The 144,179-nt window shown below is 42.6% G+C and overlaps 7 protein-coding genes, 1 long non-coding RNA gene and 1 pseudogene across 9 annotated transcripts; 4 read left to right on the forward strand and 5 right to left on the reverse strand.

Annotated features, from left to right (window-relative positions):
• The first annotated feature begins 4,828 nt into the window (after positions 1-4,828).
• LOC124278057 (voltage-gated hydrogen channel 1-like) lies at positions 4,829-12,312 on the forward strand. Of its 2 annotated transcripts, none has more exons than XM_046713805.1 (3): positions 4,829-4,962; positions 7,196-7,700; positions 11,240-12,312. In XM_046713805.1, the coding sequence occupies exons 1-3, from the start codon at positions 4,957-4,959 to the stop codon at positions 11,548-11,550; spliced, it is 822 nt and encodes a 273-aa protein (XP_046569761.1). In that variant the 5' UTR covers positions 4,829-4,956; the 3' UTR covers positions 11,551-12,312. The 2 variants fall into 2 exon arrangements, with proteins under 2 accessions (XP_046569761.1, XP_046569760.1); XM_046713804.1 differs by lacking the exon at positions 4,829-4,962 and adding an exon at positions 5,078-5,179.
• Positions 12,313-21,069: 8,757 nt separating this feature from the next.
• On the reverse strand, positions 21,070-86,994 carry LOC124278056 (CST complex subunit STN1-like). Its single transcript, XM_046713803.1, has 10 exons — positions 86,900-86,994; positions 74,213-74,351; positions 65,861-65,956; positions 64,230-64,289; positions 40,808-40,978; positions 37,546-37,700; positions 35,958-36,092; positions 24,169-24,262; positions 22,425-22,507; positions 21,070-22,063 (listed from the first exon to the last, which is right to left on the reverse strand). Exons 2-9 carry the CDS (start codon positions 74,337-74,339, stop codon positions 22,473-22,475), a joined length of 873 nt encoding a protein of 290 aa, XP_046569759.1. The 5' UTR covers positions 74,340-74,351; positions 86,900-86,994; the 3' UTR covers positions 21,070-22,063; positions 22,425-22,472.
• On the forward strand, positions 27,421-30,848 carry LOC124278058 (3 beta-hydroxysteroid dehydrogenase/Delta 5-->4-isomerase type 4-like). The gene is made up of 4 exons (XM_046713806.1): positions 27,421-27,905; positions 28,869-29,033; positions 29,710-29,925; positions 30,244-30,848. The coding sequence occupies exons 1-4, from the start codon at positions 27,719-27,721 to the stop codon at positions 30,795-30,797; spliced, it is 1,122 nt and encodes a 373-aa protein (XP_046569762.1). The 5' UTR covers positions 27,421-27,718; the 3' UTR covers positions 30,798-30,848.
• Positions 51,308-60,464, reverse strand: LOC124278060. Its single transcript, XR_006898960.1, has 3 exons — positions 60,399-60,464; positions 54,198-54,203; positions 51,308-51,684 (listed from the first exon to the last, which is right to left on the reverse strand). It is a non-coding gene; the product is annotated as an uncharacterized LOC124278060 (long non-coding RNA).
• On the forward strand, positions 76,529-80,668 carry LOC124278055 (ATP-dependent DNA helicase Q-like 2). Its single transcript, XM_046713802.1, is given in 6 exon segments — positions 76,529-76,853; positions 77,732-77,979; positions 77,982-78,019; positions 78,687-78,873; positions 79,200-79,572; positions 79,575-80,668. Coding segments are annotated over 6 exon segments (1,419 nt in total). The 5' UTR covers positions 76,529-76,546; the 3' UTR covers positions 79,841-80,668.
• On the reverse strand, positions 80,161-88,192 carry LOC124278083 (annotated as a pseudogene).
• Positions 88,193-90,887: 2,695 nt separating this feature from the next.
• Positions 90,888-104,732, forward strand: LOC124278061 (cytochrome P450 3A6-like). The gene is made up of 14 exons (XM_046713808.1): positions 90,888-91,127; positions 92,500-92,593; positions 92,921-92,973; positions 94,331-94,427; positions 95,285-95,401; positions 97,196-97,284; positions 97,841-97,986; positions 98,555-98,679; positions 98,838-98,949; positions 99,394-99,551; positions 99,784-99,872; positions 100,140-100,277; positions 101,127-101,289; positions 101,976-104,732. Exons 1-14 carry the CDS (start codon positions 91,048-91,050, stop codon positions 102,051-102,053), a joined length of 1,539 nt encoding a protein of 512 aa, XP_046569764.1. The 5' UTR covers positions 90,888-91,047; the 3' UTR covers positions 102,054-104,732.
• A 904-nt stretch (positions 104,733-105,636) lies between these two features.
• On the reverse strand, positions 105,637-113,697 carry LOC124278084 (cytochrome P450 3A11-like). Its single transcript, XM_046713833.1, has 10 exons — positions 113,593-113,697; positions 112,914-113,002; positions 112,404-112,549; positions 111,555-111,685; positions 109,365-109,488; positions 108,838-108,995; positions 108,183-108,271; positions 107,876-108,013; positions 107,419-107,581; positions 105,637-106,279 (listed from the first exon to the last, which is right to left on the reverse strand). The coding sequence occupies exons 1-10, from the start codon at positions 113,695-113,697 to the stop codon at positions 106,202-106,204; spliced, it is 1,221 nt and encodes a 406-aa protein (XP_046569789.1). The 3' UTR covers positions 105,637-106,201.
• An 11,848-nt stretch (positions 113,698-125,545) lies between these two features.
• On the reverse strand, positions 125,546-142,586 carry LOC124278062 (cytochrome P450 3A41-like). The gene is made up of 15 exons (XM_046713809.1): positions 142,389-142,586; positions 141,798-141,891; positions 140,034-140,086; positions 139,626-139,722; positions 139,138-139,254; positions 138,396-138,484; positions 138,066-138,211; positions 137,242-137,372; positions 135,028-135,151; positions 131,508-131,665; positions 130,799-130,887; positions 130,524-130,661; positions 128,531-128,693; positions 125,966-126,096; positions 125,546-125,822 (listed from the first exon to the last, which is right to left on the reverse strand). Exons 1-14 carry the CDS (start codon positions 142,454-142,456, stop codon positions 126,019-126,021), a joined length of 1,545 nt encoding a protein of 514 aa, XP_046569765.1. The 5' UTR covers positions 142,457-142,586; the 3' UTR covers positions 125,546-125,822; positions 125,966-126,018.
• Positions 142,587-144,179: the final 1,593 nt, after the last annotated feature.

Consider the following 144,179-nt stretch of genomic DNA (forward strand, 5'->3'; position numbering starts at 1 on the left):
CCCTCAAGTCCTAATTGGATATGGTCGTGCCATCTTGAAATAGGTTAAAAGATGTTACTTGTTGTTGCTCGCCTCATGGTTAGGTTGGATGGTTTGTGTTAACGCCGTACTCAGCCATTAATATTCCAGCCCAATGGCGACGGTCTTTAAACCATCGAGTATGGAACAGATCATCCAGTGATCAACAGCATGAGCATCGATCTACGCAGTTGGGATACGATGAGATGTCTCAAGCAAGTCAGCGAGCCTGACCACTCCGTTAGTCGCCTCTTAAGACAAGCATGTGCTACTGAAGACCAATTTTAACCCGGATCTTCACGGGAGACAAGCATGTGTTACTGAAGACCAATTTTAACCCGGATCTTCACGGGAGACAAGCATGTGTTACTGAAGACCAATTCTAACCCGGATATTCACGGGTGCTCGGCCAATAAAACAAGTGGCCCCGATCTTTGAGCGGTCTATATCTGGCAAGTTGATATGACTGGAAAATGCAATGTGTCTGCAGTGTGTATCTATGTATATCGAAAGCGGACTGCAAAGGCGGGTTTTGATGACCCGATGATGCATTTGACTGCGATCGATTATACTTCACAGTATGTGCATCTCGACTCGTTACTCAGTCGTTTTGTACTATTTCTCAGAAAATACACTGAAGGGGATCATGCACACATCTACGTGAGCACACATGGGGCCAAAGTTTATGTTCAAGTGGATACTTTCTTCCAGCTTTGTGTGTCAGTTTAGACATTACAGTAATCATCTGCTGCTGGTGAAACGACCATACAGTATTGAACAAATGGGGCATGCTCAACGTTTTGAGGATGCATTCAGAATACAAAAAGTACTAGAACATTAATCCGGTAAACAATTTGTTGATATTTTTTCAATCAATTAGTTTTTTTCTTGATAACATATCACAAAGTATTTCATTTATTTGGTGGTTGAATGTTGTACTGAGAAATATGCCAACTATATCACGGCTTATCATTGATCAGACAATCCAGTGACGGACATCAAGTGCACTTATTTACGAAATTGGGGAACGTTCATCAACCAAGTCAGCTCATTACACAAGCGATGTGCTTAAAAAGTTGTGTGTGTATGCATGTGCCAATCTTATTTAGTAGGTGAGTGAATATGGTTTGACGCCGCTTTCAGCAATATTCCAGCAATATCCCAGCGGAGGACGCCAAAAAATGGGCTTCAGACATTGTACATGTGGGGAGTCGAACCCGGGTCTTTGCTGTGGCGAGCGGACGCTTTAACCACTGGGCTACCCCATCGCCTCCTTATTTCGTAGAATTTTTTTACGAGAACTATTTCTGGACATAAAACAGCACTATGATACTAATCTTTATTACACAGTATACAACAGAAATATCTAATACTCTGAAGTTTGATCGAATTTCCTTGAACTTATATATTACCATCACTTTAATTCTCATCGGAAATCGGGCGGTGGGGTAGCCTAGTGGTTAAAGAGTTCGCTCGTCACGCCGAAAACCCGGGTTTGATTCCCCACATGGGTACAAAGTGTGAAGCCCATTTCTGAAATTTGCGGGCCGCTGCAAATGATATTGGACCGCTCAACCTCAACGACGGGCCACTATCAGTTCTGTTGTCAAGTGACGTCATAGTGGGTGCGTCGGTTCATTCGACATTGGCTTTGGACTGGCACATATTCTGGGTCAAACAAGTCAAAGCAACCCGAATTCCCGCTTTAATAGCGGTAATATTGGCTTTCTTTCTGGTGCTAACCTAACAATTGCACTATTAACGTTGTGGTTGGACCAAAACCGAACACTGACATGGTTTGGCATGTTGCAGGCTATGGTCTTGTCAAAGGCCAAGGTGGAATATGGTCACTTTCTGTTGTGACGTCACTTAAATTGTTCGATGACGTAATTGCATTCGGGCAGTCAACCCCGTCAGCATACTCCTAGTCTATCCGGCGCAGTGATGACTTAACATAACATCACTGCCACAGGCTAATTTGCATATCACGTGACCTGACTTTTCTCTTGTTTGTAAACAAACGCGCATATTCATAATAAGAAGAGACTGGCCTTACGGAAGTTTTTAGGTGCGCACTTTACAATGTTTTACATTGTCACATATATATTCTTCCACAACTGCGACAGTAACATTTATGACAGTACATATTTAGATATCAAACTGGTTGCATCGTTTAATCCCTGTCGGCTTCGATGACATCCGTGGAGCCGTACAACCTACGTAAACATAGGATCGCTACGCAAATCGACATAGAGTTACATGTTTTAGGATATTTTCTCAGTGAAACTAAGCCATTCTATCAAAGACTGACTGACTGAGTTTGGTTTAACGCCGCTTTTAGCAATATTCCAGCAACCTCAAGGAGGGGGACACCAGAAATGGGCTTCACACAATGTACCCACGTGGGGATTCGAACCCGGGTCTTCGGCGTGACGAACCAACGCTTTAACCACTAGGCTACCCCACCTCCCCTCTAACAAAGATGTTTAATTAGATGTTTAGGCTCGTCAAAAATAAAAGAGTTAAGAAATATGTACATTATATTGAATGGACGGTGCAAGATGTGACGAATCGTCACATTTTTCTGGCCTGTGGCAGAGGTACTATGCTGGCTGGCCGCATGGAACTCTGGGTAGGAGATTGCCCCGTCAGAAGTTGGTTTTGAGTAAACTTACAGTCAAATTCCTTCATTGTTTCCTTTTTCTTTTCAACACAAATTCCATGTATTTTAGCAATAATAACGGTAATGCTATTTTTGAGGGCATTATCATTTGCAGAAGCCCTCGGTCTTTTCAACTTCGTCGGGCAGTTAATGGAAGACCTCGGGCTTCTGCAAATGATAATGCCCTCAAAAATAGCATTACCCTTAAATTATTGCTAAAATACATGGAATTATCATGAAACGGCCCTCCTCATATCAGAAATTTGCGGCCGCTGCAAATGATATTGGACCGCTCAACCTTAACGACGGGCTACTATCAGTTCTGTTGTCAAGTGACGTCATATTGGGTGCGTCGGTTCATTCGACATTGGCTTTGGACTGGCACATATTCTGGGTCAAACAAGTCAAAGCAACCCGAATTCCCGCTTTAAATAGCGGTAATATTGGCTTTCTTTCTGGTGCTAACCCTAACAATTGCACTATTAACGTTGTTGTTGGACCCAAATTGAACACTGACATGGTTTGGCATGTTGCAGGCTATGGTCTTGTCAAACGTCAAGGTGGAATATGGTCACTTTCTGTTGTGACGTCACTTAAATTGTTCGATGACGTAATTGCATTCGGGCAGTCAACCCCGTCAGAAGTTGGTTTTGAGTAAACTTACAGTCAAATTCCTTCATTGTTTCCTTTTTCTTTTCAACACAAATTCCATGTATTTTAGCAATAATAACGGTAATGCTATTTTTGAGGGCATTATCATTTGCAGAAGCCCTCGGTCTTTTTCAACTGCCCTCCTTCGTCGGGCAGTTATTCGAAGACCTCGGGCTTCTGCAAATGATAATGCCCTCAAAAATAGCATTACCCTTATATTATAGCTAAAATACATGGAATTATCATGAAACGGCCCTCCCATTATCAGAAATTTGCGGTCCGCTGCAAATGATATTGGACCGCTCAACCTTAACGACGGGCCACTATCAGTTCTGTTGTCAAGTGACGTCATAGTTCGACATTAATTGGCTTTCGACTGGCAGATATTCTGGGTCAAACAAGTCAAAGCAACCCGAATTCCCGCTTTAAATAGCGGTAATATTGGCTTTCTTGTTGGTACTAACCTTAACAATTGCACCATTAAGACTGTTGATGGACCAAAACCGAACACTGACATAGTTTGACATGATGCAGGCTACGGTCTTGTCAAAGGCCAAGGTCGAATGTCGTCACTTTCTGTTGTGACGTCACTTGAATTGTTCGATGACGTAATTGCATTCGGGCAGTCAACCCCGTCAGAAGTTGATTTGGGTAAACTTACAGTCAAATTCCTTCATTGTTCCTTTTTCTTTTCAACACAAATTCCATGTATTTTAGCAATAATAACGGTAATGCTATTTTTGTGGGCATTATCATTTGCAGAAGCCCTCGGTCTTTTTCAACTGCCCTCCTTCGTCGGGCAGTTAATGGAAGACCTCGGGCTTCTGCAAATGATAATGCCCTCACAAATAGCATTACCCTTATAATATTACTGCTAGTGTAATACCGCTAGACGTATGACGTCATAATGGTGTACAGTTATGACGTCACAATGCTAATACCTCTGTCACAATGGTATTAGACCTTGCTCGACTCGCGGAAAGCTGAGAGTCATCACACTAGGCACTGATAGGCAGTTTCTATCAGTTTATGTTGAAGAGTACTAAACAGAATACTAAACTCGCTTCCGTGAAATATCATTTTGATTAACTCATGAAAGATTTAGTAGATTCTATCAAATTAAACTCATTTTTGCTCGTTTGATACCAAATCATTAACTGGTGTTTTTAAAACGGTATTACACGGAAGGTCGTTTAGTATCCTCTATATAACTCGAACGCGATATTACATAATCTCGGTGATCGATAATCCAGTGGAAGCTAGTTTTGGATGATAAATTGGACCGAACTATTCATATTTCGCGCCATACCATATTAAACTTATCTCCCTTGGCAAAACAGGAAACACAAACAATTAAATATTTCATCAATAGCTGGGTGAAAACGTGTAAAATTGCTTGGCAACAACGTGCAAGAGTTCTATTTACAAAAATAGCAAATATTTGCAAAATCTCACAAAAATATGCGAGGTCAACCACACAAAAAAGGTAAACAATAACACTGACTGTCGCATGTGCTGCACGCTCCGAGCACAAAAACGCATCTTTAGTTCCCACACAGCGAGGTTTCCCCGCGTGCTGAGCACGCGCTGTGGTCAACTGACACCCTACTGTCCCAACAAACGACATGAAGGTACGCAGTTGTTTTCTTGTGACTCTTTATACCCTAATCAATCAACACAGCCCTTCTCAAAACGCCATGCTGTCTCAAGTTCGCTGTCAATCTTTGCCATGCGTACTGAGTGAAAGTGGGTGTCTCCGTCATGGCCTATTTGCTACTGATGGTTGTGTTACTCGACCAGCTTGTGGTTTAAAATTTTGCGATGGATGAAAAAGAACAAGGTGGCAAGGTATTTGACACGTTTTTATGATTTCGACTGGTTGTCGGTGGACGAAATTTGCAAACAAAGAATGAAATTTGTGATTGTAACGCGTGGGTCGGATATCATTGTCTTAATCACTCATGCGTGAACACTTGAATGGGTTTCTCGTAACAAACCTTTGTGGCCTCTTTAATCTGATAATTAAGTAGAGCCTCTTAAAAGATATTTTACTTGTGATACAAGTAAGTTTTGACAGTTTCGAGTGTTGTACTCAAGTTATCAGACAAATTAATATGTCCCCAAAAGTCACTGATATACTTAGATATTTCAAAATGAGATGTTTATACAGTTTAAAGTTGTCTTGATGTCACTAGTATATATTGCTGATTGATAAACAGTGTATTGCTTTCTATATATATAGTACAGATGAAAATTGAAATGTCAAACAGTGTATTTAATATTTCTTTGATGATGAATCCTATAGAAACCCTACAGCTAGAGAAATATCTCCAGTGTTTTAGAAAAAATATATTTGTTAAAATCAGCTTAGTGATCAATCGTTCCTTAAACCTGACAAATGCATGTTTTTGTTATGTAGGCTTTAAGAAAATACTTTTTGCTGAATTTTGTGTTTCAAAACTTGGTTACTGTCTATTGAAAGACATGACCCTTATGTGTGGGTCTGCAGGATGAGTTTAAAAAAAACAACTAGTATAATTCTTGAAGAATTTTCGTGGTAACCATTTACATACAGATAAGATAAAACATGTTTGATATGTTTGCGTTCTCTGTGAACAGTGAATCTTGGTCATCGCCTACCCTCAGTACCTCATACTTGTAAGACTGGACCAAAATGGGGATCTGATGGTCACTCCCTAACACATATGATTGTGTGTCATCGTAACCAGCAGCAATGGCTTTTGAATTGACTATCAACAATTGATTTGTCTATTGGAGACTTGATAATTTCTAGATTGTCATATCAAACACATATATTCTATCTCTAGTGATAAAATAATTCATTAAGAAACATTGTAAATTTATCAAGTCATTCAAGTTTATCTTGTGAGAATGAATTATGCAAACCAGTAATTCTACTGCTTAAAGTGGGATTAGGGCCAGTTAAAATGTAATGTTGTTTATCACTTTTAGCTTGGTAACGGTGTACAAAGCTACATCGAATCATCGCTCTATGCTATAAACAAGAAGTTGTTATCCATAAAGTTGTATGCTTCATTTTTGTTTCTCAGGACGTTTTCAATGCTTTGCGTTTACCATTTCTAGTTTGTATGATGAGAACACATTCTGATGGACAGGTGAGAGGTAGCTATGTGACTTGTAATGGGATGTCCTCTGATCTTTATTTTTGAAACAACCAATAATTAAATATTACAATTTTTTTTTAACAAATATTTGATGTTGCCAGTCTGTCAAATGTCATAATTTTTTATCAAATTAAAAGCTTTGTAATTAGACCATAATATATTTATGTGTCGGCACGTGTGATTCTTTCTGAATTAAACACAAACTACTGGTACTGTAAATCAAAGGTTCATTTCATGTTTTCTCAGATTCCGATGTCAGGGGGTAAATAAGTGATGAGTCTGTCATACACACCCTGACGCAAGTTACCCAAAGCAGCTCATGTGGGTCAAGAACAGTGTTCAAAATTAACATCGGTCCTTAGGCCCGAAGCCAACTGAAAACCACTCGGACAGACAGCTTTTGTTTTTCTTTCATATGGCTGACAGCCTTTCATCCCCAATAACTAAGAGTATTATTTCCATGTTAAAATAAAGGACCTACACATTCTGATCAGGACCCACAACTTTGTATGGTTCTGGGTCTTTAGGGCCCGTAGCTTTTCAGGGTTGAGGGCAAACACTGGTCAAGAATTTGTAACAAGTCTAGAATACCACAGTTTCTGGAAAATGAATGAAGTCTTTTCGGCACCTTTTATTTTATGAATTATTTTTATTAACTTTTTTTCGTGTTCAATGTGTTCATTTTAGATGTTAGTCTAATCAGTGGTTGATGTTTCAGGTGCAGATGGATGGCTTCCATAAACTACAGGATGACCTTGAAAAGGTTATCGAGAAGGACGACAGTGGAAGTTCCGTCACCGATTCAGATGAGGTTTCTCGGTCTGAGCCTCGTACAACTCGAGAAAAGATCCTCCATCTGCTGCACACCAACAAATTCCAGATCGGAGTCATCTGTCTCGTCATTCTGGACTGCTTCCTTGTAATCATTGAACTTTTGTTGGACCTCCGAGTCTTCGAGCTTCCAGATCATGAAAATCACATCGCTCCCAAGATCCTGCATTACATGAGTCTGTCCATCTTGAGTATATTCCTGGTGGAAATCGGAGTGCGGTTATACGCCATGCGCCTCGATTTCTTCAAACACAAGCTGGAGTTGTTCGATGCTGTGGTTGTCATAGTGTCGTTTATCCTGGACATCATCTACCGCAATGCCGAAGGAGCAGCTAATGGCCTTGGACTTCTCATAGTCCTGAGACTGTGGCGGGTTACACGTGTGCTGAATGGTAAGGTGCCGCTCACAACTTTTCAAAAATATTTCCCCAAACTTGTTGGGAATTTCATGTCTTCGGGAATTATACATGAAACATTGAATGATACACATAATGGAACAGAATTAGGAAGAATGGTTTAAGAAAACAATGAAGCATTGATGAATTAAATATGTTAAGGCTCAGGTAATCTATGTCTTAAGTTGAAGATCATGGTCCACTTTGAAGGACCTACTGTTTGTTCACAACATCAACATTGGTCTTGTTATAGAAACTGGTGACTAACATTCCCAGTATGCTTAGATGTATCTTTCCCAATGCGTCTGTTTCAGGTAGACAAACGTGGTGCCTCATTGTTTGTCGCTTTATGTTAACTCAAAGAAACCCTGTTTCTACCATATTCAGAGAAGTTAAGCCTTTACATTGCCAAAGACTGACAAAATACAGTGAACTTGGGTGGGTTTAGATTCTGGCCTTGAGACATCCATCACTGGGGCTTGCCAGGATGGGTTCAGATTCTGGTTGGTACTGTATGGAGGGACGACTTGACTGTATGGAGGGACGACTTGACTGTATGGAAGCACGACTTGACTGTATGGAGGGACGACTTGACTGTATGGAGGGACGACTTGACTGTATGGAGGGACGACTTGACTGTATGGAAGCACGACTTGACTGTATGGAGGGACGACTTGACTGTATGGAGGGACGACTTGACTGTATGGAGGGACTTGACTTGACTGTATGTATGGGACTTGACTGTATGACTTGACTGTATGGAGGACGACTTGACTGTATGGAAACCGACTTGACTGTATGGTATGGAGGGACTGTATGGAGGGACGACTTGACTGTGACTGTATGGAGGGACTGTATGGAGGGACGACTTGACTGTGGAGGGACGATGACTGTATGGAGGGACGACTTGACTATGGAGGGACTGTATGGAGACTGTATGGAGGGACGACTTGACTGTATGGAGGGACGACTTGACTGTATGGAGGGACTGTATGGAGGGACGACTTGACTGTATGGAGGGACGACTTGACTGTATGGAGGGACGACTTGACTGTATGGAGGGACTTGACTTGACTGTATGGAGGGGACGACTTGGACTGTATGGAGGACTTGACTTGACTGTATGGATGGAGGGGGACTTGACTGTATGGAGGGACGACTTGACTGTATGGAGGGACTTGACGACTTGACTGTATGGAGGGACGACTTGACTGTATGGAGGACGACTTGACTGTATGGTATGACTGTATGGAGGGACGACTTGACTGTATGGAAACTTGACTGTATGGAGAGGCGACTTGACTGACTGTATGGAGGGACGACTTGACTGTATGGAGGGACGACTTGACTGTATGGACTTGACTGTATGGGACTTGACTTGACTGTATGGAGGGACGACTTGACTGACTGTATGGAGGACTTGACTGTATGGACGACTTGACTGTATGGAAGGACTAACTTGACTGTATGGAAGAGGGACTGACTTGACTGTATGGAAGACGACTTGACTGTATGGAGGGACTGTATGGACTTGACTGTATGGGCGACTTGACTGTAAGCACAACTTGACTGTATGGAAGCATGACTTGACTGTATGGAGGGACGACTTGACTGTATGGAGGGACGACTTGACTGTATGGAAGGACGACTTGACTGTATGGGAGGGACTGTATGGACTTGACTGTATGGAGGCACGACTTGACTTGACTGTATGGAAGCGACTTGACTATGGACTGACTTGACTGTACCCACGACTTGACTGTATGGAGCACAACTTGACTGTATGACTTGACTGTATGGAGGGACTGTATGGAGGGACTTGACTGTATGGACTGTATGGAGGGATCGACTTGACTGTATGGAGGGACGACTTGACTGTATGGAGGGACGACTTGACTGTATGGAGGGACGACTTGACTGTATGGAGGGGACACTTGACTATGACTGTATGGAGGGACGACTTGACTGTATGGAGGGGACGACTGGATAACTTGACTGTATGGAGGGACGACTTGACTGTATGGAGGACGACTTGACTGTATGGAGGGACGACTTGACTGTATGGAGGACGACTTGACTGTATGGAGGGGCGGAATGGAAGCACGCGACTTGACTGTATGGAGGGCGACTTGACTGTATGGAGGGACGACTTGACTGTATGGAAGCACGACTTGACTGTATGGAAGCACGACTTGACTGTATGGAAGCACGACTTGACTGTATGGAGGACGACTTGACTGTATGGAGGGACGACTTGACTGTATGGAAGCACGACTTGACTGTATGGAAGCACGACTTGACTGTTTGGAGGGACGACTTGACTGTATGGAAGCATGACTTGACTGTATGGAAGAACTTGACTTGACTGTATGGAAGCACGACTTGACTGTATGACTTGACTGGAAGCACGACTTGACTGTATGGAAGGACTTGACTCAAATGACTGTATGGAAACGACTTGACTGTATGGAAGGACGACTTGACTCAAACGTACGACTTGACTGTATGGAAGCGACTAACTTGACTGTATGGAGGCATGACTTGACTGACTTGACTGTATGGAAGCTACAACTTGACTGTATGGAAGGACGACTTGACTGTATGGAAGCACGACTTGACTGTATGGGAAGCACAACTTGACTGTATGGAAGCATGACTTGACTGTATGGAAGCACGACTTGACTGTATGGAAGCTAACACGACTTGACTGTATGTACTTGACTGTATGGAAGCACTTGACTGTATGGGAGGGACTTGACTTGACTGTATGGATGGAGGGACGACTTGACTGTATGGAGGGACGACTTGACTGTATGGAAGCACGACTTGACTGTATGGAGGGACGACTTGACTGTATGGAAGCACGACTTGACTGTATGGAGGGACGACTTGACTGTATGGAAGCACGACTTGACTGTATGGAAGCGCGACTTGACTGCATGAAAGGCTGGTTTTAAAGGACACCCCCATTTTAATCTTTCAAAAACATTGTGTCCAGATATTGGAGCTGGCACTGTTTACAATATATTGAGTGCTGACAATTGTGTGACCAGTCAGTATCTAGTTTGAACCCTTGGCATCATGTATGAATAAGTGAAAACATTAGAATATATTATGTCCTTATGATTAGGGGTTTGGGGTTTGGTAGTGTCTCCAAATCAAGCTCTTTCAGTGAGTGAGTGAGTGATTGTAGTTTCAAATTGCATTTTCATGCACTTTAATATCTGTTTGATTCCAGCGGACTTCTGACTATCTCTGACACAAATAGTTTCTTGCACATTTTGTTTCCTGAAGTTTGTGATGCATATATTCCAGATTTTGCGGGGGTTTTTTGGTACCAAGATAAAGAGTCAAACAAAATGGGGATTGAGAGGCTGGAACATGGCAAATGCAATATGCTGGAGGCTGACAGATAATATGTAGAAAAATACACAACCTGACTTCATCCTACAGAGTACCGGTATCAGATTACTGGAAGATTGTGGGTTTATGTTTGACTGGTTGTTTTAAGCTACATGTATTTCTTTGTTTTCCAGGAATAGTAATGTCTGTAAAGAGGCAATCAGAGAAACGCCTGGAAAGAGAGCGCCGTCTTCGTACTGCCTGTGAACAAGAACTGGCAAAATATCGCCAATATTGCTCTTCTCAGGAACGTGAGATTGAACTTCTGCAAGGCATATTGAGGAAACACGGCATAGAGTATATCGAAAAATCGCAGAAACCTCCAGCTGTCAGCACCATTGATGTCGTTGCGGAAGTCAATCAGTCGTCAGATAAAACCCACGACGATGCCAAAGCTGATAAGCATGATAAGGGTGGGGACAAAACAAATGATGTTGGAACATAATGATGTTTAGTAGTTTTGAACCTCTGTACATATTGTACATAACAATCAGCATGTTGGGCACCATGGTGACCATCTTTTGTGGTTGCCATGGCGACAACGGATGAATTTTTATATGGATATTGTTATAATTAGTCAGTCTTTATTTTGTTGTTGCCTCTACATTTACACAGCTAATTGTCGGATAGTGTCCTCTTTTTTCTAATTCTTGTTTACTCCAAATCCTTAAATGATGGAAAAAACAATTGTGGTTGTGCTTGTTGCTGCAGAAAAGTTTGTTTTTCAGAAACATTGCCTTTTTGTGAAAGTTTATCTGACAGCTGGTGCAGTGTGAAACAGAATTAATGTAAAGACTGTGAACTGGTTATCCATGTGATTCATTCTCCACAACTCCAGGGCATGCAGTTACTTAACTCCACTCTGGGATATCTGGTTAATGGCAGTTCTCAGTCACTGCTTCATGGTACTCGAAGGTGCTCTTTAAACAACATGTCCTTGTGCAGATCATTCATCTATTTACTGTCACAAGTTTTGTTTTCAAAGTGTTAGAAAATTGCTGACATTTTGATTTGGGTATCATTTCTACCTGAGTCAGTTTGGGATATATGTCTCTGTTGGGTTTAGGAGAATGCCATTCTGTTTCCTTTCAAAAGTTTAGACTCACTAGTATAAATATAGCCACATACTTCAGGCAACGGTTTTAAACTAAATTTTGCAAAATATTCCATACTGTTTAAAGGTACTGTTTACACATGAACTGATGTATTGTAAAACAAATTTGTAACATTGAAAATTGGCGAATTCATAACAAAACTTTACATCAAGATCTTTGCACAGGTTTTTCAGCAATTTGATGCATGATCCTCGTGCAGTTCATCTGCCTAAGGTTTGTGTTTGGTTCCCCCAAGCTGGTGGAGAAATCAGTGTTTTAAGTGAGTCTAAACTTTTGAAAGGAAGTATATAAATGTAATAAAACAGGAATTAATTATGAATGTATGCATTTGAAATTGCCACTCAGAGTCAAATGCAGGAAAAAAGATTACAGCACCAACAGAGTTGCCTCCCTTTAACTACACTATTACCTCCTGGATTAGCAGGAGGTGGTGGGCTAGCCTAGGGCATAAGGCGTTTGCCTGTCATGCCGAAAACCCAGGTTTGATTCCCCACATAGATACAATGTGTGAAGCCCATTTCTAGTGTCCCTTGTCGTTAAGTTGCTGGAATATTGCTAAAAGCGGCATAAAACTAAACTCACTCAGTTTTGGTAAGCGGTCTTTGAGTAGCACAATAGTGGGATGGTCAAGCACGAGTAGTCATGTGTGACCTTGGCAGTAACGTCCTTTTTGCAGAGCATAGTTGCACCATTTACTACCTAATTTCAGTATCAGAACAAATACTCAAGTTTATTACCTCACAACATGAAATACCTTACTGTCAGTATACAAAACTCAGTGAACACTATACCTGTGTATGCATCTGTTGTATTTTTTTGTATTATTTTTATAATTAATATAGCCAGTGAAAGTACTTTATATACTTTATATAAAATGGCATTGTAACACGTATAATCAGATGTTGCATGATTGTTGACTAGATAATTGTTTGATAGATGACATATAGCAGATAGTGTTTTTGTTTTGTTGTGTTGTTGCTTTAACCATCGTTACAGTGTATTCAATATGTCTGATCACTGTAAGGTATCACAAACTAATTGCCAAAGGTTGTTGTACCATACGCAGTATAGTACACATACAGACATCTGCTCAACATAGTTAGGCCTCTTGTTTTAATTACTTGCTGTTACGGAATTGGAACTTGCTTTGGCTTAATGAAAAATGACATATTGCTTAACAAAACTAGCGAGGGATGGTTATTATTTTTTGGACATTTTCACACGGAAATTCCCCAATTATTTTCATGACATTTAATTTATTTTCTGTCAGTAAGTTTAAATAAATGTAAAACCAGATCAATGATCATGGTTCAAGTGAAAACTATATCAGAGTTACTTCCCTTCCCTCGTGGTTCTGGTGAGCAACTGTACAAGTTTGTGTTCCGTTTCAGTTTTATTTTGTATGTCAGTTTTTGCAGTTTGATATGAAAATCATGTATTAAAACAAGAAATGCCTAACTTGCTGAATACATAGCTTATATGCTTTGTGTTCAGTTACAGAACAGTTGTCACTGATTAATGGGAGTATTTACTTTGCTCAATAATTACAGTGTTGTATCATCGCCAGTACAGCTGATTATATGATCTGATTGATATGTTTGTGTGTGAAGCACTGGTTCGTATTGTCAGTTGTTGATGAAGTTTGCTAAGGCCAGACCAATTTATTTCTTGTTTTATGTATTTTTGTCCTCAGAAAACCTAAAGGCAGGAGGGAAAAAAATACAAAATAAAAATCACCAGTCAAAGTAATATTCCTTTTAAATACTAACAGTATTTTTTTTTTGGCAATTTATGAAGTTTATATGGGGCAAAAAACAATCAAACTTACATTTTTGACCAATATAAAACATGACGATTTTATTTTTTGAGCAGGGAAAATTAATTGTTATTTTTGTTCTTATTCTTGAAAAAAATACGACAGTGGATCCGTGAAACAGGAAATAACATTGGTCTGGCCTCATCACCATTTTGACAGCCAATGTAGATGAGTTGTTCAATGCTAGTTCCTTGCTGCACAAAACAGTTTCATATGAAAGTAATTCAGGATATCAGTCATGAGTAAAATGTTTTACAAGGTTTTTTTTAAGTTGTAACTTCCCCATTTTGTCTTAAGGATGATTAATCCAAAACCAAATGTAGTCGTGTCACGGGGGCAGCCATGTTGTATTTCTAAGCTATGACAGTGTATAGTTTTTTCAGTCCGGAATCATACAAACTGCACTTTCAGTGAATTAAAGAAAGTGCATCTAGAGGTTATTGGGAATCGATATGTGTTTAGAATACTGAAAACTGGTGCTGCACATTTCACTGTGAACACCCTTTCTAACTGGTTGATCTATAACCCCTAATGTCAATATACATTACAGCTGATGACTGGTTCAGTGCATGGTTGAGACACCAGCGCAGCTTGACACCTGGTGTCTGGGGTATCCATGGGGTACTAATACTGATGATATTGATGGTAAACGAGGTGACGTCATGTATTTTCTTATTTCATCAACGAATCTCTCGTAGTTTTTTCAGGTGAAAAAAAGAATGAAGAAATCTGTGTACAGTTGAAATATGCTGAATATATGTAGCTCCTCATTTCAACTTTTATTCAAAGAGCATTTTTCTAGAAGCAATTCAACTAAATGGTCTGAAGTTTTCGATAACTTGTAAAAGTCCAAACCTTGAAGCAAGATCATAACACTATTTTCTCTTGTTGTGAACATGTTACAACGATAATGTGACAGCTGGGCAGAACAAATCACAGGCGAGAGAAATAAATCTGATTATGATGGCATTGATATTGAAATGGCAGCAGGTGCAAAATATTTTATTGTTTTTTATTTTCGAAATATTTTTGTAAATGTAAACTTGAGTTTGTTAGATTCCAGATTTCCAGCACCTGTGTGGATGGCTGGTAATTTGTCACAGGTACTGAAGTTTACCTTCACAAAGTTTTCATTCAAACAGTGATGGTGGGGTAGTGTTGAAAGCTAGTCACACCAGTGATGTGGGTTCGAATCCCTTGCTGGTATCTTGTCTAGCTCTTTTCTTCAGTCCCCTGCAGCGATATTGTTGTTGTGCTGGAGTGATCGACTGAATATCGGTCAGTCGATCGATCTGGCTTGCATCAGAATCAGTGTACATTTATTGTTATGCTCTTCTCCATGGGGAGTATGCCTGTGCTACTGTGTTCCACAAAATGCCTATGATCTGTCACCGTGGGACTTCCTCTCATGTTGATCTACGAGATGTGACAGCTTTGAATGCTGTTCTGTGGTACTGAACACATCACACATGATCTGACATCTCTCTGGTGGGTCTGAAAATTACAATTAGCCAATCTAATCTTTAGGTTGTTGGTGCTAATGATACTACAACTTGGTTCCGTCCTGCTTAGTCGTAGACTGGTTCTATCTCATCATAGTGAAATGTCTGCTGCTCTGCTTTTACTACAGAGCATTTCCTCTTTGCAGATATACTGGACAAAATAAGTTAGGGATATTGGTATTTGTATGATTGATATTTTATCAATGTGTCAATGAATAAATACATCATTATTCCTAATTTCAAAATTTACATATATCCCTAACTATTTTTGTCCAGTATATATAGCTGCAAGTCTAGGGCTGGGGTGGGTAATGAGTTGAACCTGGGTACCCGTCTCAACACCTGGGGGTGGGGTACCCGGGTAGAAAATTTGGACCCGTCCCAGCCCTATGCTAGTCCCTCACACAGTCACTATAAAAGAGTGGAATGCTGAGCTGCCACACAATGATGTCCGTGCTCTTTGATGAATACAGTGAACATTTTTAGATTCTTATTTCACAAACGATTTATGTTTAATCACTGATGCTTTGTCTTGACTGGTAGTGTATTTTGTCAGCCGATATGAATCTGTAAATGCATGAGTTGAGGTTACCGTCAACTGCCGTTTTTGTAACAGTGAATTTGGTTGGATGATAAAAGCTGGGCAGAGCCTGAATACTGGTACGATTTTGTAGCTAGGACACTGTCAGCCTTAGAGTAGTGTCTCATCAAGGTACTTGTTGATGCACACTGAAAGAGCACGCATCACTGTTTTAAAACATAAAACTGTGTGGTACATAAAAAAAATTATCGTTGATTGGGTGTATCACATGTATGTTTTCCGAAGGATGATACGGCAACAGCATGGGTACATTCTAGTGCCCCCTTCGGTGACAACACATGAATGTCACTAACTTAGCTTGCTACCTAATTCACTCACTCACTCAGAATGTGACTTACTGAGCTGTAAACAGTTGACACCCTATTGGGAATTCTTCAGTGAGCCGTCACATTGTGTCAAACAGATTTATAAAGCCTATGCTATCGTTGAAACTGTTGTGAAAGCTGCAGTATTGCTATTGTGGATCCTTTCCTTCATGTTAAATGGGGGCGGTGGGGTAGTCTAGTGGTTAAAGCGTTGGCTCGTCACGCCGAAGACCCGGGTTTGAATTCCCACATGGGTACAATGAGTGAAGCCCATTTCTGGTGTCCCCCGCCGTGATATTGCTGGAATATTGCTAAAAGTGGCGTAAAACCAAACTCAGTCAGTCAGTCATGTTGAATGAGTTAGTCAGTGAGAATAACAGCAATATTGCCTAGGTATATATGAGCAGTATATCCTCACTGTATCAAGTTATTCATCTCCACAGTGGTGGTTGGGTAGCCTAGTGGTTAAAGTGTTTGCTCATCATGGCAAAGACCCGATTCCTCACATTGGTAGTGTGTGTAGCCTGTTTCTGTTGTCCACTTTGATATTGCTGGAATATGCTAAAACTGCCATAAAAGTCCTCACTAACTCACTGTTTGCGTCTACATGGACTGTATCGTAGGTTTCAGAGAATCATGCAAACAGTCAAACCAGATCAGTTTTATCATCAAATTATGTACGCAACTTGTGTATGGTTTTTATACACTTTTTCTTGACCTGTATGTTGTCAAGTTGGAACTTCAATTGTATCATATGGTTTGATAAATAAATCCCTGACTTGGTATAGGATACCAAGATGTGGAGGGCTTTTCTTTTTTGTTTGTGAAACTGCATTCTTTTAAGGACAAGAATGTCCATGCAATTTTAGCTGCACATTTCTGTTTGTTTACATCGTAAACACTTAATAATCCAGTTACCAGTATATGATGGCTGTTTGAAAAAATAGAGCTTGGTACAGACAATCTGGTGATTGTCAACACAGTATCTGTCCACACAGCTTGGATTACGTGCCTGAATCCCCAGTTAATTTCTTCATCAAGTTGTTTGAAACCTGTATTTTAACCAGGAATAATATCACCATTAGAATCTTGGTCATCCTGACTTTTTCTTGTTCATTTTGAATCTCACATTGAAAGGCAGGGATCTATTTTTGTGCATACAGTTTTGTACAAGCAAATGGTACATATAATATACATCCGAGCATAAAATACAACCTTGTATTTTTACCAGTTAATTTTGTCTGAAATGAAATTCTAAACTTTCGAAAAAATAGCCCTTATAATTTGATAGAGCAAGCATGTAACATTTCAAAAAAGAAAACATCATTGAAATTACCATGTACTTTAATTAGGATAATTGCCTATATTTAAAACAGGTGTTTTTCTGTCCTGAAACAAGTTACCTTATTTTGAAAAGTGAAAGTAATAATTCATTGTTATGTGGCCTATAAATTTGTTATTTTAAGTGAATGGATGAAAGTTTGTAAACTAATATTTAGGAAAAGTTGTCAAACTAAAAAACGTAATATATTAAAATGCAGTAACAGTAGCTTTACAAACAACACAAACAGAATTAGCTGTAATTATCAGTATCCGGCAAGGAGAAGTGTTTATTCCCCAATACAATAAACTCAAAATCATAAAGGATTTATTCCAAAATCTTATTATTGTGGCCTTTTCGAGTTTTTGTCAATTAGCAATCTGAATTGTTGGGAAAAGGTCTGTATCTTTGACATTCAGGTTCTTCCTGATTATGCATAATTAAAGCTTACTTGATGTGTAAATGTCATCTTGTTATTTAACAGAATTGTTATTTTTAGTCAAAACTTAATTTAATTGTGTAGTTTGAGCAGGAGAGGAATAGTTATTTTGGGTTAAAATTCAGTCCCATCACATGTTCATCAACATATTCTTTCATAAAGAATAGAAAAGGTTATGATATTTGTAAAACTGTCAATGGATAAAGCTTCTTTAACAATAGGTTGATTAAATTGATGGCTATACCCTAAGGTTTCTAGTCACATCGGTAGTATTTCAAAATAGGGTGGTGCTTAATTACTACATGGGTGTTTAGAATAACAAGACGTGATGTTTAAGCTGGATTAAAATGCTTTTGTTTGACGGGGGAAGTCCTGCTGGAAGTCTACATGGTGGTACTGGGGATTCTAGACAACAGGGCAGGTCATGAGTTGAGCAAGTTAAGATTTCTAGTCACATCGGCAGTATTTCAGCCATTTAGTGACTGACACAAATTATACATTCATGACACATAAACCAAAAATTTAAAAACCTGTTGACGAACTACATTGAAAACAACCAGGAAATCACAGATGCAGATGTAAAACTTGCCTGTAAATCTAGACAATACAACATACAAAACCTTAAGTGTTTTTACATGGAGTTATCGGGGATTCTCTACAACAGCAGTTCAAGCACTGGTGGAGCTACTGCAGGGAATGGTACCCCAAGGCCCTGTTCGATAAAAAAAGATCTCAGCTTATTTACTGTTGCTGTTTATATGACATAACACAAAAAAAACTGGGCCTTCACAAACTTTATCATTGGTTGATGTTAGTCATAAACAAAAGTTTGTTTTCTACCTCTTTACATATTCATGGTAGATGAAATATGAACTACTGCATTGTACGATTATTTTCACATTTCGTATTTTTTGAGTGAGTGAGTTTAGTTTTACGCTGCTCTCAGCAATATTCCAGCTATATGGCGGCAGTCTGTAAATAATCGAGTCTGGACCAGACAATCCAGTGATCAACAGCATGAGTTTGAGCTGGCAGATTGTATATCAAGTTTTAGAAAATGTCTGGCATTATCATAATTTATGGTGGGTACTGAAGCCTCATCAGTGATCCCTATGAAGTCTCACACCTGATCCCCGCTGTGATATTGCTGGAATACTGCTAAAAGTGGCGTAAAACTACACTCCCTCACTCACACACCTGCTTTACATAGAACTAACCAATCATCACTATGATGTTGATGACAACTCGATTATTACATATTGTTGCGTGTTGTGCTGAATTGAAACAATAAAGCAACTTAGAAATCGACGCAAAAGAATTCAGTGTGAAAACAACAAACAAGGAAATTTTCTAAAATTAACATTTGTATTATAAAATTACTTAGGTTTACAAATTGCTGCAAAGGGAAATCGAGTTGCAGTATAAAACAAAGCAAACTGGTAATGGCAGTAAAAATAATCAAGAATTTTCGGAAACGTTCGAATTAAAACTTGGTGTAAGGCAAGGATGGATACTTAGTCCTTCACCCAGAAATATTTAAAATCTTCCTTCTGTTGTTTGCAGACGACATTGTGTTATTTTCAAGCACCGTTAGTGGCCTCCAAAATCAAATAAATGAACTCGAACATTACTGCGATAAATGGAAATTAACAGTAAACAGAGAGAAAACAAAAATCATAGTCTTTAAAAAGGGAGGTAAACTTTCTAAAAAAGAAAAGTGGCTGTTTAATGGTATACATCTAGACTGTGTTAGCTATTATAAATATTTGGGATTGTATTTTACCAATGGTTTGTCTTGGAACATGCATGTCAAATATGCTTCAAGCCAAGCATAAAAGGCACTTATTGGTATTATGAAGACAGTAAGTACACTTGGAGATATTAGTTACAAAACCTTTTTAAGATTTTTGATGCAAAGATAAACCCAATTTTGACGTGACGGAGCAGAAATCTGGGGATCAGCAGACTTTCATCAAATAGAAAGAATACACTTGTATGCATGCAAGAAATATCTTGGTGTTAAATTGAATACAGTTAATGCAGTAGTTTACGGTGAATGTGGCAGATATCCAATGCACTTGTTTACAAGCATAAAAGTTGTCAAATATTGGTTAAAACTGTTAAATATGCCTTCATATCGGTTACCGAAAAAATGTTATAATATGATGTTATTGTATGATGAAAATGGACAAAGAAATTGGACATCTCATGTTAAGAACTTCTTATTCTCTATTGGCTTCGGAAACGTTTGGAATGCACAATATGTAGAATCACATACGCGTCATTCATTCAGTCGTTAACCATAAGACTTAAAGACATATATCTTCAAACATGGTGTGAGAAAATATCTTTGTCAAGTAAATGTTTTTACTATTCAAAATTTAAAAAAGATCTATTCAATGAAGTATACTTATCATGTGTTGATATAAAGAAATTTAGGCGACCACTAGCAAGATTCCGATGTTCATCTCACGATTTGTTGATTGAAAGCGGCAGATATAAAAATGTTAAAAGAGAAGAGAGAATATGTACACTTTGTCGTTTAAATGAAATTGAAGATGAATATCACTTTCTCCTCATCTGTCCATCATATAATTCAATACGTTGTAAATACATTAAAAGATATTACTATATCCATCCAAGCATCATAAAATTCTCTACCCTTATAAGCAGTAAAAATCAAAATATATTACAAAATCTTGCCATGTTCATCCACACTGCAATGTTGTATAGAACATTTTTAGAAAAGTTTTATCACTGTAATGTAAATATATTTATTTTTTGTAATTCCCCATTATATATGTATATGTACTAAAGGCCTGTGGCCTCTTCAGTACGAAATAAAGATTGAAAAAATTTGCAGAAAAGTCTGTGATGCCATTCACTCAGCAACAACAACAGGCCACAGCTGTCCAATAGTTACAGGCGCTTCATGTTATGTGAGACAGGGCATTCCCCTTTATACATATAAAAGAACTTCTAGAAATTTCTTCATTAAGTTGGGTTATTCCAGTTGCCTAGTGGTTAAAGCGTCCACTCGTCACGCTGAAGACCCGGGATCGATTCCCCACATGGGCACAGTGTGTGACGCCCATTTCTGGTGTTCCCGCCATGATATTGCTGATAAATTGCTAAATGCGTAAGACCACACTCACTGAGTCACTCACTCACTCCAGCTAGCTGCTCCAGGAGCTTCCATATTACTGTTGACTTAACCAGCACACCACTAGCCTCTCCCGAATATTGATAGAAACACTGTATCACAATGAATTACACAACCATAGGTAATCTGTCACGTTATGACTACCTATTACAGCACAACGCAAGGAATATCATCACAAAATGAAAGAATCTACTGATCTTTAACATTTTTGAGTAGTATATCAGCATCTTAACAGACATTACATGAATGTTTCATAAAGAAAGTAACTGATATTGCTCATGTCATGTTTACAAATGTCGCGTAACACAGGAAACACATCGTGCAAGGTGCATATAGTTTTGCAGTCAGAAATGATGGTTTACATCTTCAGTGTAGAAAGGTCAAGGTCAAATGGTAAGTGCGTAGGACATCACTTGTGTCTCCAGTGTAAATGATGTTCAAGGTCATGTGAAACAAGGACGGTACTGTCTATGATAAGTGAGTATGACATCACTTTGTGTCGCCAGTGTAGATGAGGTCAAGGTCAGATGTCAGGTGACACAAGGAAGGTACTGTTTGTGGTAAGTGCGTATGACATCACTTTGTGTCTCAAGTGTCTGCAGACAGTTCAGCAGGGCCGCTTGGTGGAGTTTGGAGTACTGACGGTCCTGTGCAGCTCATCCAGGATGTGCAGGTAATGGCACCCACGCTCCGCATCTGCAACAAAACACGGTGACAGAACACACTAGTGTGACGTTACTTCAGCAGGTACCACTTTGAAACAAATACAACTTTGATATTATTACAATATTGCATAGTGTCTTGGTAAACTACAAACAATCGTCGTAAAAGGCGACTAACATGACCAGGTGGTAAAGGCTTGCTGACTTGGTTGACACATGTCATCGTATACCAATTGTGTAGTTCGATGCTCATGATGTTGATCACTGAATTGTCTGGTCCAGAGGTGAGTATTTACAGACCGCTGCCATACAGCTGGAATATTGCTGAGTGCGGCATTAAACAACAACCAAAGTTTTAAACAAACAAACAACAACACCTGACTGGTGATTCTTACACTTCGGCTTCTGAGATTCTTTGACCAGCAAGTTCAAGATGGCCGTTTTCAGTGCCTTGCTGTGATGCAGATTCTGTAATGAGGGATACAAGTCACCATGACAACATACTTTCCAAATCTCTGCTCACACTAATAAATAATCGAACAGGTTCAGTAAGTGTCCAACATGGTGAAACCACCATAGATGTAGCCTCTGTTCCAGAAGAAGAGTGAGTGAGTTGGGTTTTACGCCGATTTTAGCAATATCCCAGCAATATTACGGCTGGGGAAAACAGAAATGGGCATCACACATTGTACCCATGTCGGGAATATAATCTGGATATTTGGCGTGATGAGCAAACACTTTAACCACTAGGCTACCCCACCGCCCCAAGAAGAAGAAGAAGAAGGAGAAGAAGAATGTCTCAGTGTGATATTCATGTGGTGACAGTGTGTTGCAACCAATTGGCAACAATTAAAGAGCTTAGTTATACAAAATATGCAATTATAGGATTCTTCTCTGCTACACAATGGGCGTTCTGGGTCATGAGCCGTCCCCAGCAACCCATGCTGATCATAAAATCTGGTGGTCAAGCTTGGTGATTCTGGTGACAGCAAGCATCCTATGGACTAGGTTTTAGGGGTCTGACTTATAGGGGTCTGGTTTATAGGGGTCAGAGTGTTCAGAAGACCTTGGATCTGGATTATAGGGGACAGGGTGTTCAGGAGTCCTTTGGTCTGGTTTATAGGGGACAGTGTGTTCAGGTGTCCTTTGGTCTGGTTTATAGGGGTCAGAGTGTTCAGGAGTCCTGTGGTCTGGTTTATAGGGGACAGAGTGTTCAGGAGTCCTATGGTCTGGTTTATAGGGGACAGGGTGTTCAGGAGTCCTGTGGTCTGGTTTATAGGGGTCAGAGTGTTCAGGAGTCCTATGGTCTGGTTTATAGGGGACAGAGTGTTCAGGAGTCCTGTGGTCTGGTTTATAGGGGACAGTGTTCAGAGTGGTCTGGTTTATAGGAGTCCTATGGTCTGGTTTATAGGGGACAGGGGTGTTCAGGAGTCCTGTGGTCTGGGTTTTATAGGGGTCAGGGTGTTCAGGAGTCCTTTGGTCTATAGGAGGTTTATAGGGGGTCCTATGGTCTGGTTTATAGGGAGTGTTCAGGAGTCCTATGGTCTGGTTTATAGGGGTCAGGAGATGGTCTGGTTAGGGGTCAGGAGTCCTATGGTCTGGTTTATGTGTTCAGGAGTCCTCAGGGTTGGTGGTCTGGTTTATAGGGGTCAGGAGTCCTATGGTCTGGTATAGGGTTCAGGGTATTCAGGAGTCCTATGGTAGTGTCAGGAGTCCTGTGGTCTGGTTTATAGGGGTCCTGTGGTCCTATGGTCTGGGTTTATAGGGGTCAGTCAGAGTGTTCAGAGAGTCCTTAGCATCTGCTTTATTAGGGGTCAGGGTCAGAGGTCTGGTTTATAGGGGACAAAGTGTTCAGGAGTTTGTTGATCTGGCTTATGACAGAGTGTTCAGTCACAATGGCCAAAGGAGTCCTATGGTCTGGGATAGGGACAGGGTGTTCAGGTGTTGGATGGGGTCAGAGAGTCTTTTGAGGTCCTTATGTATAGGGGTGATTGTATGGTGGTCAGAGCATTTGCTTCATTGGGGTCAGAGGGTCGAGTTTGTTGATCTGGCTTATGACGATAATCTGTATGTCACCAAATGATGTATTGTCCTACCTCAGTGCCACAATCCAGTGTATGACGATAATCTGTATGTCACCAAATGCCTCCATACGGCGACACACCGTCCCATCCTCCTCCTCCAGCTTCTGAAGAGCTTGTGTTACCATGGAAACGTGACTTAGTTTTTCCTCCTACAAAATATTATCTTAGGTTCATTTAAATGCCCAGCAGTGTCCAGCTACTTACCGATGATCCAGACTGTAGCCAATATTAGCAGTTCTGCAATCAATAAGCTTCTTTATTGTTAACATTGCATACAGTGCAAAGAGAGAGTGAGTGAGTGAGTGAGTATGGTGTTACGCTGCTTTTAGCAATATTCCAGCAATATCATGGCGGTAAGGTGCTAAGAAAACAGTCCATGCTATCGGAATATGATAACATGTAACCTGTCCTGTCATTTTTCAGAAAATGAACCGTTTACCATATGAAATATTCTTATTCATCGAAAGTGCTTGAAAATGATAAACAAAGAGCTCTTAAAAACAAACAACTCAAATCTAACATCAAATTTTTTGCTTTCAAGTTTTTCTAAATATAAATTTTGAAGGACAAAATCCTGATTTAAATATCTAAAATTAAAAAGATGTGTCAATCATTTATTGGGAAAACATATGCCGAAGAACAATACCTTTTGTAAAAGTCTGACATTTCAAGCTATGAAAACTAGAAACATGAATTATAACATTAAGGAGTTGGAGTTACACAGAGAGAATCTTCACCTCAACACTTGACAGACAATTTTATCTAAAACAATGATGAGGATCATGAGATTTTTACATGATGTATGTTTTTATCTAATCAAGACACACGTCAACTCAATACATAAAACTATATCCAATTGTCACATAATCAATATCCGACCTGGCGACACATCTCATCAGGGGTGAATCTAATCAACACTCTGATCACAACACGTGCAGATGTGTTGACCAGTAGCCCAACAGGGGGCGCTGTAAACACACCTGAGCCCTGTCACCAGGGGGCGGTGGATGTTACAGGTCTATTTGTCTGATTCTGGGCATTAATTACAACAAGGATGCCAGCTCTGTCTGTCTCCAACTACAATGCCATTGAGTGCAGTCAGTTCATCAGCGATACAGAACCATGGTGTTATCTCTCAACTGGTAAGTTTGTATTTCCTATTGTTTTTGTCTCACAGAGTTGGATATAATATAAATATACTCAATATATTCAGTTATCACCTATCAAAGTTTTGTAAGTTATTTGTTTCTTTGTTCTTCTTTTACATGAGAGTATTTTATTTAGTTTTTGTATTTCAAACTTACTACAGTTTTACTATACAGGATACTTCATACCATTTTTAAATTATTATAAATCAAATTTCACATCATTTGAAAATACAAAACATGTGCATAATATAAATGTATACATCAGTCTCAGACATACAATTCAAGTATGGACACTCTGTGCCAATGTGCCGGACTGTGGCTCTTAACAACATGGCCACTATGTTTTAGTTTTATCATATTAAGACCTTTACAAGATCGAAGCAGATTGTTACTAGACTCAGGCTTGAGACTAGCAGTTAAAGTCACAGACTGTGAGTATTTGTACTATATTATTCTCATTGAGGTCCTGAAACAAAACCATCTGAAAGTCTTTAGCAAGTCTGCAATACTTTGGCAACTCTACATTTCCTCTCTATCATACCTTGATCCTTATAATGAAAGTGAAGATATTCTCTACGCCCTTCCTATTACACACACACACGCACGCACACACACACACACACACACACAAATTACGGTTGTAAACCAAAAAGTCACCGTGTTCTTTAATGTAATTGGTTGCAAAACATGATCAAATAGTATTTAGTTTCCAGACATTGCAAGACTATTCACTGCATATTGACACGCATACAAATATCGCACACAATTGTATTGTTGCGCCATCAGCAGTGGTGATGTCATTCAAATCATATTGTGAGGTAAAGTTGGAATGATGTCACAAATGAGCAGTTCCAGATGCTACCATGGGAGACAGCCCGAAGCGGCCGGCTGATGACATTTCACTGCTGTACCCGATGTCAATGAGTGCAGACAGTAAAACCCATGTGGGCCTTTTGGTTTGTTTTTTGTGTTTACAATGTCGATAAACATTATGTGCTGGCCAATTTCCAGGTGTTACTGAGTATTTGAAGCACGGAATATTTCATTTGAAACCTGCTAATGCTGTTGGTTCCAAATGAATTCCCGTGCTTCAAATACTCAATAACACCCTAAATAATTGTTTAAAAAAGAAATTCAATGTTATGTACACATGGTTACCATTCAGTGACTGTTGAAAGACAGATACAGCTTCAAGATATGTCATGCATTGAGATACTTTGTTACCATGACAACTGAATGTTTTCCAGACAACTCCGATGTTCTCTGCTCGTCTACTGAGTTCCCTGTTCTGGCAAAGTTCAGCACAGAGCAACATCATTACAAACAGCCTCAGCGTGAAGTAAGTTGCCATGGTAACCATGCAATAAGTTAAACGAAGATACTATTTTATAAAATAGGACTGTACTTAATATCAAAACGGGAAAAGTCATCTGTACCCATCGCCATGGTAATTATTTGTCGTGGGGTGTACTTCAAGTCAAAACAAATGCCAGATGAATGCAAGCAACATATACTGGAAACAAACTGCACCAAAACTTGAAATCATAATCATCATATGCGCATACATTCTCTGTATAGGTCAGAATATGATTTTGTTTGTTGTTTAACACCACAATCTGGAACATTCCTGACAGTGGTGCCTTGAACAGACATTACAGTGGTGCCTTGAACAGACATTACAGTGGTTGATATTATGAGCAGCGATCCACAACTTCAACCAATTCACAGCCTGTCAACCCATTAATCTGTCCAGCATAGCCTGTTGGGGACTTATTCTAGCCCACTGTTCCCTCAGTGGATGTAGTGAGTGAGTGAGTTTAGTTTTACACTGCTTTCAGCAATAATCCAGCAAAATCATGGCGGGGGACACCAGAAATGGGCTTCACACATTGTACCTATGTGGGGAATCGAACCCAGCTTGATGAGCGAATACTTTAACCACTTGGCTACCACACCGCCCTAAGTGGTTGTAGCTGTGTGTAAATGTGTGAGCTACTGGTGATCGTAAACCAGTCATTGATGTCAGGAGCAACAATCTATTCTTATCACTGAGCTTAGAAGTCATGGAGAAGACCCAGATAATAAGGCTGCTTACTTTTCTGTTCAAACAGCCAAGGGGAAAAACAGATGACATTAAATCTCATCAATGCCTTTCATAAAATGATTCTTATTTTGCAAGAGATGGGTCAAAGTTCAGTTCTTTATCAAATTCCTACCTAATTTCAGTCGGTTCTTTATTTATCATTTATACGACAGTGCACCTGATGAATATGCATTAGTCATGAGAGTAATGTGCAATTGACACCTTTAATCAAGGTATAAATATCAGGGTCATTTCATTTAGTTTGATTCCTATTTACCATGTTTATAGGAATATGGCAATCACCACTAAACCAGATTGAAAATAAAGAGTTTTAAAAATCAAAGATGGCTGATGTGTAGCCATATTGAAGTTAAATGCTACTTTGTGATTTCAGGATGACCTCTAATTCTTCCCTCCTGCCTTCTGTATGTGGCGACATTGTTCTGGTGACAGGGGGAGCTGGTTTCCTAGGAAACCATGTTGTCAGTCTGCTCCAACAGAGAGCGCCACATGTACGTGAGATCCGAGTGCTGGATGTGAAGCCCTACAGTAACTTTCTTGGTAAGTTAGAGCAGTGAGGCAAGGAACTATGGTGGTCACACATCGTCTCAGGCAGGATGTAAGTGACAAGTCCAGATCAGACACCATCATTGGCAACAATCACCAGGGGTAGAGCCAGAAATGTATTTATTTACAGTTTAATGCCATACTTAGCAAAGTAGTCTGCACATAATCAGATCTTGATCTTACAATAATGTCGTTGACACCATGATCATTGATATATGTGATTGGGATATGATGATTTTCATCAATAAGGTCAGTGATCCAGACTGCAGAACAGAGTCAGTTTCCTCTTAAAACAGGCATGGGGTCCTGAAAAACTAATTCTGGTTCATATTTACAAAACATCATTGTGGAAGAGATTGGCATAACACTCCGTAACAATGACCTGGCCGGGCAGTGTGGCACATAAGATCTCAAAACACCACCTTGGCAGCAGTCATGTCCTCCTTCTGCCTCCTGTGACAGTGTTCACGTACCATCCTGGCAGCAGTTATGTCCTCCTACTGCCTCCTGCGACAGTGTTCACGTACCATCCTGGTAGCAGTCATGTCCTCCTTCTGCCTCCTGTGACAATGTTCACATACCATCCTGGTAGCAGTCATGTCCTCCTTCTGCCTCCTGTGACAATGTTCACATACCATCCTGGTAGCAGTCATGTCCTCCTTCTGCCTCCTGTGACAATGTTCACATACCATCCTGGTAGCAGTCATGTCCTCCTTCTGCCTCCTGTGACAATGTTCACATACCATCCTGGCAGCAGTAATGTCCTCCTTCTGCCTCCTGTGACAATGTTCACATACCATCCTGGCAGCAGTAATGTCCTCCTTCTGCCTCCTGTGACAGTGTTCACATACCATCCTGGCAGCAGTCATGTCCTCCTTCTGCCTCCTGTGACAGTGTTCACATACCATCCTGGCAGCAGTAATGTCACCACGTTCATGACATAATTTGTTTTTCCAGGAACACCGACCACCAAACCAGTCATCTCTACAGTGGGGAGTATCACCGATCTCAACACCGTCCTGGATGCATGCAAGGGAGTTAACTCTGTGGTCCATATTGCAGGACTTGTGAGCTTTGGCACTTTCCCAGACGTCAATGGAATGGAAGAAATCAATGTGAATGGTGAGTTTCCCTTCATCAACGTTTTTACCAATACTTCAGTATCAACATTTCAAGTCTGGACCAGAGAATTCAGTGATCAACATCATGAACACCGATGTACGAAATTGGGCAACGAAGACATGTGTCAATCAAGTCAGTGAGTCTGACCACTCGATCCCGTTAGTCGCCTCTAAGACAACCATGGGTTACTGAAGATCAATATTCTAACCTAGATCTGCACTTGTGTGTCACTGTCAGAATTTGCTAAAACATGAGCTAAATATTTTGTAAAATGTAATTTTTCATTTACCAAAATAGCAAACTTTCATGACAAGAAGTTGTTGTTCCTGCAGTGTTGTCTTCATATCAAAATGAAATAAAACTAATAATTGTCAGTTTTTCACCCTTTCCAACAACCAGGTTGACATTTAGACATCAACAAATTTATTTATTGTTAATTTCCCTTACCATGTGTAAATGCGGACTTGTGGTCCAGTCCACAGAGTTGCGTCCCTTAGTTGTGCCAGGATCTCATGCTACGAGTTCTATTCCCACATCTGCCTCAATGATCCCTGGTGTGTCAGAATTATCATCATCCAGTTGGGTTTCACCAAAGTGGGGTGTATCTGCAACGTGCAGCACTTTTCACTTTCTTTCATACCTTCTCTGATCTACAAAACAGTCTGAATCATTTCAGGAACTGCCACAGTGATCAAGGCATGTCTTCAACAGAATGTTGAGCGTCTCCATTTCTGCAGCACCGTAGATGTTGTCATAGGTTATGAGGACATCATCGATGGGGACGAGGACTCAACAGTTCGACCAAAGAAGTTTCTGTTTCCTGGCTACCCGGAGACCAAGTATAAAGCGGAGACCCTTGTGTTGGCATCCAACGGCCAGTACTCAGAGAATGGTAGGGAGGGTAGGGTCTTGGAGCAAACAGCCTTTAGACTCTCATATAACAGAGTCATAATTCTGCCTTGTAGAACAGCCCACTCTCTGTAATCAGCATTGAAGAATTTAATTTAATTTAATTTTTCTGGCTAATGTGATGATCCTTGGAGATTTAATAGACAATATTGTCCCCAGTAACTCTGGACTGTTTATTACTAAAATTAACAGCCCCTCTCCATCCAAGAATATCAAATGGTTCAATGTATAGTGGATTATTATGTCATATCAGTTTTAATCAACATAAAGGCCATGTAGTATTTTCACTTTTTCTTAAAAGGAAACAAGTTGAGGACGCTTGCACTGAGGGCCAATGTCATGTACGGTGAGGGAGACCCCTATTACATCACAGCTGGCCTACGAAACGCCAAATCGTCTGGTGGTTCGCTGATGCGAGTTGGCAATGGCCGAGCTCTCTTTCAACAAGCATATGCAGGAAACACAGCCTGGGCATTCCTGTGTGCCGACATGGCGCTCAAGTACGACCCAAACGTTGGAGGTCTACCATACTTTGTGCCAGACAATACCCCATTGGTTAACACATTCCAGTTCCTGTCTCCCTATCTTGCATGTCGAGGATTCACGCTGTCCAAGATATATCTCCCATATTCCCTAGTGTATGGGTGCATGTGCTTTGTGGAGATGGTCCTGCGGTGGTTGTCTCCCTTGAAGAGAATCAACATGTCTACCCCAGCCTGTAGTGTCCGGTATATCAACATGAACCTATACTTCAGCAGTAAGAAAGCCAGGAAACTGCTGGGCTATAATCCAATATACTCACCAGCGGAGGCCGAGGCCAGGTGCATGCCCTATTACAAGAATATTGAACTGTAACCATAGTAACCATGGTGAATCTTGGTAACAATAAACAGACCCCCTCTGTCCAGGAAGAAAACTTGCAATATACTGACTGTATTTGTGGAGAGAAGAAACAAGAATGCCCACAGGTTGCTGTTAACATATGAGGCAATCTTAATGAGTTTTCTGAGTGCAGGAAAATCCGTGTTGGCACAATGTCAGTGGAAGAGAGTACATTGAGATTAGTGCTTTGGAAAGTATTTTAGTACAATCACCACTGGTAATGTTTGAAAGAGGAAGCCCAAAGCGACACATGTATTCTATGCTGGCCACTTTGGTGAAACAGAGTTGCATAGGAATGTACTTACATACCAGTGATCATAATCATAGAGCTCACGTGACCATCAGCCGTCGCCATAGAGCTGGAATATTGCTGACAGTAGTGTTAAACAACCAACCAACCAGCCAGGATTATCGGAGTCATGTGCTGCTAAGGGAAGCAACTCTGATAAGCAAACTAATTTGTTTGGATATTCATGCCATCTTTAAGCAACAGAAATAAACGTAGAAGTTTACTGTATTGTTGAAGGGTGTGTTATTGTTCCTTCAACATCAAACACATTTTCTGATTTTAGAACGTACGTTACTGCACAATCGCTTCATGGATATTTTGTGTGTGCATGCGTGTGTGCGTCACTGCTCCGGGAATTGAAGTCATACAGACCACGGAGATGGTCGAGTACAGACACATTAATTGTGTATTTGAGAAAGAACTGGAATCCCAGTGATCATGTGGATCTCCTTCACACAGAGAAGTGTTGAATCAGGAGCCACGCCTTCATGACATTGTCTTGGGATCTCCTTCACACAGAGAAGTGTTGAATCAGGAGCCACGCCTTCATGACATTGTCTTGGGATCTCCTTCACACAGAGAAGTGTTTACATAGTTGATGTATGAAATACATCTAACTGGTGCTAGAAGACAAAATCCATTTGGTAACGTTTTTGACAAGTGTTTGACATATCCCAACTTCATAAGCTCATACATGTTACAAAACAATAGCAACCCAATGTTCCCCTGGATGCAAACCTTGTGTATCATCAAAGAAAAGATTGAATAGTTCTGTAATCTTTATATAGACAGATTCCTAACATTTATACTATTTGCACAAGCAAACAGGATAGGTACATCATGAACAGATCACTGGACCAGCCGTGGAGTGGACCTTCATGCTACACACTTCAGTATGTCATCTGTATGTCCTATTCATCAATTCTCATTTGGCTGCTTGTGCTGCAGTGTGCAATATTCCAAGTGTACCACAGTGTGCAATATTCCAAGTATACCACAGTGTTCCATGTTCACATGTATATTCCATAGTGTGCAATATTCCAAGTATACCACAGTGTGCAATATTCCATGTATACCACAGTGTGCAATATTCCAAGTATACCACAGTGTGCAATATTCCATGTATACCCCAGTGTGCAATATTCCATGTATACCACAGTGTGCCATATTCCATGTATACCTTAGCGACCTGTATATTAATGACATCAGTACAAGGAAAACAGGAGGGTGACATCATGAGCATTGTTCTAGGGGGTCAGATCCAGACATGCCAAATCAGGAGGTCTCACACTAAAAGCTATTAACGGGCTAGAACTGGTCTTAAGCAAGCCATCCCTCTGGTTTAATGGTCAACACGTCTCTCAGGTGTATTGGCTGACACATCTCTCAGGTGTATTGGTCGACATGTCTCACAGGTGTATTGGTCAAAATATGTCTCAGGTGTACTGGTCGACACATGTCTCAGGTGTATTGGTCGACACATGTCTCAGGTGTATTGGTCAAAACATGTCTCAGGTGTATTGGTCAAAACATGTCTCAGGTGTATTGGTCGACACATGTCTCCAGTGTATTGGCTGTCACACCTCTCAGGTGTATTGGGTGTCACATCTTTCAAGTGTATTGGGTGACATATCTCTCAGGTGCATTGGTCAACACATCTCTCGGGTGTATTGGTTGACATATCTCTCAGGTGTATTGGCAGACACATCTCTCAGGTGTATTTGTCTACATATCTCTCAGGTGTATTGGTGGACACATCTCTCAGGTGTATTGGCTGACACATCTCTCTGTATTGGCCGACACATCTCTCAGGTGTTTTGGCTGACACATCTCTCAGGTGTATTGGCTGACACATCTCTCAGGTGTATTGGTCGACACATCTCTCAGGTGTATTGGTCGACACATCTCTCAGGTGTATTGGCTGACACATCTCTCAGGTGTATTGGCTGACACATCTCTCAGGTGTATTGGCGGACACATCTCTCTCAGTGTATTGGTCGACACATCTCTCAGGTGTATTGGCTGACATATCTCTCAGGTGTAATGGCTGACACATCTCTCAGGTGTATTGGTGGACACATCTCTCAGGTGTATTGGCTGACACATCTCTCAGGTGTATTGGTCGACACATCTCTCAGGTGTATCTCTCAGGTGCGGACACATCTCTCCAGTGTATTAGGCGACACATCTCTAAGATATTCAGGTGTATTGGTATTGGCTGACACATCTCTCAGGTGTATTGGCTGACATATCTCTCAGGTGTAATGACACATCTCTGACACATCTCTCAGGTGTATTGGCTGACACATCTCTCAGGTGTATTGGCTGACACATCTCTCAGGTGTATTGGCTGACATATCTCTCAGGTGTATCAGGTGCTGACACATCTCTCTCAGGTGTATTGGTGTATCTCAGGTGTATTGGCTGACATATCTCTCAGGTGTATTGACACATCTCTCACGATGTATTGGTCTCTCTCAGGTGTATTGGTCTGACACATCTCTCAGGTGTATTGGCTCTCACAGGTCTCTCATTGGCCACACATTCATGTGTATTGGCTGACACATCCCTCCAGTGTATTGGCTGACACATCTCTCTCAAGTGTATTGGTCGACACATCTCTCAGGTGTATTGGCTGACATATCTCTCAGGTGTAATGGCTGACACATCTCTCAGGTGTATTGGTCGACACATCTCTCAGGTGTATTGGCTGACATATCTCTCAGGTATATTGGCTGACACGTCTCTCAGGTGTATTGGCTGACATGTCTCTCAGGTGTATTTGTCAAACATCTTTCAGGTGTATTGGCTGACACATCTATCAGGCCTAATAAAAAAATGCTTGTGGTTCCGATTTCCCGACCGACCCTAAATATTCCCGCTGAGCCTAACAATTTTACTCACCCAAAAAATAAATTAAATTTATTTTCTGACACATGACTCATGATGAGTAATGTAAAAATATTTTGAAAAAAAACCCAAAAAACCCTACCTACCTACCCTAGTTCTGAAATGTAGGAAATCGGAACCATAACATTTATTTTTTGGGGCCTCAGGTGTATTGGCCGACATATCTCTCAGGTGTATTGACTGACACATCTCTCAGGTGTATTGGCCGACACATCTCTCATGTGTATTGGCTGATACATGTCTCAGGTGTATTGGCCGACGTATCTCTCAGGTGTATTGGCCGACGTATCTCTCAGGTGTAATGGCCGAGTCATCTCTCAGGTGTATTGATCGACACATCTCTCAGGTGTATTAATCGACACATCTCTCACATGTCTGTATTGTCAATAAGATCTATCCTGTCACAAGTTTAACGTGCATGATGCTTCAATGATCCGTTTGATATTGCCATGCTTGAGAATACTTGTACATATTTTCTGATACAAATTAAGATCAAAATCAGGTGAATGTGCAAATTTCCCCACCTCGATAAAAAACTACAATGTTTGACTGTTAAAAGAAAGTATGAGGGTGTCTGGGGTAATGTGTTCACTTATCATGCCGAGGGCCTCGGTTTGATTCCCTAAAAGGGTACGAAGTATGAAACCAGGCATTTCTGGAGTCCCCCGCTGTGATATTCCTGGAATATTGTTAAAAGTGGTGTAAAACCCAACTGACTAACTCACTCACTGGTTCTCAGGAGTTAATTTTTCAACAAATTGGAACTGAAATAGACAGAAAATGTTCATTCCTGACCGACTCGTGTTATTTCGGGACGAGCCGAATAGCGACTCGTGCTCCTCTTGAAGGATTTCATAATGGCATATGAACATCAGAACTACTTAAAACAAGAATGATAACTCTATCCCTGTTTGATTCTAATGGTACCTAATATCACCGATGCACTTGTATATCGTATTGCTGGGTAGTTTAGTTTTTTCCGTTATTCATTTCTTCTAATGAAATAAACCTTTTTGACACAACTAAAAAGGAGAAAAATATTTGTATAAGAAATGTTCTAACTTAATCCTAACCAGCTGTTCACCTTATATATCCAAATGTTTATTTCTAAATAGGGTGTAAGAATCACAATTGAGATTTGTTTTATTGAATATGCAAATAAAATAATCTTTTTTCAGCTACATCAAATCCCAAAGCGAATACTCAAAACTGACTTTAAAATAGTTCTGAAACTGACCATTGTGTAACCTTGCTGCCATAGCCCTGGTAGGATATTAAAATGAATACACTGAAAAAAATATGACCTCCAAAAGATCAGACTAAAATATTCCCAGAGATATGAAATATAAACACAATGTTAAAGATTAACGTTGATCAGTTATATATAGATATAATATTATTTTAAATAATTATATTTAGAAAAGAAACATATGTACAATCTGCAAAACAAGCCCGCAAGATCATCAGAAATACACTCTGTTGGACCCATGAGAGCCGCTATGCCAACAAACACATGTGCGTGTACATGTATTTGAATCTCTCACTGTCAATCGCATGATTCTAATAAAAAAACTTCACATTAGACAGCACAATTCTGTTAGGTACATTCTTAGCACTTTCAAAATGACGATGTATATTTTTCATGACTTTTTGGTTTGTCGTATTTTCACACATAACAAGCATCAAGAGGGTGACAAGTCTTCTTCGAGGTTACGGAAAGGGGCAAGTGGTGACGAATGAGGAAATGGCATCATAATGATATTTGTTTTGCTGAAGCAGCATTTGCTACAATATAGAGCATGTATAACATGGTTGAACCTCTCACACACACACACACACACACACACACACACACACCCACCACCAAATTTCAATAACTGATCTAGACAGCTTGATCCAATAAACACAGTTTTTTCATCTAGTTCCTCACTCACCATTGACTGCTGCTGAGCAAGAATGGCAGCGATGTTTGGCAGGCGACACATCTGACTGGCAGTAAATTCTGTCACAGAGGGTGCTGTACGAAGGTGTTCACTTACTGCCACACCTACTTCCTGGATGATCCGTCTCTGATACCAATCAAAATAGGTTATGTTAAATGCTGCTTGGGACAAACTTATTGTGTAATATAAATAATGAGCACCACCTGAACCCAACAGGCAATCATACCCAAGCACACTGGAATTCAAAGGTGTCGAGCACATGTCATCATTGCAGTGTGTGCACTCTCAGAGAAATGTTTAAATATTACTCCTTCATTGACTTTCTTGTTTATTCGTCCTTCAGTTATGTTTATACTCTTCCCTTACCATGTCTAGCTCCGCCCTCAGCCCTCCCTTCCCTTACCATGTCTAGCTCCGCCCTCAGCCCTCCCCTCCCTTACCATGTTTAGCTCCGCCCTCTGTCCTCCCCACCCTCAGGGTTTACATGACGCATGATTCCTGCATATTTGACGCAACAATTTTGTAAAAGACTCTCAAAATATTATCATACGAGTCAACCTTGACGCAAGTTTTATGAGTTAACCTCACAATTCAGTCCAGAGTAAAAAAAATTGATCTGATAAGCATACAATGATAGTTTTCGTGAGGTCTTCATTAATTTAGATTTTTTCTTTCAATTCATGTATGTTGCAGCGACTAAATCACAAGCCTGATTATGTGTTCAGTATACTCGAGTTTGTTATGTCTGAACTGAACTGTGACACATACACTGTTTATTAACTAACATATGAATAACAATACAACACAAAACAATAAAATCATTGCCTTTTGATATACACACATAAACATTGAAAATGACTCCCAAAAAGAAATACAGTGGGTCACCATGACTCTCTTTTTTCAAGGTCTGTGTAAACCCCTGCTCCCTCCCATTATTGACTCACGGGTGGTGGGGTAGCCTCGTGGGTACAATGTGTAAACCCCTGCTCCCTCCCATTATTGACTCACGGGTGGTGGGGTAGCCTAGTGGGTACAATGTGTAAACCCCTGCTCCCTCCCATTATTGACTCATGGGTGGTGGGGTAGCCTAGTGGGTACAATGTGTAAACCCCTGCTCCCTCCCATTATTGACTCATGGGTGGTGGGGTAGCCTAGTGGGTACAATGTGTAAACCCCTGCTCCCTCCCATTATTGACTCACGGGTGGTGGGGTAGCCTAGTGGGTACAATGTGTAAACCCCTGCTCCCTCCCATTATTGACTCATGGGTGGTGGGGTAGCCTAGTGGGTACAATGTGTAAACCCCTGCTCCCTCCCATTATTGACTCACGGGTGGTGGGGTAGCCTAGTGGGTACAATGTGTAAACCCCTGTTCCCTCCCATTATTGACTCACGGGTGGTGGGGTAGCCTAGTGGGCAAAATGTGCAAACCCCTGCTCCCTCCCATTATTGACTCACGGGTGGTGGGGTAGCCTAGTGGGTACAATATGTAAAGCCCATATCTGGTGTCCCCCGCCGTGATATTGCTGGAATATTGCTGAAAGCGGCGTAACTAAAACACTCACTCACTCATTGACTCACACGGCTCTTGACTCCAGTCGTGTCTTCCTCCTTCATCATGTCCAGCTCCGCCTTCACTCTGTGAGGCAGCTCGAAGGGTTTGTCATAACACATCTTGTACAGCTTGGGAAGCTCCACCATACGCACATTCTCTGCTGTAGGATTATCTACCCTGGCTTGAACAGAAACATACTGGTGTGATCAAGCAGGACATTGTTTTGAGCATTAACTTTCTACTACTATGACAGAATGTCAGCTGATACGTGTGGAACAATGAGAGAGATACAGGTCATGGTCCTGTACCCCTTTAGTCAGACAGTATGTCAGCTGATACGTGTGGAACAATGAGAGAGATACAGGTCATGGTCCTGTACCCCTTTAGTCAGACAGTATGTCAGCTGATACGTGTGGAACAATGAGAGAGATACAGGTCATGGTCCTGTACCCCTTTAGTCAGACAGTATGTCAGCTGATACATGTGGAACAATGAGAGAGATACCGGTCATGGTCGTTCACCCCTTTAGTCAGACAGTATGTCAGCTGATACGTGTGGAACAATGAGAGAGATACCGGTCATGGTCCTTTCACCCCTTTAGTCAGACAGAATGTCAGCTGATACGTGTGGAACAAGAGAGATACAGGTCATGGTCCTGTCACCCCTTTAGTCAGACAGAACGTCAGCTGATGGAACAAATGAGAGATACAGGTCATGGTCGTTTCACCCCTTTAGTCAGACAGAATGTCAGCTGATACGTGGTGGAACAATGAGAGAGATACAGGTCATGGTCAGGTCTGTCACCCCTTTAGTCAGACAGTATGTCAGCTGATGATACGTGTGGAACAATGAGAGAGATACAGGTCATGGTCCTGTACCCTTTAGTCAGACAGTATGTCAGCTGATACGTGTGGAACAATGAGAGAGATACAGGTCATGGTCCTTTCACCCCTTTAGTCAGACAGTATGTCAGCTGATACGTCATGTGGAACAATGAGAGAGATACAGGTCATGGTCCTGTACCCCTTTAGTCAGACAGAACGTCAGCTGATACGTGTGGAACAATGAGAGAGATACAGGTCATGGTCGTTTACCCCTTTAGTCAGACAGTATGTCAGCTGATACGTGTGGAACAACAAGAGAGAGAGATACAGGTCATGGTCCTGTACCCCTTTAGTCAGACAGTATGTCAGCTGATAGCTGATGTGGAACAATGAGAGAGATACAGGTCATGGTCGTCCTTCACCCCTTTAGTCAGACAGAATGTCAGCTGATACGTGTGGAACAATGAGAGAGATACGGTCATGGAGACCCTTTAGTCAGACAGATACAGCTGATACGCAGGAACAAATGGTCATGGTCGTCACCCCTTTAGTCAGACAGAATGTCAGCTGATACGCGTGTGGAACAATGAGAGATACAGGTCATGGTCTTTTACCCCTTTTACCCCTTTAGTCAGACAGAATGTCAGCTGATATGTGGAACAATGGAACAATGAGAGATATCAGCGGTCATGGTCGTCATGGTCACCCCTTTAGTCAGACAGTATGTCAGCTGATACGTGTGGAACAATGAGAGAGATACAGGTCATGGTCCTGTACCCCTTTAGTCAGACAGAATGTCAGCTGATACGTGTGGAACAATGAGAGAGATACAGGTCATGGTCTTTTACCCCTTTAGTCAGACAGTATGTCAGCTGATGTCGCTGATACGTGTGGAACAATGAGAGAGATACAGGTCATGGTCCTTTCACCCCTTTAGTCAGACAGAATGTCAGCTGATAACCCTTTGTGGAACAATGAGAGAGATACAGGTCATGGTCTTTTACCCCTTTAGTCAGACAGAATGTCAGCTGATACGTGTGGAACAATGAGAGAGATACCGGTCATGGTCGTTCACCCCTTTAGTCAGACAGTATGTCAGCTGATACGTGTGGAACAATGAGAGAGATACCGGTCATGGTCGTTCACCCCTTTAGTCAGACAGAATGTCAGCTGATACAACGATGTGGAACAATGATGAGAGATACAGGTCATGGTCTTTAGTCACCCCTTTAGTCAGACAGAATGTCAGCTGATACGCTGATACGTGGAACAATGAGAGAGATACCGGTCATGGTCGTTCACCCCTTTAGTCAGACAGAATGTCAGCTGATACGTGTGGAACAATGAGAGAGATACAGGTCATGGTCGTTCACCCCTTTAGTCAGACAGAATGTCAGCTGATACGTGTGGAACAATGAGAGAGATACAGGTCATGGTCCTGTACCCCTTTAGTCAGACAGAACGTCAGCTGATACGTGTGGAACAATGAGAGAGATACAGGTCATGGTCCTTTACCCCTTTAGTCAGACAGAATGTCAGCAAATACGTGTGGAACAATGAGAGAGATACCGGTCATGGTCGTTCACCCCTTTAGTCAGACAGAATGTCAGCTGATACGTGTGGAACAATGAGAGAGATACAGGTCATGGTCGTTTACCCCTTTAGTCAGACAGAATGTCAGCTGACAAACCTTGAAACACAATCAATCCAGGATTCAAACCAAATTCATAGATTTCTGGCATTTTTGTATCACGGCAACGCATGTGACCACATCCTCAAATGAGTGAGTGAGTCAGTGAGTATGGTTAACTCTGCTTTTAGCAATATTCCAGCAATATCACGGCAGGAGACACCAGCAATGGACTTCACACTCCTCCAATGAAGCAATGGTGTGTCTTACTGACGTTGCTTACCCAGCAAAGATAAGTCTGAGTTTGTCTTCAGAAACCCTTGCATGTCTTAAGTGGGCAGTCAGGCTCACTGCATCAGTTGATGCATGCCATTGTCAGATTGATGCTTATGATGATGTCAGTCACTGGATTGTCTAGTCCAAACATATATGTTTACATACCAGTGTCATATAGCTGGAATATTGTTTTATGTGGCATTACAAAAAACAAAAAGTAAAAAAAACCCAACTGTTATTGTTTATTAGGAAATACAGTCTGCTCCACCACTTTGTAATAAATGGTTGCGTCCTCGTGCTTTAAACTAATAGTTCAGGGCAAAACTGTACTTTATTATCCTATACATGGAGGTAGAGCAGCTGACATCAGTGTCGACATCATAGTGTCAGCTGTCACTTCACCTGATGAAGGGATCTGTAACGATTCCGCGAAACGTTGTGTCGGAAAGAATAAAGAAGCTTAAATCCATAAAATATCTTGGTTATCTATAACAACTTCTAAATGCCGCTAAAAGACATGTTTACAGGACACTGAAATGGATATCCTTCAAACCTTACCATGATATAATGCTGTGATTTCATTGACCTCTCTAAAGACTTTGACCTTGCCCTTTATATGCACAAGGTCGCCGTGAGTGTAGCCTGAAGTGGCCTGCTTTTCCTCGCCCTGAATGTCACACAACTTCTTCAGTAGGGAGGGGGGCAGTGAGGAGTAGGTAGTCTCATCACCTTGACAACACATGATAATAATAATAATGATGTGGTCTCCCGCTAGATTCCATACTCTCGAGTATGCTCAAAGCGGCACATAGTTCAAAGGTCATAGTGTTCACGGAAAAGGAAGGTCTTAAGTATGGATCTGAAAGAGTCAAATGAAGGAGAGAGTTATGAACACATAACATACATCTCACATCATCTTGGTGAAAAAACATAATCTAACATCATCTTGACAACACATAACATAATCTAACATCATCTTGACAACACATAACATACATCTAACATCATCTTGACAACACATATGTAAAGTGCCATCAGTCACACGTCTTTACTCACATTATCTTCGACAAACTCCGTCAGGGCTCGGAAAACTTTGTAAACATTCCTGATTAAGAGGTTATTTCTTATGTCACCTTTCCTATATTTTCACATCTGTACTTGAGGTCTTTGCTTAAGATCCATTTTAATTTCTACACATTCACAAAAATGTAATTTTCTGAATAAAACTGATATTTTATACTTATCCTGACTCATGCTATTTTGCTTGTCTTCTTCTTCTTGCGAACACAGTGGAACACTTGTATCTCCCAATTGAAGTTCCCTTCAATGTAAAATCACTAATTAGTACTCACCAAGAGTTATCTGTCCCCTCAAATGCGTGGGAACAAGGGCGCCACCTCCCGCCATGTGCCTCACTCTCTCCTTATATAGTGAGCCCAACACTTGAATTTTCAGGGAAATCCAAAGTGTTATGTGGGGAGGATGGGAGGGCTTACCTCATGAGTCAGGATAAGTATAAAATATCAATTTTATTCAGAAAATTACATATTTTTCCTTATCCTGACTGCTATTTTGCTTGTAGAATCCTACGGATACGGAGGTGGGAATACAGAATACTTTGGATTTAGATAATTAGTGATTTGTACTGTACTGACTGTAATAACCCTTATGGGAACTTCATAAAGGCACTGAATTGATGAATTCCTGCTGTTAACTTATCAGCTGCCATATATGGGTTATTACAATATAAATATTATGATAAAAGTATATACAACATGAATACTATGCTTAAGACTAAAATAGACTTAAGCTTGACAATATGATAGCATAAACTTCATAGAGTTTGTTAGCTAATATACTGTTATGATATAACAACCATAGTACTGAGCTTAAGATTATGATTGAACTTAAGCTAAATATATAATAGCGTAAACTTCATAGAGTTTTTGGCTATGTAGTACTGTTATGAGATAAGTAGTAAAATCTGTAAGATTGACTTATCTTCTCCGGGGAACTGTCAACTGTTGTGCGAGGACCATGGGACCGAAATGGTGAATACCTGAGACGTCCTCGGTGGTGATATCTCTCAGATAATGGTTGGCAAACACCATATCCGATCTCCAAAAACAGCCCTCCATTATGGTATTCAAAGAGCAGTTGCCGTGAAGAGCAAGTGTAGAAGCTAGCGCTCTAATTTCATGAGGATTAGATGCTCTTGGAGGGTCGAGTCCTGCAACCTTGTAGGCACGTAGTATGACAGTTCTGATCCAAATCGAGATAGTAGTACGTGAGACTTCAGTCTGCGTAGCTGTCGATAGAGGAATAAATAATCTCTTGAATTTTTGTCTCCTCTGTTTTGATCGGCGTAGATATATTTTCAGTGCTCTCACTGGGCATAGTGATAGATCCATCGTATCATGAGGTCCAAGAATAGATGAGAGAGCTGGGACGTGGAATAACCTGTCTGGTTGACCTGGTAACTGGTTCTTGGCGATGAAATCCCAACGTAGTCCCATATGCACGATGTTATGAATGTCATCAAAGCGTGTTCTCTCGTAATCTAGTGTGTGAATCTCTGACATCCTGGCTGCCGTAGCTAGAGATAACAGGAACAAAGTTTTCTGAGTCAGAAATTCGAACGATGTTGATTCTAATGGTTCATATGCCTCACTTGTGAGGTGTCGAAGCACTATATTTAGGTCCCATGCTGGAGTGTGAAATCTGTGTTTCTGATCCTCCAATCGGAAAGCACGTAGTAAAGCCAGTAACTCTGGGGTCTTGGTTAACTTGACACCCGTTCTCATAGTTATGACAGAGCTTATTGCTGCAAGATATGTAGATAAGTTGGAGCCTTTTAGATGTTTAGTCTGACGTAGATAACATAAGTAGTCAGCCACTTGAGGATGAGTAGCATATCTAGCTGTAAATCCTTTCTTTGCAGCATAATTTACAAAACTGTGCCACTTGTCATCGTACAAGTGGCGAGTGGAGTTACGCAAGGCAAGCGTGACTGCTTTCGCCGCTCTGGCTGAATAACCTCTTTTATTTAGACACGCCTTAATACAGTCCATACGTGAAGTGGGAATGCTTCTGGCTTTCCGTGCGCTTGTCTGGTGTGAGGATGTATTAGCAGATTCGGGCACTTTGGAAGTTGTAGTATTGGTTGTCCGATTTCTTGAATAAGAGTTGGAAACCACGTTCTCTCTGGCCAGTAGGGCGTGACCAAAATCATTTGGAGGCTCTGAGTTTGCTTGATTTTGAGTAACACTTGTGGGATTGCGCTGGCGTGCGGGCAGCGATGCAGCGTTGAGTCCTTCCACGATATGCTTAGTGCGTCCGTTGCCCATGCTAGTGGGTCTGGAACTGGTGATACGAATGTTGTCAGCTGATTGTTGAAGCGAGTGGCAAATAGGTCTATTAGTGGAGCTCCTATTTCCTTGATAATTTGTGCGAATATCTCTGTATGGAGCATCCATTCTGTCGGCGAAGGTAGTTGAGGCCGAGAGAGAGTGTCTGCTATAACATTCTTTGCTCCTGGAATGTGACGTGCTCTGACATGTATGTTGAGATTGTCGATTAAATCGAACAATTGAAAACATAGAGTCAATAGGTTCGGGGACCTGGTTGAGCCTTGTTTGTTCACATAAAACGCCACTGTTGAATTGTCTGTGTGAATCATCAACTGAGCATTCCTTAGTAAGTTGCTCCAGTGGATTATGCATCTCTAGCAGATTTATGTGTAATTTGCTCTCTTGTTGGCTCCATAACCCTGATATCGTCCTGTTGGCGAGATGAGCTCCCCAACCTTGTAGTGACGCGTCTACGTAGAGATGTGTTTTCAATTCCGGCTCTATTAAAAAGACGATGTTTACTTGGTCCAGAACTTCTATGGCCTGCTTGGTTAAGAGCGTTGATACTGCTTCTCTTAACTTTGGTAGTTGTAAGGGATGGAAGTCGAACCTTGGAGGGATGACTGTCAGCGGAGGCCTGGCCTTTAGTTGTATTTGATATCCGTGCTGTAGGATGTTGGATACATATGGATCTTGTAGGAATCCCCAGTTTTCCCAGTGCAGATGAAGGCGTCCACCCACTTGAGATGGTTGTACTGGAACGGCTGGGGGTGGAAGGCTCCAGTCGTTCCAAACCTGTCCTTCATCGTTTATAAGTGCGGGAGCCTCTGGATGACCTGCCTCTTGCTGATTCTCCCCTGTAATTGCCGTATGGCAAAAGACTCCTTAGTTCCTTTTACAGTAGCCATTTTCTTGTCCCGTGCTTTCTGTAGTCCAGAGAACTCCGACTTGCCTGAGTATCTCAGCAAAGTTTGCTTAATGACGCTTGCTAACGTATCCATAGACTTAATCATTAGCACCTCTCTTGAGTCTTTAGAGACTTCCTTAGAGACCTTGTCTATGTTACCACCAAAGATATACGGTGATGACCACGGGGCAGAGTAGAGTGATTCAGTAAATTGATCACCCCAATTACAGGAGGCTAGGAGACCTTGACGACGAGCCATAGTAGTAGCTGCAGATAGTGCTGTCAAGTGATCTGTTAGGAACTGCTGGTCTCTTTTCTGCATGAGGAGAGCCGAGTAAATCATCCTGTCTTCTTCGGCTGTAGAGTCTCTGAACTTAGTGAGGAGAGTTTCATTGACTGTTCTAGATCTGTTCAATCCAAAAAACATCCTCCTTGATATGGTTTCCATCTGGGCAAGCTTGCGGTCATCTATTCTGTAAGTCTTGGACTTGGTATCACTGATTAACTTAAAGTTCTCATCAATGTCTTGAGCCTTGTAAAATGGCTCCATGTTGTGACCTGCAAACTTCTTAGAGTTGAAATACGGCATATGTGCTGTCTGAGACTTTGTGGCTTTACTAAAAGGGTCATCCAGATTAGCTGGTACCGCTGCTATCGGGTCAATAGGAGGTAAGGAGATAGTGTCAGCATCATCTTCCTTCATAAGATAAGTGTGGGCTGAGTTCTCGTTCTTAGACGGGGAGGAAAGTTCCAAACCATTCACCATCCAATATCTAATTTCTGCGTCAGAAAATACGATACCATCTTCCTCTTCTGACATCGGTTCACAGACAATGTGTTGCTGTTCCTCCAATAGAGACTGAGGTGGAGTCCTAGATGATCTGTATGAGGATCGACCAGATGAATGTGGTGAACGGACTGACGGGTGGCGTCTATAGGGAGACCTTCGTGGAGACTTCCTTGGCGAAAGGTGGTAGCTTCGTGAAGCTCTCGGTGAAGCCCTTGTTGATCTTCTAGATGAAGATGACTTGGAGCCATTTAACCTTCGTGAAGGCTTTCGTGAAGGTTGCGAGTCTGAGTCCGAGTCATGGGATCAGAGGATCTTGCTTCGCGAACGTCCTCTGTGGTCATCAAGGTCAGAGGTAGGTGATTCACTCCTCCTCAGTGAAGCCTTCCGCGAATGGTGACAGAGGCCTCTACAGAGGCCTTTGAGCCACGGGCGTCTCAGCCCACCCCCTTACAGTCGTGTAGGGCGTCTCAGCCCGCTTGCACGTCTCCGCGTAGGGCCTCTGAGCCCATACACGCGCCTCCACGAAGGCGACCTAGGCCGTATCTAAGCCTTCGCGAAGGACGTCCCAGCCTGCCTCCACGAAGGCTCCGATACGGCCTGGGTTGCCTTCATGGAGGCGCGTGTATGGGCTCAGAGGCCCTACGCGGAGACGTGCAAGCGGGCTGAGACGCCCTACACGACTGTAAGGGGGGTGGGCTGAGACGCCCGTGGCTCAAAGGCCTCTGTAGACCGTATAGATCTTCCATCAACTTCATGATGTGGCTCACCAGGTCGTCTGGGACGGTCTGCGGAGAAGCAGACGCTGCCTGCTCTATGGTAGCGACGGGACCCTCAGGAAGATTCTCTGCCATCAGTGTAGGGATCTCCGACTGAGTGCTGATCTGCGCTGAGGTGACGGTAGCTGATACTGGTCGCTTCTTTCGCCGTACATCTGGAATGATGATCGGTTGGTCGTCATCATATAGGCCCAACTCTGTAACTGGAACTATCTCTGCTGAGAAGGTACTGCTGGACTTCGTAGATTTCCCTTTCGACGTAGATGTAGCCCTGGGGGTGCGGAGTCTACGTTGTGACGACGTGGAGGCCCTCCTAGTCTTAGGCTGGGACGACCGGATGTCCGGGGATGCAGGTCGCTTCTTGGAGATAGCTGACTGCGTCCCACGCCTCTCCTCCGAGGGTAACTCAAGCGGAACACCAGACGGCAGGGGGTCGTCCGCCAGCAGTTGACAGGGTATATCAGGCTCTGGTGTATTAGCCATGGCTGAGGTCTGTTTACGTGACCTATCTGCTGCGCGTCTCAAGACGCAAAATAAATATTTATCAAAGGCAGAATTGGATAAATTAATACAATAATTGCAACGTGAAACAGTAGAGCATGGTGTAGTACAACTAGGGCATATTAAATGTGGATCAGCAGCAGAGAAACGTAATTTACAAATAGTGCAGATTTTCATCAACGCAATCTACTGAACAAACACGGCGAACCGTGAATAAAACAGTAGAAACACGAATAAATATCAATGCATTATGTTGAAGGATACTAGCTACACCTCTATAGAAGCCTATAAGAGGTAAATAACTAAGAATAAACAAAGGATATAATGTGTAGGGAGACACAGGCGCTCTCACATCCTGCTCACTGGACGAAGAAGGAGAGAGTGAGGCACATGGCGGGAGGTGGCGCCCTTGTTCCCGCGCATTTGAGGGGACAGATAACTCTTGGTGAGTACTAATTAGTGATTTTACATTGAAGGGAACTTCAATTGGGAGATACAAGTGTTCCACTGTGTTCGCAAGAAGAAGAAGACAAGCAAAATAGCATGAGTCAGGATAAGGAAAAATAAATAATAACAGTCCGTAAGTAATTACTTTGAGGTTACCCGAAATGCTGCTCTTATCACTTTATCTCGCGCCCATGGCAGGCCCTTTGTTTTAGCCAGCCAACCGAGCAGCACATTGTTTGACCACAGAGCGCATTGTTTTTGTCCAGCTCTAATGAGCCAACTTATGTACGAGTAAGTACACTCCCTTCGCTTATCAATTGTGTTGTTATGCTATAACAGTGTATTTGTCTGTGATAACCCCACTGGCAAAGTTGAATTGATCAGAAAGTTGATTGTTTGAGTAATTGTGATTATCTCGTAGCCATCCATGTATAACTTGTTATGGGGAAAATGTTTCATTTTTTAAATGTACTGTCATCAGTGTTTATAGAGTAGAATTGTAACTTGAAAGCATGTTTTTTGCTCAATGGTTGTGTGAGAACGAATAGTGTATAAAATGTTGTGATCCACTAATTAATGACAATTTTAGGTTGTACTGTTATTTTATTTGTCACTCCCCGTAAGCAGTTATCTCCCTTGCTCACTGCCATTCTACAGTTTCTGTGAACCGTAATTATTCACTCCAACTCTATGCAAGTGCTATTGGTACAGCTGACTTTGTGTGTAAAAGATGCTTTCTTCCATGTGAATGTTTATATTGTACTTTTATGCACTGTGCTAATCTAAAATTCTATGGGATTACGATGTACAAGTTTCATCTATGACAGGCCATCCATGATGTTACCATGTATATTGAATGTTTTTGTTTTATTGTTTAGGTCTACCGTCTTCAGTATAAATAAAATACATGGACCCAGAGAACGGCTCTGTTCTGCTTTTTACATGGTGTCAGAAGTTGGATACTGACTCGACGGATTGACCCTCAACTGCTGGCCTGACAGGACACAGGACTGCAGGATATCGCTGCTGCCAGAAGCAGAAAGATGAAGACCAACGGGCATCAGCAGTAGAAGATTAAGCTTAAAATTTAGATAATACTTTAATTTTGTTAAATGTTGTTTGGGTATTTTCCTGTTTCTTTCCCTTAAAGATACCTTCAGGTTAAATCTTAGGGTCTTGAGTTAAGGATGCCCGGAGATAGACCACAGGGTGAAGGGGAGGGGGGAGGAACAGGAGAACAGGAAGTTAATGAAGGAGTTGACAAGGTGGAGGAACTCTCTTCGGAGTTGGAAAGGCTCCGAATGAGAATTAAGGAGCAGGAGGTCTGGATTAGGAACCAGCAAGAGGAGTCAAAAAAGCCAGTCATGATGGTCACAGGGAGGAAGCTGGACCGCTTCAGGGGAAGGCCAGAGAGGGCGGGTGACCCCACCCTGGCTGAGTGGATTTCAGACATCAGGAGCCACGCTGAATCTAGGCGACTGAATCCTTCAGACACCGCTGCTGTGATCATAGACAACCTGGCAGGAAGGGCCCGACAAGAAATCCAAGGGCGTGGAGACCTTCTGAAAGGCTAGCCGGAAGAGATCTTTAAGGTCCTGACAAGAGTCTTTGGGGATGGAGACCAGCTACCCCTCCTCCAGGAAAGATTTTACTCCCTGAGACAAGGACGAGAGGATCTTGTCACCTGCTCCCTCAACATGGTGGAACTTTTTGACCGAATTGCTGAACTGGATCCCTCCAAGAGAAAGAACAGGGATCAAACACTCAAGGGGAGGCTCGCCGAGGTCGTAACGGATGAAGGGTTGAAGAGAGAGCTGAGGAGGCTCAACATCGAACAACAAACATTATCCTTCTTTGACCTTAGGGACAGAGCTGTGGCCTGGCTTGGGGACTACCAGAAGCCCAAACCAGTTCAAGCCCAGGAAACCGCCGCCGTCAAGTCAGAGGAGTCCATCGTCAGGCAGCAACAGCCGCTCATCGACCAACAGCGTGAGCAGATCGACAGGCTGCTGAAAGCTCTTAGCCAGGGGAATGCCATCAGAACCAGTGGCGGCAGCAAGGAAGACAAGAAACCGTTTAAATTTTGAATCTGCAGCTCTCCAGATCACCTGAAGAGGGACTGTCCCCAGAGAATGTACAACAGGGAAAAGGGAAACGGTTCGAACCTGTAGTGGACAGCCACACTACAGGAGAGCTGGATATAGGCTCAGTCTTACATAGGGCGGTGGGAACCTGCCCGGAGACGGTTGTTGAGACTGGTTGGATGTATCTAACTTCATCAAGGTCAAGGCGGCAAATGGAGAGGAGATTCCCATCCTGGGCTATATCGAGCTCTCAGTAAATATTTTCGGCCAGGAATTAAAAAATTTAGGATTTTTAATTGCGAAGGAATCACAAGATGAGACTACTAGAGAAAGGAAGGAAAGAGTACCCGGAGTGTTAGGCTCGAACATCTTTAGGGACATACAAGAGCATGCTAAGACAAGACCTATCCCTGAAGATTGGAGACAGATCCTAGCCCTGTACGAGCAAGTTTGCGCTGACCGTCAGAGAGAAGATATGGGACGAGTCAGAGTTGCAGGACCTGCTCCAGTACTGATACCAGCAAGGACCATCAGAGTCATCGAAGGAAGTGTACGCAAGGCTACGAAGTCCTACCAAGCTCTCATAGAGAAACTAGATGGAGACACTGAACACCTTCCTAACGGATTGACTCTTGGACCCTCGCATGTCAAGGTAACTCAGACAGGAACAGTCCCCGTACAAGTTGCAAATTTCAGCGACAGTGATGTATATCTCAAGCCACGGACTCCTATTGCCCAGCTCAAGAAAGCTCTCCTTGAACCAAGATACCAGATTGTGGAATTAAATTCGCAAGAAGTTGAAATCCAGGACATATCGCAAGACTCAGTGAAGAGGCAGCTTGGAGAGGATCTAATGGGGAAGATGGATTTTGGGACCAACATCAGTCAAGAGGCTAAAAGGAATCTGACCGACATGATCATAAAGCACCAATCTGTCTTCAGCACATCTGACGAGGATATAGGATTTTGTGATGCAGTTGAACACAGGATTGTAACAACTGATGAGATTCCAGTTAGAGACCCTCACAGAAGAATTCCACCACAACTATGGGAGGAAGTTAGACAATACATTGCCAAAAGTTTGGATTCGGGGATTATTTGTGAGTCATCAAGTCCCTACGCATCACCGGTTGTCTTGGTAAGGAAGAGCAATGGAAAGTTAAGGACATGCTGTGATTACCGAGCCATTAATGCCAAGACTCGGAAAGATGCATATCCATTACCTCGGATAGAGGAAGCTCTCGACGTTCTCAAGGGAGCAAGGTTCTTCTGCAGTCTGGACTTGGCACATGGATTTCATCAGATCCCCTTGGCAGAGAAGGACATTGAGAAGACGGCATTCCGGGTAGGCACGGGAGGACTGTATGAATATACAAGGATGCCTTTTGGACTGACTGGAGCACCTGCAACGTTCATGAGATTGATGGACAAAATCTTCGGTGACCAGAACTTCCAAACCCTGATAGTTTTCATGGAAGACATCTTAGTTTTTGGATCCACCGACTGGACATGGTTCTCACAAGGTTAGCATCATACAACCTGAAAGTTCGACCTGAGAAGTGTCAACTTTTCAAGCAGAAGTTGCGGTACCTTGGTCACCAGATTTCTCAGGAGGGTGTACTACCAGATACAGACAAGGTGAAAGCAGTACTGGACAGAAACACAGTTAAGAGGATTTCTTGGACTAGCTGGGTACTACAGGCGGTTTGTTCAAGACTTCGCCAAGATTGCTGCTCCTTTACACGCTCTGCTTCAAGGCAGGAACACCAGCAAGAAGGGAAAGAGGAAGGTTAGGCCTCAAGGACTTGGGATGTCTTCATGGGACGAGTCATGTGACAAAGCCTTTGGGGAGTTGAAGACAAAGCTAACCTCTGCGCCGATTCTAGGTTTTCCAGACTTCACCAAACCGTACATTCTGGAGGTAGATGCCAGCAATGCAGGACTCGGAGTTGTACTGTCACAAGAGCAAGAACAGGGTAAAGTAGTCCTGAGCTATGCTAGCCGTTCCCTTCGTCCGAATGAGAGGAACATGGAGAACTAAAGCAGCATGAAGTTGGAACTGCTTGCACTCAAATGGGCTGTGACAGAGAAGTACAGAGATCTATTGCTTGGAACAGAGTGCTTCGTGTTCACAGACAATGACCCACTCCGCTACATCCAGACAACAGCAAAACTTGGAGCCACTGAGATGAGATGGGTAGGCGAACTGGCTCAATTCAACCTTACGATCAGGCATAGGTCGGGCAAACAAAACAAGAATGCAGATTCTCTCAGCCGCAAGTCAAAGCATTCTCCAGAGACAGACAGACTAGAGTCATTAGAAGTAGAAGCCTCAACAGCATCACTGAGTGACTCTACACAACTTCCAGGAGTCCTTAGATCAACCATCCATGAGATAACGGAGGAAGAAATGAACACAACTGTTCAAAGGCAAGTTCCCATCATATCTACCCACATGCCCGCACTTTCAACAGAAGATATAGCCAAACTTCAGATGGAAGATGAATACATTGGGAGATTCAAGCACTATTGGGATCAAGGTAAAAAGCCATCGAAGCGACAACTTCTCAGAGAACACCCCTGGTCCAGTGTAACACTATGGTTGGAGGCTGTGTAGACGGGCAGGCTTGTTTTCCATGGAATATAAAAGTCGGTCAGTGCTGGTCAACAGTGGGTGATGATAAGGTCAAATTGACCAGATAAAGATATGATTGTACTGACCACCACTAATGACTGACTAATTGGACAGATAACGATTTAACTGTGTTGTGATGATTTGGCAAACTGTCCAGCGAAATGCTGACTGGTCACTACATGTACCTGAACGGTCAAGAGAAATGCTGACTAATCGCCACGTGATCCTGTGACGAAGTTGCTATATAAGCAGCACCGTCAAGGTAGTCTACAGAGAGGAAGGCAACTTGAGGCACAGAAGGGCGCTGAACACAGACCAACGGACAGCACCAACAGCCAAGGCTAGCAGATCAGCTGAGCAGAGAAGTCCGAAGAACAACCCTGGTCTCACCTGGTCAGCGCCTGGGAAGTGCCTAGCTTCTCTCACGGTCTCCACCATATTCCGATTGTTGCATTACTGACTGTTAACGTTATATGCTGTGGTAATTAAAGAACAGTGTTGAAACTTTTCATCCTTCGTCGTGTTATCGTGCTACATAGAGCACGTGTGGGTTCTTCTTTGGTGCCGTGACCCGGATTCCCCCTCAAACAAGGACAAGCCGCAAACAACGTGGACTGGATCCTGATCAGCTTGGTAAGTGGCTTTGACTTCTTCCTTATTCCGACTTCGTTATGGTAAGCCAGGATATAGGTGACTTTTTGACCGGAATTGCAGGGCAAATAACAGGGCAATTAGCCAGTCTGTCCACGACGTTAGGCGCACAGGTTATAGCCCAAATTATAAAACCATTTGAGGGGGAGCCTACGAAGTTTAAAGAATGGATGAAAAGTATTGAAAACTACGCCGTGTTGACTAACTCAGGTCAAGATAGAATCAAATTAGTGACGTACCAGTCAAGTTCAGGGGCAGTTAGCGATTTTATTCATCGCTATTTACAAGACCATGATCAGGCAACATGGCCGGAGCTAAAGCATGAATTGACTCGTCGATTTGCCGAAATAACTGACGCTCAACATGCCTTTATGCTGTTGAGAACCGTGAGACAGAAACACGGTGAAAGTGTACAGTTGTTTGCCGAACGACTGCTAAACTTAGCCGAGGAGGCTTACACAGGACTAGGTAGGGATGGAGATGGTGTTGCCATAGAACACCAATTAGTAGGTTTTTTCACAGATGGGTTAGCCTATGACTATCTTAAAATGAAAGTAATGAGAGAAAACCCTCCAAACATGGCTGCAGCTGTTGCATGTGCAACGCATGAACAGAATTTACGCACCCGATTTAACCTGAGACTAGGAAGGGGCAATAGAGGACTTGAAGATCAACGTAGGGAAGAGCCCATGGAGGTAGACCATTACCGCCCAAGACCGAAATGCTATAAATGTCAGCAATCAGGCCACAAGGCGAGGGACTGTAGGTCAGGCAATAGGAATAGTGTCAATGCAGTGACAAATAAAGAGGCGGAACCCATTGGTAGACCATGAGCAATGTTGTGTTAGTGCAACCAACCGGGGCATTTTAAAAGGGATTGCCCAAACAGAGAGAAAAATTATGGGATGAATTATGGAACATATAGGAGAACACCAAATGGAACACCTTTAAACTAAAAACTCCTTCTCATGATGAAACCGATCAGAAGGAGAAGGAGAGAACAGTATATACTATAAATTTAGCAGGAAATCCAAGTTCGTGTACTGTTAGGATAGGGAAACAACATTATAGATGTTTGATTGATTCTGGAGCTGAAGTATCTATTATTCACAGAAGGGTTTTTCACAAACTTCAAGGACTCTATAAGTTAAGTAAAAAGAAGGTTTCACTACAATCTGTCAATGGGAATGGTTTAGAAGTAGATGGTTGTGTAGACATCACTTTTAAAATGAGAGGAGTGACATTAACGCACCAATTTTATGTGGTAGGCAACATGAATAGGAATATGATTTTGGGAAGAGATTGGCTAAAACAACATGGCGTCCGACTTTACTACGACCTTGGAAGTTTAAGGATAGGAAAAACCTATGTACCATTGGAAGATGATCTGCACATTGCCTCCATTGTGCGTCTGGCTGGGGACACTATTTTAAAACCACAAAGTAGAAGTCTGTGCAGAGCAAAAGTAAAACAAGGGCCATATTTCCCCGATGACACACTTTACCAAGTGTCAGAAATAGATACCGGATATTTATCTTGTGAACCAGGACTCATAGTAATTAACTCATTAGCGTGCATGAACAAAGATAGGAATGTCCCAATTATGATAGTGAACACCACAAACAAAACATTCAGGTTAAGAAGGGGGTGTGTGTTAGGAAGATTAGATAAGGTACCGGAGGAAAACTTAGTAACACTTGCAGAGAAATTAGGACACTCAACAAACCAACCTGTGGACGATGCATTGTTAGACGTTAAGGCTCCACAAGAGCATAAAGAGAAGATACAGAATTTAGGAGCTGGGTACAAGGACCTCTTTGCCGCAAGTGACTTGGACTTAGGACATACAAGTACAGTACAGATGAAGATTGACACTGGTGACCATGCACCTATCAAGTTGAGGCCATACCGGACACCACTTAATAAAAGAAAAGTGGTTGACAAAGCCATCAATGACATGCTAGAGGCCAAGATTATTAAACGGTCTAGATCACCGTGGAGCTTTCCCATTGTAGTGGTGGACAAGAAGGACGGAAGTAAACGATTTTGTGTGGACTTCCAGTCCTTAAACAAGATTGCCCGACCCATCTCCACACCTCTCCCACTCATTGATGATATCTTCACACAACTGGGGAATTCAAAATACTTCTCCACTCTTGATTTAAAGTCGGGGTACCGGCAAATCTTGATGGATGAACAAGACAAGGAAAAGACAGCTTTTGCATGTCACCGTGGACTGTTTGAATTCTCTGTTATGCCTTTCGGCCTCTGTAACGCTCCCTCAATATTCATGGAACTCATGAATATAGTACTACAGGATCTAGAAGCATTTGCAATAGCATATCTAGATGATATCTTGATCTTCTCAAAAACCTTACAGGATCATATGTTTCACATACAAACTGTTTTTGATCGCCTGAGACAGCATTCGCTGAAGCTTAAACTTTCTAAGTGTAGTTTTGTCCAATCTGAAACGAACTATCTAGGATTCGCGTGATCAACCAGAGTGGGATCAAGCCAGAGGAACAGAAAGTTGAAGCCATACGGTCTATGGGAGCTCCAACATCTGTCAAAGAGGTCAGAAGTTTCATCGGGATGTGTAACTACTATCGGCGCTTCATTCCAAATTTTTCTAAAATTGCTGAACCAATTGTTCGGTTAACGAAGAAATATGCCAGGTTTTCCTGGACAGATGAATGTCTGCGAGCTTTCCAGTTCCTAAAACAAAGACTGACAGTAATTCCTTTACTGACATATCCAGACCCCAATAAACCATACATCCTGTATACAGATGCCAGTGACAGCTGCATTGGTGCTTGTCTAGCCCAATTAAGCGATGATGGGACGGAAAAACCCATTCATTTCTTGTCACACAAACTGAGTGACACACAGACACGCTGGGCGACCATAGAGAAAGAGGCTTACGCAATACACTTCAGCTTACAGAAACTTGACCATTACTTGCATAATGCAGATTTTGTGATCAAAACTGATCATAAACCGTTGAAGTATCTGTTGGAGTCACCCATATAATTGTCAGGTTCAGTATATTGCAGGCACAGAAAATACCTGTGCAGATCTTCTCTCCAGGGTTCCGCCCGATGGTAATAATTTACGGTCGGATGAGATGGTTGAATCTGTAGAGAATGATAACAGTTTAGAAATCAATGTGCTTGACATGACCAATTTTGAGCCCAAGGCATATGCTCGCTGTCAAGGTCCAGGATTAGATGTTCTGGAAAAGGCAATACCCTTGGACTTTAACCTTGATATGACAACAGAACAGTCAAAAGATGAAGAGATACAAAGAACGAAAACCTTGCTAGAAAAAGGTCAGGATGGTCGCCATTCCCTCAAGAAGTTCTTATTGATGGATGGTTTGCTATACTACATCACTGATGTGGATGATGAACCCGTCCCAAGATTGTATGTACCCACACATTTAAAAGGGCAACTAATCCATCAGTACCATGATGAGAATGGGCATATGGGAATCGATAAAACGTTTGATGCATTGAAAACAAAATATTACTGGCCGAACATGTACAAGGATTTGTATGAGTATGTTTCCCGCTGCATCACTTGCCAGGCCCGATCTCTCACGAAAACAGAAGCCACCCTCCAAGAAACTGATGTACCTCCCTATCCATTTGCGAAAATAAGCATGGATCTATCAGGCCCTTACCCAACCACTCTGTCACGAAACAAGTACATTGTGGGATTTGTAGATCATTATAGTGGTTGGCCGGAGGCTTTTGCAGTACCAGACAAGACTGCTGAAACCATTGCACACCTGCTAATTGAAGAAATATTTCCTCAATATGGTTCTCCACTAGAGATTGTCACCGACAATGGTACGGAAAATGTAAACCATGTCGTGAAGAAAATTCTTGCCACATTGGGAATTCACCATGTGACGACTTCTTTCTACCACCCACAAGCCAATGGGAGAGTAGAACGTTTTCATAGGACACTGCATGATGTCCTGGCGAAGAAATTGGATGATGATCTAACTACTTGGGATTTGTACTTGAACCAGACCTTAGCAGCAATCCGGTTCAACATATATGAGTCATCCAAGTTCTCACCCTTTTTCCTCTTATACAACCGGGATGTTGTCCTACCATTGGACAACCTTCTAAAACCCAGGAAGAAATACCATGGGGAGGAGGAACATAAAATTGCCCTGCAACAGCAACACAAATCTTTTCTGTTGGTACACAGACATATGAAAAAGGCAAAGAAAAGACAAGCAAAATATGCTGACAGATGCAGCAAGCCAATTGAGATAAACGTTGGTGATCCTGTGTATTACAGACATCACCAACGAAAAAGCAAATTACAATCCAAATGGAAGCCATACTACCGAGTAATTGAGCCGGACATCACCTGTTACATTCATCATTCGGAATCAACTTGATGGGACAGTAACAAAAGCACATGCAGAACATTTGCGGATAGCAAAATAGATGATTGGGAAATTCCCAAGGATACAACAGGTAGGCCCAGAAGGAAGGCCCAATATGTTGTTCCTCCAGAAGAGTCCAGTAGTGAAGAGTCAGATCCAGTCATTATCACTGATTCCAAAGCGGATCGCGAGACGATATCGTCAAGAGCGATCAGATTCAGAAGAAGAGGACTACATACCATTGGCAGAATTACAGAAACGATTAAGAGCCAGGAATCAACCACTTGAAACTGATTATGAAAATGAGGAGCATGACGAACGGGTAGAGCCCATGATTCTGCAGCTAATAACGACGAAGAAGACATGTTAATAGAATCTATTGAACGAAAATCATCTAGAATCTCTACTAGAAACACACATACAAACAAAGGAGAACAAGTTAAACAGCTGCTTCAAGCAATGGTTGGGTTATTATAGGGTTATCCAGATTAATGGTTATCAGTTCATCGTCTATTATTCGATATCCTTATGTTTCAGGGAGAACATGTTTCCGCCGGTTCTCCTCTTCCTGTTTGGTTTTGCCCAGGGTAATGTAATGTATGAAAATGTTATCTTCCAAAAGATAAATGATATCACTACCACTAGGTCAAAATGGTTGGTAACTTTTGTTATTGATCTAAAACCATATAATCAGTTTATTGAGCAATGCAGGTATGACATTGATCAAGTTGCACTGATGGTTAGGCAATTTATGAACCGTTTCTACTCAGATAAATCAGAGGGAATTTTAAGTATGTATATAAAGTTAGACGAAGAAATAATACGTTTGAGTACCACCTTAAATAATCTAGCAGAAAACTTTGCTGAATATAGCAGGTTGCATGCCCGACCTAAGCGCTCACTATTACCATTTGTTGGTAAAGCTTTAAGTTTCTTGTTTGGCACTGTGTCTGATGCTGACCTAAACACTATAAAGCAAAACGTGAAGAGGCTTGCAGAAAACCAAGTAGATATGACACACGTAATACAGGAGGGGCTCTCTATCCTCAATACAACTAGAATTCAAGTCTCGGAGAATAGACAGACCATTAATGAAGTTATTGATGATTTACATTTTGTAGAACGTGAAATTGCTAATGTATCAATGACATTAGGAAATCAGATAGCAAAATTAGAATGGGTCACAAAGACCTATTTACAGGCAGAACTTGTCATTGAGAATATTCGAGGCATGTTACAAACCTTTTTATCCTATCTAGAACACCTCCAACTTCAAGTTAATATGTTGGCCTTAGGACATCTTGCACCCAGTACAATAGCGTAAAACAGTTACTAAGTTTATTAAAGGACATACAAGTCCATCTTCCTAATAGGTTTCGATTAGCAAATGATCCCGAAGACAACTTATGGGGTTTCTATAAGTCCTTACTATGTACCACCGTGCTATTGAAAATAAGATCTTGGTAATTACGTCCATTCCGCTTCTAGATGCTAATGGACAATTTGGGATATACCAGGCACATAACTTACCTATACCACTGATCGGGAACGGCAGAGACACGAAAACAGATGGTATCGGTCATATGGTAGCAGAATATCGTTTAGAAACTGATGTAGTTGCAGTCAATGCACAGCGTACGAAATATGCATTATTGAAACCCTCCGAGGTACAGGCATGCACAAAACCCCTTACGGGTTATTGCCATATCCAGAGTCCCATCTACCCAATCAATCTAAGCCATCTATGTGTAGTTGCTCTATTTATGAAAGATGAAACGAAAGTCCAAAAGACCTGTAGAGAGAAATCAGACCAAACGCAATTCTACCTATGGCAGAATACCTCGCTGCAGGGCGTTGGATAGTGACGACTCATAAGAAATTAGATTTTGTAGTGGTATGTGATAGTAATAACCGGTTTTCCTATACTATCATGGTCTCTCCACCATTAGAGATAATTAAACTGAACGCCTCGTGTTCAGCATCTAATGATCATTTGACTTTACTCCCTTATTATCATAATGAAAGTCAATATCAATCAAGAGATAATTTTCTAGTTTTAGTGATGACCGTGAATGTTTCGAACATGCTGCTCTGGAAACCTTTTATGAAAACTGCCAAAAGACTGAACTTGACTAGGTTGCCTGAGAAACTCGGAGTTATTGAGAAAATTCTGATGGATCATCTTATTGATAAGCTTGATGAACTACATAACATGATACCAGACGATGAGACTTCTGACTGGAAATATTTTATAGGCATAATTCTACTTATAGGGGGAATATTGGTAGGGATATTTCTGTACATAAGAGTCATTAGACCCTGGCTTGCCAAACGAGGAAGGGGTGGGAGGAAAGTCTCGGCTACAACTGAGGTTGAGATGGTGCCAGTTAACGCTGGGGGTGCAGATCACACCTACAGAGGACCACTACCTTCTGCGCCACTCCTACAGGGCTCCGATCCAGCAAGCGAACTTCCACCAACAACCGCCATAAGGAGCATCTATCCGACGCTGGACACGGTCACCCGAAACACGCGTGAGACGAACTAATTCATGGAACTACTGACTTACAGATGTGATCGCTACACGCAGTTCAGTGAACACAAGGCAAAGTTCGAAGATAACGGACTATGGTGCACACACATTATAAACTTCATGTGGTCAATAGTTGTTTACATGTCTGTGACATATAGTATGTCGAACCACGTATATATGGAGCCGACCGAATGGTCGAGTGTTGCATTAACAGCACAATAGTGTCGAGAATTGTACATAACAATGTACACAGGTATCCATGTAATGATTGCTGGCATGAGCATAATGAATTGTAACTAACAATGGACTTCGGTACCCATATAATGATTGTTAACATGAATATAATGATTATAAATAACAATGTACACAGGTACCCTTGTAATGCTTGTTGGCATGGGTGTTTTAGTGTTAATTGCATTTAACGATTGCTAGAAATTTTTTACGTAAAAAAAATTAAAAAAATTCTAATGTATAATGGGGCGAATGTAACACTATGGTTGGAGGCTGTGTAGACGGGCAGGCTTGTTTTCCATGGAATATAAAAGTCGGTCAGTGCTGGTCAACAGTAGGTGAAGATAAGGTCAAATTGACCAGATAAAGATATGATTGTACTGACCACCACTAATGACTAACTAATTGGACAGATAACGATTTAACTGTGTTGTGATGATTTGGCAAACTGTCCAGCGAAATGCTGACTGGTCACTACGTGTACCTGAACGGTCAAGAGAAATGCTGACTAATCGCCACGTGATCCTGTGGCGAAGTTGCTATATAAGCAGCACCGTCAAGGTAGTCTACAGAGAGGAAGGCAACTTGAGGCACAGAAGGGAGCTGAACACAGACCAACGGACAGCACCAACAGCCAAGGCTAGCAGATCAGCTGAGCAGAGAAGTCCGAAGAACAACCCTGGTCTCACCTGGTCAGCGCCTGGGAAGTGCCTAGCCTCTCTCACGGTCTCCACCATATTCCGATTGTTGCATTACTGACTGTTAACGTTATATGCTGTGGTAATTAAAGAACAGTGATGAAACTTTTCATCCTTCGTCGTGTTATCGTGCTACACCAGGCGACTGTTCCAGTATTGGAAACAGATAGTGGAGGAAAAAGATGTGCTTTACCGACAGATACACGATCAAGCAACTCCTATTGCCAGATTGCTTGAGGACTAAAGTGTTGAAATCAGTGCATGACGACCATGGTCATCAGTGTTGTAAGAGGACACTTTCCTTGTTGCACAGTAGGTGTATCTGGCTTTACATGTCCAAAGACGTCAAAGACTACTGCACAAAGTGCTCCAGGTGTATGCTAGGAAAACATGGGGAGATCGTCAAGCCGACCATTGGATCCATCCTTGCTAAGAAACCAATGGAAATTCTGGCAGATTCCACAGTGCTGGAACCAGGAACCAACAAAATTGAAAATGTGCTGATTATGACAGATGTCTATACCAAGTTCACTCAAGCAATACCTCTGAGAGACCAGACAGCAAAGAGAGTAGCCCGTACCTTGGTCAAGGAGTGGTTTGTGCACTACGGAGTTCCGCTTAGTCTGCACAGTGACCAGGGTAGGAACTTTGAAAGTAGAATTATACACGAGTTGTGCAACATCTGTGGCATACTGAAAACCAAAACAACACCCTATCATCCTGAGGGAAATGCCACCTGTGAGCGATTTAACAGAACGCTGCACAACTTACTTAGAACCCTATCCTCAGAAAAGAAGAACCATTGGCCCGAACAACTGCCAGAACTCATTTATGCCTATGATTCAACTCCCCATGCTACTACTGGATATGCTCCCCACTACCTGTTCTTTGGGAGAGAACCTAGGGTTCCCATCGACATGTTAATTGGTGCAAGTGATGGAGTGCAAGAAGAGTGGACAGCAGAACATTATCAAAAACTACACGATGTTTATCGCCTGGTATCCGAGAGGACAGAATGTGAAGCTCTAAAGAGAAGAACCCGGATCAACAAAGACGCCAGAGACAGAGAACTCAGCATAGGTGCAAGATTCTTTCTCAGGAATCACCCCCCCAGGCCGAAATAAAATCCAAGATGTATGGCGCCCTACACCATACAGAGTAGTGGAAAAGAAACCATTTAACGAGTATGTCATTCAGCCACTACAGGGAGATGAACATACTAAAACAGTTCACAGGAAAGAGTTGCTTGATTCACGTACCCTAGTGGATGACATCCACAGTGAACCTGAACAGGAAGAAAGGTTGCCAAATAATCTACCTGAGGAGATGGAACTGATCTGTGATGACAATGACGATTTTGGAAATGACTATGATTTCTTTATCGTTAGTGAAATCCCTGGCGTGGAAACAGTAGAAGCTGGGACCAAGGGCAGGAACATGCCACAGGAGACAGATGCCTGCAGAGTCTGTCGGTCCGGATGAAGCTTCAGGAGCTGAAATTCTCAGGGAAGAAGACACACCAGTGGAACTACACAGATACGTCAGAGGGGACGGGTTCATGCGAAGCAGGGGAGGAAAGAGGTACTACTCCATGCGAAGTAGGGGAGCCAGAGGCTGTAACGCCACCACGGAGATCAACAAGGAGCACAGCTGGAAAACATCCTAACCCTCTCAATCTACCAAGATCAGCTCTCCACCAAGAAGCAACTAATGCCACAGTGATGCAGCTGGATCCATCTGTGATTGCTGACATGACTAAGACACAGTTACTACTGGTTCAACTGCTTTCAAAGTCCGTCCAGAAGTGATGAAAGGTACACTTTCATTCTTTGAACAGTATTTACCAAAACAGTATTTGATTTTTGGTGCTCATAATTTACATTTATGATCTGATTTTTCAATGTGTATGATATATAGGACTTTTTTATGGTTAGATTTATATCTACCACGTTTTTGTATTGCATTTGGTCCAGTTACCAAGGATAAGTACCGTGATGTCCTCAAGTAATATATTGTATGACATGATAGTTACATTGTGGTAATCAGTGTCTAGTTGCCAGGAGTCAACTAGGAAGCAGGGGAGTGTAAAGTGCCATCAGTCACACGTCTTTACTCACATTATCTTCGACACACTCCGTCAGGGCTCGGAAAACTTTGTAAACATTCCTGATTAAGAGGTCATTTCTTATGTCACCTTTCCAATATTTTCACATCTGTACTTGAGGTCTTTGCTTAAGATCCCTTTTAATTTCTACACATTCACAAAAGAATAATAACAGGCCGTAAGTAATTACTTTGAGGTTACCCGAAATGCTGCTCTTATCGCTTCATCTCGCGCCCAAGGCAGGCCCTTTGTTTTAGCCAGCCAGCCGAGCAGCACGTTGTTTGACCACAGAGGGCATTGTTTTTGTCCAGCTCTAATGAGCCAACTTATGTACTAGTAAGTACACTCCCTTCGCTTATCAATTGTGTTGTTATGCTATAACAGTGTATTTGTCTGTGATACCGCCACTGGCAAAGTTGAATTGATCAGAAAGTTGATTGTTTGAGTAATTGTGATTATCTCGTAGCCATCCATGTATAACTCGTTATGTGGAAAATGTTTCATTTTTTAAATGTACTGTCATCAATGTTTATAGAGTAGAATTGTAACTTGAAAGCATGTTTTTGCTCAATGGTTGTGTGAGAACGAATAGTGTATAAAATGTTGTTTGTATTAAGTGATCCACTAATTAATGACAATTTTAGGTTGTACTGTTATTTTATATGTCACTCCCCGTAAGCAGTTATCTACCTTGCTCACTGCCATTCTACAGTTTCCGTGAACCGTAATTATTCACTCCAACTCCATTGTTTTGATTTGTTCCAACTTGTTAGTTTCAAAACCGCGTGTTAGAGGGAGCACTTAGATTAGCCTCAAGTGTGATATTGTTTGTAGAAAAATATGCAATTTATCATTATAATCGCCACGATGTGTTTGCATGAAATTGTCAGTTTACTCATTGTATTGTAGTCGCATCCTACTAGGCAAGGAAGCCCCGTCCGGTTGTGGACAGATATCCAAGGTAGGTGGGGATGAGTTTACACACCTCAACTGGAAAACGGTGTAAAGTTTCATTTATTTTTCATGTTAGTTATTGTATGTTATTAGTTGTTAGTTAGATTAACTTGTGTAAAACTATTAAATAAGAGGTGACATACCCACTGGGTCTGGTATCTTTGCTGGAAGTTATGCAAGTGCTATTGGTACAGCTGACTTTGTGTGTAAAAGATGCTTTCTTCCATGTGAATGTTTATATTGTACTTTTATGCACTGTGCTAATCTAAAATTCTATGGGATTACGATGTACAAGTTTCATCTATGACAGGCCATCCATGATGTTACCATGTATATTGAATGTTTTTGTTTTATTGTTTAGGTCTACCGTCTTCAGTATAAATAAAATACACGGACCCAGAGTACGGCTCTGTTCTGCTTTTTACACATAACATACATCTAACATCATCTTGACAACACATAACATACATCTTGCATCACCTTGACAACACAGAACTATTACATCTAACATCACCTTGACAACACATAACATACATCTAACATCACATTGACAACACAAATCTTACATCTTGCGTTACCTTTGTCAACACAGAACAATATCTTCATACATGTTTTAAAGTTTAAATCATTATTATAAAGAGTATGAGTTTTATTTTACACCATTTTTAGGAATATATTTCAGCAACAGAATGGCAGGGGACACCAAAAATGGGCTTCACAGTTTGTATCCATGTAGGGTACTGAACCCGGGTCTTCAGCGTGACAAGCAAATGCTTTAACCACTAGGCTACCCCACCGCCCCATTATTATAAAGATTATACCAATAGTTACACATTGTACATATATAACACATGCTACTGATATACTGCAGCTGGTGGTTGAGACACCAAGCATCCCATCTCCCCCTTTACCGGTGCGTCCAAGGTCTGGCTTCCAGCAACAGCAGGAGATTACTCCAGTACCATCGTCAACTGAAACAAGGAGACCTCCCTTGTAAACATCATAGACTGAAACAAGGAGACCCCCCTGTAAACATCGTCAACTGAAACAAGGAGACCTCCCTTGTAAACATCATAGACTGAAACAAGGAGACCCCCCTGTAAACATCGTCAACTGAAACAAGGAGACCTCCCTGTAAACATCATAGACTGAAACAAGGAGACCTCCCTTGTAAACATCATAAACTGAAACAAGGAGACCTCCCTTGTAAACATCATAGACTGAAACAAGGAGACCTCCCTTGTAAACATCATAGACTGAAACAAGGAGACCTCCCTTATAAGCATCATCAACTGAAACAAGACCTCCCTTGTAAACAGACTGAAACAAGGAGACCTCCCTTGTAAACATCATAGACTGAAACAAGGAGACCTCCCTTGTAAACATCATTTACTAAAACAAGGAGACGTCCCTTGTAAACATCGTCAACTGAAACAAGGAGACCTCCCTTGTAAACATCGTCAACTGAAACAAGGAGACCCCCCTGTAAACATCGTCAACTGAAACAAGGAGACCTCCCTGTAAACATCGTCAACTGAAACAAGGAGACCTCCCTTATAAGCATCATCAACTGAAACAAGGAGACCTCCTTGTAAACATCATAGACTGAAACAAGGAGACCTCCCTTGTAAACATCACCTACTAAAACAAGGAGACGTCCCTTGTAAACATCGTCAACTGAAACAAGGAGACCTCCCTTGTAAACATCGTCAACTGAAACAAGGAGACCTCCCTTGTAAACATCGTCAACTGAAACAAGGAGACCTCCTTTGTAAACATCATCAACTGAAACAAGGAAACCTCCCTTTAACCATCATCAACTGAAGCACGGTGACCTCCCTGTGACATAAACTAAAACAAGGAGACCACCCTGTGACATCAACGAAAACAAGGAGACATCCCTGTGACATCAACGAAAACAAGGAGACCTCCCTGTGACATCAACGAAAAGAAGGAGACATCCCTGTGACATCAACGAAAACAAGGAGACCTCCCTGTGACATCAACGAATACAAGGAGACCTCCCTGTGACATCAACGAAAACAAGGAGACCACCCTGTGACATCAACGAAAACAAGGAGACCTCCCTGTGACATCAACGAAAACAAGGAGACCTCCCTGTATATTAAAAACATTGTCCAGCAGGATAAAGTCAACTGTTACAAATAGTATACATTGTGGTCTCACAAGGATATAAATGCAAATATGAACGGTCAGGACGCTACTTCTTTCAGTGGTTACAAATTTTTGTGGGCTGTGTCAATCTGCAAAATTCACTCAGAATTCACCATTTGGAATCTGGGGAAATTAATGGGATAATTGTTATCATGATCAAACAAAAGTATAAGAAACTGAATACAATCTTTATTCCAAATACAGGACAAATACCATACCAAATTCTATGCATTAACTCCCTTGTCACTTGAATATATTCAATTATTTTGTCCAAACACTGGGGCTTCATCATGAAATTAAACATTAAACATGATAAAAGTGATAAAACAAAACTTACAAGATTACAACTGGCTTAGCAAATGCTTACTTGCATAAATAAAGCACCTGTCTCTCTCGTCTACATGAACCACCACCCCGAGGATATCCACCTTGTGTATTGGATGATTCTTGTAGGCAAATGCTTCTGGAAAAGGTAAATCATTGTTCACACTCTAGTCATGCATATGTTGGTCAAAATATTCTTTTAAAAAACATGAGTTTTAAATTAATTCCACTTAAACACATCTTTTAATTTTTTTAAATATTTGGTAGCTGAGGGTTCTCTCTAACAGATAAAAGTCACTTAGTCTGTTCAAAATGTACTGGAACAAAATGTTTTCATACCCTTTAGAAAGTGTGAATGTTGAATAACACCACTTGCCGTCAGCAATGTTCCAGATATATCACAGTGGCCTAATAATCAATTAGTCTGGACCAGACCAGCCAGTGAAGGAAGCATGAGCAGCGCTCCACCATATCTGGGTCACGATGACACACAACCAGCCCTCAATACAGTCGAGTCCACTAATGCTTACAGGGAATAACTCCTACAGTCTTGAATAACGATTTTACACACCAGTGCCTCTACCCTTTTATTAAAGTGGTAGGTCCCACTTCATTGTGCACTAATGCCTACAGGGATTACAACAGACTTTTAAATGACATTTTATAAGATTTAATCATATCATCATTTTCATTTCTTCACACAAAATTACATTACATTACATATTATTGAATTCTTAATTGAGATTATATTACATTACATTCTAAATCATATATTACATCATTAATCAACATGAGTTATTTACATAAGTACAAATACACAAACATACAAATATACATTTCTGATGACAGCTGAAGTCATTCGAGCTGTTTGAGTCATTTAAGCCAACTTAATCAAATGTCCAGCAGCTGAGAGGAACTCCATGGGGGTCGTGATTTCAGTTGTCAGTTGGTCCTTCAGTTTTGTGAGTCCCTGGTCGGTCTCTGTGTAGATCCTCTTATGAGGTGGGGGACGGGCGCCATAGCGAAGCAGATGATCTTGTTGTCGTCTCCATCATCTATGCAAAGGAAGGGCACTCCATCAGAAGTTTCCTTGAAGTAGTATATAGAATGGGGATTCTGTGACAGGCCAACTAAGAGCGCCTTTATATGCCAATTCCGCTTCCAGCCCCAAGTATAAATTAACGATTTCGAGCAGAGACATCATTCGATGTACATCCCAGACCCCCGACATGCACCTTAGAAACTCCCCCCCGGGGGGTTTGTGGTTCTGTTACAGGCCAACTAAGAGCGTCATTATATGCCAATTCCGCTCCCAGCCCCCAAGTATAAATCAACGATTTCGAGCAGAGACATCATTCGATGCACAGCCCAGACCCCCGACATGCACCTCAACGATTTCGAGCAGAGACATCATTCGATGTACAGCCCAGACATGCACCTCAACGATTTCGAGCAGAGACATCATTCGATGTACAGCCCAGACATGCACCTTCGAAACTCCCCCAGGTGGTGGGATTCTGTTACAGGCCAACTAAGAGCGTTATTATATGCCAATTTCGTCACTCAGTAGTGGGCCTCAGAAACTCCCACCCACTGGTTTATGAGCGTGTGCCCGTACGCGTAAGTCGTAACGCCGTCGGTAGCGATCCACCGTTGCCAAGTATTTGCTAAGCATTGTTAGAAGTTTACGGGGGAGGATTGGGATTCCTGGGAGAGGATTGGGATTCTGGGAGAGGATTGGGATTCCTGGGAGAGGATTGGGATTCCCATATAGACAAGTAGGAAGTATGGGTATATATATGCCCAGGAAAAAACAACCATGCCACCAAGAAGAGATTTGTCTTCAGACAAGATCCAAGAAATACGCTCCCTTCGTGGGGTGCTCCCAGCAAGCGAGGTCAAAAAGCGCTTCGGTATTGGATCCACAAGTCTCTACGACATATGGCGAGATCCGATCGAGGAAACCATACCGCCAGCCGAAGAAGAAGTATCGTTGCCGGTCGACGAACCATTGACACAAAAGGTGACTCGGGATAGATCGAAAGTAGCAATACCCGATAGTATGTTACCAAACATCCAGGACTTCTACAACATCGAGACTCGTGTGAGGCAAACGACAAATATGTTGGTTGACGTCTTGTCTAGGCTGGACATCGACGACAACGAGGACGATTCCAAACTCCTGGAGGAAATAGAAGAGGAACAAGAAGAGACCCATTTCGACATACAGAAGGTAGGGCAGATGGTGGAATCGGCCCAAAGATGGGCCTACATTTCGCTAGCCGCTGTTGTTCTCTGGAAGGTCCTCCACAAGACCTGGAAGCACAGCAAACCAGTTTCCCCATTCCACCCACCAGCCGACAAGAAGGCAGAAATACCAAAGCCCCGGGACCCCTTCCACATGTAGTAACATTCATTTAGACATTTGACTTCGCATAAGGTATACACCATGTGGCCCGTGGGAACTTATTATTGCAAATGGGTATTGCTCGGCAAGCGGTAAATGCTGTATGGCTGAATATTGCCACTCGCATGCCAACTGTGCGAGAAAGGGTCATGTCAATTACGTATGCAAAGTATGCGGTATAGGGATCAAAGGACATTCTAGGTTATGTAAATCCCACGGAAGGGACTTAGTTCGAAACCAACTTATTTACGACAAGAAGAAAGACTACCTCAACAAACGTAACCGGCTGCTCAGGATGAAAGTTTAATGGGCACTTCATTTTTTTTTTGAAGGCTGACAGGGTTATCTGCACATTGAAAACACCCTATTAAACATTTGGCTCCGCATAAGGTATACACCATGACTACCATCAGCGAACTCAAAGCTCTCGCCAAAAGTCATGGACTGAGGGGTTATTCCCGCATGAGGAAACCCCAACTGCTCACCTTGCTTGATATGAAATATACCAAGCCCCCTACCGTGCGAGACCTCAAACTCCGAGCTAAAGAACGGGGATTGAAGGGTTATTCCCGCATGAGAAGAGCTGAGCTGATCACCTTGCTGGAAGACACCAGGCCAGTCGAGTTGAGATTCATGCTGACGGAGCACGCCGTGGGTAAGTATCTCCGGGGCTGGAAAATGATGGTTGATTCCAATATCGATACCGATACACTCAAACCCCCCATCGCTAGTAAACTCCGTGAAGAACTAGGCGACTTGAAAAGCATCAAGTACCAACTAACGATGAAAATGGAGCTCCAAAAACAGAATACGGACGGCAGTACGGAGTCCGTTGTACCTTATTTCAGAGGCAAACGGGAAGCCCTTACCCAACCAGAATTGATTGAATCCTCTATCGACGCGTCGTTGCAGAAAATACAAGAGTCGTTGGAGAGATATACCCACATGGGCTCTGGATGGGTGGTAGACAACACCGTTTATCTCGACATAGCGAACTACATGCAGCTCAGAGGTGGGTCGCACATACCGGTGCCCATGCATTTCAGGACCAAAAAGGCCCTCGTTAACCCCAAAACCCAAGGCGACAATGTTAACGATTACTGTGCGGTGGTGGCGGTCATAGCTGCTATGCATGAACCAACGGGTAATCCGGGCAGGTGTTCCAGCTATCCATCGATCGAAGAATCTGGATTCGACTTCACGGGTGTAGAACGCTTAACACCCATCTCCTACTGGGCGCAATTCGAAAAGCAAAACAAGGTGGCCGTCAACGTGTTCGGCCACGAAGGCGACAAAACCATCGTGCATAGGATAAGCCCTGTGGGTGATAAAACTGTGCGTAGAACCAATATATTCCTCATAAAAAAAGACGGCCAGTATCACTACACGGTGATAAAAAATCTGAGCCGGCTGTTGCACGATCAATCGATGCACAGAGAAAAGAAACACTTCTGCGAACGATGTCTGCACGGCTTCACGCGCCGACCTGCTGCAAGCGCACCAGGGGGATTGCCTAGGTGTAGGAGAGACGGCGATTCGAATCGACATGCCTAAGGAAGGCGACAACATCTTGAAATTCACCAACCACAAACATCAGATGCCTGTGCCTTACATGATCTACACAGACTTTGAAGCCCTCATCAAACGGGTCGAGCACGACGTGCCCAACACTGAGCAAAGTTTTACGTGCAAGGCCCAAGAACACCAAGCCTGCGGGTTCGGGTACGTGGTCGTCCGATGCGATGGACAAACGGATGCTCCAGTCATCTACCGAGGTCCTAGAGCGGCCGAACGATTCCTGATGTGTTTGTAACAGGAAGAGAAAATCATTAGGAAAAGGCTGTACACCGTCGCTCTCATGCGCATGACGCCGAAGGACCAAGTCGCTCACAAGCGTGCTGAGAATTGCCACGTATGCTAGGGACCGCTGAACTGGGATGTCGTGAGAGATCACTGACACATCACCGGCCGGTACCAAGGTGTCGCCCATAACGTGTGCAGCCTCCAGCTTAGAATCAACCCTAAAACAATCAACATCCCCGTGGTCTTCCACAATCTGAGAGGGTACGATGCCAACCTGATCATGCAGGCCATCTCGAAGGTCGGTGGTGATATCAAGTGCATCCCCAACAACATGGAAAAATACATCTCGTTCTCGCTCAACGGTCTGAGATTCATTGACAGCGCTCAGTTCCTCCTGTCATCGCTCGATAGTTTGGTCAAAGCCAATGACACCTTCCCCATCACTGATCGATACACCAACGCCGAGACTCGGCCCCTGTTGATGAGGAAGGGTGTGTACCCATACGAGTACATGGATGATTGGTTTAAGTTTGACGAGACCCGATTACCTCCCATCGGCCGATTTTACAGCAACCTGACCGAATCCCATATCTCCCAGGACGATTACGACCATGCGCAGAACGTGTGGAAGAAACTAAGCTGTAAGAATCTGGGTGACTACCACGATCTGTACTTGAGAACGGATGTGCTCCTGCTAGCCGATGTGTTCAAGACGTTCAGGACGATGTGTTTGAAACAGTATCAACTCGACCCTGCATGGTACTACACCAGCCCCGGTCTATCGTGGGATGCGCTGCTGAAGAAAACCGGAGTTAAGCTGGAATTGCTCACGGATTACGACATGCACCTGTTCATCGAGAAAGGCTTACGAGGAGGGATTTCCATGGCCGCCAAACGGTACGCAAGAGCCAACAATAAGTACGTGGAAGGCTACGACTCTAGCAAGCCCACCAATCATCTCCTTTATCTCGATGCCAACAACCTGTACGGCTGGGCTAGGAGTCAGTGTCTGCCTACTGGTGGGTTTGAGTGGTTGGACGATGAGATCGATATCACGAGCATCGCGCCGGATTCGGGGAAGGGTTACATCCTCGATGTGGATCTGGAGTATCCCCAGGCATTACACGCTACCCAATTCGCTGGCCCCCGAATGGTTGATGGTCTGCCGAGACTGGATGTCCGACTATCAGCGGGACTTGTTGGGTGAGAACACCCTGGCTCGGGTGGAAAAACTCGTCCCGAACTTGATGAACAAGACCAAGTACGTCGTGCACTATCGCAACCTGCAGCTGTACCTATCGTTGGCTATGAATCTGACCAAAATTCATAGGGTGCTTAAGTTTAACCAAAGTCCTTGGATGGAGCCCTACATCAGAATGAACACGGACCTGCGAAAGCTGGCCACCAGTGACTTCGAGAAGAACTTGTATAAGCTCATGAACAACTCAGTGTTTGGTAAGACGATGGAGAACCTGAGAAAACGGGTGACGGTCAAACTCGTGCGATCACACCAGGAGGAAAAAACTCAGGAAACTGATCGCTAGCCCAGCCTTCAACCGAAGCAAGCTATTCGATAACGACTTGGCGGCACTGCACATGAACAAAAGTCACATCAAGCTCAACCGACCCGTCTACGTGGGGATGAGCATTCTCGACCTGTCCAAACATCTCATGTATGATTTCTACTACAACCGGCTCAAGAAGCAATACGGTGATCGATGCGGGCTGTTGTACACGGACACGGATTCCTTGTTGCTGGATATACGCACCGAGGATGTGTACGAGGACATGGCAAAACACATACACCTGTACGACACCAGCGATTACCCCAAGGACCATGCCCCCTACACAGCACGATCAACAAAAGGTCCTCGGCAAGATGAAGGACGAATCGCGGCGGGCACACCCATCGCCGAATACGTCGGCTTGAGGCCTAAGATGTACTCCATCTTGAAAGCTGACAAGGGTGAGATCCGAAAGGCAAAGGGGGTCAAGAAATACGTGGTGAAACAACACATCAAGCACGCCCTCTTCAAACAAGCTCTGTTCAAGAATAAGATGTTCAAACACCGAATGAATGCGTTGAGAAGCGACAAACACAACATCTACGGCATCACCCTCAACAAGACGTCGCTGTCGCCCATGGACACCAAACGGTGGATCGCTGCCGACGGCGTCAAGACTTACGTGTACGGGCACATGCTCATAAACCAGTGGGTGGGAGTTTCTGAGGCCCACTACTGAGTGACGAAATTGGCATATAATAACGCTCTTAGTTGGCCTGTAACAGAATCCCACCACCTGGGGGAGTTTCGAAGGTGCATGTCTGGGCTGTACATCGAATGATGTCTCTGCTCGAAATCGTTGAGGTGCATGTCTGGGCTGTACATCGAATGATGTCTCTGCTCGAAATCGTTGAGGTGCATGTCGGGGGTCTGGGCTGTGCATCGAATGATGTCTCTGCTCGAAATCGTTAATTTATACTTGGGGGCTGGGAGAGGAATTGGCATATAAAGGCGCTCTTAGTTGGCCTGTCACAGAATCCCCATTCTATATACTACTCCTTGAAGCAGTCTGGTAGATCACCTCGCTGAGCGTCTGGGCAAGAGGCGACATCGTCTTTTGTCTCTGCTTTTAGAGTCCACTCTTCACTGAATAGAAGGACTTGACTGTCGCTGTTTCATCTCAGTCCAGTCTTGAAATCTCCTCATCGTAGATGGTCGGTACTGGTGTTGTCTTAGTCCATACCCGTCCCTGCAGAGCACTGGCAATCTTCAGAGCTGCTTGATCTTCCTGTGGATGGTTGTGTGAGGACTGATATCGAACAAACTGTCCGACTGTGGTGCACTTACCAAAGCAGCCTCCATGAACACACCTCAGGTGTACACAGGTCTGTCGTCGGTTGTTGAGTCTGTATCTGTAGCTATCTATAGCCAGGTGTTCGAGAAGCACGTTCACAGACAAAGTTATTTATTCATTAACTTGTGCTGTGCCGTCTCCATCCGTTCTCGAACACCTGGCTGTCCCTTTCTCTGCACTCCTCCCTCGTAACAAATAGTGAACTGTGTCAATATTTTAAAGATAGATTGTTAAACAAATTTTTTATTTTTAGGACAAAAATTCTGCAAATACCCCACAGAGTTTATATGATGTTTTGATTATGATCAGCGTTCAATGAGTATTTTATGTTTATTAGTTTTCGAGTTAGATTGCAATTCATAGGTCCGATTTTGAGCCAAACAGACTAGAGTAGTATCTGCTGTCCTCCTTTCTTTGATGTGAAGTACTTGACTTTCTTTTGGTTTGCCATGGTTAGCACAGAAGACTTTGATTACAAGCATTTTAAAGCAATACATTTCATTCTCAATAAGAAAAATCTCTCTCAATAAATGAAACATCTCCTTCTCACTTTGTTTTATCCCTCAATATGTTTTTCTATTCTTCAACCGTGTGAGATGAAGCATAGCCTCTGCTGATTGCTTTTTGCCTTCTACTCCCCTAATCCCATTGTAGGCATTAGTGCACACTAACCGGTACAGTCTACTTGTGTGCAGGTAAGCATATCGCTGTCACAACAAACTTTGTAGCTATTATTCCCTGTAGCTACTTTTCCCTGTGGGCATTAGTAGACCAAACCCTCAGTACAGCTGGGACAGGAGTAAGTGAGCATGGTTTTACATCGCGTTTAGCAATATTCCAGCAACATTCCAGCAATATTCCAGCAATATCAGGGAACACCAGTAATGGGCTTCACACATTGTACACATGTGGGGAATCGAACCCCGGTCTTCAGCATAATTCAGCGGGATGAATGAATGTTTTAACCACTAGGCTATGCTAACCTTGGTTTGTTGTTAAGGATTTTCTTCAGGACTATGAATTAAGTGCCCTTGGCACAGAAAAAAGATCTCTATATATTTATCAATTCAATGATACATTAGTTATTACCCTACAACATGCATTGGGAAACTTGTAGTTCCATGGTCCCGTTCCTCAAAGCGATCATAGCGCCATGATGATCATAACTCCCATACTTTAACATAGACTTACGATAGTCGTAAGCGCTACGATCGCATTGAGGAACGGGGCCCAGGTTGGTAGTTTTTGCAGACATGAGACATTAACCGACTTTGGACTAAATATTGGCCTCTTGATCAGGCCAAAATAAAACCCTAGTGGTTGTACCTATGAAGTGTGGGTAAAGTCGTAGCTTGAGTATATCTTGAATGTACATTTTGTTGTACACACGTAGATAGTAGTCCAGCCCCCATAGTTCCCGCTGGTGATACTGACTCGATCCATCATCCTCCATCTTCACCGGAACCTGTCAGAAACATTGATTATCGAAATGCATATAAACGTTTGGCGGAAAGACTTCCGCCCGTATGCCCCCTTAAATTTCATTCTAAATAGTCAAATCACATCACCAGAATAACATTCGTCATCTGATCAGAATGAGTTTTAACATGTTTCATTAATTATATGTACATACTGATAGATATATCCAACATCTATAAATGTCACTCAAGAAATTTCTCTCATCGTTAAAATTTAGGGGGGATACGGGCTGAAGTCTTACCCTCTATACGACTATAGTATAGGGGCATATAAAAAATTATCATGTGTGTCTATAGTAGCTATGCTCAGTGATTTTTCCAAACATGTGATTTTATTATAAGAAAAATGGCTTTATCTCATATGAACCTTAAGAAAGAAAACCATATTTTTTATTGAATTATATTGTCCATATATCTCATGTGAAAAAACCTACAAAAATGGCACCGTCAGGACCCCAAGAAACAGACAAAACAGAAAAAGTGACAACCGTACATAAAATATTCACTTTGGGTGGAAAAAATGAAATCTTTAAATCACAAATGTGTCCTTATCAATGTTGATTGGTGGGAACAAAATTTAAGGTCAAGGGTGTTCAATGTGATTTTATAAATAGAAAAATAGTGGAGAAAAAATAGCCGGAAATGAATGAAATTCTCCCAAAACATGCATTAATGTCTTTGCACTCAGTATGTCAACCACAAATTCAAAGGAGAAATGTTAAAGGAACTAAGTGGAAGATGTGTTTGTATTGAATAGTTGCATATGCAGTGAGTGAGAGTACAAGTTTCCTGTCTTGTGTAATATGTTGCAGTCATCAGTGGTTATCATTATGATACCGTTCGTCAGTTTAGTCTAGCCCTACTTGATGATAAATCTTTGATTTAGGGAATGTATAACAATTTTGATGATCATTTATTCAGTGAAAAATATGTGTAATATTCCACCAGTATGTAATACCTTGTCTGTCAGTCTGTCTGTCCTGTCCGTCCGTCTGTAATTCATTTCGTTTCCGGAGCAGAACTTGAAAACCGTTCATTATTTATTTCTGAAACTTTGTATGCATCAGCCAAGTACTGAAGTGGTGCCTTTTGATATTTTCAGAATACTAAAATTTTATTTCAATGGCTAGACTTAGAATTGCTTCTGGGTAAGGGTTTGTTTATGGATCAGAAAAATGATCTTAGGATTTAGGTGGAACTGGTGGGATAGTCATCTTCTGATGATTTTTGTTGTCACATTGATATAGAATAAACCTGACTTGACTTGACTTGATATAATAACTACTTTTAAAACAAATATAAAATATATGTACTAATTTACTAAATATTTACTCATGTGAAATTAAATGATATGGTAGAATTACCAAGACAGACAGGCCATGGGCTCTTAATAGACAAAGGCTGATCATTTTATATTTTTGCATTCAGATTTTCCCAATTTGTTTCTTTTGCAAATTGTCTAATTTTTCTGGACTGATAACCCTTTCTCATTGAAAAAGCTACAAAAACTTTTAACTCGATCATGAAATTGATAAAAATGCAGACCACATGTGAAAGTCATCCATTTTGAATTTGTTTAAAAATGCCTTTGTCACTTGAAAAAAATTATTTTAAGGTATGATTTATTAAGTATATACTTTTTTCTTTAAAATACGAAAGTTTCATTAGTGTAATAAGACATTTTCCCCACAAAATCAAATTTTCAAAAACATATTTTATCATAACAAAACTATTAAACCAAGTCTAGCTCTAAATATAGTTATTACACATCTGCCATTTACCACAGCCTGTAGTGCACATACTATTTCCCATCTTTGTAGAAGGGATTTGCTTCAAATCAACGTAAACTGAGGCAACCCTCATGACCTTGGTTTCAGCCCACACTGACTGAGGTCGGGCATTCGTAACTACTCGCCTCTTTCCGTGACCTGCAAGAAGACTCGTACCCCTATCGTACGCCATGTTTGCCAAGAATCGTGTCAAACCAATCAAATCGCGCGTAGTAACACGTGAAAAGGCATCAAATAGTTTCTTTGCGATTATCGGTTTTCATTATTATTTCAGTGATTAAAAAATTATTTTGTGACGTATATTTGTTAACGGCATAAGAAACCTACTTACAGTGATTTTTGGGATGTAATATAAATTAATTAGCGTATGACATTGTTGATGTATTCGAAGCATGGCTATACCGCCAAACTTTGAGACTTCGCTAAACTATGCAAAGCACAAATTAAACATTAACTTTGAGCTAAAGGATCAGCAACTTTCAACATTAAGACATCTTTACGAAGGGAATGACTGTATAGCTGTTTTGCCTACGGGATATGGCAAAAGTGTTATATTTCAACTTTTACCATGGCTGCTGCAAAAGGATCTGTCAGTTCCAGGGATGATCATCGTTGTGTGTCCACTTAATTCCTTGATGCAGGACCAGGTTATGTCATTGTGTGACCGAGGGATCAAAGCCTGTTTCCTTAATTCACAAGGTACGTGTTTTTTTAATTTTATTTAGATGGTAAATTACCATTCAGACTGTTACCTCCACCTGATGATTGTGCTTAGACTTAGCATGTTTTCATAATAAACACTTTCCCATCCATACCGAGTAGATCTATAGATCTATTCTAGCACCATGACATTTTTGTTAATTCAGATGAATAAGACCTCCAACCAAAACAATGATATCTGTAATATGCAATTTACTAAAGTTTCTCAAACAATTATGTACTCCTACCCTTTCAGATGAGGTAGAAGACAATGAGCCATGGCTACAAATATTTAGACACATTAAGAATCTTATTAACATGTAAGTTAACATTGATCTACAGTATGTCTTTAAAGGTTCAGTAAAAAGAGAACCCCATGTTTAGTCAATATAAAATGACAGCTTTTCATCATCTCAGTCTTTAGTCAACATGGTCAAATTGTAGTATTACCAATATGGGAAATAATCTGAACTATTTGCACATCAGCTTCTTTGTGCATTTAGAAGGTGAGAATGATCTTAAACATGTTAAAAGATCTAACACATATACTTAAACATGTACTTTTCCAGTGTCAACTTTGGCACTGTCAGCTACTCAGAGAGTAATGAATTTTATTTGTGTGAAAACTATCTGATATATATTGTTGAACTGGAAACTGAAGCTGCTTTCATATCAATTTGGAAAGGAATGAAGCAAGAATTTGGAATCACCATGCAATGTATAAAGAACATGTATGTGAGTCAAATCTGGCTTGTAACTGTATGTATGTAGTTAGTGTTTGTCTTCTAAATACTTCAACATATATACAAGTAATAACATGAAGTAACCAAGCCATTTTACTCTTAAGTATTGACTTGATGATCATACTGTATTCACAGGTACTGCTGGCAAGACATACAAGATGATCTCACGCCAGATTGATGTGGAGACGCTAGAAGAAGAGGACGACAATGATCAAGATGAAGTTGATGCAACTGAAAATGACATTCATGCACCAACTTATGTCAAGATGAAAGAACTGCAGCAGGGACAATTCAACATCATCTATGCTCATCCAGAGACTCTTCTAAACAACAAGACAGTTGGACGTCTACTCAGATCTCCACTTTTCCAAGAAAAAGTCTGCTTGTTGTTGTTGTTGATGAAGTGCACATGATATCCGAATGGTGAGCATGAACATGAAAAATTCAGGCTTGTATCAATCAGGAAGAATTGTATCTTGAGCATGGTCGAAATACAAACCATCACTTGTATATGATACTGAGTTAGCATGTAAAAAATATTTGCTTTATGATTCTAAAGTACATGTGGGGTGGTGGGGTAGCCTAGTGTTAAAGCATTAAGCTACTCATGCTGAACACCGGGTTCGATTCCCAACATGGGTACAGTGTGTGAAGCCAATTTCTGGTGTCCCTGCAGTGATTTTGCTGAAATAGTGCTACACATAGCATAAAATTAAACTCACTCACTTCGTTATTCCAAATGAATTATCTAAACTTCTTTTGTGTGCATTCTATATCAGTATGAGCACTTTTGACTGGCAGTGAATTCTTGGCAGTGGCTGATGTATAGAAGGAAATTGCCTCGAAGGCATCACATATAGTCAATCATATCCTTCAAACATAACCAAGATAATATTTATCTCTGACTGATAAGCAGAAAGATTTAACTTCGAAGTGAACAAACTTTGACCATCTATCATGTAATTATAAATGTCTTGGTAAGTCCCAAAATATTGGTAAAACAATGATTATCCAGACAAACAAATGATACCAAAAGCATTGTATACCATGTTATGGAAATGCGGCTATATGTCCTGTTTCATTTCTACAGGGGGCCAAAATTCAGAACAGCATTCAAAAAATTATCAGAGGTTATCTGCATTTTTCCAAATGCTGCTCATCTGGCACTGACTGCAACTGCTACCCCTCAAGCCATTAAAGAACTTGTTGCAGATCTTCAGATTGTCGACTTTAAGACGATCAGAATAAACCCTGATCGGGTGAACATTTTTCTGGAAGTATGTTTTTTTTCAAAATCATTATACTTGATACTCTGATGGTTATGCCCAGACACCAGTCCCAACATTAATACAATGTATGTAGGGCATGCATTATTTCTGTATGTCATTTTAATATAAGCATGAACATAATGTATGTTTTGGAAGTTATGGAAGAAATATCCAACCATATAGTTAGTTTTTATCTGAACATTACTTGCTTTGATGAAGCATGATTCACCTGAATGTTAGCAACCACATATTATGTGAAAGATTAGTTATACAAAGTTTAGACTATTACAAGTAAGATTGTGTGGTTGTTATATCTGGACCTGATTTTTTTTCAGATTCAAACTCGTCTGCCAAATATCAGGAAACAAGAAAAATTAGACAACCTAATTCAACCACTTGCTGAAGACCTGTGTGATCGTCTGGCTGAGTTCCCTCTTACAGTTGTTTACATCAACAATGATGAGGCACTGGGATATTGCTATCAGTACGTAGCAAGACATCTAAAGGAAAAGGCATACATTCCTAAAGAATCACCAATTCCAGAAAACCGGATTTTTGCTCAGTACCACAAGGCATACACAGATGAAATGAAAACACACATTGTGTCTGAACTGAGGAAATACAAACCAAAAATTAGGTTGGTCCTGGCCACTGTTGCCTTAGGCATGGGTCTGAATGCACCTAGCATCTGACGTGTAATCCATTTTCAACCCCTACAACCCTTGAGAAGTATTTCCAGGAAATAGGTCGGGCAGGACGAGACGGCAAAAAGTCCAGTGCCCAACTATTTTACAACAAGAATGACATTGCAAAGAATCGTGAGGATATGTCAGAGGCAATGATCAAGTACTGCACAAACAGGACCACTTGCTTGAGGTTACAGCTTGTTTCATATTTTGGTTTCGATTCAGTCATGTTTTCGGATAACCCAGCTGATTGTTGTATTAACTGCAGGACAACTAAGACAGGAATGTGAAATTTGTGATTATATAACTTGACTGGGTGTTCTACTACACAGAACGAGTATGGCCTCACAAATGTAATGTAGAGGTACCTGCGGATTCTGTAAAAAGGGGCTGCTTACACTAACCATGCTGACAGTGATGAATCTCCCTGTGAGTTCCGAGTATTGTTCGCAACTACATTTAGAAGGGTGCATTATTATACTTCGTCAGGCGTCCCACGGAACACTTATTTACTGAATAATTGCCTAGACATAATTGGAAGTGACTCAGGATCTGAGATAGAGGACTCGGTGGCTTAAAGTCCATAGGACCCAGCATGAATAACTATCGCTGAATTTGTTCTAACTTTAATATAGTTATCTTTAGCCCATCATTGTCATTATTTTGTGGTATAGGCTTATCAAACTGACTATATACAGAACCAATCATATTACAAATAAGTGTGTCAACAAATGTAAGAGACTAGAAAATATATATTTCCATCATAATGCTCTGTCAAACAATTGATGAATATTTCAATACTATAGTTTTGCATGAAAGTAATTGCAACCAGAGTTTTGTATCACGTTGGAAATTTTCCCAATCTAAGATCCTTTTAGGTGAGGTTATATAAGTACACTGTGCAAAAAAACCTAATCTTGTGCCTTACACTTTACCGGTTTTAATATATATATATACATAAATATGGGGTTGCAATTACTTTCATGACAAATTACATGTCAACCCACAGTAGTATCAATTGTTTTCTCTTAACATATGTACATGTCACATGATCATAATGAATGATGGAGATTGTCTCAAAGTCCAAGAATTAAAATTTTTATACTTATTATGGTTAATTGGCCTTTTCTGTTATCATTTATCATAACTATTTACATTGAAATAACAAACGTTAATCATACAAATATTGTCACCTGTCCTTTAATCCTGACCAATGTGATAACACAGTACAGTCCTTGCCCTGTATATCACCAAAAACTGTATGCACAAAGAATATTTAAGGTTCTAATGTTACACACAGAAAAAGTAAAGCTTGATTTCACTGGCACAGTCACTTGAGCAACATGAATCCTTAAGTGGCTTTACTTTCACAAACTACAAGTTTGAGTGAACCTGTTCACATGGAATCTAAGAATATTGTGTGAACTGTGATAGTGTCTAAGTTTCATTCCCTTATTTAGAGTCAGTTTTCCTCCACGTCATCATCATCAGGCAGAAAGACAACTCCCCTTTTCAGACGGTCCACATTAGTCTGGATGCTGTTTCTCATCTGTTGCACGTTGAAGGAAAATGGGGACTGACTAATTCCTTGGAAACCTTTCAGTTGCCTACCAGGAGTAACTTTCCATGGGTTACTGGCCTGCAGGACAGACAGTATCTCCTTGATGTCATCCGAAGATGATCTCTGTCTGTGACTTGTGTGATAGTCAGCAGATTTTGTCATTGAGACAACGTTATCATTGATGCTTTCAACAACTGGAGCAACTTTGGATATCTTAACAATTGACCTCTCTGTCTTGTTGGCACCAAGACCTTTTATCAGACCTTTTAATACCAGGACCTGATTTTCCTTTTGCATATCCGCTGCTTTGTTGTGGCCCTGTCTGCCAGTGGGATTCACAAATGATGCAGCACGTACTCTCATAGCCATGCGGGAGGACAGCATGATCTCAGTTTTCAGAATATAGTCAATACACTCCGACATGTATTTTGACAGAGCGGAGTGTGAGTAGAAATATGGTATCATGAACTTCAGAGTGATGTTGTTCAAGTACATGTTGCCTTCTGAGATAGCATCTTGATGAACAAGGATGACAAAGTACCAGTTCATGAAGTTAACCACATAATTGTGGAGATCATCTTCCATTAACACATCTTTGTTGATAAGAACTGGGGTTGTTAAACCTGGGAGAGGCACAGATACCCCATGCTCAACTTGTGTCAGAGTCGCAGTAAGCACAAAAATATTCCCCGGAGCACCAACTCGGACTTGTATTTGGTTGTTAACCACCCGGAACAGTCAACTTTGTCTTAGTCTGCCCCACTGTGACTGTCAAGTTGCACGTTCCTGCTTCAGATTTCTAGGGGTAAAAACAACACCGGTTTGAAATATGATATTATCATACACACATGAATAAACAGTACAATTTCAAACAACATTACAGAACCTTTTTACCTTTTACTGTTGAGAAAAACAGAAAAGAGCCTACAATTGAAACATAACGAAACTTATTGTTACCATAACTGTTATTAGCAAAACCTTTGAAATCCTTCCAGCATGTTGTTTCATTGAGAAATACTGTACTTGTGTTGTAAATGAAAATCATAACAGCACTCCATTTCATTAACTGAAATTATGAATTGTAAGGCTTGCACATAATGAAAGAAAAACACAAACCTTTTTCTTGTCCAATGGTGGAATGAACATGGTATCCAAAAGTTGGTCCATGATTCTGTGGAACACTTCCTCCTTCTTCTTGTTGTGCCACAAATTCACCTTTGGTGGGATATCTGGGTGTTTCAATTCATCGCTCAACTCCTTGAGTCCAAACATGTGCTTGGTCAGTTGAAGAAAGTATGACGTGCCTACGACATCTACAAACTGTTCATGTGCCTGAAAAACATACATTTTAGTGTTCAGGTTCATGTCTACTGTTATAGGTGATGAAACATATACTGACTGAGTGAGTTTGGTTTGACGCCGCTTTTAGCAATATTCCAGCAACATCACGGCAGGGGACACCAGAAAATGGGCTTGAAGAACACATTGTGCCCATGTGGGGATTCGAACCTGGGTCTTCGGTGTGACGAGCCAACGCTTTAACCATTAGGCTACCCCACCACCCCGATGAAACATATAAATATAATGTACAGTTTTAGATAGTGATGAGTATACTGGGTGTAATTAGATTTAGCTGGGTTGGGGTGGGAGTTATGTAACTACTAAGAGGTACAGCTTGGGGTTTGATTAATTCAGCTTTGGTCAGTTAATTGAGTGTGGCCAGCCATCTTGTGGGGAGAAGCTCGGTGACTCAATTTTTCTTGAGGACAGGACTTTTTTGCCAGCTGTTTTGTACCTATGATGTTCAACCGTGATAACACTAACTTGCACCCATGACTGTGATACATATGGAAAATGAGAAACTAGGAAATACCGGTATACAGAGTTTTGGAAGGATTTCTATATTACTCTTTTGTAACTATGGTCATTCTTTTGCTACAATGCTAAATTCTATGTAAGTAATCAAATAGAAATACCTTAAACCGCACTTTGACTTTCCCATTAACATTTGATCGTTGAATGACTAATTTCAAATGTCCAAGTGTGCCCTTGTCCATTCCCTTGTCAAGCTTGAGAAACTTCTTGCATAATTTCTGCAAATATTTCCAAAGAAACTTTCATGAAAGTCATTGTAACATAAATCATATCTGCTACTACACTTTGTGTCATAAAGTACAGATTGTAGTACTAATGTTTGGCTGAGTGCCATCCAGGATTCGAACCCAGACCCTTGGAGTAAGGCACCTTATCGCCAGCACACAAAGTCAGCCAACAAAAGCACCAGAATCTGTACTTTACAAGGCAAATTGAATCCCAAATATATGATACATTTAATCACTTTCTAAATGTGTATTCATAAGTCATCAAAATGTTGGATCAATACATATAAGGCACTTACACTCATTTGGCATAGTCGACATTGTTCGAAAGGTTAATTTAGAATGTAAGCACATTCAAGAACCCTTTAGGCTCAATTCACAGGTATTTGGAAGTTATTTTGCATTTGATTCCCACTAACCCCCATAACTGTTGGCTACTTACGAATAAGGGCTACATACTTGTGACAATATTATCCCTACCTCAAGGAAATCTTGAAGGGTGTGGAACATTTCCACAATGACTGGCTCAAGCTGATCAAATCTTGACTGCACAGTATGTGTCCCTTCCCTCAAGGCTTTTGCTCCTTGGAGTCTGACTCTGGTCAGTTGGTCGCCACCAACCGGAACTCGAAGTGTTTCAAGCTCTGAGCCTGAAATGAATTATTAATGTTTGGATACATATCAAAGGAAAATCATGCAACAACAACAAACTCTTATATGTAAGCTTATGAATACAAACATTAGGTAATATTTCATAGCTATATTGACAATGATTTACATAATCCCACAAATGTTATTGTTCTATATATATATTTACGTTTCTTAAGATATATATATATATATATATATATATATATATATATATATATATATATATATATATGCATAGATGCAATGATTAACCAAATCTTTAAGAAACGTGAAACATTTACCTCTGCCTGCTTTGGCATACCACTGGTTGATGTGTTTGGACGTAGGCATCCATTATGTCGATACAGTCCCGAGTATGATGCCTCATTTTTCAAAATAATTGGCAACAAGAAAATTGATGAAGCCTTTGACATCTCGACTTGTCTATCGTGTGGTACATGTGTTGGAAGGAGGCTTTTCATCCAGCTGAATGAACTGACATGCTCCACCAATTTCCTTTGCCAGCAAGATCTTTAAATTTTCTTTATAGTTTCTGATTTCTTCACAAGTTGGCAGGAAATCATCTGCACCCACTGATTCCATGTCTTTCTGAGGAGCTTGGTTTGACAAGAGTGAAGTATCAATCCTGTCTGCGACAAAGTCGGAAGCAAAGAAATGATAGTCTTTACTCTTGTTTGTCATTCGAACATCGTTCGTTGTTACTCTCAGATCTAGATTGTCACCATTTAGCTTCCCATCCAAACCTGTACAAGTCAATTACAGATCAGTTTAAACACACAATTTTTCTTGAAGCAAATCCAAACTTTTCATTCCTGATTATTATTATATCCTGTAACGCATGACAGTACAGATATTTATAACAGTTGTTGCACAACTGGTTACCTTAGAATTTATACATTCACAATGTACATATTGTATTACACAGATTATTTGAACATGAACATGTGTTTCACAAAATCTTTATGCCATGGCATCTAGACCTTTGGGAAGGATTTACTGGCTTACTGCTTGATTCTACAAGTACCTTCACTGAAATTAATTGTCAATATCAAGATAACCTGAAGAAACTGCCTGTATGATGTTATCTTCACAGTGGGCTGCATAACTGTCCAGCAGCTGGTCCTTGGTCTTGTCCGATAATGTCACATGGATCTTGTTCAGAACTGAGAGAAGCTGAAATATTTATCATAAGATTTAGCTTAATCCAAACTTGGGTAATAACACATTTTCCAAAGAGATTGAGGAAACATTATTAAATAACACATAAATATATATATAGGTTAAACAATTTTTACATTATGAAAATAAAGTTATGTATGTACACAAATATGCTTTAATAATTATAAATTTATTAATGAAATAAACATTTATTTACCAATACATGTCAGATACATTTTTAAAAAGATCACTTACTTGATATATCAGGATACCATCTTCAGTTTAGTGGTCAGCCATGCTTGAATTTAAACGAAGAACAGGAAACAAATGAACGAGTAACAAATACTATAAACATATCAAATCTATGGTGGTGTAAACTGTGTAACCAAATATAACAAACAACCCTGATGACTTTATCTCAAATAAACTTTATCAAGGTTATATAAAGTCTGAAAGTATATCTGGCTTATTTGGTAAATTTATTCAGTACATCATGCAAGTCCATACCAAAGATGTTTTGGCGCAGACATTTCCAAAGTGAAGGAAATCATTGTTTTGTTTTCATGAAAAACAACCCCACCATAAATAACAATGAACAGCATGCAGGCATGCATGGAACTTGGAACAGCATTCAATTGAAAGTGGAACAAAACCATTATTTAAATCTATATGTTGATGGTTCATATATTCCAAGGTATTATTATCAATGTCATATTACCATTTCATAATATTCTTTAATGTTCAAATTTAAAAGTGTTTATTGTACATAGATTAGGAAGTTAAATCAGTGGGAAACATCATCTAAATTTCAAGAAATTAAAACAAATTTAAGCTGAATGAATGCTAAAGATTAATAGTAATACGTTAGGATTTTAAATATATATATATATATTTATAAATAACAACATACTAACATCAATTTCAAGTTGTTTTTTTCAAAAGATAAAAAAAAGAAGCTCCTTTAACATGCTTCCAAAGAGCTTGTAAATAAAACCAAACTTAAAATGTTATTTAAATAAAGGTACCATGTTATCTGCATGATATCTGATGGCTGTGGTCGTAAATAGTCTCTGAACAGCTGACACTCTATTGTTATTTGAGTGGAGTATCATACCATAGATGGTAGCAATGGTAGAAATCTTCGAGGAAAGAGTTATCTTGTCACCTAGTGCAGAATGCAGAATGGAAAAGAGAAAAGGGGACACCCTCTGCAGTTCACACACTGCCTCCGAAAATACATCACAGGTGGACAAATACTGAGGGGACTTTGAATAGAGAACGCTCTTTCCTGGTGCACACATCTGAGTCAGTACTTGACACATATGATCAATGTGTGAGGCCCATCCACTTGTATCTGGTTTGGTCTCAATAAGTCTTTCTGCAGACAACTTGTTTTGTCTGTCAGTTTGTTCTGAACCAGATTGGACAGTACACTTTGCATATACATGTTCAAATTTCATAGGGTCATGTTGTGGCTGTGTTGTTGCTGCGTAGAGATGATCGTGCTTAGATATGTCAACACTCTGTGACGAATCATTTCTCTTGTCAGCAGAAGATGTTGTATCCTCCGAAAACAATTTTCTTCTGGATTCCTTTTGGTCTGATTTGTCTGACAGGGATGTGGACTCATCACTAATTCTTAGTTTCTCTACAGAAGAAATCAGTTGACTCGCAACGCTTAACCTTTTAGGTGTGCTTACCTTCGGGGTTCCAATTAGTCTTTTGGGCCGTTGTAGTTGCTCTAGTCCCGATTTGGCATTGCTTATTGCAGTCGCTTGGAAGACAGCAAAGCTTTCGACCTTATTGTGGCACGAACGGCAAATGTAAATATTTTACGAGGTCGAAGTACTAGAGCTGACCCATGAGTGAGTAATTCTTACGACGAGCTGTTAATACATCACGTCATGTATCCACGTCCTAAAGAATACTTCACCTGTAATGTCGACACATTTCAGCGCTTGTCATTCCAATATTCATATTTCCCCCTCACTTCAATGGGAGTGACCTCCCCTTGCATACCGCTAAAATGTCTTCTGATTAAAATGTGCTAAAATGTCGATGGAAGCTGAAAGTGTAATAACCTACTTATAGTTTACTAGACGTGCAATAACCTACTAGGAATGACAACACCATCAATGTTTAATTTGTATTTGTGTTATTTGTTTGTATGACTTAGTTGAACGGATGACTTGTAAACTACTGTTGAAACATAACAATTAATCATCTCTACATTTCCTCAGAATTGTAAGTTCTAAGTTTTGGTGTTACGTTGATGCAATAAAAGTGTATATGTTAATATCTAAGTGAGGGATATCTGAAGTATTGCGGCCATGATTAAGGCTTATATCATATCATTCGTGACCAACTCGTGTTATTCCAGGACAAGCCGAATACCGACTCGTGGAAGGATTTCATATTGGCGTATGAATATCAGAACTATTTCTTTTCCTGTTTGATTCCAATAGAATCACAGAAGCAGATTGTATTGCAGTTTTGTATGTGTATCTAAGTATTTCGTTGAAAGAATTAAACCTTTTTGATACAAATTAGAGAAGGAAAATAAATATTTATTAAACTTATATTTCCAAATGTATATTTCTGAATAGAGTTTGAGAAGCACGCAACGGATTTGTATGATTGACTATGTAAATAAAGCTAAAGAAATTCGGCTACATTTAATGTCAAAACAGATACTCAAAAATTACTTCAAAAATGATTTCTCAAAATGAACATTCGTGTAACCATGCTGCCACACGCCGGGTAGAATTTTAACATGAATACGCTGGAAAAAATATGGAGGACCCCAGAAACGTCAGACTAAAATATCCCCAGATATGTAAAATGTAAGCCCAATGTTAGACATTAAAGTTGAATAGCTATCGTCGCGATATCTAATGATATTTTTTTGTGTAAATATCGGAAAGCACGTGAAAACCTTGTGAAATATAACTGTTATGGTGCTGACTATGGAATGACACACATTCACTCTCTATCCCTATCTCTTTTAAATTTTGTCTTTCACCTGAACAAATCCAATTTTGTGAAATTTGGTAAAGTCAAATCAAATTAATTTTCTTTATTCAGTACTGTACAAGCCACAGGCCCTTTGTACAGAATGTATGGCAACAGTCACAATGTACTAGCTCGTCTTCTGCTGCTGGTAATCGTGTCATTCTGCGACCGTGGTGTAGTGGTTAGAGCGTCCGCCCGGAGAGCGGAAGGTCGCGGGTTCGATCCCCGACCGCGTCATACCAAGAGACGTTAAAATATGGTACTTGTTGGTCCCTGTCTGGCGCTCGGCATTAATGGGTACAACAAGGACTGGGCGGCTCGGAGTCAGTATAATGTGTCTGAGTGGGGTATTCATGCTTCACTGCGGTATGGTATCTCAGTGGGCTAGCACTATAAAACCAGCTTAAGTCTGGGCTAGTACAAGCAGCCGCACATACACATACACGCGCATGCACGTGGTCATATGAGCGAAATATTCTCAAGCACGACGTTAAACCCAATTTCACCTCACCCGTGTCATTCTACCTTTAACAGTTATACCACTGCTCATCTCAACCGACTGTGTTTCATACTGTTGGCGCGTAACATGAACGTGCAACTGAATAAAATTGGGATTTTCATGAAATTCCACTCAGAGTATTGTAAAATAAGTCTGGTGTTTTTGTAACTTGTACACAATGTTTGTGACTTCTCACAATCAAAACACTTTTCAGAATGTTTACGTTGTTCTTTTGGGAAAATGATCGCAAAGCATTAAGTATGTACTTTCTTTTATACTTCAGTCTATTTAACTAAAGAATCATTGGATTGTAAGAACTACGTATTCCTGTGTAAGTTTTCATCTTGGTTTCTCATTAGAATAGTGAACTTCTAAGTCTACTCGTTTATACTGAACATATTGGCACATATGGGATATCGGAATTTGGTAAAAACCATGGCAGGTTTGCAGAAAGCTGACTAACACTGCAGAGAGGCAGGCCCCACACGGCCCTTCCATATCACCTCTACAGCAGGAACAATACTGTCACTGGGAGTGAGTGAGTGTAGCTCTACGCCGCTTTTAGCAATATTCCAGCAATATCACGGTGGGGAACACCAGAAATGGGATTCATACAATGTACCCATGTGGGGACTCGAACCCGGGTCTTCGGCGTGACGAGCGAACGCTTGAACCACTAGGTTACCCCACCGCCCCGCGTCATTAAGACGTACAGGGAAATGCAGGACAGTAGGTGACCCTGTGAAGAGCCACCATCCACTGTTCATGTCTCCGGGTCGACTCCGGCCAGTTGATGCAAGGGGTCCACACCTCAGTGCAGTATTTGGAGGCTGTGGTCAGACTTTTGAAAATAGGCTGACTGTAGTAATGGGTTCCTTAGAACTGAAAACGTTCGTATGTAATGTGCATTATTGTAAGGTATTGCACCTTGTTTAATTCCTCATGTGACGATCAAAACCTGTGAAACAATGAAAATCGTTATTTGTATAAAATATATATAATTGATTTTTTTTATTCTGACGAGATGTCTGACAAATGAGGTTTAATCGGAGGCATTCAATTTTAACGTTTGGGAAACACACATAGTATTATGGGGCATGTCAACCGTGGCAGTATAGTGAGTTTAATATATCTGACAAATGGGTGAGAGCGACTCGATGACCAAACGCCTTTGTTGATGCTCACGACGTCAATCATTGGATTGTCCGATCCAGACAAATATATTTACATATCGCGGTTATATATAACTGCTATAAAGCTGAGTGTTGTGTTTAAAACAAATACTGTTTTAAGACTGCTGGTTGCCGGCGATGACAAGGTGCTAAAAGATCAAGTCGATAAGATTTGTTATTGCTATGTCCATACATGATACAGCCTCTCTATCGTGGCAGGACGACATGACCTAAATTACGCAGAATGAGTGTGATCTATTCTAGCTAAATGATATCATGTGCCTGAGTCACCGCCAGTATACATTCTCACCTATTACACAACAACACCTGTTTATTGAAGTATGTAGGTCACTGTATTAGACACCGAAGTTGACAGTGTCTGCGTTATACGTACGGTTGTTTGGACAACATGGAAACTTGACTATATAATAGGCGGTAAAATGTCTGCTTAACGGTTGTAGATCGGGTTATGAGATGCGAGTTTAGGACGGACCACACACGCGCGGGCGAGCATACTGAATGAAAGTCGTTAGAGTTGCACTTGTCCAGTTGACTGAGATGTAGGTTGTAGATGCAGCTTATAGATGTAGCTCTTAGGTGAAGCTTGAAGATGCCGGGTATGACCAGTCGTTGTAAGTTCGTGACTGGTGGTCGCTTTAACACGAAATTGGTGCTCGATGGTGATGTATCCGATTCGGGTGTCAGGGGCGATATTATACAGACATCACATCATGGAATATCTAACGACATGTTACGTGAATCTGCCGTATCCAGGAACACAGTGGTCGCTTGCTCACAGCAACAGACGAGTCTCATTTTGCTAGTCTGCAGTAACTATAAAATGAAAGATAGAACTAGTTCACACGAAAATAGTATATAACCCTTACTCTGCACCCATGTTCTAGCCTGCTTTCCCCACACAATATCTGCACTCTCAAAAATATTTTTCTGTGCTATGTTGAGCTGTGAATTAACTCTAAAATTGTACAAAATGGTCATTTCAAAATGTATTATGTACCAATGGCATGTAGACTTCTGTACAATTCAACTCGTCTCCAATCCATGTAGGTGGCGGAATCAGCCGAAAAGACCTCAACGTTTGACCCGTTGAAACGTGACAGGTCAAAGTGTTGATCTTCCAAGCAGGCCAGTGAGTCATAGTTTAGTGAGTAATCTAACCTCTATTTGGTCAAGGTGATACTGTTTCTTCACTGATTGGTTGGTTTGTTAGGTTTCTAAGCTCTGACTGGTCTATAGTTGCTTTAAAAGGCCCGCGTTCATCTTGTAGATACAGTTTCCTCTGAAGGCACATTACAGCTGAGACAGAGGTCTAGTACCGACAGCGATGGAGTTGTTGACGTGGTTGCTGACGGCCCTCACGCCCTTGTTGGTCACTCTGGTGGGAATTCTTGCCATAGTGTACATGTAAGTGTCCAGTTAGTGTGAACATACACATGTAATTTGTTGACTTAGAGTGAGTGAGTTTTAGTTTTATGTCGCTTTTAGCAATATTCCAGCTTTTAGCAATGTTCTGGGACACCAGTACTTGGCTTCACACATTGTTCCTATGTGGGGAATCAAACCCGAGTTTTCGATGTGACGAGCGAACGCTTCAACCACTAGGCTACCCCACCGCCTCTTGATCTAGAGAGGTGGTGTGCGTGTGCCTACGATCGGTGTGCCACTGCATGTGCGCGCGTGCGCGTGTGTTAGTGTGTGTTAAACTCTCATGTATGTTATATCTATGTGTGTGCCTTCATGCGCGGGTGTGTGATGTATGTGTTGGGGTCAAGTTGTAGGGAGATAATGTATGTGTATGTGTGTGTGCATGTGCGCTTAACGAAACACAAGAAACAATCCGCCCAACAGCTTTTCCTGATTGTTGCTGACCAAGGATGGAGGGAAGTGAATCTACCCCAGCGTATGGCAGCCGGGAGGTTGAGTTTCCTATACAGGCACAACATGAGGGGCCTGTGTTGTTGTTTGTCACCTGGAAAGCTCGACCTACTGCAGCATACCAGCACACACAGTTCAACCATTTCTCTGTGTCCGCATAAGAAAGAAGAACCCTGTTTCGATTATCAAGTTATTTCAAAAGACCCGGCTTCGATTCCCCAGATGGGTACAATGTATGGAGCCCATTTCTTGTGTCCCCTGCCGTGATAGTGCTAACAGCGGTGTAAAATCTTACTCACTCACTCACTCTAATATCAAGAGTATCTTATATCCAGTTCATTAAGACAAATACCCTCTAACCATTAAATCTTCGTTTGTGACGTCACCATACCCACATCTCTTATTGTAAACGTTTTCTCACTGATGAATGTATTGCAGCGATGTGATTGGACGACAGCTTGCGGCGATGTGATTGGACGACAGCTTGCGGCGATGTGATTGATTGTTGTTTTACGCCGCACTCAGCAATATTCCAGCAAAATGGCGGAGTTCTGTAAATAATCGAGTCTGGTCCAGACAATCCAGTGATCAACAGCATGAACATCGATCTACGCAATTGGGATACGATGGCATTTGTCAACCAGATCAGCGAGCCTGACCACCCGATCCCGTTAGTCGACTCTTACGACAAGAATGAGTTGTTGAAGATCAATTCTAACCCGGATCTTCATTGGTGACAAACTAATGGCGAATGTTGGATTCGAACTAAGAGCAATAGATAATCGGAATCTTCACAGCCTTCTGCGATCTACAGGATCACTTACAACCCCTTTGGTTTATGTCACACCAACGCCGTCATATCTGTCGAAATATGTATTTCCCATCATGCAATAATTCACAGGTATGTGACATGGAGCCATGACTACTTCCGGAAGTTAGGTATCCCAGGCCCGAAGCCAGGACTTACGGGAAACATGGGCAACTACAAAAAGGCGGTAAGAGCCACACATACTTTGATACGACACAATCTTAAGTAGCTGTTATAGCTATTGTGCGGCACAAAACAACATTTACTCAAATGATCTATTTTAATTAGTATGCTCTTTTAACTATATTTAGCACGGGGAGATTATTAGGACAAGATACTTGAAATACAATCAGAATCACAGACAATGAAGCCCCATAAAAGAATATTAGACGAATGAAGTTTCACGACCAATACATGCGATTCGTTGATCCGCATATTGGTAACTGATTTCACTTGGGTACTACTGTCCGGATAATCGGGGTGAAAATGATCACTTTAATATTTGTTGACACAGGGCGTCATTGGCAACGACGTGGAACTGGTGAGAAAATACGGAAGAGTTGTGGGGTAAGTTTCTAACCAACACATAGTTACATATACATCCCATCAAAAGTTTAGACTCACTAGTGTAAATATGGCCACTTACTTCAGTCAACTGTTCTAAACTAAATTTTGCAAAATATTCAATACTGTTTGAAGGTACTGTTTACACATGAACTGATGTATTGTAAAACAAATTCGTAACGTTGAAAAAAGATTATTGTCATGAGTTCAATAAATGATAAAAATCAGTAACAATGAGCGAATTCTTAAGAAAAGTTTACACCAAAACGCAGCTGTTCACAATATTTGCACATGCTTTTCAGCAATTTGATGCGAGATCCTCGTGCAGTTCATCTGCATAATGTTAATATTTTGTACAAACTGCAGAATCTGTTGTGTCCTTTAAAGACCTATGCAGCACAGAGTCACATACTGTACACATAGGATGGAAGACATGGTGGCCTTAATTCCACTTGCCGGTTTTAATTGTCCTAATACCCGTCCAGGGAACTGAGACTGCCCTGGTCCGAGTCTGACATCGTGTTATTGTGAAACCTGGCGTGGTGTCACTGACATTTTGGTTGGAGTAAAAGCAGTCGTAGTGGTGGTGATAGTATTAGTAGTAAAGGCAGTAGAAGAGGTAGTAGTAGTTGTAGTAGAAGTTAGTTGTAGTAAGTTGTAGTAGTATAGTAGTAGTAGTAAGTAGTGGTGGGTGAGGTGAGGTGAAACTGGGCTTAACGTCGTGCTTGAGAATATTTCGCTCATATGACGACATGCATGCGTGTGTGTGTATGTGCGGCTGCTTGTACTAGCCCAGACTGAAGCTGGTTTTATAGTGCTAGCCCACTGAGATACCACGCCGCAGTGAAGCATGAATACCCCACTCACACACATTATACTGACTCCGAGCCGACCAGTTGTACCCATTAATGCCGAGCGCCAGGCAGGGACCAACAAGTACCATATTTTAACGTCTTTTGGTATGACGCGGTCGGGGATTGAACCCGCGACCTTCCGCTCTCCGTGCAGACGCTCTAACCACTACACCGCGAAGGCGGTCAGTAAGTAGTGGTGGTAGTAGAAGTAGTAGTAGTAGTAGTAGTAGTAGTAGTAGTAGTAGTAGTAGTAGTAGTAGTAGTAGCAGTAGCAGTAGCAGTAATAGTAGTAGCAGTAGTAGTAATAGCAGTAGTAGTAATAGTTGTAGAAGCAGCAGTAGCTGTAGAAGTAGTAGCAGTAGTAGTAGTAGTAGTAGCAGTAGTAGTAATAGTTGTAGAAGTAGCTTTAGAAGTAGTAGTCGTGGCAGCAGTAGTTGCAGTTTCTACAAAACATCATTATAGCGCACTCCACTGCCTGGTCTTAGTTGTTTGATGTTATATTTCAGGATTTACCATTGTCGCCTTCCCATCATGCTGGTGTCTGACCCGGAAATGATTAAAGAGATTTGTGTGAAACAATTCTCCAACTTCACCAACAGGAAGGTAAATGACCCCTCCTCTACAAGTCTGCTACACGTCTCGTAGACGAGGATAATCCGGTGAAAGCGTGGAATTATGTTTGCACAGGAAATGTGCCGAAAGTCCCTATGCAGAGTTGCTTCCCTTAGCCCCCTCCAGTATCCGCTTAAAATGGGACCAAATGACTGTGTGAAGAGTTTGATAAATGGTACCACGGTGACTCATGGGTGTTTCTACCCGTGAAGGTCCGGGTTAGAATTGAACTTCAGTAACCCATGCTTGTCGTTAGAGGCGACTAACGGAATCGGCTGGTCAGGGTCGCTGACTTGGTTGACACATGTCACCGGTTCCAATTGCGCAGATCGATGCTCATGCTGTTGATCACTGGATTGTCTGGTCCAGACTCGATTATTTACAGACCTCCGCCATATAGCTGGAACTCACTCACTCATGGGTGTTTCACTAATGTGACTGTTATATAGCTGGATGTGGCTTTAGATACATACCAATTGCCCGAAGCAACGCAGGCGTTGAGATGGAGGTTGATATTTGGAAAAAGCAGAAATCATATTCAAGGTTGAATTCTATTAATCATGAAGAATCATATACAGAATCCATTGCACAATATAGTCATGTTTATGATTCAGGATGATTCATATGAGCAAAGGGTATGGGAAGGTGCTTCTTTTTTTTTGGTAGGATGTCGTCATCTTGGGTTAGTTGGATTTCGAATGCCAGTCAGTCTTAACAGGGTCTCATGGTTAGTTGCTGTCATAGCCAGGCTGGTGTCACCGCTGGAATATTGCTAAAAGCGGAGTAAAATCTTACGGACGCACGCACGCACTCACGCGCTCACTCATTTAATAATCCTTCTTCTTCAGCGGCCTGAACCCATCAACAAGGTGTTCAAGAGTGCTGTGTCGGTGGTGGAGGACGACCACTGGAAGTTCAGTCGCAGCGTCCTGAGTCCCACTTTCAGCTCTGGCAAGATGCGACAGGTACCTTACCAATACAGCTAGCTGACGGCCGCACGTTACACCACCAGGATACCCCGACATACATTAATGTCTAAGTACCAAATTCTCGTTAAAGCCGAGAAGGCCCAGACTGAGGTTCAAGCACAGATTGTCTTTAAAGTCCAGATTGTCTTTAAAGTCCAGGTTGTCGTTATGGCCCAGGTTGTCGTTAAGGCCCAGTTTGTCGTTAAAACCTAGATTGTCGTTATAGCCTAGATTGTCGTTAGGCCCAGATTGTGGTTAAGGCCCAGAATGTATTTGAAGCCCAGATTGTCGTTAGTTCAGACCGCTGGTTACAGTTCATTGTGTTCGAGGGGTCCTCTGCCGATACAACAAACCTGGTTCAGGTTTGATTATTTACAGCTGGAATATTTCTGACTGCCGCGTATAACAATATTCACTCACTCACACTAGATAACATATGATTAATATTCGTGTCTCCGTGATTTGTTAACAAAACCCGTCGTCACACGGCTAGCCCTACTGTGAGACCTCGGCACGATGCTTCATGCTTATTGTGCTAGGATCATGTTCTTTTCGGATCGTGGTTTCACCCTTTCTCTTCCCACAGAGATTACTTGCTTGTCTGTCATATCTTCCTACGAAAGATATGACAAGTAACCTCTGTGGGAAGAGAATGGGTTTCACCAAAGTATTGACCCTTGATGACCAGGTCAGAATGGGTTTACATCAACCCGCGTTTGTCAGAACATGAGACTATACATGTTCTAAGTGGCGACTAACGGGATCGGGTGTCAGGCTCGCTGACTGGGTTGATGTAGGCTATCCTGTTCCAAATGCGTAGATCGTTTGTTACAGACTGCTTTCATGTAGTTGGAAAATCACTGAACATTGCATGCGAGCTTGGACCAGATCATCATCTACACAGTTGGAACACGATGACATAAACAACAAACAACCAAAGTGGTAGAGGCCAAGACTTGCTTCACTTGAGATTTCCTCCCAGTTTATGCTGACACGCCGTAACCTAAAGCCCGGCTTCGAGTTGTAACGCGGGATAACTTAGTGAAGCCCTTATCTGGTGTCCCCCGTCGTGCTGTATCTGAAATATTATAAGTTGTATGCTTCTCTCGAGGGTAATACGGTCTGATGTACGCCTCTTTGTAGCAGTGTCACCCGAGCCAGACGGCAAGGCATGACACTGCTACAAAAAAGGCGTACATCAGACTATTACCCGAGGGAGAAGCATACAACCTATTTGTCTTACCGCCATGTTAAATGTACAAAATAGCATTTTATCTTATGTTAAAGATCGCTACCAACTATATGACATGCAAACAAAATGGCGTCCGCCTCTCGACTGGATTTTTAACATCAGTGAAACATATTCTGACAAGCATAAAACTGCTATAAAAATGGTTCATTATGTTAAAGCTGAGTGTGCAAACCACTCAATGTATTAAATAGCTTAAATAAAGCAGTGAAAGTCGGTAAAACAAATCTGTACAAAGTGAACACAAAAGCAGCTGATCGAACGGTTTTCGAACTCCGGGCACGGCATGCGTCATATTATGACGTCATACAATTGTTAGCGCTTCAGCTTCTCGGCGGAGAGCTTGGCGGTTACCGTGGTAGCGGGTAATATTTTTTCAAGCTGACACGGAAACTTGTTAAACCGTCATTGAACAATGAAATTAAAGTATTTTATATGAAAGTAAGATAATGCTATTTATAACCGACATGTAACTTTACACACTCACTTAGTATTCAACAATTCGAAGTGGGCTTTTCAAGTAACAATTTCACTTTTTGCAGATGGTTCCGCTGATCCAGAAGTGCACAGCGAGTTTGGTCCAGAACCTAGAACGCCAGTCCAGGGGAGGTGGAAGCGTCGAGATGAAAAAGTGAGGGCTTTTGTGTGTAAAGTGTTGATGCAGTGAACAGATGCTGATTCATTAAATATGCAAATGAGGGTGTCACGATTAATTAAATATGCAAATAAGAGTGTCGAGCAGAACGTCTTAATATTTAGAAAATAAAGTTCGCTCTACCCCAATGTGTTTTGTAATAAAGTATAGTTTTGCCCTGAACTATTATAATTAAAGCACGAGGACGGTAGTCCTCTACTACCAACGTAAGTTTAGATCGAATCTTAGAATATAACATCCATCGCATTTGATGTCTACATGATCAGTCCACAATTGTAAGGGCTTCTCTTGCTACTACTCTTTTCATTGTATACCCGGCGGTTCTCTCAGGTATTTGCATTACTTCACACGCGGTTTCTAATCGGTAGATATTAAACGCCCATTTATACAAGTTCTGATACTACCGTGATTTTACCGCTACGTAGAAAGTGACGTTCGTAAGTGAGGTGTTATTTAGGTCTTCAACCCTTCAAGAGTCGCTCAATAGCTGCCTTTAGTTACTGTAGTTTGTAAACTGGATACACTGTTACAGTGTGATGGGCTGCTACACGCTGGATGTGATCGCCAGCACGGGGTTTGGGATGGAGGTGAACAGCCAGGAGAACCCCAGGAACGTGTTCGTGAAGAACGCTAAAGAGGCCATGTCCGCCAGCTTCACGTTTCCTTACGTCACGTCACGTATGTCCACTTGACAATGACTTAGTTTGATTTAGATTTTACCACTACTTTAAACAGAAACATCTATTGATATGTCACAGGAAATATTGATGAACTATGGCTCAAGTAACTTTCAATTTGATCATATGAAACCTGCGCCTCTGTTGGTTGGAACAACTCGGCATCTACCTGCCGTAGCCAACCCATGTATTGGATAAAACATTCGAGTTAGGCATCTACTTGCCCTGACCAACCCATGTATTGGATAAAACATTCGAGTTAGGCATCTACCTGCCCTGACCAACCCATGTATTGGATAAAACATTCGAGTTGGGCATCTAACGGCCCTGACCAACCCATGTATTGGATAAAACATTCGAGTAGTGTATCTACCTGCCGTGACCAACCCATGTATCAGATAAAACATTCGAGTTAGGTATCTACCTGCCGTGACCAACCCATGTGTTGGCTCCAATAACATGCCTGAGGGGTCTCACCCATTGGTCCGTCGGTATGCGTCGATAGTGGCACACGGTGTTATATTTGTAAGACATCACAGTGGATGAATTGTGTTCGTTCTCTTCTCCAGTGCTGTTTCCGTTTATGAGGGACGTATTCGAGGCCCTGGGGTGGAGCTTCATGTCGAAGAACAGTAGAGAATTCTTCTTCAACGTCATGGATAAAGCTATTGATGATAGACGCCAGAACCCGTCGGTAATTCTCCCCTCTCTCACTTTATGCCTCCAGCATTGTCCAACATGATATTGGTGAAAGTGAATACTCAGTCACTCACTCACTCACTCAGTCACTCACTCAGTCACTCACTCACTCACCCACCAACTCAGTCACTCACTCAGTCACTCACTCTACAGGATCGACGGGACCTACTCCAGCTGATGCTCAACACCCACACACTGGAGAACAAGATGGAGGCAGACGATGTCCAGGACGCTCAGCTGGACTTCAGCAAGATCAGAAAACGGCGTAAGTTCTTCATCTTCAAACACATAGTTACAGCAACTGCTGTCGAAACAAAGCACAATATCTTCTATCGCTCAGGTACCTGAATAGAATCTTCATTCGTCCCTACCCTACTCCTTCCGGATCCTGGACAGAAACATTCGGGACCAACTCTTGATGGTGGAGGACAGTGGCGGGTGGTGACAAATGCTGCAAGAAGATCCTTCTATTTGCCCCAGAATTACACGTGTTGTCGTCAATACATCAGCTGCAAATGTCGACGTAAGCCTCATGAATGTGGCGAGGGGAATGTATGCTGAGCGATTCGAGGCATGTTCATGTAGATATATATATCTGCTCGTGTTAACCTTTACTCAGATGTATAAGCAGTCGTAAACAAATACTTTTTAAACATTGTTTTAAGGACTGGCTATGCAGATTTGAATAAAACTCATGTGTCTCTTGCAGCTCTCACGAACGACGAGATAATGTCCAACTCGGTAGTGTTCATGTTGGCTGGGTATGACACCACGTCAGGAGCACTGTCATTCGCCTCATACCTGCTGGCGACAAATCTCGACTGTCAGGACAAACTCATTCAGGAAATCGACCAGCATCTGGGGAAGGTACGTCCTTGAATAAACGTCTGCCTTAGATAAACGCCTCTGATAAATGACTGCTTTGAATGCATGTCTGCCTTGAAACAAACACTCCCAAAATGGGTTCATATTATGCTATCGATAGGTTGAACTTTGCTGAATACGTGCGTCTGTTGCCGTTCCTGTTTTAACATTCATATTATGGATAATGTTGTTGGTATAAAGATGTTGATTAAGCTGAGAGTTTACTTGTTACCAGGACCTGGCTACCTATGACAATGTGATGAACCTGCCATACTTAGAGCGTGTATTCCTGGAGACTCTACGTCTGTATCCCCCAGCGTCCAGGTGAGTGAGTGAGTGAGGCGAGTGAGGTAGGTGAGTGAGTGAGTGAGTGCGTGTTTACAGGCCGTCGTCAAATGGCACCAGCAGCTAGATGACCATGTGAGCTGAGGGGCCACAGTTAGCTGTTCAAAGTTATGTCCCTTGTCATGCCAGGATCCGTGATTAGTAATTAGTTGTCACAGACATTATGTTGAGTTTGTCCAGTTTTGCAAATACAGCTTCCACGGCACTTCATCGAATGGCTTTAACATCTGCTACTATCTTTTCCAGATTCTCTCGAATGGCGAAGAACGACATCACCATCAAAGGCTACCTGATCAAGGCCGGAACGTCCGTCAACTTCCCCATCTACGCCATGCACCACGACCCGGAGTTCTGGAAGGAACCAGAGAAGTTCCAGCCTGACAGGTGAGCCTTGACTTCCCACGGCGCGTTATTGCTATTCATGTGGAGGCTGACATGTGATGACAATCATCATGATCATCATATAGTTCATCGTATCTCCATTCGATGATTACTCTTCACCAATTCGCCGTCATAGCTTTTTTTGGGAAGTGACGTCACCCCTTCCCTCCCTCTTATCACTAACTAATCAAAGAATTTCCCCATTCATAATCTTGAAATCAGCCAGTCAAAATGCCTCTTATTGAAACAGAGGTAGGCAGATATCCACATTTAAGATAGCATACATTTAATCGTACAGGAAGACTGTAGAAAATGAAGATTTAGCTGTGAAAGTTGCTTTTTATGTATACAAAACCTGCGGAGGGTCGTCCACATGCTAGAAGGCATATTGGTTGTATTTGAGAGGGCTCGCTAAACCTTACACGTCATGTGATACTTGCGTGGCTACAGAATCACTGAACCCCTGAAGGTCCGGGTTAGAATGAACCTTCAGTAACCCATGCTTGTCGTACGAGGCGACTAACGGGATCGGTCGGTCAGGCTCGCTGACTGAGTTGGCACATGTCGATGATCGATGTTCATGCTGTTGATTCCTGGATTGTCTGGTCCAGACTCGATTATTTACAGACCGCCGCCATATAGCTGGAATATTGGTGAGTGCGGCGTAAAACTCAACTCACTCACTCACTCACTCACAGAGTCACTGAACAGTTAGCTGTACAGAGTTGCGTCCCTTGGTTGTACTGGAAATAGTAAGATTCTTTCGTCATGATAATTTCATGTTCTCCTACATCAACCTGCCAAGTCGTGAAATACCTCTACCAGATCAAAACCAGACTCTGTTTGTTCTAGGTTTCTGCCAGAAAACAAGACAGCTATGCACGACTACTGTTTTGCTCCGTTTGGCGTCGGTCCCCGGAACTGTGTGGGCATGAGGCTGGCGTTTCTAGAATTCAAGATGGCGCTTGTGACAGTTCTGCAGCACTTCCGGTTCCGTACAGCGCCGGACACTGAGGTAGAGTAGACACATTAGCACTGAAGTATCAAACCAGGATCCAAGAATTGTGCCCTGGTTACAGCTAACCCGTTGTCACATCGTGAAGATGGGTGTTCCTAATGTGTGACTCTGCCAGGACAGTGTGGGCTGATGCTTATCTTATAAACTGGGTTTGCCTAGTCGAAACATGTTCGAGTATCTGGCTGGAAAATTGGAAGAACTAACTCACTCACTCACTTACTCTAGAAAATCCTCCTTACCATTCCGCGTTTCCATGTATTGCAATGTACATGTGATTGTATCCCAGTTTGTCTATTTAACGCCACACACAGCACAATCCCAGGTATGAGTGAGTATAGTTTTAGCAATATCCCCGCAATATCACCATAAATGGGCTGTACACATATCGTACCCATGTGGGGGAATCGAACCCGGATCTTCGCCGTGACGAGCAAACGCTTTTAGCACTAGGTCATCCCGTCGCCCCCTCAGCCCAGCTGTCCACACAAAAATCCCCAACTTTACGACACCCAATCCCCAACTCCCGTAATTACTACACAAGTACAGATTGTTTCAATACACATATACACAGTTGCTTCAATGAACAATTACAGGTACTCTGTGTTAGGGATGAAATATTGTTACAATTGTGGCTCCAGCAAGGAAAACAAATGTGAACTCAAAATCTTCGTGTATATTTTCAGATTCCTCCCAAACTGGAGAAAGGAGGCTTCGTGAGGGCACTGAACGGTATCTACCTCCGAGTGGACAAAAGAACCTAGATGCCTCCATTATTGGGCTGAACATGTGCGGAACTAAACATATAATAGTATTTAAACCAGATCTTAAAGTGTGACCATTTGCTGCTGGACGTACCAATTCCAATCCCACCTTCTGTTTCATGATGATTCTAGGGCTGTAAGCACCACTCACGACGCGTCGGTTTCTACAATGTGCCAACTGTTCAACATCCTTACTGGACAATTTTCACAGTCACAATAGGGGAATGCGACATGCTGTAGCAGTCATAGCAAGCTAACTCTGTTATATCATACCAGATGGTTCATCATTATCACATATATACACCAAGTCACAATAGGGGAACACGACATGCTGTAGCAGTCATAGCAAGCTAACTCTGTTATATCATACCAGTTGGTTCATCATTATCACATATATACACCAAGTCACAATAGGGGAACGCGACATACTGTAGCAGTCATAGCAAGCTAACTCTGTTATATCATACCAGATGGTTAATCATTATCACATATATACACCAAGTCACAATAAGGGAACGCGACATGCTGTAGCGGTCATATCAAGCTTACTCTGTTATATCATACCAGATGGTTCATCATTATCACATATATACACCAAGTCACAATAGGGGAACGCGACATGCTGTAGCAGTCATAGCAAGCTAACTCTGTTATATCATACCAAATGGTTCATCATTATCACATATATACACCACGTCACAATAGGGGAACGCGACATACTGTAGCGGTCATAGCAAGCTAACTCTGTTATATCATACCAGATGGTTCATCATTATCACATATATACACCAAGTCACAATAGGGGAACGCGACATGCTGTAGCGGTCATACCAAGCTAACTCTGTTATATCATACCAGTTGGTTCATCATTATCACATATATACACCAAGTCACAATAGGGGAACGCGACATGCTGTAGCGGTCATAGCAAGCTAACTCTGTTATATCATACCAGATGGTTCATCATTATCACATATATACACCAAGTCACAATAGGGGAACGCGACATGCTGTAGCAGTCATAGCAAGCTAACTCTGTTATATCATACCAGATGGTTCATCATTATCACATATATACACCAAGTCACAATAGGGGAACGCGACATGCTGTAGCAGTCATAGCAAGCTAACTCTGTTATATCATACCAGATGGTTCATCATTATCACATATATACACCAAGTCACAATAGGGGAACGCGACATACTGTAGCGGTCATAGCAAGCTAACTCTGTTATATCATACCGGATGGTTCATCATTATCACATATATACACCAAGTCACAATAGGGGAACGCGACATGCTGTAGCGGTCATACCAAGCTAACTCTGTTATATCATACCAGATGGTTCATCATTATCACATATATACACCAAGTCACAATAGGGGAACGCGACATACTGTAGCGGTCATAGCAAGCTAACTCTGTTATATCATACCGGATGGTTCATCATTATCACATATATACACCAAGTCACAATAGGGGAACGCGACATGCTGTAGCAGTCATAGCAAGCTAACTCTGTTATATCATACCAGTTGGTTCATCATTATCACATATATACACCAAGTCACAATAGGGGAACGCGACATGCTGTAGCGGTCATATCAAGCTAACTCTGTTATATCATACCAGATGGTTCATCATTATCACATATATACACCAAGTCACAATAGGGGAACGCGACATGCTGTAGCGGTCATACCAAGCTAACTCTGTTATATCATACCAGATGGTTCATCATTATCACATATATACACCAAGTCACAATAGGGGAACGCGACATGCTGTAGCAGTCATAGCAAGCTAACTCTGTTATATCATACCAAATGGTTCATCATTATCACATATATACACCACGTCACAATAGGGGAACGCGACATACTGTAGCGGTCATAGCAAGCTAACTCTGTTATATCATACCAGATGGTTCATCATTATCACATATATACACCAAGTCACAATAGGGGAACGCGACATGCTGTAGCGGTCATACCAAGCTAACTCTGTTATATCATACCAGATGGTTCATCATTATCAAATATATACACCAAGTCACAATAGGGGAACGCGACATGCTGTAGCAGTCATAGCAAGCTAACTCTGTTATATCATACCAGATGGTTCATCATTATCACATATATACACCAAGTCACAATAGGGGAACGCGACATGCTGTAGCGGTCATACCAAGCTAACTCTGTTATATCATACCAGTTGGTTCATCATTATCACATATATACACCAAGTCACAATAGGGGAACGCGACATGCTGTAGCGGTCATATCAAGCTAACTCTGTTATAGCATACCAGATGGTTCATCATTATCACATATATACACCAAGTCACAATAGGGGAACTCGAGGGGAGTAACTCTGTTATATCATACCAGTTGGTCCATCATTATCACATATATACACCAAGTCACAATAGGGGAACGCGACATGCTGTAGCAGTCATAGCAAGCTAACTCTGTTATAGCATACCAGATGGTCTCTCATTATCACGTATATACACCAAGTCACAATAGGGCAACGCGACATGCTGTAGCTGTCGTAGCAAGCTAACTCTGTTATATCATACCAGATGGTTCATCATTATCACATATATACACCAAGTCACAGGTCCGTTCATCACCGCGGTATGTGCCTTCACCGTCAATAAACTGTTTCACTTTAACTTATCGTGTATGTTTTTGATGATTGTAGTTGCCATTGATCTGCTCCTGTGTAATATGACAACTTACGTCCTCTTCAATGACAATACACACTTGATTAAATTCTGGTGGGTGAGTATGGTTTTACGCTGCTTTTAGCAATATTCCAGCAATGTCACGGCAGGTACGCCAAGAATTGGCTTCACACATTGTACCCATGTGGGGAAGCGAACCCCGACCTTCGGCGTGACGAGCGAATGCTTTAACAACTGGGCTACCTCACTGCCCCTCAGGTACAGAAGGCCACCTAACTAAGACGGAGGCATGTCATGAGCATTTGCCTCTCATAGATTGGTTCATCAGCAGGTGGCTGTGATGTTGGGGGCTGTGCTTGGTGAACGATCAGATTGAGTCTCATCTGGGATTCGAACCCACACTCTCAGGGTTAGGCATCTAATCGCCAGCACACAAAGTCAGTCGTCTAACCCACTCAGCCAGCGCAAATGAATGGAAGTCGGACCACTGTAGTCTAGACCACGGACTTTGTCCCCCGAAATGAAAAGTGTACATTTGCACGGCGTTGTATATTCTTAGCATTATAGAAGTTGGGGGGGTACAATGTCAACAAAGTTTATGGATGACAACCTCTTTTATTTCGTAAGTGCGACGAACAAGAATCTGAATCGAAACGTTGTCGTACAATGCAACTGTCGGGATCTCGTGGTCAGGCTCTCTGTCATGGTAGGTGTGCAGCATAGTCATACCAGATGAAGAACTTGGGTATTTTGCAGCAAGATCCCAGCTATATCGCGGCTTCGTGGATAGGTTCGACAAGATTTTCACCACTTGACCACCCTTACGACCCATCAAAGGGTAAACAAATTCGAAATCCTATTCTTCAGCGAAATGACTGAATCGACGAAAACGTTGCTTAAAATCTGATTTATTACTTCACTGAACTGAAACATGTTTCCACGGCAACATTACACTAGTGTAGCACATGTACACGTATCTATAGCGTCAAAATGGTTTGCAGTTATGCTAATACCTCTGTCACTATGGTATTAGACCTTGCTTGACTCGCGGAGAGCTGAGAGTTATCACACTGTAGGCAGTTCCTATCATTTAATGTTGGAGAGTAATAAACAGAATTAGAAACTCGCTAATCTAAGCTATATCTTGTTTTGAAATAGATAGATGATTCGACATAGAATCCAGTTATATACAGTTATTCCGTGAGATTCCTTCCGCACCAAACATCGGTATGACTCGTTCATTTATCACCACCCGAGCACGCGGGTCTGAACCAACACCAGGTCAGCCAGCAGTTCAGATCACATCTACAGCCGGCTCCATGGGACACTCACAGAATCGACTTGCGAGAAGCGTCTTCCATTCCTACACAGAACCACATGTCACAATACTTCTACGATCACAACCCTTTCCTTTGACAGGTTAGCAGATCAGATGAAGATCCCAGCTGTGCTCTGCTCTATTCACGTCGTTCAACACCGACAAAAACACGACTTTCGGGTTTAATGGAGCGTCCATTTTGTAGCTGTTCCTGAGCCTGAAAAACAGTTCAATCATAAACACATTTTGGAAACAAAAAGAAACCTACAAAAAATTATCATAAAGAACAATTATTAATTCAGGGTAAATGACTTCTCGATGACCCTTTCTGTCAAAACAGCTTTGTACTATCAGACGCATATTCTGAAACCACACATGGTCGATAGTTATATGTAACGAATTATAGTAACTACGAATGCAGGGGTAGCTTAGTGGTTAAAGCATTCGTCCGTCACGCCGAAGACCCGGTTTTGAACCCCCCATATGGGTACAATGTGTGAACATTTCTGGTGTCCCCTGCCGTCATATTGCTCAAATATTACTAAAAGCATCGTAAAACTAAACTCACTCACTCAAAACAACACAAACCGAAACATGAGTTTCATTAAGCTATTCAGACAATGACCTACTTTTCAGCCGATCTGAATATTCTCGTGCGAAAGTGAAAATAGACATCACAAACAACTATGGTTACACTGAATTCCAATTCCTAGTTTCATAAGAAAATGGTATTTACAAATGAATTTTAATGTTAAACTTTAATAACATCGTATTTCTATATTTTTTGGCGAGGTCTAGGCATCATGACCTTAACTAAGACTGCCCCTTTTTGATGAGGTCGTGAAATGATTCACAATGCATCTGGCTCACTGGTTACTCCTGTTATGTGTTTTTTGCGCATATTCAGTGTAGTTCTGTCAAGCACAATGTGATTGATGTAATATCAATTCCGTGACAGACCGCCAAACGTTTCTAGCGGCAGAGCCTCGTTTTGAGATTTCCACGATTTTCAGGTTTCCGTTTGTCAGAGCTCCTGTACGACAGAGCACGCTGCACGGCGTGTTTGCAAGGATTAGAAGGAGCGTAGTTTTGCAATATACAAGTGTTGTAGATGTATCAAATAATACTGATTAATATTTATGTATCCAGTTAAATGAATTGGTCTCAAAATTCTGGACTGGTTATTGTACTAAGTTGCGCAATAGGACGGAACCCAGTCAACGGGAAAGGAGACTGTTGTATAATCAATGTTTTGACTTGTTATGCCAGTAGGGACTATGACGGTATATCGTGATACATATGCGTGATATATATATATTTATGGATATAATATTAACTAACGGCTGAACAACTTACTATTGTCTCCGGAGTTGCAACAAACCGGAAGTTCTGCACCAAAGCCACTATCGCTATTTTGGCCTCCAACAAGGCCAGCCTCATTCCCATACAGTTCCGGGGCCCGACGCCAAACGGCATCCACATGTACTCGTGCAACTCATGCTTGTTCTCGGGGAGGAACCTGGAACAGCCAAGTAATCCAGACAATCAGCAGCTTCGTTATTGCTTATAAACGTCATTACATTAGCCATGTTGTCGTTGGATATGTCCACAGATGCTCACAATCCAACGTGGTGGTCTCTTGCAAGGTTTGTATGGTAGAAATATAAAAGGGGGAGAGGAGGAGGGATGGACGCACGGGGGAGACGGACAAATACGATATGGCAGAGATGGATAGAGATACGGGGAGGCAGCTGGAGTGGTTGAGGGTGGTGGCAATTCTGGGTGTAGGTATATAAGTGTCTTGATCGCATACCTGTCAGGGTCGAATTTTTCCGGTTCGGCCCAGAACTCAGGGTCATGCTGAATTGCGTAAACGGGGATGATGACAGGCATGCCGGCGGGGATGTTGTAGCCGTTGATGGTGGTACTCTTGGCTGCAACTCGGGTGTTCCTGGAAGAGATCAGGTCTCAAATTATGACAGAGAACTGCCACAGAATAAGTGGTTTCCTTGCAGTGGATGATACAACGTCAGAAGAGGTACCAAGTCACAATGATTCAAGTCGGTCTTTATAGACCGGGCTCCAGGCTCCGGGCTCCAGGCTCCGTGATATTTACTCACCTGGATGCCGGCGGGTACAGTCTCAGGGTTTCCATGAACACGTTCTCCAGGTACTGCAACTTTGTCACCTCGGCATACGTGGGCTTCCTCTGTACAGAAACATACACACAGTATCAGTCCATGGTGATGGGGAATCCACCAGGCGAATCCCGGAATCGTACCGACCAATATACATGCTTCAAACAAGACTTTACTGCACACTTAGACGTATTACACTATTGGTTGAGTCAGTACGTCTAGTTTTATGCCGCACTCAGCAATATTCCAGCTATATAGCAGCGGTCTGTAAATAATCTTGACTAGACAATCCAGTGATGAACAGCATGCGCATCTACGCAACTGGGACACAATGACATGTGCCAACCAAGTTAGCGAGCCTGACCACCCAATCCCGTTAGTCGATTTTTACGACAAGCATGGGTTACTGAAGATCAATTCTAACCCAAATCTTCACGGGTCCACTGTTGGCAAAGTGACACACATCAATTATCAGTAGGGTACTAGTGCTTAAATGCCCGGACCAGTAGAGTCTCTCTGGGATCCCGGTTGTACTTACAATTCCTATGTACTAAATTTAGATTATCGAGTTGTACACTCTTGTCGCTGTGCCGAATATCGACTTATACACCCTTTTTAATGTGCCGCATGTACTTACATGTCCTAATTGCTTGATTATCGACTGGTACAACCTCTCCTGGATCTCGGGGTGCGTGGCCAAGTTGTAGGCGGTGAAGGTCAGAGCTCTGGAAGTCGTCTCGTAACCGGCGAGGAGGAAGATGTGGGAGTTGCAGAATATCTCGTAGTTCGTCAGACCTTAAACAGATCCACTTAGGCTACAGTCCTCTATTCAAGCCTCCACTTAGGCTACAGTCCTCTATTCAAGCCTCCACTTAGGCTACAGTCCTCTATTCAAGCCTCCACTTAGGCTACAGTCCTCTATTCAAGCCTCCACTTAGGCTACAGTCCTCTATTCAAGCCTCCACTTAGGCTACAGTCCTCTATTCAAGCCTCCACTTAGGCTACAGTCCTCTATTCAAGCCTCCACTTAGGCTACAGTCAAACAACCAAGTCTCCAATGAAGCTCCAAAACATTAACAGAATTTATCATAAAAGTATCCCCGCTCTTTGTTGAATATGTCCGGATTGACCCGAAATTGGACAAATGAACTAACAGGTGAATACCTCGCTTCTTGTAGTACTTGAAGTCAAGTGTTGTTTCAGTATCGTCATCGGAGTCGTCGTCCGAGTCTCTTTCTGCCCCCTCCTTGTTGGTGTCCAACATCGCCTGTAGCATGTCCCCGTAGCGCTGTGGAGAGATGTTCCTGATGGAGTCAGTTTGCTCGGCAGTGTGGCTCATGCTGTAGTCAGTTGTGTATATTGCTTTGTCTTGTAAATAACATATAATTCAGTTACTTTAAGTATGATGCCTTTAGGAACAAACAATGTTACACTCTTAAAAAAAGAAACGCATCGGCGTCTCCGGCAGTTCATTTCAATATATTTTGACAGCAATCGTCATTAAACATTTCCTATATTTAAATCCTGTTAATCATATCGAGCTTTTTTTAGAAAAATGAAACGGTACATGAAAAGTGCATGCAGAAAAGGTTTTCCACGTAATGCACTCGTAAAGTGTCGGACACAAGAGTAGAGACCTCGACCACAAACGGACAAACCAAATTCATCATGTCATTACGAAATTTACGACGAAAACGAAGTTAGAAAATGCCATGATTGAATGCTACTGGCCGAAATATCGTCATTGGACGTTTGGAAGCAGGGGAGTCCCAGTCTGTCGTTGCAAGACACTTCAACGTCCACCACAGCACTGTATCTCGATTATGTACTCCATCACTTCGACCCAAGAACGTCCCAGAAGTAGAAGATCACTCCTGCTCTGGACCTATTCATCCGGGTGTTTCACCTATATTCGCTACAGCAACGGACACTACAGGACAAGTGCCTGATCTTCTTCTGACCAAACCATCAGAAATCGTCTGAGAGAAGCGGGAAGTCGAGCATATGGACAGTAGTACAACAGGGTACAGGCATGGAACCTGGGGGAATCTGGGGAACGCATGGAACCTGGGGAACGCATGGCACGCGTTTGGTTCAGCGATGAATTGCATTTCCTCCTGCAACGACGGGATGGGAGACAACGTTGACGTCAACACGAACGTTTTGCGCGGAACTGCGCTCGACAGGTGGACAGATTTGGTGGTGAGAGCGTCATGGTGTGGGGAAACATTGCATACACGGGTAAATTAGAGCTTGTGGTGGTTCAAGACAATCTTACAGCAAACCGTTACATCGACCATATCCTGCAACCTCACCTTCTCCCACTATTTAACCACCAGAGGGAGCTGTTTCAACACCACAACGCTCGAGTCCACACAGCTCGTGCAACAGGTGTCTATCTCGCCAATGCAAACGTCAATTTCCTTCCTTGACCTTCCAAATCGAATAATCAGAACCCGATCGTGCATCAATGGGACGAACTTGATCGACGCGTCCGTCGCCACCGTCCTCAGACACCTGCCAACGCGTTTCAGGAGGAATGGCGAAGAATTGTGGAATCCACTCAAAGACCACGTACTGACCTGAACTCCCCCTTTTGACCACACACATGTGCACACATGCTGACAACAATCTCCTTCATCTATGTTCAAACTTAAGCGACTTATGTACACTTAAATACGTTTAATGCATTTCCTTATTTGGGCCTATGCGTTTCGTATTTTGAAGAGTGAACATCATCGTGATCGTCGAGTCTGTCACTCGATATTTGAGGGGGAAATCTGAAGGCAAATTATTTTGACAAACTATGGATAACAACTCTTTCTATAAAAAGAACCATTTTACACAGAAATAGAAAATTATTGTCCATACAATAGACAATAATGTGCTTCACAACTTCTAAAATGCCACCAAAACCACCAAATTGTTTTCTTATCATTTTGCAAAACCGAAATACCGAAATATTCCAAAGGTTTGGGGGTTACAAACGTTCGAGTTACATGATTTAGAATTAAGGGAGCTCGAATTCGGGTATCGGGGTATGGGAGTTCAGGATACCAGTTGTAGTTGTACAATGGCGAGTTGGAGTTGTTTATGCTGGAGGGGGTAGTGTTTTGGGAGTTGGGGGACTGGGAAATATAGGCGTTCGAGCGAGAAAAGATCGAGTTAGAGGTGCTCGAGTTAGAGGTGTTCGAGTGAGAGGTGTTCGAGTGAGAGGTGTTCGAGTTAAAGGTGTTCGAGTCAGAAGTGTTCGAGTTAGAGGTGTTAGAGTGAGAGGTGTTCGAGTTAGAGGTGTTCGAGTGAGAGGTGTTCGAGTTAGGGGTGTTCGAGCTAGAGGTGTTCAAGGTAACTTACCGGGTCCGGGTTGTTCTTCCTGTCCTCGATCACCTGTTTCACCACCTCACGGAACTTGGCCTTGTCTTTGTCGAAATCCAAAACCTGGAAGTCAATCTTCCCAAAGATGGACTTGGTGAAGGGAAACAACACTGAAATTCGGTTTTAGAAACATCATTAAGGTACTGAGACAGATCATATTTATGACAGGCAACAGGAACAGCATTAACTTACTGAGACACATAATGTTTAAGACAGGCAACTGTGAGCAATACAACATCACAGGCACTTCCAACAGGTGCCGGAGTCAATAGGTAATAGGTGTCACACATTCGGCCAACTGACCGTGCCTCACCACGCCATCGTCACTATTGGCTGTAACGACGCCTTGGAATACTGGTGATCCATACCTCCCTACTATACTCAAAGTGGAAAATAAAGGAACACGACAGGGACGTGTGCAAAATATCATCAACAGGTCTTATTTACTAGGAAACCATGTGTGTGCCATTCTGTGATACGAGGGTTGATTAGGACGTTGTAAGCCTTACAGAGACCAACAGGTCGAAAGTTGAAATCTTTGGTCATTATTTGATGTCACGGAAGTTTATCAATCAATACACTGAGACACTTGAACAACGTGCACAAGTCAGATATCCGACCTTTGGAAAAAATGGGCAAACTTCAGGAATGTGCAGTAATCAGGAATTTGCAGACTCTTGCTTAGACTCGTTCTTGAAGTTGTAAATTGAAGTTCCATGCACGGTTACAAATCGTTGCAAGAAACATTCTGGATCAGCTCCAAACACCTGGGTCCGTTTTATACCTGTGTACTCATACTTTGAGATGGCGTCCTTTAAGCGTACTTACGTGTCAACAGGAAGATTATGGGAAAGGTCAGTTTAAAAGCTTTCCGGCAATAGGTGACGAAGACATTGTCGGGGTTGGACTGACTGTCGAGGTCGATGCTGAAGCCGGTGTTGGCGATGACGTCCATGGTGTAGCATCCCATAAAACTGCAGCAGCAAGTGAGTCAAAATGTCTAAATGATCGCATTGTGGCAGGTGTATAAGAAAGTTTGCAATATTTTCGCAAAGGTTTTGGACTTTCTTTATATCGTATAATTCTCACGAGGTTGTAGTCAAGAATTCATCAGGTGTAGCATCCCATAAAACTGCAGCAGCATGTGAGTCAAAATGTCTAAATGATCGCATTGTTGCAGGTAGATATGTCTAAATGTAACAAGAAATTCTGGAATCATACTTTTTTTCGCAAAGGTTTTGGACTTTCATGAAATCGTATAATTCTCACGAGGTTGTAGTCAAGAATTCATCAAGTGACCAATCAAATGCTGGCATGTCAATTGTTATTGAGTCTTACTGTCTCATATCCACGCTTTTCTTCTTCTTTGCTTCTATATCCATGTTTATCACCATCAGGTCGGAACATCTCTCAATCAACGTCATCATCTGGAGACACCCAACACAACATGGTCAGGAAGACATCACGCACGATCAGGTAAGCCGGATGCTCTCCAGCTTATGTGTCATAAAACTTCTGTTTTTTACAGATCTCGACTTTCAAATACGAAGTAATAAAGTCATTACTGCTCGGTTTTGCGTGCGTGTGTGTGCGCGTGCGTGCGCGTGCGTGTATGTGTGAGCGCGTGCATGTGGCGGATTAATCGGCTGAGTAAAGTTGTGTCCCTTATAGATGGCAGGATCCGCTGATGTTACGATGCTCGTGGATTTAACACAAGGGGGAAATATTTACAACCAGTATAGTTTGCCTGCTTGTTTTCTCCTGTGTATTGACCTGATTGAAAATACCTGCATGCATTTTCTGTTTGAGAAAATCTACATATTTATCAGTTGAAATACACGAATGTATGTATCTTTTTAAGAATATCCGACTGTATATATTTATCTGTTTGAGAATACCAGTATATATTTACCTGATTAAGAAAACTAAACATATTTTATCTGTTGGAGAGAGTACATGTGCATGGCTATCTTTTCATCATCGGTGTATATATTTACGGTCTGTAAGACATATTTACCTGTTTGAGATTAGACGTACGGAATGTAGGACTGAGAACACATGGCATGAATTTCCAGTGTTCGTCGTAGATCTCCGCGATACAGTATATCACGATCTTGGGCATCGGGCCGAACGTCTGGGAAACAGCAACATGCAAGTACTGCTACAGCATGGCGAAGTGTATGTTTAAATCATGCATCATCTATTCCTGATATGTAACAGTTTATTGTTATGCTCTCACTTAAAGGACAGAACTCTACTGTGCAATCACTCCACCCCTAAAGGGCAGACACCCAGATATGGTAGAACTCACTACCGGGTCATCCCTCAACCCCTAAAGGGCAGACACCCGGATCTAGTAGAACTCACTACTGGGTCATCCCTCCACCCCTAAAGGGCAGACACCCGGATCTAGTAGAACTCACTACCGGGTCATCCCTCCACCCCTAAAGGGCAGACACCCGGATCTCGTAGAACTCACTACTGGGTCACCCTCCACCCCTAAAGGGCAGACACCCGGATCTAGTAGAACTCACTACCGGGTCATCCCTCCATCCCTAAAGGGCAGACACCCGGATCTAGTAGAACTCACTACCGGGTCATCCCTCCATCCCTAAAGGGCAGACACCCGGATCTAGTAGAACTCACTACTGTGTCATCCCTCCACCCCTAAAGGGCAGACATCCTGATCTAGTAGAACTCACTATTGGGTCATCCCTCCACCCCTAAAGGGCAGACACCCGGATCTAGTAGAACTCACTACTTGGTCATCCCTCAACCCCTAAAGGGCAGACACCCGGATCTAGTAGAACTCACTACCGGGTCATCCCTCCACCCCTAAAGGGCAGACACCCGGATCTAGTAGAACTCACTACCGGGTCATCCCTCCACCCCTAAAGGGCAGACACCCGGATCTAGTAGAACTCACTACTGGGTCACCCTCCACACCTAAAGGGCAGACACCCGGATCTAGTAGAACTCACTACTTGGTCATCCCTCCACCCCTAAAGGGCAGACACCCGGATCTAGTAGAACTCACTATTGGGTCATCCCTCCACCCCTAAAGGGCAGACACCCGGATCTAGTAGAACTCTCTACTTGGTCATCCCTCCACCCCTAAACGGCAGACATCCTGATCTGGTAGAACTCACTACTTGGTCATCCCTCCACCCCTAAAGGGCAGACACCCGGATCTAGTAGAACTCTCTACTTGGTCATCCCTCCATCCCTAAAGGGCAGACACCCGGATCTAGTAGAACTCTCTACTTGGTCATCCCTCCACCCCTAAAGGGCAGACACCCGGATCTAGTAGAACTCACTACTTGGTCATCCCACCACGCCTAAAGGGCAGACACCCGGATCTAGTAGAACTCACTATTGGGTCATTCCTCCACCCCTAAAGGGCAGACACCCGGATCTAGTAGAACTCACTACTGGGTCACCCTCCACCCCTAAAGGGCAGACACCCGGATCTAGTAGAACTCACTACTTGGTCATCCCTCCACCCCTAAAGGGCAGACATCCTGATCTAGTAGAACTCACTACTTGGTCCTCCCACCACCCCTAAAGGGCAGACACCCGGATCTAGTAGAACTCACTATTGGGTCATCCCTCCACCCCTAAAGGGCAGACACCCGGATCTAGTAGAACTCACTATTGGGTCATCCCTACACCCCTAAAGGGCAGACACCCGGATCTAGTAGAACTCACTATTGGGTCATCCCTCCATCCCTAAAGGGCAGACACCCGGATCTAGTAGAACTCACTATTGGGTCATCCCTCCAACCCTAAAGGGCAGACACCCGGATCTAGTAGAACTCACTATTGGGTCATCCCTCCATCCCTAAAGGGCAGACACCCGGATCTAGTAGAACTCTCTACTGGGTCATCCCTCCAACCCTAAAGGGCAGACACCCGGATCTAGAAGAACTCACTACTTGGTCATCCCTCCACCCCTAAAGGGCAGACACCCGGATCTAGTAGAACTCACTACTTGGTCATCCCACCCCCCCTAAAGGGCAGACACCCAGATCTAGTAGAACTCACTATTGGGTCATCCCTCCACCCCTAAAGGGCAGACACCCGGATCTAGTAGCACTCACTACTTGGTCATCCCTCCACCCCTAAAGGGCAGACATCCTGATCTGGTAGAACTCTCTACTCGGTCATCCCTCCACCCCTAAAGGGCAGACACCCGGATCTAGTAGAACTCACTACTTGGTCATCCCTCCACCCCTAAAGGGCAGACACCCGGATCTAGTAGAACTCACTATTGGGTCATCCCTCCACCCCTAAAGGGCAGACACCCGGATCTAGTAGCACTCACTACTTGGTCATCCCTCCACCCCTAAAGGGCAGACATCCTTATCTGGTAGAACTCTCTACTTGGTCATCCCTCCACCCCTAAAGGGCAGACACCCGGATCTAGTAGAACTCACTACTTGGTCATCCCTCCACCCCTAAAGGGCAGACACCCTGATCTGGTAGAACTCTCTACTTGGTCATCCCTCCACCCCTAAAGGGCAGACACCCGGATCTAGTAGAACTCACTATTGGGTCATCCCTCCACCCCTAAAGGGCAGACACCCGGATCTAGTAGAACTTACTATTGGGTCATCCCTCCACCCCTAAAGGGCAGACACCCGGATCTAGTAGCACTCACTACTTGGTCATCCCTCAACCCCTAAAGGGCAGACATCCTGATCTGGTAGAACTCTCTACTTGGTCATCCCTCCACCCCTAAAGGGCAGACACCCGGATCTAGTAGAACTCACTATTGGGTCATCCCTCCACCCCTAAAGGGCAGACACCCGGATCTAGTAGAACTCACTATTGGGTCATCCCTCCACCCCTAAAGGGCAGACACCCGGATCTAGTAGAACTCACTATTGGGTCATCCCTCCATGGTACGACAACGAGTGTAAAAACCTCAAGGACAAGAAATTCGGTTTATTGAACAAATTCAGAACTACTGGTGATAAACAAATATTGATTGAATACATTAAACTCAGGAATAGTTACAGAGGTTTGTGTAGAAATAAGAAACAACAATACCAAGATCGACAGATAAATGAATTGACTGATGTGAATATCAATAACAGAGCGTTTTGGCAAAAAATAAAGAAATTGTCAAGTAACAGAAAGGTAACGACATCTATATGCCAGGACGAGTGGACAGAATATTTCAAAGAAGTTCTGAATGTAACAGGCAACTCGGTCGATCAACTCCATCTCGACAAAGCAGAGGAAATTCTACGTGATCACTGCAGTCTTTCATGTGATGTATGTCAGGATGATGACATTATGTACCTGCTCAATAGGGATATATCCGTAAAAGAGGTCAAGGCAGCTATTAGGAACTTAAAAGACGGCAAAGCAGCAGGTCCAGATGGTATAAAGACAGAGATTGTGAAATGTTGTGATGACTTACTCGCTCCATATCTAACTACCATCTTCAACGAGATATTAGTCACCGGAAATTATCCGATTGAGTGGGCCAAGGGTATAATCGTACCTCTTCACAAGAAAGGTGACGTCAACGATGTCAATAATTATAGAGGCATATCCCTCATGGATGTTTTTGGGAGAATATTTTGCTCAATTCTAAATGAACGTTTACAATCGTTTGCAGATGTTTATGATAAAATCCCCGAGGCCCAAGCAGGATTCAGGAAGAACTACAGTACAACTGACAATATATTCACTCTTCAAAGTTTGATTCAGAAATATCTCTCAAAACGAGGCGGTCGCTTTTATTGCATATTTGTGGACTTTAGAAAGGCCTTCGATTCAATTAATAGACAGCTTCTTTGGTACACACTAATCAGAAACGATATCCACGGCAGAATATCAAATGTGCTAAGGAATATGTACTCTAAAATACAGTCAGCAGTGAGAACAGGCTCCAACTCAATCTCCGACTATTTTCAATGTTTGAGCGGTGTGCGACAAGGGTGCGCTCTCAGCCCTTTCCTTTTTACAATATTCATTTCAGAATTTCAAGTCATGTTGGAAAATGCCAATCTTAGAGGAATATTCGTCGACCCTGATTTTATGGAGCTGGTCCTGTTACTTTTTGCTGATGACCTATGTATATTCGACGATTCTGTAATTGGACTTCAAAGAAAAATTGATATTCTTCACATCTACTGTCTGACATGGGGAATGGAAGTCAACATGAACAAAACGGAAATCCTTGTCTTTCGGAACGGAGGCTTCTTACGAAATTATGAAAAATGGTATCTACACGGATCACAGATAAAATGCTCAACATATTATAACTATCTCGGAATAATGTTCTCCACTCGACTGTCATGGACTAAATGTACTGAGACACTTACTACTAAAGCCACTAAAGCCCTATTTGCTATCACACGGGTATCTTAAAAATATCCAAATATGTCTGCAAGTGTTCTTTTCAAGCTCTTTGACAGTAAAATAAAGCCAATATTACTTTACGGTGCAGAAGTATGGGGTCACCAAGATAGACAAGCTATTAACAAATTCCACTCTAATTTTTGTAAATTTGTACTAGGTGTAGGTAAGCATGTGTCCAGTAACGCAGTATTAGCAGAATGCGGTAGATATTGTATTAGTATTGACTATCAAATTAAATGTATCCGGTACTGGTGTAAACTATTATGTATGGCTACCGATAGGTACCCCAAGCAATCTTATATTCTTTTGAAAAAGCTTGATGATTGTAGCAGAATTACTTGGGCATCATATATAAGAATATTGTTAAACACGTATGGATTTGGTTTTGTGTGGGTAAGCCAAGAAGTTGGTAGTGTAAATGATTTTGTATTTATGTTTAAACAAAGACTTGTAGATTCTGCAAAGCAAAATATGTTTAGCAAAATAAATGAATCAGCACATTTATCTTATTACAAATCATTAAAGTCATTACTGGATGTTGAATACTATATTTCTAATGTACATCTAAAGGAATATCGACGTTGTTTATGCTTGTTACGTATTCAACAATTGCCTCTCCTATGTAACGTAAGATATCAAGATGACAGTGGGTTAAGCAAAATATGTAAAATGTGTAACCGCTATAATTTTGAAGATGAATTACATTTTGTACTTGTCTGTGATGCATATGCAAATTTAAGAAGCAAATACCTACCAGAATTTAATTGTCCATCTGTTTTAAGCAAATATCATAAGTTGTTAACATGCAAAGATAAGAATTTACTTATAAAAATTTCATTATTTATTAAACATGCACTATCTAAAAAAATTCTATCCAATGTTAGAAGAGACATGTATATATATACCTATGTATATGTTGAAACCATATTGTCTATATATCATATACCACTTTGCATTTATTGTACACGGGCCAATGGCCTATATACCGAAATAAATTCTTCTTCATCCCTCCATCCCTAAAGGGCAGACACCCGGATCTAGTAGAACTCACTATTGGGTCATCCCTACACCCCTAAAGGGCAGACACCCGGATCTAGTAGAACTCACTACCTGGTCATCCCTCCACCCCTAAACGGCAGACATCCTGATCTGGTAGAACTCACTACTGGGTCACCCTCCACCCCTAAAGGGCAGACACCCGGATCTAGTAGAACTCTCTACTTGGTCATCCCTCCACCCCTAAAGGGCAGACATCCTGATCTGGTAGAACTCTCTACTTGGTCATCCCACCACCCCTAAAGGGCAGACACCCGGATCTAGTAGAACTCTCTACTTGGTCATCCCTCCACCCCTAAAGGGCAGACACCCGGATCTGGTAGAACTCACTATTGGGTCATCCCTCCACCCCTAAAGGGCAGACACCCGGATCTAGTAGAACTCTCTACTTGGTCATCCCTCCACCCCTAAAGGGCAGACACCCGGATCTAGTAGAACTCACTACCGGGTCTTCCTCCACCCCTAAAGGGCAGACACCCGGATCTAGTAGAACTCTCTACTTGGTCATCCCTCCACCCCTAAAGGGCAGACATCCGGATCTGGTAGAACTCTCTACTTGGTCATCCCACCACCCCTAAAGGGCAGACACCCGGATCTAGTAGAACTCTCTACTTGGTCATCCCTCCACCCCTAAAGGGCAGACACCCGGATCTGGTAGAACTCTCTACTTGGTCATCCCTCCACCCCTAAAGGGCAGACATCCTGATCTGGTAGAACTCACTATTGGGTCATCCCTCCACCCCTAAAGGGCAGACACCCGGATCTAGTAGAACTCTCTACTTGGTCATCCCTCCACCCCTAAAGGGCAGACACCCGGATCTAGTAGAACTCACTACCGGGTCACCCTCCACCCCTAAAGGGCAGACACCCGGATCTAGTAGAACTCTCTACTTGGTCATCCCTCCACCCCTAAAGGGCAGACACCCGGATCTGGTAGAACTCTCTACTTGGTCATCCCTCCACCCCTAAAGGGCAGACACCCGGATCTGGTAGAACTCACTATTGGGTCATCCCTCCACCCCTAAAGGGCAGACACCCGGATCTAGTAGAACTCTCTACTTGGTCATCCCTCCACCCCTAAAGGGCAGACACCCGGATCTGGTAGAACTCACTACTGGGTCACCCTCCACCCCTAAAGGGCAGACACCCGGATCTAGTAGAACTCTCTACTTGGTCATCCCTCCACCCCTAAAGGGCAGACATCCTGATCTGGTAGAACTCACTACTGGGTCACCCTCCACCCCTAAAGGGCAGACACCCGGATCTAGTAGAACTCTCTACTTGGTCATCCCTCCACCCCTAAAGGGCAGACACCCAGATATGGTAGAACTCTCTACTTGGTCATCCCTCCACCCCTAAAGGGCAGACACCCGGATCTGGTAGAACTCACTATTGGGTCATCCCTCCACCCCTAAAGGGCAGACACCCGGATCTAGTAGAACTCTCTACTTGGTCATCCCTCCACCCCTAAAGGGCAGACACCCGGATCTAGTAGAACTCACTACCGGGTCATCCCTCCACCCCTAAAGGGCAGACACCCGGATCTAGTAGAACTCTCTACTTGGTCATCCCTCCACCCCTAAAGGGCAGACACCCGGATCTGGTAGAACTCTCTACTTGGTCATCCCTCCACCCCTAAAGGGCAGACATCCTGATCTGGTAGAACTCACTACTGTGCCATCCCTCCACCCCTAAACGGCAGACATCCTGATCTGGTAGAACTCTCTACTTGGTCTTCCCTCCACCCCTAAAGGGCAGACACCCGGATCTAGTAGAACTCACTACCGGGTCATCCCTCCACCCCTAAAGGGCAGACACCCGGATCTAGTAGAACTCTCTACTTGGTCATCCCTCCACCCCTAAAGGGTAGACACCCGGATCTGGTAGAACTCTCTACTTGGTCATCCCTCCACCCCTAAAGGGCAGACATCCTGATCTGGTAGAACTCACTACCGGGTCATCCCTCCACCCCTAAAGGGCAGACACCCGGATCTGGTAGAACTCTCTACTTGGTCATCCCTCCACCCCTAAAGGGCAGACACCCGGATCTAGTAGAACTCACTACTGGGTCATCCCTCCACCCCTAAACGGCAGACATCCTGATCTGGTAGAACTCACTACTGGGTCACCCTCCACCCCTAAAGGGCAGACACCCGGATCTAGTAGAACTCTCTACTTGGTCATCCCTCCACCCCTAAAGGGCAGACATCCTGATCTAGTAGAACTCTCTACTTGGTCATCCCTCCACCCCTAAAGGGCAGACACCCGGATCTGGTAGAACTCACTACTGGGTCACCCTCCACTCCTAAAGGGCATACACCCGGATCTGGTAGAACTCTCTACTTGGTCATCCCTCCACCCCTAAACGGCAGACATCCTGATCTGGTAGAACTCTCTACTTGGTCATCCCTCCACCCCTAAAGGGCAGACACCCGGATCTAGTAGAACTCTCTACTTGGTCATCCCTCCACCCCTAAAGGGCAGACACCCGGATCTAGTAGAACTCACTACCGGGTCATCCCTCCAGCCCTAAAGGGCAGACACCCGGATCTAGTAGAACTCACTACTGGGTCACCCTCCACCCCTAAAGGGCAGACATCCTGATCTGGTAGAACTCACTACTTGGTCATCCCTCCACCCCTAAAGGGCAGACACCCGGATCTAGTAGAACTCTCTACTTGGTCATCCCACCACCCCTAAAGGGCAGACACCCGGATCTAGTAGAACTCTCTACTTGGTCATCCCTCCACCCCTAAAGGGCAGACACCCGGATCTAGTAGAACTCTCTACTTGGTCATCCCACCACCCCTAAAGGGCAGACACTCGGATCTAGTAGAACTCACTATTGGGTCATCCCTCCACCCCTAAAGGGCAGACACCCGGATCTATTAGAACTTACTACCGGGTCATCCCTCCACCCCTAAAGGGCAGACATCCTGATCTAGTAGAACTCACTACTTGGTCATCCCTCCACCCCTAAAGGGCAGACACCCGGATCTAGTAGAACTCTCTACTTGGTCATCCCACCCCCCCTAAAGGGCAGACACCCGGATCTAGTAGAACTCACTACTTGGGTCATCCCTCCGCCCCTAAAGGGCAGACACCCGGATCTATTAGAACTTACTATTGGGTCATCCCTCCACCCCTAAAGGGCAGACACCCGGATCTAGTAGAACTCACTACTGGGTCACCCTCCACCCCTAAAGGGCAGACACCCGGATCTAGTAGAACTCTCTACTTGGTCATCCCACCACCCGTAAAGGGCAGACACCCGGATCTAGTAGCACTCACTACTTGGTCATCCCTCCACCCCTAAACGGCAGACATCCTGATCTGGTAGAACTCTCTACTTGGCCATCCCTCCACCCCTAAAGGGCAGACACCCGGATCTAGTAGAACTCACTATTGGGTCATCCCTCCAACCCTAAAGGGCAGACACCCGGATCTAGTAGAACTCACTACTTGGTCATCCCTCCACCCCTAAAGGGCAGACATCCTGATCTGGTAGAACTCTCTACTTGGTCATCCCTCCACCCCTAAAGGGCAGACACCCGGATTTAGTAGAACTCACTACTGGGTCATCCCTCCACCCCAAAAGGGCAGACACCCGGATCTGGTAGAACTCACTATTGGGTCATCCCTCCACCCCTAAAGGGCAGACACCCGGATCTAGTAGAACTCACTATTGGGTCATCCCTCCACCCCTAAAGGGCAGACACCCGGATCTAGTAGAACTCACTATTTGGTCATCCCTCCACCCCTAAAGGGCAGACATCCTGATCTAGTAGAACTCACTACTTGGTCATCCCTCCACCCCTAAAGGGCAGACACCCGGCTCTAGTAGAACTCACTATTGGGTCATCCCTCCACCCCTAAAGGGCAGACACCCGGATCTAGTAGCACTCACTACTTGGTCATCCCTCCACCCCTAAAGGGCAGACATCCTGATCTGGTAGAACTCTCTACTTGGTCATCCCTCCACCCCTAAAGGGCAGACACCCGGATCTAGTAGAACTCACTATTGGGTCATCCCTCCAACCCTAAAGGGCAGACACCCGGATCTAGTAGAACTCACTACTTGGTCATCCCTCCACCCCTAAAGGGCAGACACCCGGATCTAGTAGAACTCACTACTGGGTCATCCCTCCACCCCAAAAGGGCAGACACCCGGATCTGGTAGAACTCACTATTGGGTCATCCCTCCACCCCTAAAGGGCAGACACCCGGATCTAGTAGAACTCACTACTGGGTCATCCCTCCACCCCAAAAGGGCAGACACCCGGATCTGGTAGAACTCACTATTGGGTCATCCCTCCACCCCTAAAGGGCAGACACCCGGATCTAGTAGAACTCACTACTTGGTCATCCCTCCATCCCTAAAGGGCAGACACCCGGATCTAGTAGAACTCACTTCCGGGTCATCCCTCCACCCCTAAAGGGCAGACACCCGGATCTAGTAGAACTCTCTACCTGGTCATCCCTCCACCCCTAAAGGGCAGACATCCTGATCTGGTAGAACTATCTACTTAGTCATATCTCCACCCCTAAAGGGCAGACACCCGGACCTAGTAGAACTCACTATTGGGTCATCCCTCCACCCCTAAAGGGCAGACACCCGGATCTAGTAGAACTCTCTACTGGGTCACCCTCCACCCCTAAAGGGCAGACATCCTGATCTGGTAGAACTCACTACTTGGTCATCCCTCCACCCCTAAAGGGCAGACACCCGGATCTAGTAGAACTCACTACTTGGTCATCCCTCCACCCCAAAAGGGCAGACACCCGGATCTAGTAGAACTCACTATTGGGTCATCCCTCCACCCCTAAAGGGCAGACACCCGGATCTAGTAGAACTCACTATTGGGTCATCCCTCCACCCCTAAAGGGCAGACACCCGGATCTAGTAGAACTCACTATTGGGTCATCCCTCCACCCCTAAAGGGCAGACACCCGGATCTAGTAGAACTCACTATTGGGTCATCTCTCCATCCCTAAAGGGCAGACACCCGGATCTAGTAGAACTCACTACTCACCAATTTGGTTCTGGGAAACTAGGGGGAGGGGTTTAGCTTTTTTGTACATACAATTATGTTTAAAATTATGCTTAGAAATTATAGGAAGGGGAGGGGTAATTGTTTTTGTAATTGATATGGAGGGGTCATTCACATTGTACATGCTTCTCCCAAAAAATCATCATCACCCCCCTAGCCCATTCGTGACCAACTCGTGTTATTCCGGGACAAGCCGAATAACGAGTTTACGGAAAGGGGCGAGTAGTGACGAATGCTTCTTGGAGTTTACGGAAAGGGGCGATGTTAACTATATTTAATCAATGTGGTCGTTCAGATCCATGTTTTATGTATATGATTTCGTGACAATAGCGAGCTAAAACGAGATACCAACGCACATGTCGGTGTTGAAAATGGGATGTGTGTCATTGTTTACATTTCGCCCATGTGACGTTGTTCTGGTGTCGTATACATTGCCATATCAATGAAAGTGCAAGAAAAATTCTAACCGCCCGTTCTCAGATTTTTCTATAGTAAATATATGGCGTGACGCCTAGCAGTGATGGCCACCATTCAGTAGTGTTGCAGGGGTTCAGTGTCGAAGCGTAGCGCAGCAGACCCCGGGAACCAGGCTGGCATGACACATCAGTTTGGTGTATGTGTCTCCAAAAGAATGGCGTTTACTGCGATAACAAGTGCATCAAGTCAGCATGTTTGGGTACATATCGTATGTGTATAATACGGTAAGCTACCTCCCAATAGACAGACCACCCATAAGGCAGACTCTTTGAGTACACTAATTAGCTGAGCCATGCTTTTTTTTGTCCATCCCTATACATTGCATTCTCTTCCCACAGAGGTTACTTGTCATATCTTCCTACGAACCTCTGCTCTAATACGGCCATATTTCCCGTTTCTCGTAAAATCCCCTAGCGGCAAAAGATCGCAACACGAATTATCTCCGTTCTTTCCATCCAATCGGAACACGTGTTACAACTGATTCAACTTGACCAACACAAGCAAATGTGGGGCCACAAATATCCCCCCATCTGCCTGGCTAGCTTGTCCGTTGTCAACGAGGGTGATGGAAACGCCACTGATCCGCCATAACATGACTGAGTTCTGCATCGCGCAGGGGAAGAAGTAAGAAGTTTAGTTTTCTCGAAGCATACGGAAATTACCGAGGCCTTGCGAATGATCACTTTTGAAACAACGTCGCTGATTGCACAACTAAGTCTGATTGCCTCCAATCACGAGTCTTGAACGCTCACACCATGAAGGGGTCGTATTAGAACAGAGGTTACGTAGGAAGATATGACAGGAGTAACCTCTGTGGGAATAGAATGATTTAATTGATGAGCAGCCCCAGAGTCACTACAGAGTATAGAAACAACACACTCCTATCTCCCGTGCCCTTCTCAAAACATATTACTAGTCCTTTTACTGAACAGAACAGAAATTTTATTCTAAAAAATCACATACAGTGACACAGAACATACAGCATATTGATACATATTAAAACAGTTTAAGTCCAGTTTTAAAACATTTATTACTAAAGATGAAAGTGAAATAGTATTTATATAATTAAGTATAAACAAGGTAACAAGGTATATAACTGGAGAAGAGGATGTTTTATCATAGTTATTTTTCCCATGACTTTTTCCCATGACATTTTCCAATCACCCTTCTATCTAGATGGCTACATTTATGGCAAGAACAAGGTGAAAAGAGAAAATGATGATGTTCAAGTGACTTTCTAATAAGTGATCCACAGAACCATATGTCAAAATACTTCTACGATCACAGCCTAGTGGTTAAAGCGTTGGGTTCGATTCCCCACATGGGCACAATGTGTTAAGCCCATTTCTGGTGTCCCCCGCCGTGATATTGCTGGAAAATTGCTAAAAGCGGCGTAAAACTAAACTCAGTCAGTCAGTCTACGATCACAACCCTTTCCTTTGACAGGTTAGCAGATCAGATGAAGATCCCAGCTGTGCTCTGCTCTATTCACGTCGTTCAACACCGACAAAAACACGAGTTTCGGGTCTAATGAAGCGTCCATTTTGTAGCTGTTCCGGAGCCTGAAAACAGTTCAATCAGAAATACATTTTGGAAACAAAAAGAATTCTACAAAATATCATGGAGAACAATTATTACATAAGGGGTTATAATTTGACCCTTTATGTCACATTAAAAAGAAACACCCATGGTACTAATGGTTCACACTCTGGCGCAGTGATTCCCGACTATCAGACCGCTGCTGATATAGCACGTGATGGACACTCTGGCGCAGTGATTCCTGACTATCAGACAGCTGCTGATATAGCACGTGATGGACACTCTGGCGCAGTGATTCCTGACTATCAGACCGCTGCTGATATAGCACGTGATGGACACTCTGGCGCAGTGATTCCTGACTATCAGACAGCTGCTGATATAGCACGTGATGGACACTCTGGCGCAGTGATTCCTGACTATCAGACCGCTGCTGATATAGCACGTGATGGACACACCGACGCAGTGATTCCTGACTATCAGACAGCTGCTGATATAGCACGTGATGGACGCTTTGGCGCAGTGATTCCTGACTATCAGACCGGTGCTGATATAGCACGTGATGGACGCTCTGGCGCAGTGATTCCTGACTATCAGACAGCTGCTGATATAGCACGTGATGGACGCTCTGGTACAGTGATTCCTGACTATCAGACAGCTGCTGATATAGCACGTGATGGACGCTTTGGCGCAGTGATTCCTGACTATCAGACCGCTGCTGATATAGCACGTGATGGACACTCTGGCACAGTGATTCCTGACTATCAGACCGCTGCTGATATAGCACGTGATGGACACTCTGGCGCAGTGATTCCTGACTATCAGACCGCTGCTGATATAGCACGTGAAGGACACTCTGGCGCAGTGATTCCTGACTATCAGACAGCTGCTGATATAGCACGTGATGGACACTCTGGCACAGTTATTCCTGACTATCAGACCGCTGCTGATATAGCACGTGATGGACACTCTGGTACAGTGATTCCTGACTATCAGACCGCTGCTGATATAGCACGTGATGGACACTCTGGCGCAGTGATTCCTGACTATCAGACAGCTGCTGATATAGCACGTGATGGACACTCTGGCACAGTGATTCCCGACTATCAGACAGCTGCTGATATAGCACGTGATGGACGCTTTGGCGCAGTGATTCCTGACTATCAGACAGCTGCTGATATAGCACGTGATGGACGCTTTGGCGCAGTGATTCCTGACTATCAGACCGCTGCTGATATAGCACGTGAAGGACACTCTGGCGCAGTGATTCCTGACTATCAGACCGCTGCTGATATAGCACGTGATGGACGCTTTGGCGCAGTGATTCCTGACTATCAGACCGCTGCTGATATAGCACGTGATGGACACTCTGGCGCAGTGATTCCTGACTATCAGACAGCTGCTGATATAGCACGTGATGGACACTCTGGCGCAGTGATTCCTGACTATCAGACAGCTGCTGATATAGCACGTGAAGGACACTCTGGCGCAGTGATTCCTGACTATGAGACCGCTGCTGATATAGCACGTGATGGACGCTTTGGCGCAGTGATTCCTGACTATCAGACCGCTGCTGATATAGCACGTGATGGACACTCTGGCGCAGTGATTCCTGACTATCAGACCGCTGCTGATATAGCACGTGAAGGACACTCTGGCACAGTGATTCCTGACTATCAGACAGCTGCTGATATAGCACGTGATGGACACTCTGGCGCAGTGATTCCTGACTATCAGACAGCTGCTGATATAGCACGTGATGGACACTCTGGCGCAGTGATTCCTGACTATCAGACCGCTGCTGATATAGCACGTGAAGGACACTCTGGCGCAGTGATTCCTGACTATCAGACCGCTGCTGATATAGCACGTGATGGACACTCTGGCACAGTGATTCCTGACTATCAGACCGCTGCTGATATAGCACGTGATGGGGCTATGCTCATGTCAACAAACACTCATATTCTGAAACCAGAAGCTATGGTCCCACGATGCCCTTTGGTCGATAGTTATGTGTAATGAATTATAGTTAATACAAATCTGGGGCGGTGAGGTTAGCCTCGACGTTAAAAGCGTTCGCTCGTCACGGCTTCGATCCCCAAGATGTGTGAAGCCCAATTCTGGTGTCCCCTATCGTGATAGTGCTCTAATATTGCTAAAAATGGCGTAAAACTAAGCTCACTCACTCACAACTACCAACGCGCAGAGACTATGACGGTATATCTAGATACATATGAGTGACGATATATATATCGCTAGCTCTGCACGGGACTTCCATGACAGCTCCTGGAACTTTACAAATAATGTCAACAAAGGATGACTTCGCCAAGGAAAATAGTTCTTCGCGTTTCATAAATTTTCGTAATGAAAGTTAACCTTCGTGATAAATATTTGATGTGTAATCCCCTCAGTAAGGAAATATTAATGGATATAATATGAACTAATGGTTGAACAACTTACTATTGTCTCCGGAGTTACAACAAACCGAAAGTTCTGCACCAAAGCCACTATCGCCATCTTGGCCTCCAACAAGGCCAGCCTCATTCCCATACAGTTCCGGGGCCCGACGCCAAACGGCATCCACATGTACTCGTGCAACTCATGCTTGTTCTCGGGGAGGAACCTGGAACAGCCAAGTAATCCAGACAATCAGCAACTTCGCTATTGCTTTTTAACGTCATATGCAGTGGTGAAATACAGTTATATATGAAAAATAATACTAAAAGTTTGCTAAAGATAAGTTCAACAAATAAAGAATAAATATATCCGGTGCGCAATGTTTGGGTGACCACTGTAGGTTTCAGACCAGACCGCGCCTTCGGGACGACCCGTCATCTGCGCAAATCTACAGGAACTCGGCAATGTTCTTACTGAAGTGTGCAACAATCGTCTTTCGGCAAGCAACCTAAAATGATTGGTTGTGATCACGTTATGTGGATCACATAGAAAGAGATGAGAGTTGTCTTTTTGGTCGAAGATGTACGTTTGTGATATTTGTACGTTTCAGCGTACACAATCCAACGTGTCAATTTTCAACGTGGTGATACTTAGCACACTTTGTATGGTATAAATATAAAAATGGGGAGAAGAGGGATGGACGGACGGGGAAGACGGAGAAATATGATATGGCAGAGATGGATAGAGAGATACGGGAAGTGGTTTAGTGAGAATAAGAGATGGGTCGAGTGGTACGGGAAGCGTTTTAGTGAGAAGGAGAGATGGGTGGAGAGGTACGGGAAGCATTTAGTGAGAAGGAGAGATGGGTGGAGAGGTACGGGAAGCGTTTAAGTGAGAAGGAGAGATGGGTGGAGAGGTACGGGAAGCGTTTAAGTGAGAAGGAGAGATGGGTGGAGAGGTACGGGAAGCGCTTAAGTCAGAAGGAGAGATGGGTGGAGAGGTACGGGAAGCGTTTAAGTGAGAAGGGGAGATTGAGAACAATAAGATGAAGAGACTGGAGCAGCTGCGGGGGAACAATTCTGGGTGTAGATATATAATAGTGTCTTGATCACTGGGTGTAGATATATAATAGTGTCTTGATCACTGGGTGTAGATATATAATAGTGTCTTGATCACTGGGTGTAGATATATAATAGTGTCTTGATCACTGGGTGTAGATATATAATAGTGTCTTGATCACTGGGTGTAGATATATAATAGTGTCTTGATCTTGATCACTGGGTGTAGATATATAATAGTGTCTTGATCGCTGGGTGTAGATATATAATAGTGTCTTGATCGCTGGGTGTAGATATATAATAGTGTCTTGATCACTGGGTGTAGATATATAATAGTGTCTTGATCACTGGGTGTAGATATATAATAGTGTCTTGATCACTGGGTGTAGATATATAATAGTGTCTTGATCACTGGGTGTAGATATATAATAGTGTCTTGATCACTGGGTGTAGATATATAATAGTGTCTTGATCACTGGGTGTAGATATATAATAGTGTCTTGATCACTGGGTGTAGATATATAATAGTGTCTTGATCACTGGGTGTAGATATATAATAGTGTCTTGATCACTGGGTGTAGATATATAATAGTGTCTTGATCTTGATCACTGGGTGTAGATATATAATAGTGTCTTGATCGCTGGGTGTAGATATATAATAGTGTCTTGATCACTGGGTGTAGATATATAATAGTGTCTTGATCACTGGGTGTAGATATATAATAGTGTCTTGATCACTGGGTGTAGATATATAATAGTGTCTTAATCGCTGGGTGTAGATATATAATAGTGTCTTGATCACTGGGTGTAGATATATAATAGTGTCTTGATCACTGGGTGTAGATATAAAATAGTGTCTTGATCACTGGGTGTAGATATATAATAGTGTCTTGATCACTGGGTGTAGATATATAATAGTGTCTTGATCACTGGGTGTAGATATATAATAGTGTCTTGATCACTGGGTGTAGATATATAATAGTGTCTTGATCGCATACCTATCGGGGTCGAATTTTTCCGGTTCGGCCCAGAACTCAGGGTCATGCTGAATTGCGTAAACGGGGATGATGACAGGCATGCCGGCGGGGATGTTGTAGCCGTTGATGGTGGTACTCTTGGCTGCAACTCGGGTGTTCCTGGAAGACTCAATTTGTGACAGTGGACTGAGATAGAATACACGGTTTCCTTGCAGAGAATGATACAACGACAGAGTAGGTATATACCCGGTGATACAAGTCGGTCTTTAGATACCGGGCTCGGGATCTCTACTCACCTGGTTGCCGGGGGATACAGTCTCAGAGTTTCCATAAACACGTTCTCCAGGTACTGCAACTTCATCACCTCTGCGTACGTGGGCTTGCTCTGTACAGAAACATACACAGAGTATCAGTCTATGGTGATGGGGAATCCACCAGGCGATTCCCGGAGTCGTACCGACCAACAAGACTTTACTGCACATTTAGACGTATTACACTATTGGAAACGTGAGATGAAGATAGCTGTCGAGTTATACGTATGTACATGTACCTCCAGAATATCCTTAAAACACATAAATCATCCATAGGCCCTTGAAGGGACTTAAAAAGCCCAGGCTAGGATAGTCTCCCTCGGATCCCGAATGTGTTTACATTTCCTATATACCATATTATCGATTTGTACACCCGTTTCGCTGTCCCGGATGTACTTAGATTTCCCATGTACTAGAGTATCGGTTTGTACAACCTTTCACTGTCCCGGATGTACTTACATTGTCTGTATACTAGATTATCGAGTTGCAGGGCCTATACTCTGTTCGCTGCTCCGAATCACAGGCAAACTTTAGCGGTATTAGAGCGAGCGAAGCATGTAGGCAGACTGGTCATTTTACTCTCTGTTGTGCAACCCTATTTGCGCTACAGTTTGCCTGTGCCCGAATGTACTTACATTTCCTACAACTAGAGTATCGATGTGTACACCATTTTTATTGTCCCGAATGTACTTACATGTCCTAATTGCTTGATTATCGACTGGTACAACCTCTCCTGGATCTCTGGGTGCGTTGCCAGGTTGTAGGCGGTGAAGGTCAGAGCTCTTGAGGTCGTCTCGAAGCCGGCGAGGAGGAAGATGTGAGAGTTGCAGAAAATCTCGTAGTTCGTCAGACCTTAAACAGATTCCAGAATTAATCAAGACTTCACTGAGAATACAGTCAACCAACCAAGTCTCTACTAAGACTATGTACAGTCAACCAACCAAGTCTCTACTAAGACTATGTACAGTCAACCGACCAAGTCTCCACTGAGAATACAGTCAACCAACCAAGTCTCTACTAAGACTATCTACAGTCAACCAACCAAGTTTCCACTGGGAATACAGTCAACCAACCAAGTCTCTACTGAGACTATGTACAGTCAACCAACCAGGTCTCCACTGAGAATACGGTCAACCAACCAAGTCTCTACTAAGACTATGTACAGCCAACCAACCAAGTCTCTACTAAGACTTTGTACAGTCAACCAACCAAGTCTCCACTGGGAATACAGTCAACCACCCAGGCCTCCACTGGGAATACTGTCAACCAACAAGGCCTCCACTGGGAATACAGTCAACCAACCAAGTCTCTACTAAGACTATGTACAGTCAACCAACAAGGCCTCCACTGAGAATACAGTCAACCAACCAAGTCTCTACTAAGACTATGTACAGTCAACTAACCAAGTCTCCACTGAGAATACAGTCAACCAACCAAGTCTCTACTAAGACTATGTACAGTCAACCAACCAGGTCTCCACTGAGAATACAGTCAACCAACCAAATCTCTACTAAGACTATGTACAGTCAACCAACCAGGCCTCCACTGAGAATACAGTCAACCAATCAAGTCTCCACTGAAAATTCAGTCAACCAACCAAGTCTCTACTAAGACTATGTACAGTGAACTAACCACGTCTCCACTGAGAATACAGTCAACCAACCAAGTCTCCACTGAGAATACAGTCAACCAACCAAGTCTCCACTGAAAATACAGTCAACCAACCAAGTCTCTACTAAGACTATGTACAGTGAACTAACCACGTCTCCACTGAGAATACAGTCAACCAACCACGTCTCTACTAAGACTATGTACAGTGAACTAACCACGTCTCCACTGAGAATACAGTGAACTAACCACATCTCCACTGAGAATACAGTCAACTAACCAAGTCTCCACTGAGAATACAGTCAACAGACCAAGTCTCTACTAAGACTATGTACAGTCAACCAACCAAGTCTCCACTGAGAATACAGTCAACCAACCAAGTCTCTACTAAGACTATGTACAGTCAACCAACCAGGTCTCCACTGAGAATACAGTCAACCAACCAAATCTCTACTAAGACTATGTACAGACAACTAACCAAGTCTCCACTGAGAATACAGTCAACCAACCAAGTCTCCACTGAGAATACAGTCAACTAACCAAGTCTCCACTGAGAATACAGTCAACGAACCAAGTCTCCACTGAGAATACAGTCAACTAACCAAGTCTCCACTGAGAATACAGTCAACTAACCACGTCTCCACTGAGAATACAGTCAACCAACCACGTCTGCACTGAGAATACAGTCAACTAACCACGTCTCCACTGAGAATACAGTCAACTAACCACGTCTCCACTGAAAATACAGTCAACCAACCACATCTCCACTGAGAATACAGTCAACTAACCAAGTCTCCACTGAGAATACAGTCAACTAACCAAGTCTCCACTGAGAATACAGTCAACTAACCACGTCTCCACTGAGAATACAGTCAACTAACCACGTCTTCACTGAGAATACAGTCAACTAACCAGGTCTCCACTGAGAATACAGTCAACTAACCACGTCTCCACTGAGAATACAGTCAACTAACCACGTCTCCACTGAGAATACAGTCAACTAACCAAGTCTCCACTGAGAATACAGTCAACCAACCACGTCTCCACTGAGAATACAGTCAACTAACCACGTCTTCACTGAGAATACAGTCAACTAACCAGGTCTCCACTGAGAATACAGTCAACCAACCACGTCTCCACTGAGAATACAGTCAACTAACCACGTCTCCACTGAGAATACAGTCAACTAACCAAGTCTCCACTGAGAATACAGTCAACCAACCACGTCTCCACTGAGAATACAGTCAACTAACCACGTCTTCACTGAGAATACAGTCAACTAACCAGGTCTCCACTGAGAATACAGTCAACCAACCACGTCTCCACTGAGAATACAGTCAACTAACCACGTCTCCACTGAGAATACAGTCAACTAACCACGTCTCCACTGAGAATACAGTCAACTAACCAAGTCTCCACTGAGAATACAGTCAACTAACCACGTCTCCACTGAGAATACAGTCAACTAACCACGTCTCCACTGAGAATACAGTCAACTAACCACGTCTTCACTGAGAATACAGTCAACTAACCAGGTCTCCACTGAGAATACAGTCAACCAACCACGTCTCCACTGAGAATACAGTCAACTAACCACGTCTCCACTGAGAATACAGTCAACTAACCACGTCTCCACTGAGAATACAGTCAACTAACCAAGTCTCCACTGAGAATACAATCAACTAACCAAGTCTCCACTGAGAATACAGTCAACTAACCACGTCTCCACTGAGAATACAGTCAACTAACCAAGTCTCCACTGAGAATACAGTCAACTAACCACGTCTCCACTGAGAATACAGTCAACAAGCCACGTCTCCACTGAGAATACAGTCAACTAACCACGTCTCCACTGAGAATACAGTCAACTAACCACGTCTCCACTGAGAATACAGTCAACTAACCAAGTCTCCACTGAGAATACAGTCAACTAACCACGTCTCCACTGAGAATACAGTCAACTAACCACGTCTCCACTGAGAATACAGTCAACTAACCAAGTCTCCACTGAGGCTCCAAAACATTGACAGAAGTAATCATGAAAGTATTCCCAAAGTTTAAATCGCTTGGCGGGTTATCATTAGTCATCCAGTACAGGTACGTTACGAAATCACAGTGAGATTTGTCTTGCCGTGACGATTCATCTCAGGAATCAGATAACCCCTACATTGGATACAACACAGAATGAACATTCTAATGGACGCTGAAGTTTCTAAATTCTTTGTGCGAGTGAACAAGCATTCTAATAAATACATATATGTTACTTTCAAAAACAAACTTAAACGGCCATTTATGAATGTATACAATTACGTAAACTGGGCGGCCCAAGTGAGCTTAGAGTTGATTTTACCTTGGTGCAATAGATTTGCTTTAATAAGATTGGTAAAACACACGTTGTCTTACAAACCTAGTTTATAACGCAGCATACCAGCCAGTCGTACAAATGGACGCCTTGATATTCGCTGGCGCAGAGATTTTCTTTTACCGCCCGGAATAACACAGTATTGGTGAATGCACTGATGGTAAATACCTCGCTCTTTGTCGAGCCTTTCCGGATTGACCCGAAATGACACGAATATAGGCCAAATGAACTAATAGGTGAATACCTCGCTTCTTGTAGTACTTGAAGTCAAGTGTTGTTTCGGTGTCGTCATCGGAGTCGTCGTCCGAGTCTCTTTCTGCCCCCTCCTTGTTGGTGTCCAACATCGCCTGTAGCATGTCCCCGTAGCGCTGTGGAGAGATGTTCCTCATGGAGTCAGTTTGCTCGGCAGTGTGTGGCTCATGCTGTAGTCAGTTGTGTATATTGCTTTGTCTTGTAAATAACATATAATTCAGTTCCAGGAAGTTTGAGGCCTTCAGGAACAACGTTACACTCTTCAAAAAAGAAACGCAATTAGGCGTTTTCAGCAGTTCATTTCGATATATTTTAACAGCAATTGCCATTAAGACAATTAATATGTTTGAATCCCGTCAATTATATCAAGGTTTTTGTGTATTGCGCGCAAACGCATGCCAAAATGTGTTTGTAAACGTTTGTCATAAAAAAATTAAAAACGTGCGAAGCAGAAAAGGCTTTCCACGTAATGCACCTGCAATGTGTCTGACACATGAGTAGAGACATGCACTATAAAAGAACCAAACCAAATTCATCATTTCATTACGAAATTTACGACGTAACCGGAGATAAAAAAAATGCCAAGATTGAATGCTACTGGCCGAAATATCGCCACTGGACGTTTGGGAGCAGGGAAGTCACAGTCTGCCGTTGCAAGTCACTTCAACGTCCACCACATCACCGTATCTCGATTATGGCATCGATATACCCGCTTCAATTCGACCCAAGATCGTCCCCAAAGTGGAAGAACAAGAGTAACTACTTCTGCTCTTGACCCGATTCATCGGGGTTTCACTTATATATTTGCTACAGCAACGGGCACTGTAGGGCTGGTGCCTTGTCTTCGATGAATTTCGGACCAAACCATCAGAAATCGTCAGAGAGAAGCGGGAATTCGAGCATATGGACCAAAAGTTGGACCTGTCCCGAGACGACTACACCGACAACCACGTGTCCAATGGTACAACAGGGTACAGGCATGGAACCTGGGGAACGCATGGCAAGCGTTTGGTCCAGCGATTAATTACGAAACGTCCGGAAACGTTACCACAATCCTCAGACACTTGCAGAACTGGCCAATGGAATGGCGCAGAATTCCCCATGCTAAAATCCGACGACTTGTGGAATCCCCTCCAAGGCAGTGTCGAGCAGCGCCGGCTGCAAGGGGGTGTCACCAAGTGCTAACCCCCTTGTGTCCACACATGTGCAGTGAGTGAGGTGAGGTGAAATTGGGTTTAACGTCGTGCTTGAGAATATTTCGCTCATATGACGACGTGCATGCGTGTGTATGTGTATGTGCGGCTTCTTATGCGTGTGTATGTGTATGTGCGGCTTCTTGTACTAGCCCAGACTTAAGCTGGTTTTATTGTGCTAGCTCACTGAGATACCATGCCGCAGTGAAGCATGAATACCCCACTCAGACACATTATACTGACTCCGAGCCGACCAGTCCTTGTTGTACCCATTAATGCCGAGCGCCAGGCAGGGATCAACAAGTACCATATTTTAACGTCTTTTGGTATGACGCGGTCGGGGGGGGATCGAACCCGCGACCTTCCGCTCTCCGGGCGGTGCAGTGAGTGAACTGAATATATGCTGTTAATGACAACAATACATATGTCCATCCGTGTGTCGAATTTCCTTCATCTGTGTTCAAGCTTAATCGACTTATGAACAATAAATACGTTTAATGCATCTCCTTTTTTTGGCCTGGGCGCTTCTTTCTTTTTTTCGGAAGAGTGAATATCATCAGGATCGTCGCGTCTGCCACTCGATACTTGAGGGTGTTAAATCTAAAGAGGGGGGGGGGTAAATTTAATTTTAAGAAACTTTATGGATAACAATTCCTTTACAAAAAAATATCATTTTACAAAGAAACAGAAATTGCTATCCATACAATTTGATAATAAAGTGCTTCCCAACTTCTAAAATGCCACCCAAACAAATCGTGTTCCTATCATTTCTCAAAACCGAAATACCGAAATATTCCAAAGGTTTTCGGGTTACAGAAGTTTGAGTTTGTATGCGAGTTGGAGTTGTTTATGCTGGAGGGAGTAGTGTAGTGGGATTTTTAGTTGGGGGGAGTCAGAAATATAGGCGTTGGAGCTAGAAGAAATCGAGTCAGAGGTGTTCGACTTAGAGGTGTTCGAGTTAGAGGGTGTTCGAGTGAGAGGTGTTCGAGTTAGAGGTGTTCGTGGTAGCTCACCGGGTCCGGGTTGTCCTTCCTGTCCTCGATCACCTGTTTCACCACCTCACGGAACTTGGCCTTGTCTTTGTCGAAATCCAAAACCTGGAAGTCAATCTTCCCAAAGATGGACTTGGTGAAGGGAAACAACACTGAAATTCGGTTTTAGAAACATCATTAAGTTACTGAGACAGATCATATTGATGACAGGCAACAGGAACAGCATTAACTTACTGAGACACATAATGTTTAAGACAGGCATCTGTGAGCAATACAATAGTACCGGCACTTCCAACAGGTGCCGGAGTCAATAGGTAATAGGTGTCACACATTCGGCCAACTGACCGTGCCTCACCAAGCCATCGTCACTATTGGCTGTAACGACGCCATAGAATACTGGTGATCCATACCTTCCTACTATACTCACAGTACAAAATAAAGGAACACGACAGGGGCTCATTTACTAGGAAAACATGTGTGTGCCATTCTGTGATGCAAGGGTTGATTAGGACGTTGTAAGCCTTACAGAGAAGGAAAGGTCGAAAAAAGGGAAATCTGTCGTCATTATTTGATGTCATGGACGCATGTCCATTAAAATACCAAAACTGAACAACCTGAACAAGTGAGATCTCCGACCTTTGGAAAATTGGGCAAACTTCAGCGACTTGCAGTAATCAGGTACTTGTAGATCCTTGCTTAGACTCTTAGTTCTTGAAGTTGTATATTAAAGTTCCATGCACAGTTACAAATCGTTGCAAGAAACTTTCTGGATCAGCTCCAAACAGCTTGGTACGTTTATACCTGTGTATTCATACTTTGAGATGGCGTCCTTTAAGCGTACTTACGTGTCAACAGGAAGATTATGGGAAAGGTCAGTTTAAAAGCCTTCCGGCAATAGGTGACGAAGACATTGTCGGGGTCGGACTGACTGTCGAGGTCGATGCTGAAGCCGGTGTTGGCGATGACGTCCATGGTGTAGCATCCCATAAAACTGCAGCAGCAAGTGAGTCAAAATGTCTAAATGATCGCATTGTGGCAGGTGATTAAGAAAGTTTGCAATATTTTCGCAAAGGGTTTGGACTTTCTTTAAATCGTATAATTCTCACGAGGTTGTAGTCAAGAATTCATCAAGTGACCAATCAGATGCTGGCATGTCAATTGTTATTGAGTCTTACTGTCTCATATCCACGCTTTTCTTCTTCTTTGCTTCTATATCCATGTTTTTCACCATCAGGTCGGAACATCTCTCAATCAACGTCATCATCTGGAGACACCCAACACAACATGGTCAGAAAGACATCACGCACGATCAGGTAAGCCGGATGCTCTTCCAACTTATGTGTCATAAAACTTCTGTTTTTACAGATCTCGACTTTCAAATACGAATTAATAAAGTCATTACTGCTCGGTAGGTATGTGTGCTTTCGTGCTTGTGTGTGCGTGCGTGTGCGCGTGCGCGTGCGTGTTTCCGTGTATGTATGTGTGAGTGTGCGTGCAAAAGGCGGAGTAAAGTTGTATCCCTTGTAGATGACAGGATCCGCTGATTCCCCGGATACCCCTAGTTTGATATTACCATACTCGCTCTCGTGGATTTAACCAGATGGGACAACATTTAGAACAAACGTCAACCAGTGAAGTTTGCCTGCTTGTTTTCTCATGTGTATTGAAGAATACCTGCACATATTTTTTTGTTTGAGAAAAATCTACATATTTATCAGTTTGAAATACACTAAAGTATATATCGTTTTAAGAATATCTGACTGTATATCTTTACCTGTTGTGTATATTCACCTGACTGGGAATATTTGTATGTTTAGGAAGACTTGTATATATCTATTTGTTGGAAAATACCTGTCTGTTACCTGTTAAAATGTCACAATCCGTGTATATATTTACGGTCTTAGTGGACTTATTTACCTGTTTGAGTTTAGACGTACGGAATGTAGGACTGAGAACACATCGCATGAATTTCCAGTGTTCGTCGTAGATCTCCGCGATACAGTCCATCACGATCTTGGGCATCGGGCCGAACGTCTGAAACAACAACAAGCAAGTACTGCTACAGCATGGCGAAGTGTATGTTTAAATCATGCATCATGTTTTCCTGATATGTAACAGTTTATTGTTATGCTCTCACTTAAAGGGCAGACACCCGGATCTGGTAGAACTCTCTACTGTGCCACCCCTCCACCCCTTAACGGCAGACACCCGGATCTCATAGAACTCTCTACTGGGTCATCCCTCCACCCCTAAAGGGCAGACACCCGGATCTGGTAGAAATCACTTCCTCATCATCCCTCAAACCCTAAAGGGCAGACACCCGGATCTCGTAGAACTCACTTCCGGGTCATCCCTCCACTACTGGTCCACTCCAACATCCACCACCCCGATCTGAGAGAACTTACCGATCTGTTGACAAAGTTGGAGAAGTCCTTCACACAAATCTGTTTAATCATGGCGGGGTCTGAAATGACGAGGGATGGGATTCTGCCGTGGAACACGCTGAAACATTGACTTGAAAACGTGACCACGTGAAGTGTTGTTGGACAGTTTGACGTACAGAGTTACGCCCCTTTGTATCCATACACTCTCTAAACACCAGTCGTTCAGGATCCGGTTTTCCAGGTCACCGGGGTTCTAACGACGTTAATATCAGTCTTGGTTTATGCGACATGTGACACTTTCAAGACTGTGAGTTAGTGAGTGAGTGGCTCGTCAAGAACTACATGTATATTGGAGTTGATTATGGGATTCGATCCTGACGTCTTAAAGCGTCGTTATGGTAATGTGTAATGCAGTTTAACAGTACTTACCCCACAACGCGACCATATTCCTTTACGAGCCGTTGATCACAACCGCCCATTCCCTGGGGAAGACAGAGAGTGAGTGAGTGAGTGCGTGCATGCATGAGAAGGGTTCTACGTCGCTTCTCATCTTAAATTCCAGCCAAATGGACTTTACAGAGGGAAACCTGGTGGGAATCGAACCCGGACTTCCCGTCAACAATAACATGAAACCTGGAAAACGAGGCCGGTCTCTGTTTGAATGCCCACATGGGTACAATTTGTGAAGCCAATTTCTGGTGTCCCCCGCCGTGATATTGCTGGAATATTGCTAAAAAGCGGCGTAAAACCATACTCACTCACTCAGTCACTCTGTTTGAATGTATTCGGCACTGGGCTTGTTCTGCCAGGGAGTTGACATTGTTTAGGGGCCTGGATGCCAGTATAGCCAATTGCTTACTAAAGTACTGTCGAAAAGAGAAAAAAACCCTGCTTTTTCACATTTATAGTTGTTAGATAGGAAACGTAAAAAAATGACTTTACTGAGGAGATATTGGTGCAGAAATGAGCAATGCAGTTTTTTTCTTAGTCCAATGCGACTTATTTAGAACAGACCATGGCTTCATGCAAATTAATATGCGATGATATTGTGTTACAATTGACACTTTTAAATGCCCATTTTGAAATTAAACTTCATTATAAACGATAACAGACGTAAAAAAAAATAACTTTAATACTGACACTATTAAGGATGTAGCTACCATGGAGTCTCACTATCACTATAAAAAAGACAGGTAGGAGGGGTTGTCTCAAAAGTAAAGGACGGGTGTTGCATAGGGTGGTTGGGGTCGGGCTGGGGGACAGAGATATCAGCTAAGATTAGATAATCAATAGAGACATAGTCAATACACATGAGAAAGTATAAAATATATATGAGATGATCGCACGTGCATTTCATGCCAAGTGAGTTGACGGTCAGTCGTCATACCTGGCTGAGCGACCCAATTGCCATCTATAGTCTGATCTATTGTTTTCAGCAGCTATTCGTATTTTTTCTAAGTTTTGCCTGATTTTACGAGTAAACATGCTTTTCTGGATATCCTATTACGCATCCCACTGAACGCCCAGTTAGACTGATGTAGGTTATTTCGACGTATGCTATTTGCAATTGTGTTGAATTTAGGGATTCAGAGTAATAGACTAAAAACATATTTTTTCTATTTCCGACAGAACTTTAGACCAGAATCCAATTGCTGAGTTGTTGGTTGGTTTGTTGTTTAACGCCGCAATCAGCAATATTCCAGCAACATGGCCGCGGTCTGTAAATATTTGAGTCTAGACAGACGCTCCAGTGATCAACAGCATGAGCATCGATCTATCAAATGGGATACGACAACACGTGTCAACCAATGGGTTACTGAAGACCAATTCTAATCCGGAATTTCACGGGCATTGTTGAATGAGAATAAAAATATGTGTAAATCAATACCAATATCATGAAGTTTTTGAACATTTTAAGGAAATTCAAGTCGGGTTTGATATTTTCGTTTATCTCACTAATCTTCTTGAAGTTTATAAAGATCAAAGTCTCTGTTACATTTCCATTTGTTAGGAGTGACTGAATAGCGGTTGGTAACCAGTGGCTGACTTGATGAGCACACGGTCCGCGTCTTGAGGAAATGATACGCTGTCAGTCACTCCGGGATTCCCTCCGACCTTAAGCATACGTCGTATCGCGAGTGAAATGAAGTTTATTTTTAACTGTAGTGAACTTCACATGTTATTGGGTGGTACCTCTTTCTTGTAGCGGCTCACGATACCCAGTAACCCGGGCTTAGGTGCTGGGATCCCCATCTGCAGGAACATACCGTGAGTCCATGTTGCGTAGCTGAAACAGTCACCGTTTAATGTGCACTTCAAGTTAGAACTAGCATATTAGTTGCTGAAATGGATAGATGGAGAGAGTTGAGGCGGGGCGGGTTACCATATGCAAGGGAGGAGCGGGATCTTGAGTGAGTGAGTGAGTATGGTTTTACGCCCCTTTAGCAATATTCAAGCAATATCACGGCGGAGGACAACGGAAATGGGCGTCACGTATTGTAGGGGAATCGAACCCGGGCTTTTGGAGTGACGAGCGGACGCTTTAACCACCAGGCTACCCCATCGCTTTCCGAATCTTAAGAATCCAACTTGGGTCAGTTTCATCGTTACATCCAGAGGTGTATATATAGACGCCATATTGACGTTGCCATGTAACCCGGAAATGCTGTTTAATTCTGGGACACACGTTCAGAAGCACGACCTTCTCATCCCGATAGGTCGATGAATTTCGCGGGTATTCCCGGTCATTGAAGGTACGATATATAACCTGCACCCTGTACTCACATGTATCCCAGTAGTAGGAGAGAAGCGAGAACCATAAACACGGCCAGTAACAGTGACAACACGTCCATAGTGTCAACCAGGGCTTGCGGGAGGCGACTGGTGTTGCCTTAGCTCAACGAGCTTCGGACTAGAGACACGCGTAGCCTTATATACACAGCGAAAGTAGGACAGGCGCTTTTAGTAGAAGTTGCACAACCAGCTGTAACCAACGACTAGGTATATCGGGGAACGCTTTGTAACGGGGTAAATTCAGTCTGAGTAGAAAAGATAACGGATAACGGACCATTTACTGTATTGCCTAATCACCTTTAGTAACTGACAGAGCGCTACAAGGAGTATGAAAGAGTGAGTGAATATGGTTTTACGGCATTTTAGCAGTTTTCCAGCAGTATCACGAATGGGCACATAGGAAATAAACTCAACACACTGTGCCCATGTTGGGAATGGAACCGGGATTTATGGCGGGACGAGCGAACACTCTAACCACGCAGCTATCGGTGTTGTTACGCGAATATGATCAGTGAAACAAGTCTCCAGTTTACGTCTGCAGGATCCAATGAAATATAGTTGTTCTTGGATATCAAAATAGGTATTGGCAATAGAGAAAGGGGTAGAAATAGGGAAAAGAGCTTGGTATAGAAATAGGGAAAGGAGCTTGGTATAGAAATAGGGAAAAGAGCTTGGTATAGAGAAAGATGAGGTAAATGAGAAAGAGGCGGTCACATATACACAGGGGCAGCAATTGGGAATCATGGTTCAGCATGATCAAAAGCAGTCCATATAAACCATAACTTAAAATGGTTAGAATAATCCAACGGAAGACAGGAGAGAAACCGAGATGTTTAATTCCGTCGTTCAGGTCGATAGCCTGACATAGTTTCAACCATGGTGCACGTTCCCCACACCAGAAGTTAACGACACAGTAATTCTACGTTCACCGGGTACGGGGGCTGCATATCTGAGTCCAGTTGAGGCGTCAACTGATGGTCGTAGTTCCACAAAGCCCCCACCGAGGTCGACACAACTCTGTTAACGATGCTGGAACGTCACGATGTAGGCTTCTCCCTGGTGGTAGACAACGTCATCCACAACATGTATGACGTCACCATAATTAACGTATCGCCACCTGTCAATCACACAAATGACATGACCAATGAGGAACGTCAAATTATTCCATCCGTATCGCGCTGCAGTCAACTGACAGCTGACCACCATTTTGTCCGACATCAGCGGTCTGGCGGACTTTTCAAAAATAAATCCACCTCTATAGTCAACTTTTTGATCATGGTGAAAAGGTGTAGCTGGGGTGCCTGCAACTCGGACACACGGTACCCGGAACGACTTGCTGTTGGTATCACCTTTATTCCCTCAAGCCTGCCAGAAATGTTGACAAATGTCAACGATGGATACGTTTGTATGGTCGCCCCAAATATCAACTGAACATGGACATACACGTGACCACAGCCGAGGTAAACATTTCTTCGTATACACAAAGGTATGGAAACTAAAATTTAATAACATCTTAACTAATGTTGAAGTTAATGTAAATTTAGAAATCTTTTACTTGGTAGATGTTTCAGTGCTTTTTAGTTTTTACATAACCAGTTTACACCCGTTTTCACTGATTCAGTTATTCTTGTAATCAGTTATTGGAATGTTAAGGACAGACAGATGTCTGTGTTGTTTTTCGTCGTTTCTATAGACTAATAAATGCGAGTTCATTTACAGCACTTTGTTGATGGAAAAAAAACCAAGACATTTCCGGACCCTACCTCTGCACTACCTCAATAA

This window comes from Haliotis rubra, unplaced genomic scaffold, assembly GCF_003918875.1.
Source record: "Haliotis rubra isolate DU_JTF1 unplaced genomic scaffold, ASM391887v1 Scf230, whole genome shotgun sequence".
Taxonomy (NCBI): domain Eukaryota; kingdom Metazoa; phylum Mollusca; class Gastropoda; order Lepetellida; family Haliotidae; genus Haliotis; species Haliotis rubra.

Coding starts and splice junctions, on each gene's coding strand:
- LOC124278057 (XM_046713804.1), top strand. CDS start 5,153: ATGGATGAAAAAGAACAAGGTGGCAAG. Junction 5,180..7,195: donor AAAAAGAACAAGGTGGCAAG/GTATTTGACACG, acceptor TTGATGTTTCAG/GTGCAGATGGATGGCTTCCA. Junction 7,701..11,239: donor GGTTACACGTGTGCTGAATG/GTAAGGTGCCGC, acceptor TTTGTTTTCCAG/GAATAGTAATGTCTGTAAAG.
- LOC124278058 (XM_046713806.1), top strand. CDS start 27,719: ATGCTACTTTGTGATTTCAGGATGACCTCTAATTCTTCCCTCCTGCCT. Junction 29,034..29,709: donor GGAAGAAATCAATGTGAATG/GTGAGTTTCCCT, acceptor GAATCATTTCAG/GAACTGCCACAGTGATCAAG. Junction 29,926..30,243: donor CGGCCAGTACTCAGAGAATG/GTAGGGAGGGTA, acceptor TTTTCTTAAAAG/GAAACAAGTTGAGGACGCTT.
- LOC124278056 (XM_046713803.1), bottom strand. CDS start 74,339: ATGGAGGATGATGGATCGAGTCAGTATCACCAGCGGGAACTATGGGGG. Junction 40,979..64,229: donor GCCAGACCTTGGACGCACCG/GTAAAGGGGGAG, acceptor TGTGTTGTCAAG/GTGATGAGACTACCTACTCC. Junction 37,701..40,807: donor AATCACAGCATTATATCATG/GTAAGGTTTGAA, acceptor TTTCTGTTCAAG/CCAGGGTAGATAATCCTACA.
- LOC124278061 (XM_046713808.1), top strand. CDS start 91,048: ATGGAGTTGTTGACGTGGTTGCTGACGGCCCTCACGCCCTTGTTGGTC. Junction 91,128..92,499: donor ATTCTTGCCATAGTGTACAT/GTAAGTGTCCAG, acceptor AATAATTCACAG/GTATGTGACATGGAGCCATG. Junction 92,594..92,920: donor TGGGCAACTACAAAAAGGCG/GTAAGAGCCACA, acceptor TTGTTGACACAG/GGCGTCATTGGCAACGACGT.
- LOC124278084 (XM_046713833.1), bottom strand. CDS start 113,697: ATGCCCAAGATCGTGATATACTGTATCGCGGAGATCTACGACGAACAC. Junction 111,686..112,403: donor CATAATCTTCCTGTTGACAC/GTAAGTACGCTT, acceptor ACCGAATTTCAG/TGTTGTTTCCCTTCACCAAG. Junction 106,280..107,418: donor TTGCAACTCCGGAGACAATA/GTAAGTTGTTCA, acceptor ACTGTTTTTCAG/GCTCAGGAACAGCTACAAAA.
- LOC124278062 (XM_046713809.1), bottom strand. CDS start 142,456: ATGGACGTGTTGTCACTGTTACTGGCCGTGTTTATGGTTCTCGCTTCT. Junction 139,723..140,033: donor GAATATGGTCGCGTTGTGGG/GTAAGTACTGTT, acceptor TCAATGTTTCAG/CGTGTTCCACGGCAGAATCC. Junction 138,485..139,137: donor GTACGTCTAAACTCAAACAG/GTAAATAAGTCC, acceptor GGGTGTCTCCAG/ATGATGACGTTGATTGAGAG.